Source organism: Bufo bufo, chromosome 1, assembly GCF_905171765.1.
Source record: "Bufo bufo chromosome 1, aBufBuf1.1, whole genome shotgun sequence".
Classification (NCBI taxonomy): domain Eukaryota; kingdom Metazoa; phylum Chordata; class Amphibia; order Anura; family Bufonidae; genus Bufo; species Bufo bufo.
Window position 1 is genome coordinate 685,774,250 of NC_053389.1, and position 144,179 is coordinate 685,918,428.

The 144,179-nt window shown below is 46.2% G+C and overlaps 1 protein-coding gene and 1 pseudogene across 2 annotated transcripts; one reads left to right on the top strand and one right to left on the bottom strand.

The window, feature by feature from the left end:
* The first annotated feature begins 26,330 nt into the window (after positions 1–26,330).
* Positions 26,331–92,673, top strand: TICRR (TOPBP1 interacting checkpoint and replication regulator). 2 transcript variants are annotated; one of them, XM_040414159.1, is made up of 22 exons: positions 26,331–27,064; positions 46,852–47,098; positions 50,103–50,341; positions 52,644–52,863; positions 56,935–57,064; positions 57,322–57,455; positions 59,343–59,528; positions 60,109–60,260; positions 60,340–60,437; positions 60,517–60,610; positions 72,151–72,230; positions 75,201–75,434; positions 75,516–75,603; positions 77,595–77,676; positions 79,517–79,654; positions 85,421–85,511; positions 86,545–86,606; positions 88,556–88,690; positions 88,770–88,903; positions 89,068–91,180; positions 91,265–91,381; positions 92,125–92,673. In XM_040414159.1, exons 1-22 carry the CDS (start codon positions 26,405–26,407, stop codon positions 92,262–92,264), a joined length of 5,574 nt encoding a protein of 1,857 aa, XP_040270093.1. In that variant the 5' UTR covers positions 26,331–26,404; the 3' UTR covers positions 92,265–92,673. The 2 variants fall into 2 exon arrangements, with proteins under 2 accessions (XP_040270093.1, XP_040270094.1); XM_040414160.1 differs by having other exon boundaries at positions 88,773–88,903.
* Positions 92,674–127,906: 35,233 nt separating this feature from the next.
* Positions 127,907–128,025, bottom strand: LOC120987539 (annotated as a pseudogene).
* Between the last annotated feature and the right edge of the window lie 16,154 nt (positions 128,026–144,179).

The window sequence follows — 144,179 nt, forward strand, 5'->3', positions numbered from 1 at the left end:
ACTTTCACACTTGCGGCAGAGAATTCCGGCAGGCAGTTCCGGACGAAATGGATGGCATTTGTCAATCCGTCTAACAAATGCATTGAAATACCGGATCCGTCTCTCCGGTGCCATCCGGAAAAACGGATCTGGTATTAATTTTTTTTGCATTTTTAAAGGTCTGCGCATGTGCAGACCGGAAAGCCGATTCCGTTTTGCCGAAACACTTAATGCCGGATCTGGCACTAATACACTTCAATGTAAATTAATGCCGGTAAGTGTTCAGTATTTTGGGCCGGAGAGAAAATTGCAGCATGCTGCAGTATTTTTTCCGTCCAAAAAACGTAAGAGGGACTGAACTGATGCATCCTGAACGAATTGCTGTCCATTCAGAATGCATTAGGATAAAACTGATCAGTTTTTTTCCGCTATTTAGCCCCTAGGACGGAACTCAATATCGGAAAACAAAAACGCTAGTGTGAAAGTACCCTAAAACTTTCACATCTAAGAGGGTTGTGTGTGTTTTATAATTTGCGTTATATTTCTTTTCTATATTCACAGTGAGTAAAATAAAAACAAGGTGGCAGTCTTGGCTTGACCAATTCAGAAGAGAATTGGTGCAGACGAAGGGCCGTAGTGGGGATGGGGGCCTTCGGAAGAGGTTATAACTGTACACCACACTGCTACAGTTTTTGTGATGGAGGTGATAAAGTTCAAATACTCAGTATTGTACACTTGCCACTAGTGTGTTGTACATTTATAATATGTTTGGCAAGGATGTAGATAAGCCTGTTATTAGTGGCATACCTGCAATAGAGGCAAACCTCGTGAGTTCTATGGGGCCAGGAACTTTATCTTCTATTCGCCGTGTTAAAACACTGCATCATCACACATCCACTACTAGAGAGAGCTACTTGATTATTACAGCTTCCAAGGTGGTTGTATTAATTCCTATTCATTGAGCTCCCCCTAGTGGTGGCTGATGGCAGACACCTAGCTTTGTAATAAAAGAGAATCAAGGGAGGTCTCACACTTTTTTTTAGGAAAAAATGCGTATAGCAGCACAACGAAAAATTAAAGTCTTATCTTGTGGTGGTGCCAGCCGTGTTGGGAGCCAGTCAGAAGTTCCCCCTTGGATGCGTCATATAGAAGAAACCGCAGCACTCTCCTGTCTTCAATTCAGTGGAATTTATTTCACCAGCAAAAAAAAAATGCATTTCTTTTGCTGGTGAAATAAATTCCACTGAATTGAAGACAGGAGAGTGCTGCGGTTTCTTCTATATGACACTTTTGTTTTAGCACATTTTATGTTGAAAATAGATAAAACAATTATTGGTTCACATATTTTTATAATATCATACGCATGTATAAGGTGCCATAAGAAATTGTTATAACATAATGAAAATATATAAATCAAAATAGCGTAACTAGGTTATTTAAAAAATGCACATAGTTCAATACATAATATTACAGACTTTCTTTATTGGTACAAATGGATGTATTAGGTTTTATAAAAACAAGTGCCCAAATTGCATCATCATTACATGCCCCTTCCAACAAGGTCTATAAGTACAAATCAATAACCTTAGGTAACATAATAAAAAAGTATTTTTTTGTTATAGGTTATACAGGTGAAACTCGAAAAATTAGAATATTGTGCAAAGTTCATTTATTTCAGTAATGCAACTTAAAAGGTGAAACTAATATATGAGATAGACTCATTACATGCAAAGCGAGATATTTCAAGCCTTTAGTTGTTATAATTTGGATAATTATGGCTTACAGCTTATGAAACCCCAAAATCACAATTTTGAGGTACCCTTTGCTCAGGGGGTATGGATTAATTAGCTGACTAGAGTGTGACACTTTGAGCCTAGAATATTGAACCTTTTCCCAAAATTCTAATTTTAAGCTGCATTAATGCAATTAATTTTAATTTGCATTACTGAAATAAATGGACTTTTGCACGATATTCTAATTTTTCGAGTTTCACTTGTATAAAATCAGGTATTAGAGGGTATTTGCAGTCAAATATCTAGTCACTTTAATATAACATTTACTCATGTACGTGATATATGCACACAAGCTTCAGTGGAGATAATGAGAATATTTGCCTTTAATATACCCCAGCCAGCAAGGCCATGTCATGGGTCCCTATACTCTTCCGAGTCTCTACACTATCTACATCAAAATAAATGCGTCCAAACTAACAAAAAAAAAAAAAAACTATTGTGATCAGAGTCCAGAACAATTCAACGCCTGCCATGTACTGCATCCATTTGCCATTGCAATGCCCCCTAAGGGCTGGTGAAATAGTCTGCATAAAGCTCGAGTACTGATAGTCCAGTGGTTCCAGGTCATCCATGGCAGGTCTGGTCCAATCCAACGATAAAGAAGATGTCAGAAATTGGTCCAAATCATCATCTGAGGGAGCATCATGAATCCTGATGAAGCTGTGCAGGATCACACATACTTTAATCACCAGGGTTGCATCGTCTGGTGCCATCTGTAAGGATGACAGGAATACTGTTCATTTGTTGGTAAGTATTCCAAACACGCACTCAACATAACGACTAGAAATGAGCAAATCGAATCCCACGAAGTGGAATTCGATCCGAATTTAAGGAATTATTCGATTCGCCTAGAAGCCGAATTTCCTCGTGCTTCGTGTCAGCGAATTGATTAATGCTGAAATTCAAACTTAAGTCCTCCATTTGCGCGCGAAGGGCTGCCAGCCTCCATCTTGCTTGAAGAGCTCGTCCGAAATCCCGTGCGGCACGAGATTACGTCACGTGGTTTCGGGCGAGATCTTCAAGCAAGTTGGCGGCGGCCAGACCGCCGTGCGCAAATGGAGGCGGTAAGTTTGATGTAATTTTTTTTTTATGTTAATTTCACACTGTTTGTACACTCAGATGCCGCGATCATGTATAAATGTGGCATCGGAGGGGTACAATGATGGGGGTGGCACTATCGCAGCTCCATCATTGCACCCGCTACTTACAAAAAAATGCGCTTTGTGGCGAAGTAATTCGTCACAAAGCAAATTTTTTGGTGAAATTCGGCGAATCAGCCGAATCGAATTTTCAAGAAATTTGCTCATCTCTAATACGGACGGGTTCTTGTTAACTGATAGTTGAATGGTGTCATCCAAGTCACGTCTGAGGAATGGCCGGATAACATGGGGTGCCAAAGCAAATCCTTCATTAGCCATGATTACAAATGGAGCCAATGGACTGTTATGGAATATATTAATATAATGGACACTTGCTTGTCACTGGTGTCTGTGTCCGAGAGACAACCCCCAGTATGCATTCTATGATTGAAACTATTTGCAGCAAAAACTTGTAACTTTCAAGAATTCCTCTGAGTATGTCATACATATGCCTTAAACTTATTTCCTGTTTACATTCCTTCCTGCTAAAAAACCAATCATGTGAGCCCACTCCTCCCACTTATATGGAGGGTATATAATGTGAAGCCCCCACCTAATAAATTAGAGTTATGCTTTGACCTTTATAAAGTGTCAGTGTTATTTCTCTCACCGTGCATGCACGTATCTATCTATCTAAGGCTTCATGCACACGACTGTGCCGTTTTTTGCAGTCCGCAAACCGCGGATCCGCAAAAAACGGAAGCCGCCCGTGTGCCTTCCGCAATTTGCGGAACGGAACGGGTGGCGTCAATATAAATGCCTATTCTTGTCCGCAAAGCGCGGACAAGAATAGGACATGTTATATTTTTTTAGCGGGGCCGCGGAACGGAGCAAAAGAATGCGGACAGCACAGGGAGTGCTGTCCGCATCTTTTGCGGCCCCATTGAAGTGAATGGGTCCGCATCCAAGCCGGCAAAACTGCGGCTCAGATGTGGACCCAAACAACGGCCGTGTGCATGAGGCCTAATTTGGAGCAGTGTATCAACCTACCTGACCATTGATCAGAACCAAAACAATTTGGCGTCCAATGTGGTGTTCGAAGGTTGGACCCCTGTTCCCGTACCCCCGGAGATCAGACGTAGGAGGGGCGCACCAACGGACACTGGGATCGCTACCCGTGATATGAGGTAAGAAAACAGAGTAATCTTGCCTATACTGTGTCCCCTGGTGTAGCCTCTTGTCATCTGTCTGAGGAATGGGTGCGGCGGCAGTTGGGGCGCCTTTGAGGGCATGCAAGAACCCCACAGTAATTAATGAGATTTTGATACTGTGTATTATGTGTTGTTCTGACGGCGTTATGACCTTGAGCACCTGTGTATAAACTTTCGAGTTACAAAATAAGGAAGCCTATCTCATTTTCCTACATTGCGGTACAGTCAGAGGTGTCTGTCCTGGAAAGAGGATGATGGGGATGAGAACCCAACAGAACCCCCCGTGCATACAACTTTCCCCCCTCCTGTAGATATGAGCACTCCTAAACGGCATTCAGACTTGACCAAGGAGGAGCGGTGGATACAGTATGAGTTACATGAGATAAAAGAACAGATGAAGAATGTGGCAGGAGAACAGTCTGAATTTTTGAGATATGCAAATGAGACTATTTTATCCAAAGCAATACCCAGGGGACCACCTATATGTGTCATCCACACACCCTGCTGTCTGGAATTCCACCAGTTGCCAATATCTTCACTGTGATTGTTCTGGCTAATGCTTACTTCTCTGTTCCTGTAAAAGAAGATTGTCGATATCTCTTCGCATTCACACATACAGGCAAGCAATACACTTGGACTGTGATACCTCAGGGAGCACAGAATAGCCCCTCATGCTTTAGCAAAGCCATGTCCCCTGTGCTCCAGCCATGGCAGGCAGAGAACCCGGAGGTCGAACTCCTACAATACGTGGATGACCTCCTCCTTTGTGCTTCAAGCTTTCAGGAATGTCTGGCCGAATCGGGCTGCAAACTATCTCAAACCAAACTCCAATTGTGTTTACCCAAGGTAGTCTTTCTTGGCCACTGTATTGCCCAAGGTAGTAAACACTTGACGGATTCCAGGAAAAAGGCGGTTTCAAACATACAGATACCAGACACTCCACGCCAATTGCAGAGCTTCTTAGGCCTCATTTCCTACTGCCGACCATGGATCCCTGATGCCTCAGTGCAGATGCAGCCCCTATATGACTGTATTCCCCTGAATGCAACCTCTTCGTTCCAGTTAACAAGGGACTCCTTTGACAAGTTGAAGACAGCAATTGCAAACGCTCCGGCCCTTGGGATTCCTAACTACAGCCTTCCCTTCAGGCTGTATGTCATGGAACGCCAAGGTCACGCTACTGGAGTTCTTACCCAAACTCATGGTGGACGCAACAGACCGCTGGGCTTCTACTCTAAGTGCCTTGACCCTGTAGCCAGAGCTGCCCCTTCCTGTGTCAGAGCTGTCCATGCTTGGGCACCCCCTCAATATTTTGGCTCCGCATGACATCTCTGCCATCCTCCAGCAGACACAACCCAAACACCTCACTGCACAATGCCACCTCCATTAATAATGTCAAATCCATAAGGCTACTTTCACACTAGCGTTCGGGGCTCCGCTTGTGAGTTCCGTTTGAAGGCTCTCACAAGCGGCCCCGAACGGATCCGTCCAGCCCTAATGCATTCTGAGTGGATGCGGATCCGCTCAGAATGCATCAGTCTGGCACCGTTTGTTCTCCGCTCCGCTCAGCAGGCGGACACCTGAACGCAGCTTGCAGCATTCGGGTGTCCGCCTGGCCGTGCGGAGGCAAACGGATCCGTCCAGACTTACAATGTAAGTCAATGGGGACGGATCCGTTTGAAGTTGACACAATATGGCTCAATTTTCAAACGGATCCGTCCCCCATTGACTTTCAATGTAAAGTCAAAACGGATCCGTTTGCATTATTTTTTTTGTTCATGGTAATGCAAACGGATCCGTTCTGAACGGATCTAAGCGTTTGCATATAGGTGCGGATCCGTCTGTGCAGATACCAGACGGATCCACACCTAAACGCAGGTGTGAAAGTAGCCTTACCCTGCTGCACTCCTTTCTCTTCCAAGGGGGAAGTATACTAGAGATTCAGGAGAAGCTTCTGAAGATTTTATTGATCTGCATGCTGAAAAAGATCTTAAGGAAGAAGAACTATGGACCTCAACTGACTCTCTTTACCAGGAACAGGATCATGATTGCATCACAATGATGGAAGCTGAAGTAGGGACACCACCATCGGTCCAAGACACTCCTCTGACAAACCCTCATTGGATTCTCTTTGTGGACGGCTCAAGGTACGCCGATGACAAAGGGAAATTCGATATAGGCATGGCAGTCACTAGTGAGCATGAAGTGCTGTGTGCAAGACAATTGCGCCCAGACCAGTCAGCACAGGAGGCTGAACTCATTGCCCTCACTGAAGCCTGCCTCATGGCAAAAGATTCCACTGCTAATATCTACACGGATTCCAGATATGCCTTTGGAGTGGTTCATGACTTTGGACTAATATGGAAGGCACAGGATTACATCACAGCCGCAGGAACCCTAATCAAAAATTTGTAAATTACACCCGTGATGCCGTAAAAGGAATTGCAGAACAGTTAGAGGTTACTTCTGCTGTGGCCTTTCAGAACAGGATGGCCCTAGATATGATCCTAGCTGAGACTGGGGGAGTTTGTAAATTGATTGGGGAAACTTGCTGCACCTACATCCCAGATAACACTGGCCCCAAAGGGAAGGTAACTGAAGCAATAAACAAGCTTACTAACCTGTCAGAGGAATTAAAACGTAACTCAGGGATAACAGACCCATGGGATGAGTACTTTGGATGGTTAAAAAATTGGAAATCCTTCCTTACCCAGATAGGTATGGTGATAGTCTTGATGCTAGTATTAATGTCAGTAGTGGTATGTTGCATTATACCCTGTGTCCGAAAAATATGTGAAAAAATTATGACAACTACTGAGCAGCCCATCATGCTGCTATATGGTGAAGAAGAAATGGTGTAGTGTCCTACTAGGTAGGCGTGGGCACTACACAAGGGTCAATTGGTTCAGGTGTTACTTCTACTCACAAGGGACAGTGATCTTATATTTGATTATGTATTTAATGTATTTTTCTATGTGTTTTTACATGCAATGCTTCCCCTGTATTATGTATAGCAGGCCTATTAGGGTGTAGTTAGGCATCCTAGACACTAGAGGGAGATAGGGAGCCCCTAGTATAAATGTTCAGGCCCAGACAGGGAGGGGTTAGATCATAGTCAGGAGTCTGTGGAGACAGAAGTGAGAAGGCAGCAGCCAGAGATATGCTGAGGGCCTCCTCCTGACATGCAGCTTGATAGCCCTGGCTGCTAGCTACGTCCAGGAGGCTAGTGAAGAACTCTAGCCTGCCTGTAGATAAAGTGAGCCTCAGTTAGCTCAGAAGACTACCCCAGTAGAAGAGATGTGCCTCCTGGGAGCAACCTGCATCTTCCCTACCAAGCAAGGATAATACAAGTTCAGATAAGTAACCTGATGGGCAGAAGAACTATAGAGTAAAGAGCAAGGGTCTATACTGGAGGAAGGATTTATATACCAAGGATTAAAGCCAGCAATTAGGCATTCGGGCCTTGGGATCCAGCCGGCTAGAATAGCTGAAGGGGATAGAGCAGCATTGCACTGCAAAGCATTAACTGTTTGCCCTCCAAGTATCTTGCATGATTTATACCTGCCGTTATTGAAAGAAAACCTGCTTGTGAAGTATTGTTCAAGGGACTGCATCATCATTATCAACTGTAAACTGTCTGTACAAAGTTGGACTGTTTTTCCACCAAGTAAAGCAACGTTTAGTTCACCAACTGTGTACTCATTTACTCCTCCTACAAATCGGTGTGCCACCGTTACAGGCACTGGCGTCACAAATCTTAAAGGGACCATACCTAAGGCACTCAAAACACCTACAACACCCAGGGCACCGCACATACTATCAGGCCTGGTCCCTATCTACAGAGTGTGCCCCAGAGGAACTAGTGTCTGCCTCTCCTTCACTGTCGCATGCCTGCCCAGGGTTCTCCTCAGAAAAGTGAGTAACCCTCGATTGCCCATACCGTGACCTCACTGTCGCTATACCCTGCAGGTCTGGCGTGCTGCATAAATTGGCGTCACAAACAGGATACGATCATTCCTGTGCCATTGCGGATATAAAAACTGTGTGCTATTATATGCCTTAAAGTGACCAAGCCCTAATTGCTTTATTGAAAATTGCTGGGCCAAAGAACTGTCATAATTTGCGGTGTGAAATTGTGCTTTTTATGGACTGTTTTGCTGTTGTAAAGCCACCGCTTGCTGTCAGTGAATAGACAGCGTTTTGCTCAAGATGGCCGCTTAGCTTGCTTGGATTTAACTGCTGCGTCATCTTCATACTAAATTGGCGGTAAAAATTGGCGCCTTCTGCTGAAAAGTGCGGGAAAGGCTACATGTCCGCGCCACCGCCCTGTCTGGACATTTGCATGTTTGCAGAAATGGACTCCGCCTCCCCCATACTGGAGTACCTGGGGGGCAGCCTCCCAGTGCAATGGGAGGATCTGTCTGAAATTATTGGCGCCACCCTGTCGCTCTCCAGAGAAGGATCGAGCATGTTGAAGAGTGAAGACTGCTCTGCTGGGATGTCCGCGCCTGATCTGTTGAAAATGGATGTTATTGGTGTAGAGCAAGAGGACGCTCCACCGGCCTACTCTCCGGGACCGGAGAGACCCGCCTGCCCGCCACCGAGGACGCAACCGGAGAACTACTATGGCTCCTGGAGAGACTTTTTCCAACCCTCATTTAAATGGTCGGCGCTGATGGCAGAGATACGGGAGGCCGCCATAAAGAAAACGACCAAGACTAAAATCTATTACGAGGAACTGGCAAAGACCGTTCATGAGCGCCACACTGACACCCAACCCCGCCTGGAAAGGAGAAAGGGGTTGGTTGTGGCCTTTGACAAGAACCGTGGCTACGGTTTTATCCAGGACTATACCACCGGCAGAGATTTGTATGTAAATCGGAGGTCCGTCAAGCGGAGTTACCTCTCGGAGTACATGCACAACCTCCGTAAGGGAGAGGAAGTGGAGTTCACCCCTGCCGAGGGCCTGCGAGGCCCATATGCCACTGCTGTGACCCGTCCCAGAAAAGAACCGGAGGACTGGGAAGCTGATGAGGACTATACTGGCTGCGAGCGTGAACCAGCCCGCTCTCCAGAACCGGCCCATCATGCATTTCAAGAGTGGGGCTCTTTCATTGGCCCGAACGTATTCTGGCAACCAACGGTAATGGAGAAGTGGGTGAGCCCATATCCGTCCCCTGAGCTGCCTCACCGGGAGAAAACCATTAAAGAGCTAGAGAACCTGGAGCGATTCCACGTGACCCTGGACAACATCCGAAAGGGTAAAAGAGCGGACGCTTCACCTGAACCTGCAGTGGCTGCGCAGGATGCGCCCTCTATTGTACAAGTGCCGGCGGCGACATCGGAGGACAGCGATCCCGAACCTGAGAGTCTGGATGACCAGATCGTCCGTCTGGAGGAAAAGCTGCGGGAACTACGCCGAATTGCCACTGCCAGAATCCGGACGCCACCTAGAAAGGAAGAGGACTCAACCCTTCCAGGACAGGAGTCCTTTGTTTTGGTCCTTTGTTGCTGCTGCCAGTTACCCACGGCTCAGTGGTAGTGTCGCCCACTGAAATACCAATTGCATCAAGGCCATATTGCTCCACAGGACCTCCTGCCTGCTTCTTCATAATTGTACCCAGTTGTGCCTATTTGTATGTTGCACCTTTAACCCTTTAACCCCCTTTTCAGGTTGATTAAGGGTATTGCAGCACTTAATTTTATATATGCCATTGGAATAATGTGGGCTATTTTTATGTGCTGTCATTTTATTGTGCAACCTAAGTCCAAGGAAATGCGCCCAGGGATAGACTCAAATGCACATGAGCCTCTGAGATATTGCTACTTTAAAGAAATGTGCCCAGAGATGGACTCCACTGTATGCGAGCCTCTGTGATCTTGTACTTCTGCCCTTGCTGTGAATAAGAGAGGAACCTGGGTACGGACTCATGTTTGTTCTTTGAGCCTCCATGAACTTTTAATTGTTTTGCATTTTACTACTGTTCTATTATGGACAATTTGCACTTAAAGTATTAATATGGACTATCCTGGTATCACTGATACGCTGCACCAGGTCAGCGCCCCTGTTCCCTTACACTATCCTGAGAGAAGAGAACGACGCCCTTTTTCACCATACTTGCTCCTAAGCCAGTGGAACTGCCTGATGTATACATATAATGTATTTTGCAAATGTAGATGTATTTTTCCTGCTTTGCATTATTTTCTATTTTTCAGGTGCAGTATCCAGCTGGACAGGGCCCCTTGGGATCTAGCCGGCTAGAATAGCTGAAGGGGATAGAGCAGCATTGCACTGCAAAGCATTAACTGTTTGCCCTCCAAGTATCTTGCATGATTAATACCTGCCATTATTGAAAGTAAACCTGCTTGTGGAGTATTGTTCAAGGGACTGCATCATCATTATCAACTGTAAACTGTCTGTACAAAGTTGGACTGTTTTTCCACCAAGTAAAGCAACGTTTAGTTCACCAACTGTGTACTCATTTACTCCTCCTACAAATCGGTGTGCCACCGCTACAGGCACTGGCGTCACGAATCTTAAAGGGACCATACCTAAGGCACTCAAAACACCTACAACACCCAGGGCACCGCACATACTATCAGGCCTGGTCCCTATCTACAGAGTGTGCCCCAGAGGAACTAGTGTCTGCCTCTCCTTCACTGTCGCATGCCTGCCCAGGGTTCTCCTCAGAAAAGTGAGTAACCCTCGATTGTCCATACCGTGACCTCACTGTCGCTATACCCTGCAGGTCTGGCGTGCTGCAATGGAAACCAAAGAATTTAACACAAGTTCCCCCACCAATTACAATGTCGTACCGAGATAGGGAAAGATGAATCCCAGGGTACTATCATAAGTCTGATTAACCGGGAGTCTACCCAAAAGGGGTAGGTTGTCGCCACTGTGGGTGAAGAGGATTGTGAATAGTATTCCCAGGGGTTCACTAGGCAAGGAAAGTTCTACAATCAAGAATCCAAGGGGGGACTATTATTGAATATATGAATTTAATGGACACTTGCTTGTCACTTACAAAATGGTGTCTGTCCGAGAGACAACCCCCAGTATGCATTCTATGATTGAAACTATTTGCAGCAAAAACTTGAAACTGTAAGGAATTCCTCTGAGTATATCATACATATGCCTTAAACTTATTTCCTGTTTACATTCCTTCTTGCTAAAAAAACAATCATGTGAGCCCACTCCTCCCACTTATATGGAGGGTATATAATGTGAAGCCCCCACCTAATAAATTAGAGTTATGCTTTGACCTTATATAGAGTGTCAGTGTTATTTCTCTCACCATGCATGCACATATCTATCTATCTAATTTGGAGCAGTTTATCAACCTACCTGACCATTGATCAGAACCAGAACAGGTCCAGGAGATCCTGGCAGTCTTCTGGGCTCTGGGAGGGCAAGTTGGTTGGCTTGATACTGATCACCCATTCAAGAAGCACTGAAGAAGCGTGCATCGGCGCTATCCTTAGTTCAGCAGGATACAAACCCCAGCTATTTCTAAATTCCAGACCCTAGAATCCACTCCCATAATACACTTAAAGGGGATGGCCACTTTCTGGCTAGTTTTGACTAATGTGTATGTAAGATGGATATGTGGCATCTACTAATATAGTCATTGTTAATACAAACACATTGTCAGCAGTAGCCAGAAAGCGGCCAACCCCTTTAAATGTTGCCCAGTGCCCAAATCCTTATGGGATTAATAACACAAAGGGTAGCATCCTCAGGCCTAGTTTACATTTCGGTGATTTCCATCAGCCAAAAACCAGCTGCGGGTCGAAAAACACAAATAGATGCAAATTAAGGATGCGCAAATCGATTTGTAACAAAACAGGTTCCTTACGAATTTCCCAAAAATGTGACCGCCAAAGGATTCCAAAGCTTTTTAAGTTCACTTTGGTTAAATCTACTAAAACAGCACACCGCACTATTTAACTGCACATGTTGGTGGACAAAACCACGAGGGAGGAAAAAATAAGATGCTCACATGACCCTGGGAGAAAGTAAGGGGCTTGCCCTGATTGACTGAGAGGCTAAAAAACAAGTGTGGCAGCAGGCAGGGAGATGCTTATGCAAAGCGAGCAGATGTCATTCCATGTTGGGCTATTGATGGGGTTGGACAGGTCCACGCAGTTGTACTGGCCCATTGTATTGGCTTGCACTACCAACTGTACCACCACCAGCAAGTGTAATTTTGTTATCGGCAAAAACTCTTATTACGTGTAATGTTCCTGGTTGTCCTGCAGGTGGCAGTGTACCTGGCAGAGATCTTGTCACGGATGTTCCCACGTGGTTTGATCTAACAGGTTCCTTGTGAATCAATTCTTGTCTGTGTTGTTTCTGGTAATGGCAACACCCCTTGTCTAAGGTGTTGCTTATATGGTCTTTTTACCTTCCCTATTTATTGTGGCTTCTCTCACCAAGCTGTGAAGTTTATAGCTTCAGTCTTGTTGTGGATTGCTAGTGTTTGGATCTCAGCTGAGTTCCTGTGCTTCCATATCCATTTGAAGTTAAGTGTCTCCTTCCCTTGTTTTATTGTTTGGGTTTTCTTGTGTTGCTCTTTTCCCTGCCATTTGTGTTTAGGCCTGAGGGAGACTCCTGTTCGTCCTACCGTTTGGAGAAACAAGTTGTCTCTTGTCCTGACATTAGTACCAGGGTACTACAGGGTGATTTAGGACTCTAGGTTCCTGTGTATGTACTCACCTACCTCTGGGGTCAGTTCATAATTGCAGTCAGTCAGGACTTGGATGAGGGTTTCTCTAGGAGGTGACCTGCTCCTTTCCCCTCACCCCTTTCCCTCCTACGTTCGGAGTGGTTTTCCCTCCTTCACTGAAGCGTGACATTATAAACTGACATTTTTTTGCTTGTGTCAGTACAGGCATGGATCCTATCGCTGCACTGACCGAACAGCTGCAGGGGCTGTTTCTGGAGGTAGCTGACCTCCACATGACCATCTCGCAGATCCAGAGACCACAGGCTGCTGGTCCTAGTGGTGGTTACCAGACCTGTCCTGAACAAAAAGTGGCCCTCCCGGACAGATTCTCTGGGGGTAGTGATAATTTTATTTTGTTCAGAAAGGCGTGCAAATTGTATTTTAAGCTACGGTCACACTCATCTGGGGATGAGAGTCAGAGAGTTGATGTGGTTATTTCATTGCTTAGAGGGGAGGCTGTCTTGGGCTTTTTCTCTGCGGACCGGATAGCAGTCGCTCCGGTCGGTGGATGAATTTTTCAGAGCTCTGGGTCTCATTTATAATGACCCAGACCGGACCTCCCTGGCCAAGACCAAGTTACGTGATCTTCGTCAGGGAGAGCTCTTTTCTGAGATCTATTGCTCTGAGTTTAGGAGGTGGGCTACGGATACTGAGTGGAACGATACTGCTCTCTGTAGTCACTTCTGTCAGGGATTATCAGAGAGGCTGAGGGACTCTTTGGTCTTTCATGAGAATCCTGAGTCTTTGGAAGCCGCTATGTCTCTTGCTGTACGCATTGATAGACGCCTGAGAGAGAGAGATCTAGTGGCCCTCACTCTCAGGACGTACTATCACATTACATACCGTCTTCCTCTGACAATTTGGGTAAAGATATTCCTGAGTTCAGGTCTGGGGACAAACTCATGCAAATTAGGGGGAGCTACTCCTGGATCTGCTTTTAAGAGTATTAGTCGTAGGAAGGGTAATTTTTTTCTGCAGACAAAAGGGACATTTTATAAATGTACTGTATGTCCATGCATTCAGCATGAAAAAGAAAAGGGGATGTCTAATTCCCATCTGAGTCTTAGAGGGGTTAGAGGGGAGTCAGAGAACGTGCATTTGTCTTTGACTGGTAGTACCTGATTTCCCCTGACTTCTGAGGTGGCGCTAGAGTCCAAGACTGTGGGGATTGAGGTGTTTATCAACAGTGGGGCAGGGGTGAATCTGATTTAAGGTCAGTTCGTCAGTATGCACAGGTTGTCCCCGAGTGCATTAGAGAAGAACATTTCAGTTTTTGCCATTGATTCTGCACCTCTAACTCAGAAGTGTCTGTCTCAGATGGTGCATGACATCCGATTAAGAGTGGGTGACTTTTATCAGGAGTTCATCTCGTGTTTTGTGATGGAAGGTCTCCCTGCTTCGTTGGTTCTGGGTTTACTGTGGTTAAGCAGGCATAATCCAACCATAGATTGGCACGCTAGACAGATTCTGGATTGGGGTGATTATTGCGTTGATAATTGTCTGATCCTTACCCCCTTCCTTTGATTCCCGATTTGTTTAACCAGATTGTTAATGCCAAGGTGTTCTCCAAGTTGGACTTAAGGGAGGCAAATAATCTGGTCAGGATCAAGGAAGGGGATGAATGGAAGACGACTTTTAATACCCCAGAGGGTCACTTTGAGAACCTGGTCATGCCTTTTGGTTGACCAATGCTCCCGCGGTTTTCCAGCATTTTGTGAATGACATTTTTCATCACCTGGTGGGGAGGTTTGTTGTCATGTATTTGGATGACATAATAATTTATTCTCCAGACGTGGAGATTTGTTAGACAGAGGATCACGTTAGACAGGTGTTACAGAGCCTAAGAAATAATAAATTGTATGCAAAATTAGAAAAGTGCGTTTTTGCTGTATAGGAGGTGCAGTTCTTGGGCTACCTGTTGTCATCTTTGGGTTTTCGAATGGATCCAGAGAAAGTCTGTGCTGTATTGGACTGGGATCGACCCAAAAATCTAAAGGCTCTTATGCGGTTTTTGGGGTTCACCAACTATTACCGAAAATGTATTAAGAACTATTTGACAGTGGTGAGACCCTTAACTGACATGACTAAGAAAGGGACGGATGTCTCAGTATGGTCCACTTCGGCATTGTGAGCCTTTTCTGCAGTTAAGGAGTGTTTTGCTTCTGCCCCTATATTGGTGCAGCCAGATGTGTCACAGCCTTTCATTGTGGAGGTTGACGTGTCCGAGGTGGGGGTAGGAGCAGTCTTATAGCAGGGCCCGTCACCTAATAAATGGCGCCCATGTGCATTTTTCTCTAAAAAAACTCTCTGCCGCAGAGAAAAATTACAATGTGGGTAACAGGGAGTTACTGGCCATTAAGTTGCCTTTTGAGAGGTGGCATCATTGGTTGGAAGGGGCGATTCATCCGATCACGGTGTTCACAGATCACAAAAATCTGGCTTACCTGGAATCGGCTAAACAACTGAACCCGAGGAAGGCCAGATGGTCTTTGTTTTTCACCAGATTCAATTTCATTGTCACTTATCATCCTGGGGTTAAGAACGTCAAGGAGGATGCCTTGTGATAGTAGAAATAAAGCGATGGATCCAGCATCGAAGTTCGAAAATATCGTGGGTTCCTTTTATTCAGTATAGTACAAATCCATACAGTGACAGCATCACCTCAGTGTTCCAAATGAACGTCTACGCGTTTCGAACAAACATGTTCTTAGTCGTGACCGATCAGATATCCGACTGGCCATGTTTATATAGGCTAGCTGCTACCTCTCCTCCCACCTCCAGGTGAGAGCTAGAAGGAGCTGATTGCAGCCAAAACACAGCCAATAGGAACAACTGAAATTAACATTAGTGCAAACTTAACATCTTTAAAACCAAGTGAGTGCACGTGAGGTATATACTATTCAGACTCATAAATCAGGAATAACAAAATGTGCCAGTCTCTGAAAAATTAAGTGATGGACTGGACATTAATAAAAACACAAAGAAAAAAAATTATGTAAATTCCCGAAAAAAACGCATGGTCTGAATAGTGGTTCACAATGTTAAAAACAGAGAAATGCAAATCAAGCATGGCGAAAGTATCCTCATAACTGCTGATGTGGATGAAGCAACACAATGAGAATAAAATATATATATATATGAAGAAGTAAACCAGGAATGGACCCAAACCTAATAGAGATACATGAGTTCCTTTCTTAAGTTCAAACCATTCGGATGTCTTGTTTTTAATCGTAGAATCCAAAAGGCTTCCCTTTGTAATAATCGCCTTTGGAAATCGCCCCCTCGAATAGAGGGAAAAACTCGATTGATTCCAAAGGCAGAAAAAGTTCGTAAGCTCCTGCTATGCATCGAAACAAAGTGTCTAGCAGCATTCGAAATATTAACATAAGAAGAATTTGTGACATAATTCAAATGTTCGAGGATTCAAATGTCCGGGAATACGCGATTCTATCCTCTTTCCAGGAGGTAGTTGAAAAACGCCTCCTTTTTGTTCAAAAAGAATCTAGCTCCCAACAAAACAATCTGTCTAAATCCCAAAGAAATGCTCTTCTTGAACTAAAAAATAAAGAGAACATCATTATAAAAATGGCAGACAAGGGGGGTGCAATGGTGATACTAAATAAAATGGTTTATAAGCAACAATTGATGGACATTGTTCTGGATACCTCCACTTATCAACAATTAAAAAACGATCCAATTGTCGATTTTCAGGCACAATATCTAGCTCTTTTAAATAAGGGCAAGGATTTAGGCTATTTCAGCCATAAACAATTTTTGTACCTACAAGTGGAGTCACCCATAACACCCATCATACATGCCCTACCTAAAATCCATAAGGGGTTAAATCCACCCCCACTGCGCCCCATTGTCTCTGGCATAGGCTCCCTGACCGAAAAATTAGGAGAATGGTTAGATACGATTTTACAGCCCCTTGTCAAACGAGCGCCAGGCTACATTAAAGATACTGGAGACGTCTTAAGAAGTTTTTATCAGAAAGAGTGGTTTCCAAGTTTCACCTGGATTACCAGTGATGTTTCTTTGCTTTACCCTTCTATCCCTCATAATGTGGCTTTATTCGCATTAGAAATTCATTTGCATAAGTACAGTTGCCATGAGCCATATTTCATAGACTACATCATATAAGTCACAGATTTTTTATTGACTCATAATTTTTTTTCTTTTGATGGCCTGTTCTTTTTGCAAACACGGGGAGTTTCGATGGGGGCCAAATTTTTCCCCTCCCTAGCGAATTTAACCATGTCGTACTGGGAAGAAAGGTATATATACACCACGTATAACCCTTTTGCGGCAGCATTGGAATGGTATGGCAGGTACATCGACGATTTGCTCATTATTTGGAGCTGTGATGTGCCTGCCATACCCGATTTCATGCGCTACCTCAATGACAATCCTTACAATCTGAGATTCACTCATTCGCAGGATAGGTTTATGATTAATTTTCTAGATTTGACTCTCACGGGCATTCCCTGTTCGAATATACATACAACTTATCGTAAACCAGTCTCTGGGAATGCGATTCTGAAAGCTAACAGCCATCATCCCTTACATACTATTAAGTCTATTCCGGTAGGAGAGATGTTGCGAGCTAGGAGAAACTGCAGTGATGATATGAGCTTCGCATTGGAAAGCAGACTCATCACTTCACGATTATTAGCAAGGGGTTATCCCACCTGGATGATCAAGAGAGCTGAAAAAATAGCACAGACAAAAAGTCATAAGATATTACTTTTTGGGGGAAATGATAGAGCAGGTAAGGAAGGAAACACAGCAGGAACAAAATATCGCATTAATCCACCTACTCTGGTTCTTACCTACAGTAATCAATTTCAGCAGGTCAAGCGGGTAGTATCGGAATGCATATCGATTCTATATGACAACGACATTCTACATGGTTTACTGCAGGATGGCTACAGGGTGGCAGCCAGACGGTCTCCCACGCTGGCTTCATCCCTGTCTCCTTCATTATTCAAAACAGCTTAGAAAAGAACCCAGACCAATAAATGGCTGAAATACACCGGGTTCACACGGTGCGGCAGTCATCCCTGCAAAACTTGCGGTTATGTTGTGCCCACCAAAATCTTTGAGGACTCAGAACATATCTCAACCTTCTCCATTAAATCCTATATAATCTGTAATACCACTGGGGTAATTTATGTTATCAGATGTACTCAGTGTGACCTCCTCTATGTGGGAAGCACCATAAGAAGGTTGAAAAATAGAATCCTCGAACATTTGAATTATGTCACAAATTCTTCTTATGTTAATATTTCGAATGCTGCTAGACACTTTGTTTCGATGCATAGCAGGAGCTTACAAACTTTTTCTGCCTTTGGAATCGAGCGAGTTTTTCCCTCTATTCGAGGGGGCGATTTCCAAAGGCGATTAATACAAAGGGAAGCCTTTTGGATTCTATGATTAAAAACAAGACATCCGAATGGTTTGAACTTAAGAAAGGAACTCATGTATCTCTATTAGGTTTGGGTCCATTCCTGGTGTACTTCTTCATATATATACAGTCAGGTCCATAAATATTGGGACATCGACACAATTCTAACATTTTTGGCTCTATACACCACCACAATGGATTTGAAATTAAACGAACAAGATGTGCTTTAACTGTAGACTGTCAGCTTTAATTTGAGGGTATTTACATCCAAATCAGGTGAACGGTGTAGGAATTACAACAGTTTGCATATGTGCCTCCCACTTGTTAGGTGACCAAAAGTAATGGGACAATTGGCTTCTCAGCTGTTCCATGGACAGGTGTGTGGTATTCCCTCATTATCCCAATTACAATGAGCAGATAAAAGGTCCAGAGTTCATTTCAAGTGTGCTATTTGCATTTGGAATCTGTTGCTGTCAACTCTCAAGATGAGATCCAAAGAGCTGTCACTATCAGTGAAGCAAGCCATCATTAGGCTGAAAAAACAAAACAAACCCATCAGAGAGATAGCAAAAACATTAGGCGTGGCCAAAACAACTGTTTGGAACATTCTTAAAAAGAAGGAACATAACGGTGAGATCAGCAACACCAAAAGACCTGGGAGACCACGGAAAACAACTGTGGTGGATGACCGAAGAATTCTTTCCCAGGTGAAGAAAACACCCTTCACAACAGTTGGCCAGATCAAGAACACTCTCCAGGAGGTAGGTGTATGTGTGTCAAAGTCAACAATGTGTGTCAGAGGCTCAGGTAGACGCACCGGGTTCTTATCCCTCTGGGAAATTGTTCCATCTGAATTGCATCACAAGGTGTTTGAGGAACATCACTGTATGATTCTTACAGGAGACCCTGGGAGCAGATCCACTGCTGACCTCATTTCTCATAGATTTTGGTGGCCGGGGTTGCGTAAGTGTGTTGAGGACTATGTGTCAGCCTGTAGCACTTGTGCATGAGCTAAGGTGACACATACTCAGCCTTCTGGATCTTTACTTCCGTTGCCCATCCCGTCCAGACCATGGATTTATTTATCCATGGATTTTATCACTGATCTACCAAATTCTTCATGAAAGACAGTGATTCTGGTGGTAGTTGATCGCTTTAGTAAAATGGCGCACTTTATACCATTTCCGGGCCTACCTAATGCTAAAAATATTGCACAAGTGTTTGTTGATTACATTGTGAAACTACATGGCATTCCCTCTGACGTGGTCTCGGATCATGGGACTCAGTTTGTTTCCAAATTCTGGAGGGCGTTCTGTACTAGACTGGAAGTACAACTGTCCTTTTCTTCGGCTTTTCAACCTCATTCGAACGGCCAGACTGAACGCACTAATCAGAGTCTGGAGATTTATTTGAGATGTTTTGTCTCTGAGAACCAGGAGGAGTGGTCTTCATTTTTGTCTTTAGCAGAGTTTGCCATAAACAATCGTAGACAAGAGTCCACTGATAAGTCGCCGTTTTTGGGGGCATATGGGTTTTACCCACAGTTTGGCACATTATCTGGTTCTTAAACTTCTGGTATTCCTGAGGAGAAGCGTTTTTTTCGTAATCATTGTCATCTACAGTCGTGGCCAAAAGTTTTGAGAATTACATAAATATTGGAAATTGGAAAAGTTGCTGCTTAAGTTTTTATAATAGCAATTTGCATATACTCCAGAATGTTATGAAGAGTGATCAGATGAATTGCATAGTCCTTCTTTGCCATGAAAATTAACTTAATCCCCAAAAAAAAATTCCACTGCATTTCATTTCTGTCATTAAAGGACCTGCTGAGATCATTTCAGTAATCGTCTTGTTAACTCAGGTGAGAATGTTGACGAGCACAAGGCTGGAGATCATTATGTCAGGCTGATTGGGTTAAAATGGCAGACTTGACATGTTAAAAGGAGGGTGATGCTTGAAATCATTGTTCTTCCATTGTTAACCATGGTGACCTGCAAAGAAACGCGTGCAGCCATCATTGCGTTGCATAAAAATAGCTTCACAGGCAAGGATATTGTGGCTACTAAGATTGCACCTCAATCAACAATTTATAGGATCATCAAGAACTTCAAGGAAAGAGGTTCAATTCTTGTTAAGAAGGCTTCAGGGCGTCCAAGAAAGTCCAGCAAGCGCCAGGATCGTCTCCTAAAGAGGATTCAGCTGCGGGATCGGAGGGCCACCAGTGCAGAGCTTGCTCAGGAAATGGCAGCAGGCAGGTGTGAGCGCATCTGCACGCACAGTGAGGCAAAGACTTTTGGAAGATGGCCTGGTGTCAAGAAGGGCAGCAAAGAAGCCACTTCTCTCCAAAAAAAACATCAGGGACAGATTGATCTTCTGCAGAAAGTATAGTGAATGGACTGCTGAGGACTGGGGCAAAGTCATATTCTCCGATGAAACCTCTTTCCGATTGTTTGGGGCATCTGGAAAAAGGCTTGTCCGGAGAAGAAAAGGTGAGCGCTACCATCAGTCCTGTGTCATGCCAACAGTAAAGCATCCTGAGACCATTCATGTGTGCGGTTGCTTCTGATCCAAGGGAGTGGGCTCACTCACAATTTTGCCCAAAAACACAGCCATGAATAAAGAATGGTACCAAAACACCCTCCAACAGCAACTTCTTCCAACAATCCAACAACAGTTTAGTGAAGAACAATGCATTTTCCAGCACGATGGAGCACAGTGCCATAAGGCAAAAGTGATAACTAAGCGACTCGGGGACCAAAACGTTGACATTTTGGGTCCATGGCCTGGAAACTCCCCAGATCTTAATCCCATTGAGAACTTGTGGTCAATCCTCAAGAGGCGGGTGGACAAACAAAAACCCACTAATTTTGACAAACTCCAAGAAGTGATTATGAAAGAATGGGTTGCTATCAGTCAGGAACTGGCCCAGAAGTTGATTGAGAGCATGCCCAGTCGAATTGCAGAGGTCCTGAAAAAGAAGGGCCAACACTGCAAATACTGACTCTTTGCATAAATGTCATGTAATTGTCGATAAAAGCCTTTGAAACGTATGAAGTGCGTGTAATTATATTTCAGTACATCACAGAAACAACTGAAACAAAGATCTAAAAGCAGTTTAGCAGCAAACTTTGTGAAAACTAATATTTGTGTCATTCTCAAAACTTTTGGCCACGACTGTATATGGCAGAAAATTCTAAATAACTTGAGGAATATGGGCAACAAGTATAAACATATGGCTGACAGGAAACTAATGAATGGTCCGGAACTAAGAGTGGGTGATTCTGTGTGGCGGTCCACAAGAAACATTAAGTTAAAGGTGCCTTCTTGGAAGTTGGTTCCAAGATTTATTGGTCCATATAAGATCACTGCCATTATTAATCTGGTAGCCTTTCATCTTGAACTTCCTCAGGCTCTAAAAATTCATAATGTGTTTCATAAATCTTTGTTGAAGAGATATGTTGAACCTTTAGAGCTGTCTTCCTTGCGACCCGCTCCTGTCATGGTGGATGGTAGTTTGGAATTTCAGATCACCAAGATAATTGACTCTCGAGTTCTCCGTAGATCTCTTCAGATTCTTGTTCACAGGAAGGGTTATGGACCAGAGGAGAGGATGTGGGTACCAGCATCCGACATGAATGCCAGTCGTTTAGTGAAAGCTTTTCACAAGTCTCACCCAGATAAGGTCAGTCCTGGGTGCCCGGAGGTCACCCGTAAAAGGGGGGGGGGGGTACTGTCACGGACGTTACCGTGACAGGTGCCAGGAGATCAGTGAGACTGGCAAAAGGGGGTTTGATCCAACAGGTTCCTTGTGGATAAATTCTTGTCTGTGTTGTTTCTGGTGATGGCCACACCCCTTGCCTCAGGTGTTGCTAATGTGGTTATTTTACCTTCCCTATTTATTGTGGCTTCTCCCAAGCTGTGTTTGGCTCTCGGCGGCGTTCCTGTGCTTCCATATCCATTTGAAGTTAAGTGTCTCCTTCCCCTGTTGTTTTATTGCTTGGGTTTTCTTGTGTTGCTCTTTTTCCTGCCATTTGTGTTTAGGCCTGAGGGAGACTCCTGTTCGTTCTACCGTTTGGAGGAACAGGTTGTGTCTTGTCCTGACTTTAGTACCAGGGTCTTACAGGGTGAGTTAGGACTCTAGGTTCCTGTGTATGTACTCACCTACCTCTGGGGTCAGTTCATACTTGCAGTCAGTCAGGACTTGGATTAGGGTTTCTCTAGGAGGTGACCTGCTCCTTTCCCTAGTTTCCAGGCCTTTTCCCCTCACCCCTTTCCCTCCTACATTCGGTGTGAGTTTCCCTCCCTCACCAAACCGTGACAGGTCTTTAGTCAGAATGGAACTTACTATTCCATTTTCTGCCCTTTTGAGTAGAAGTGGGCTAGTCCTGCTTTCCACCAAGGAAAGGGTGCAGGAAGCTGTAGTTAGTTGAGAGTTGGAAGGAAACCAGACAACATAGTGCAGTAAGGGGGCATTTCTCCCTCCTGCAGCAAGAGTCTTCCAGGGAAAGCAGCTTGTAAAGCACCAGGACTCCTTGCAGTCCATAGACTGAGTATTAAGAAGAGGTCAACGGCCAAAGGCACCTCACTCAACAGTACTGGAACCTCTAAAAGTCCAGTAACAAGATTGCCAGTGTACCCTTAGCCTGCTGGAGCCAAGAGAAGGATCAAACATTGTTTGGATGAAACAAGTTTATTCAAGTAAAACCATTAAACTTCACCAAGTCTGGACTCTACTTATTCCACCAACTGAATATATATATTAGTGGCTCCCCACCCTGCCTATTCTGAAAAAAAGGTGCTCTGTCTGTATGACTCACCCTGTCAATTTGAATGAATATATAGTGTTATAGACATGCACTCTTCACCTAGACCCACTCAGAGACAGTAAATGCATATATATATATATATATATATATATATATATACACACGCATGAAATGGGACAGCACTCCAAGACTTGAAAAACGTGATGTCTTTATTCACCCATGTGGAACAATAGCAAAGTTTCAGCTCACAACTGAGCCTTACATATACATATTTATTAACACATCTCTAGAGATATATAAAAGTTAAAATATCAAAAAATATCAAATATGAAAATAAAAAAAAATGATCAAATAACTGTATCACATTAACTGTAGACTGTATCAGTGATACATCCGATAGAATCGCAATGTCTGTCACCCATACATCGACAGTAACCATAAGACTTGAATATGTCTTAATGTAGATGGTTCATTCTAATCACAGGTAAAATAAGTGTTAAAAGATGTAACTCAGTATTCTAAATTAAAATGTAGCATATTTAAACATTATATATGCGACAGACACAGTATTGAATGGATACCATCAGTGTCTGTCACATATAATATAGCAAATATTGTGAGCTCAAGTGTATTATTAAAAGAAGGGTGGAGCGCTCCACGGACATTGCAAGTACCACTTTACCAAAGCTGACGGCTTGAGTGCATCTGCGCTGCATCATGTGGACCGCATGGGAACTGACAGCGGTACCACGCGAGACGCGGGCACGAGTAGTCGCAGCTGCGAATAGGCAGCATCACTCACCAAGCACGGAGTTGTGGAGGTAAGGCAAGTTAAATTGTCTCCTTATTGTTACCACGTGGGATGCACGGTCGGTTTACATTATACCACCAACAGTGAGTACACTATATGGATCGTTATTAAGAACTTATTATCAAGGAAGGAACAATAAATGAGAACCTTGAACTGAATACAATAACCAACGGCAATTTAATGCATTGAAACAACTATATTTCATATATCTTTATATTTCGATATGCGGCTACAGTGAATCTAATGTTACACTTGACCCCACAATATTTGCTATATTATGTGACAGACACTGATGATATCTATTTAATACTGTGTCTGTCGCATATATAGTGTATAAATATGCTACATTTTAATTTAGAATACCGAGTTACATCTTTTACCACTTATTTTACGTGTGATTACAATGAACCATCTACATTAAGACATATTCAAGTCTTATGGTTACTGTCGATGTATTTTTTTTATCACTTTTTTATTTATTTATTTATTTTTTTAAATTATATTTTAACTTTTATATATCTCTAGAGATGTGTTCATAAATACATATATGTCAGATACCATCAAATATATATATGCATTTACTGTCTCTGAGTGGGTCCAGGTAAGGAGTGCATGTCTATAACACTATTTATTTCACCAACTACAACTCCTTCATTGCTGCTGAGCCTAACTCCGGAGAGCAACAGTATCTAGGTAGGAGCACTATAAAAAAAAAATATTAGGGCTACCGCATACCACTTGGCAGCCTAAGGGTCCCTTCACACGTCTGCAATTCTGTTCTGCATTTTGCAGAACGAAATTGCGGACCAATTCATTTCTACGAGTCCGCATTTCCGTTCCCGAAAAAAATAGAACATGCCCTATTCTTGTCCGCAATTGCGGACAAGAATAAGCACATTTTATTAGTGCCGGCGATGTGCGGTCCACAAAATGTGGAACGCACATTGCCGATGTCCGTGTTTTGAGGATCCGCAAAACACACACAGACGTGTGAATGGACCCGATTGCCCTGGGGGTCAGCCCATTGCAGTGTGTCTGACAGAAGATGATTTTACACAGTATACAGAGGCACAAGCAAGCATTTATTCTAGTGTAACAGAGACAGTGTAGGGAAAGAATAGAAAGAAAGAATTGAGGAACTTTGATTAGGGAAAGCTTTGAGGGAGTGAGGGGCTGGATATATTGCTTAATACAGGTGCTGCAGCACCTCATTCTAGCAGTTCTGTGTTACAACACCAACCACCTGCAAGAAAAAACATAATTTTTTTCTTCAAAATGTCAGGTTTCTACATAGGCGAATTGCCAGCACAGCATTCCAATAGTATTCTGCTGCTGAGAAATCGCAAGTTTTTTTCAAATGCATTTTATTTATTTTTTAAATGCGTTACATTATAGCAAATAGCAATTTTTATTCCAGTGAAATTAAGTGCAAATTACAGCATAGACCGAAATATTACCGGCCTTTCCTGCATTTTTATATTGGTGGAAGGGGGGAATAATCGCATTACAAGTTTGCAATGTGTTTTAACAGTAAAGAAAAGTCTTTTGTGAACTTGCATTTTTAAACGCAAATAACACAGTAGACAGAAGAATTACCGGCCTTTCCTGTATAATTATATTGGTGTTTGTTTTTTTGTGGGGAGGGGGGGCTATAATTGCATTATAAGTTTGCAATGTGTGTCTTAATAGTAAAGAAACGTCTTTACACAAATAACCCAGTAGGCAGAAATCTTAAAGGGGTTGTCTCATCATGGACAATGGGGGCAAATGGCTAGGATATGCCCCCATTGTCTGATAGGTGCGGGTCCCTTTATCGAGAACGGAGCCCCACAAGGTGCTGGCTGTTGGACTCCATAGAAGTGAATGGAAGCGTACTGTGGATGACCGGCCCCCACTCCCATTCATTTCTATGGGGCCAACGGAAATAACCGAGCCAGCGCTCAGCTATTTTTGCAGGCCACGTAGAAAATGATTGGAGGGCAACTGCGCAGCCACAGTGCGTCCTCCTTCACTTGCAGGCTCCGTACTCAATATAGCGGTGACAAAGCACACCTTTTATTCCCCAGGCCAACTGTCACTGAAATAGGTGCAACCAGATTGCACTTGCACTGAATTTATTACCATGCCCAGTGTTCATAAACTCCGCTCTAGAAACTATTAAATACAACTACAATGACAAATCCCCCTTTGCACCTAAGCAGCGGTTATTCAGTCGCACTGTACAGACATGCTCTATTATCTCGCTTTCAGGAGAGAGCACTGACTGTATGTGCTTATTACGCCCTCCCTCCAACAACCAAAACCTCGCACACCCGCTCTTATGACGCTACTGACCCCTAGTACCCTTTAAATCTGAGCACCAGCCAATCACAGAGCTGCTACCGCAGAGTGTCATTCGCTCTGACCAATCAGCACAGTTCAGCGGAACAACTTCAGTCACGTGTTCCTTCCACTCTCGCGTTTTAACTTCCAGCTACAGATTGACCAATCAGACGTGAGCATTCCACGCTCCAGCCAATCAGCGCTTACGTTAGTCTAACGCGCGGCCGGTTTGATCGCAGTGACTGAAGTTGTGGAAAATGGCGGAGACGGTGGATGAGGCGCTCTGACCCCGTTCTAGGAGGGTGTAATGGCGTCCTCTCACAATGTGGTGTTACTGGTAGACGCCGCGGACTCGTCCCTGAAAAGCCGGGTCAAGCTGCTGTCCTTGCGGCTGCTGAACTTCTTGACGTGCCGTGCAGGCCTCGGCCAGGTCCGCTGGAGTTACCGCTTCTTGAATTCGCTGGGGGGGCGGTGTAGGCCGCCGCGACGCTCCGAGCTCCGAGAACTGGGCCCCCGCAGCTGGGATGAGTTTGAGGAGGAGCTGGAGGCCTGCTGGGAGCGGGCCCGGAGCAGCCGCAGCTCCAGTACGCAGAGCTCCCGGGCCTCCCTCACACACACCGCGCTCATGGACACCTTGTCTGACTTCCAGTGGGACCGCCCGGACATAACGTCTCCAGCCAAGCCGGCAGTGCTGAGGGCCCGCCGGGGAGGACGGCTGATGGCTGCGGACGAGGCCCTGAAGGCGGACTCCTCCTCGGAGATGATGGCCGGCTGTAGGAACGCGGTGTTTATCCTGTCTCCGTGCCCCCACTCCCGGGCACAGCTCACAGACTTCACAGCCCCCGGGGAGGAGGAGGAGGCCGGCCTCCAGCAAGTGATGGACAAGCTGCTGTCCCGGGGCCTGCAGAACATGGTCAGCAACAAGAGGGTCACCCTGTCCTGGCTGGACACCTGCGACTGGGCACAGGTGAGGAGCGGCGCTGTGCAGTGCTGGGCCGTGTCCTGGTTCTATACCATAGACTTTCTCAGATGCCGTGTTCACACATTGTGGATTGTGTCAGGATTTAGGGCTCTCACCTCTTCTGATCCATGATGAGACCAGAAAAAGTGAAAGAATCCGTTAAAGGGGTAACTAACCCATATAAGGCCTCTTTCACACTTGCGTTGTCCGGATCCGTCGTGTACTCCATTTGCCGGATCCGGAAAAACGCAAGTGAACTGAAAGCATTTGAAGACGGATCCGTCTTCAAAATGCTTTCAGTGTTACTATGGCACCCAGGACGCTATTAAAGTCCTGGCTGCCATAGTAGTAGTGGGGAGCGGGGGAGCAGTATACTTACAGTCCGTGCGGCTCCCGGGGCGCTCCAGAATGACGTCATCCATGCGATCACGTCACCCATGCGCGTGGGGCGCCCTGACGTCACTCTGAAGCGCCCCGGGAGCCGCACGGACGGTAAGTATACTGCTCCCCCGCTCCCCACTACACTTTACCATGGCAAACAGGACTTTAGCGTCCTGGCAGCCATGGTAACCATTCAGAAAAAGCTAAACGTCGGATCCGGTAATGCGCCGATACGACGTTTAGCTTAAGGCCGGATCCGGATCAATGCCTTTCAATGGGCATTCATTCCGGATCCGGCCTTGCGGCAAGTGTTCAGGATTTTTGACCGGAGCAAAAAGCGCAGCATGCTGCGGTATTTTCTCCGGCCAAAAAACGATCCGTTCCGGAACTGAAGACATCCTGATGCATCCTGAACGGATTTCTCTCCATTCAGAATGCATGGGGATAATCCTGATCATGATTCTTCCGGCATAGAGCTCCGACGACGGAACTCTATGCCGGAACACAACAACGCAAGTGTGAAAGAGCCCTAACGCGTATACGTTCTGCTTACCAGCTCCCTGGCACCTGCGTCACTTCTGATCCCCACACGGCTGCCGCTGCATCTCCCTGTCGTACAAATCAAAATATCTGATGCCGGGGAGCAGTCGATAGCAGGCCGTGACAGGGGCGAGCCTCCAAAGCGTCACCTGTGATGTAGGGAGACTCGCCCCCGTGGTGTCGGGGATCAGAAGCTTTGCGGGTGCTGGAAGGCGGGGTAAGTATAACCTATGAGGGGCCCAGGCATTGGGGTGGTTGGATGACCCCTTTAAAGAGGACCTGTCACCTCTCCAGACTTCTGTTTTATTAATTACTTGCATTCCCCATGTAATAGCAATTCTGGAGAATCTATTCTTATCACTGTGTGTTATGCCGTTCCTGTATTATTCATGCTAGAAGTTTAGAGAAACTTCCAGCAGTCTGCAGTAACAGTAGAGGGTGTGTCTGACTGTCCAATCAGTGCTGCTGGTGTCAGACTGTGTAGGGACACACCCCCAACTTATAACACCCATCTGTACCTTTACTGCAAGCTGCTGACAATTCATTCATAGACTTCTTACAGGAATAATACAGGAATGACACAACAAAGAGCAGGCATGCTCAACCTTCTGCCCTCCAGCGGTTGCAAAACTACAATTCCCAGCATGCCCGAACAGCCTACAGCAGGGCATTGTGGGAGTTGTAGTTTTACAACAGCTGGAGGGCCGCAGGTTGAGCATGCCTGAGTCCTAAGAATAAGTGATACTGAATAGTTATTACATGGTGGATGCAAGTATTTATATACAGGTTCTTCTCAAAAAATTAGCATATTGTGATAAAGTTCATTATTTTCTGTAATGTACTGATAAACATTAGACTTTCATATATTTTAGATTCATTACACACAACTGAAGTAGTTCAAGCCTTTTCTTGTTTTAATATTGATGATTTTGGCATACAGCTCATGAAAACCCAAAATTCCTGTCTCAAAAAATTAGCATATCATGAAAAGGTTCTCTAAACGAGCTATTAACCTAATCATCTGAATCAACTAATTAACTCTAAACACCTGCAAAAGATTCCTGAGGCTTTTAAAAACTCCCAGCCTGGTTCATTACTCAAAACCACAATCATGGGTAAGACTGCCGACCTGACTGCTGTCCAGAAGGCCATCATTGACACCCTCAAGCAAGAGGGTAAGACACAGAAAGAAATTTCTGAACGAATAGGCTGTTCCCAGAGTGCTGTATGAAGGCACCTCAGTGGGAAGTCTGTGGGAAGGAAAAAGTGTGGCAGAAAACGCTGCACAACTTGAAGAGGTGACCGGACCCTGAGGAAGATTGTGGAGAAGGACCGATTCCAGACCTTGGGGGACCTGCGGAAGCAGTAGAAACATCCAGAGCCACCGTGTACAGGCGTGTGCAGGAAATGGGCTACAGGTGCCGCATTCCCCAGGTCAAGCCACTTTTGAACCAGAAACAGCGGCAGAAGCGCCTGACCTGGGCTACAGAGAAACAGCAGTGGACTGTTGCTCAGTGGTCCAAAGTACTTTTTTCTGGATGAAAGCAAATTTTGCATGTCATTTGGAAATCAAGGTGCCAGAGTCTGGAGGAAGACTGGGGAGAGGGAAATGCCAAAATGCCTGAAGTCCAGTGTCAAGTACCCACAGTCAGTGATGGTCTGGGGTGCCATGTCAGCTGCTGTGGTTGGTCCACTGTGTTTTATCAAGGGCAGGGTCAATGCAGCTAGCTATCAGGAGATTTTGGAGCACTTCATGCTTCCATCTGCTGAAAAGCTTTATGGAGATGAAGATTTCATTTTTCAGCACGACCTGGCACCTGCTCACAGTGCCAAAACCACTGGTAAATGGTTTACTGACCATGGTATTACTGTGCTCAATTGGCCTGCCAACTCTCCTGACCTGAACCCCATAGCGAATCTGTGGGATATTGGGAAGAGAAAGTTAAGAGACGCAAGACCCAACACTCTGGATGAGCTTAAGGCCGCTATCAAAGCATCCTGGGCCTCCATAACACCTCAGCAGTGCCCCAGGCTGATTGCCTCCATGCCACGCTGCATTAAAGAAGTCATTTCTGCAAAAGGATTCCCGACCAAGTATTGAGTGCATAACTGAACTTAATTATTTGAAGGTTGACTTTTTTTTTATTATAAACACTTTCTTTTATTGGTCGGATGAAATATGCTAATTTTTTGAGATAGGAATTTTTGGGTTTTCATGAGCTGTATGCCAAAATCATCAATATTAAAACAAGAAAAGGCTTGAACTACTTCAGTTGTGTGTAATGAATCTAAAATATATGAAAGTCTAATGTTTATAAGTACATTACAGAAAATAATGAACTTTATCACAATATGCTAATGTTTTTTGAAGAACCTGTACATATCAGGCTTCTTTCACACCAGCGTTTTTGCTGTATCTGTCATGGATCGGCAAAAAGGCTTCCGTCACAATAATACAACCGTCTACATCAGTTATGAACGGATCCGGTTGTATTAGCTTTAAAATAACCATAACGGATCCATCTTGAACACCATTGAAAGTCAGTGGGGGATGGATCAGTTTTCTGTTGTGTCTGAGAAAACTGATCCGTCACCATTGACTTACATTGTGTGTCAGGACAGATTCGTATTGCTCCGCACCACATTGCGGACAGAAAAACACTGCTTGCAGAGTTATTTTGTCCGTGACAGGGACGCAACCGAACGGAATGCATTCTGGTGCTCTCCGTTCAGTTCTGTCCCCGTTGACAATGAACGGAAGCGTTTTCCTATGACGGATCTCAATAGCGGAAAGGGAAAGCGCAGATGTGAAAGTAGCCTTAAGGGTTATCTGGGACTTTGATATTGATCTATGGTAGGTGGAGGCCTGACTACCGACAACCCCCAACGATCAGCTGCTTGAGCAGGTTGCTGTCCATTGGACACTGGCTGTGCTTGGTATTACAACCCAGACTTGTCCATTTGAATGGGATTGAGCTGCACCTACTGCCACGTGACCAAGGAACGTGACATCACTGACCTAGGAATGGGCCACACTCGCTGAAATAGATGATCGTGGGGTGTCGGGAGTCAAACCTCTGATATTAAAAGTTTTTTCTGGATTTTTAATACTGATGACCTATCCTCTGGATGGGTCATCAGTATCTGATCGGTTATACTTGGTTTTGCGCTCAACCCCTTTCACTTCAATGGGGCTGGAGGTGATGCCACACATAGCCGCTATACGATGTATGGTGCAGGGCAAGGGTTGTTTATATTTTTCTTGCACTGCTAGGTGGAGGCTTCTGCCTAGCAGTGAACCTGGTGACCTCAGCAGCACTACTGGGCTAGCTTTTGCGCTGCCCTTGCTGGCTCTATTTCCATCAGACCCATATAAGGGTACTTTCACACTAGTGTTTTTCTTTTCCGGCACTGAGTTCCCTCAAAAGGGCTCAATGCTGGAAAAGAACTGATCAGGTATATCCCCATGCATTCTGAATGGATAGTAATCCGTTCAGGATGTCTTCCGTTCAGTCATTTTGACTGATCAGGCAAAAGATAAAACCGCAGCATGCTACGGTTTTATCTCCGGCCAAAAAAACTGAAGACATGCCTGAATACTTGAGTTGGCATACGTTTTGCCGGATCCGGCAGGCAGTTCCAGCGACGGATCACTCTGCCGCAAGTGTGAAAGTAGCCTAAGTGAATGGGAGTGGCAGCCGGTCATGCGAGGTGCTCTCCCATTCACTTCTATGTGGAGAGCATGCGGTGGCTGTACCAGAGTCTTCCAGCCGCCACTTTGCAGGGCTCAGTTTAGGAGATAGGTGCGGGTCCCACCGCTGGGACTGTGGGTGGATATGCCCCCATTGTCTGAGATGAGACAACCCCTTTAAGTACTGTCTGTGAAGTGTTCTTGTCATGGAGCTGCCATCTGAGTTGTGGCTGTGGTGGTCTCCTGGTTGGACACAGCTGATGCTAAAGGGAATCTGTCAACTCCAAAACATCCCCCAAAGTAGCCTAAGCTGTGTATAATGGAAGTGGTGCCAAGTCCGCTTATGTAATGTTTGTATTCCTACTTCTGATGCTGTTCTCCCACAAACCTGCAGTAGAATGCATTGAGGGGACTCCTGATCTCAGGCACTTAATGGAGAGAAGTCAGAGGAAGATCCTCTCAATGCACGTTACTGCAGGTTTGTGGGAGAACAGCATCAGAACACAAGTATGAAGAAAAAACTTACATTACGAGACTCGCCGTCACTTACACTATTCACCGCTTACTATAGCTTGGGGTCTGTTCATTTTACTGGCCCTGTCTTCTTGGAAAAAGTAAAAATGTGATGTGAAGCCAGACTTGGGCTACATGCACATAACCGTATGTGTTTTGTGGGGCTACAGAACGGACATACTGATGCGGACAGAGCACGGTCAGCATCCTATCCGCCCAAAAAAACGGAACGGGCACGGAAACAAACAACGTTCGTGTCCATGTAACCTTAGATGATTGGCTACTGTGTAATAGTGTATTTACCCTGAAAGACTTCCTGGGCAAGTGTCTGTTTTCTGGGTGCGCTGGGAGCAGATGCTGAATGTGATGAGGCAGCCCCTAGAATACATTTTTACTCAGCAGTACTTGAAACTGAATATAAATGCAATTTACATGTACAGATTTCCTTTGCAAGGGGGGGAACTAACTCACCTTAGGGAGAGAGCACCTTAATCAGTGTGAGGAGACTTATAGGCCATACATGCTCCTCTGGAATTCTGGGAGGGAAGAAAGATTTCCTTTATCACCTATGACTGCACCCCTGGAGAGACTGCCTCCACCTCCTCAGGACAGGAAACGGGAACCAGAACCACATTTTAAAGGAGGGATCATCCCCTCTAGCTCCAGTTCTGTTTCCTGTCCGTTGGATATAAAGAAAAGAGCTGCAGGGACCCCGGCTATAAAAATTGTGTGTGGAGGGTTACCCCGTGCGGTGTAAGCCTCCTCGTGGAGCCGCTGCAGAAGTCTGGGCTCCCTTCTCTGTCCTTACCCCTTCCGTCCTCCTTCCCTGGAGGGTCTGGGCTCCTGCGAACCTCTGCGGCAGTGTTCGTAATATGTTCGGCCGCCAGCCCACGCGTTAATCTGCGGGTACTTCCGTGTTGCGGCAGTGGGAGGAAGCTTACACTGTGGACCGGAAGGGGAGGGATGCTGGCTCGCGCCGAGGAGAAAAGCCCAGCCGGCTCACTGTCATGCTGGGTGAAGAAGTGTGGCAGTTCCTCCATTCTGGCTGTTTGCTGTATGAAACATGGAGCAGGCTCAGCACGCTGAGACCACCAATGATACATCGGTGCCACGGTGGGGTAAGAGGGGTTATACCCCAGCAGATATTAATTATCTTAATGCTTATGGGGTCATTTACTGTTGCCTAGGTTTCAAAGGAGTCTTGTAGGAAGACTTCCAGAGTAAGGATGTGGTGTATGTAAGAAGAAACTTACTTCTGCCTGGGCAAAACCCCTATGTCAGGGGTCTATCAGCAAATTAATAGAAGAGGAAGCTCTATCTTTTATGGGCAGCATTAAACAGAAGATACGTGAAGAGGTCAGGGAATCGGTTAGCGGTCTGAGAAGGCACCGCCCCAGTAATTCCACAGCTGCTGCAAAAGACTCCCACTCTAGTGAGAAGGAGAGTGGAGATCAACAGACAAGTCTTCTGAGGACGAGGCTGCAGGAAGACTACTTTTTCAGGTGGAAAATACTAATTCCCTAGTAAAAGCGGTTCATGCTACTATGGGGTTGGACAATCAGAGGCCACAGTATTAAGTCCAGGACTCTGTTTGAAGTGTTAGCTCCCAGGAAGAGGAAGGAGTTTGATGTGCATAAGAACATCCAGGATTTGATTGCCAGAGAATAGAAAAGGCCGGATAGGAAGTTTTATCCCTTCTTTGGAGAAGCGGAAGTATCCGTTTGAGGCGTTGTCTGCCCCCTGGGATAGAGCCCCAAAGCTTGATGCCCCGGTAGCAAAAATGTCTAAAAAATCTGCACTCCCCTTTGAGGACATGGGTTTATTAAAATTGGGAAGCCTCTGTGGCGGCTTTTAAACCTGCTATTGCCGATGCGTCTGTTGCCAGATCACATCACTAAAAGTATGGATAGGGGAGTTAGAGGCTCACATTAAAGAGGGTACCCCTAGGGTGCAGTTATTGTCTTCCTTCCCTGTTATAAGTAATGCCTTGGATTTCTTAGCTTACACTTCTGCAGATACCTTAAGATTTTCCGCTAGAGCTTCCACCTTATCCAACTTTGCCCTGCAGGCTATTTGGTTGAAAAGCTGGAATGGGGATGCTAGTTCCAACGCAAAACTTTGTGCTATCCCTTAACAAGGAGAGTTTTTGTTTGGGCCCGTCCTGGATGACTTACTAGAGAAGGCCTCGGACAGAAAGAAGGGCTTTCCCTCTGTTAGACACCCAGGAAGTCTTTCCATCCCAGATTTAATACAAAACAAACAATTTGCAGGTCCAAATAAAAAAAAGTAAGGGGTTTCTTTTTTCCGGGTCAGACACCACAAAAAAGCAGTCCCAATGATGCCAGAGCTCCTGACGGAGGTCATCTGTCTTTTGCACCTCAGTGGCGAAAGATCTCCAACAGCCCTTGGATACATTCTGTGATAGGGGAGGGCCTAAAATTAAAATTTCTGAGTTTTCCAGTAGGGAGGTTTGTAATTACAGATTACCGTTCAGATTCCGCAAAACAATCTGCGATTGTCACATACCAGGGCGCTGGTAAGAGTCAGAGCTGGAATTGACAGAGGGGTTTTATTCAACTATTTTTCTGGTCAAAAAAACAAATGGCTAATTTCGGACTATAATAAACTTGAAGTGTTTGAACCAATTTCTGCAGTAAAATTTCGTATGGAGTCCATCAAGTCAGCAGTGAACAACCTCGTCACGTTTTGCTTTAAGGCCACAGTAGACCAGAGGGATGCTGTGAGGGATACCACCCCTTGTGCCCGCTTGAAGTCAACTATGTCGAGCTCACGAGACGCGGTATGGTCACTGGTTACCATGATGTGACGTTACACCCTCCCACAGGAGCAGGTAAAGTCAGCTTGGTACAGTTTTCACAGACACCTCCTTCCCTCGCGGTCACGGAGAGGCAACAAGCTAAGAGCCTTTTCACTGCCACAGTGAAACAGCGCTTTCTCAGCCCGGGTATACTGCCACCAGTTTCTCGTTTGATATAAGCCTGGTCCGCTAACAGGATTATATAGGGTGAGAAACCAACCCGCGGTAGCTTATAACTAGGCCGAAATACGTACATGGGGATTCGTGATCGAGATACAAGACAGCACAAGATTAAATTATATATTTAATCGCCTTAAGGGCACACTAGATAACACACTATACACAAGGAATATATACAGTGGTCTGAGGTTACAAATACAGGTAATATGGTGCAAACAGGATTACATACATTACAAGTCAGTTACCGGGTAGATGAATGTTCCTTTGGGTTATGATGTTGTAATAGTCCTTGGCTGCGGTCATGTGGGGGCAGTGAGGTCAGCAGTTTTCAGGTCTCTCCAAACACATGGCACGATGTGACACCCCCCCCCCCCCCCCTTTTCAGAAAAAGACCCCGCCCGCTGGCTTGCATGGGCTTTTGACCTGTAGCCGGCCGCTCCCCCTCCCTGCCTCTGGGAAGGATCCCCCCCCCTCCTCTTCTGGGCTGGCAGCCAAGGACCCACAAAACCCATTAGGGCCCATAGCTCCAGACCAGGAGGTCATAGGGAGATGGTTCTGGGACCAACAGACCCGCCTGGGTTCCAGCTACATTTAGAGTTCAAGCATGGTACAGTTATTGGGTTTCTGTGGGGAGATATGTATATCTTTCCCCTCACCCATGACGGCACCCAGTGCGACTCAGGACCTCCCATCAGGACAGGAAACCTGAGAAGATAAAAAGGACACACCTCCACCCAACACCAGTTCAGGTTTCCTGTCCTCCGGATGGGAGTTCCTGAGAAGCAGCAGTATTCTGCATGACATACCTCAAAGAAGAAGCCAGCGCTGGGGGGGGGGGGGGTCTGTGGCATTGCCGTGGGAAGACCTATCCCTGGGGAGCGGTAGTTCTGTGGCCGTGCCGGAAGCCGCTCCCCACAAGTCTGCCTGCGCCCGCACTCGCTGCCGGTCCTGCGGGGAGCCGCTGTGGCCCGTTCAGGCGGCTCCCCACGCTGGCGTGCCCAGTTTGAAGATGGCGCCCGCGCGTCCAAGCGCTTATGCGCATGCGCGGGACCGTCCTTCGGGCCGGCCGATGACGTGGGGGGGGGGCGCGGGGCTTCTCTCCCGACGCGCACGACCCGGAAGTGAGGGCTGAGGCGCGTCTTTTCAAAACTATAAATGCGGCAGCAGGGGCAGGCAGCCAGCGGAGGCACAGAGTGTTTGTGCTGAAGTAGGATCCAGCTTGCAGCATGTCGGAGCCTACAGATGGACGCGCTGAACCCCTGGACCCCTTGAGGCCTGCAAGTCCGGTACTGGTCCTAAGGACGGGGAAGGAAAAATTCACTTGGTGAGAACGTTCCTTTTTTTTTTTTTTTTTTTTTTACTAATAAGGTGTTTCTATCTTAAATCCCAAAGCCTCCTAAAAAGTCGTCTTCCAAGTCAAAACACAGAGTGTGCAGATTGTAAAACGACCCTGTCCGCATCCGATCAGAAACCTCTGTGTACAGCGTGTATAGACAAGCTGGTAGCGGAACAGTCCCAGACCCTTACAAGATCTATGAAGTCCTTAATCAAGGCATTCAGTAAAGGCCGTGCCAGATCCCCGGATAAAGCCACAGAATGTGATAGCATGGAAATGGACTCGTCCGATAGTGAAGCCAGAGAATCCGGGCAGTTAGATTCCAGTAATTCGGATTCCTCGGACGAGGAATATTCAGGGAAGTCCTTCTTTTCCCCTGAGGATACGCAGCCGTTACTAAAAGCGGTCCGAGCAACTATGCAGTTGGAAGACATTAAGCAGACCAGATCAGTTGCGGATCAGGCCTTCCAGGCATTAGGCTCTAAAAAGCATAGGGTTTTTTCTATGCATGAAAGCATGCAGGCGATTATTAAAAAAGAGTGGAAGAATCCTGACAGAAAGTTCTTCATACCTTCCTCTGTAAAAAGAAAATACCCTTATGAAGAAAGTGTCCTCAAGCTGGGATAGGGCCTCTACGGTGGATGCACCAGTCGCCAAGATTGCAAAAAAGTCTGCCCTCCCATTTGATGATTTAGGTTGTCTTTCCGACCAGTTAGATAAAAAAGCGGATATATATCTTAAACGGGATTGGGAGACGTCGGCCGCCTGTCTCAGACCGGCAGTTGCAGCCACTTGGGTTTCCCGGTCTCTGAGACTATGGATTGACCAGCTAGAGTCACATCTTAAAGAAAAAAGGCCTAGAGAAGAGCTCCTAGCTTCCCTCCCCACCTTCTCAAAAGCAGCTGATTTTTTAACGCATGCCTCCACTGATGTGATGCGCTTTTCCGCCAGAGCCTCTGCTATGACAAATGCGGCTAGAAGAGCTATTTGGCTTAGATCCTGGAAGGGTGACCAGGGATCTAAGGCCAGACTCTGTGCCCTTCCGTGTGAGGGAGACAGATTATTTGGGTCATCTTTAGATGACATCCTGGAGAAGGCCTCTGACAAAAAAAGGGGGTTTCCTGTCCCTCAGAAGCCCCCCTTTTTTCGTAGGCCCTAGCAGAGCTTTAGAAGGCAGAGGGGCAAGCCCTACGATAGGAAAGAGAGGGATCGGTTCCAGAGGAAATCTAGCGGCTTCCTTTTCAAATCCCAAGATAATAAAAAAGATAAGCAGCAATGACGCCAGTCTCCAGGTTGGGGGGAGACTCTCTTCCTTTCTCCCAGCTTGGTCAAAGGTCACCCAAAACAAATGGGTTTTGGGAGGGATAGCAGAGGGAGTCAGATTGGAGTTTCTCTCCTACCCCCAAAATTTCTTCACCCGCACTCCAACTCTGAAAGATCCCTTAAAATCCACAGTTTTAGAGGCAGAGGTTCAGTTGTTATTGGACAAAGGAGTCGTTTGCCAAGTTCCCAAAGAGGAGGAGGGCAGGGGGTATTACTCCCCACTCTTTCTAGTAAAGAAACCCAATGGGTCCTTTCGAATGATTCTAAATCTAAAACGACTAAACAAGTTCCTGAAATACAAAAGATTCCGGATGGAGACGATAAAGACAACTATAGACCTGCTATACAAAGATTGCTGGATGGCAAGTATAGACTTAGAGGATGCTTATTACCACATCCCTATTCATCCCTCCTCCCAAAAGTATTTGAGAACAGCAGTCCAAGTGAAGGGCCAGCTTCTGCACCTGCAATACAGGGCCCTCCCGTTTGGGGTCTCACAAGCCCCGACAATTTTTACAAAGGTTGTGGCGGAGATGGTGGCATTCCTCTGATTGTCCAGGATAGTGTTAGTACCCTATCTGGACGATTTTTTGTTCATAGCCCAGACGAAAGTACAGTTACAGACGGATCTTGTCCTGGTGTGTTCTCTATTGAAAAAGATCTGGGATGGAAGGTCAATCAAGAAGTCTTGCCTAACCCCCTCTCAAAATTGCATATTTTTAGGGATGCAGCTAGATTCCATGGCTCAGAAAACATTCCTTCCTCAGAAGAAGATAGTTTCAACAAAGGAACATGTTTGGATCCTTTTCCGCTCCTTCCGATGTTCCATCAGGAAGGCGATGGCAGTATTGGGGCACCTGACGGCTACGATTCCCGCAGTGCCATTTGCTCAGATTCACACAAGATCGTTACAGTGGGATATCTTAAAGAAATGGAATGGTCTTCCACAAACGCTAGAGGAAAAATTTCATCTGTCCTCCAGAGCAAGGTATTCCCTCCTATGGTGGACATCCGAGAAGAATCTTTCGACAGGGATGCCCTGGTCCTTCATAGAACCCATACAGATAACAACAGACGCCAGTCCGTGGGGTTGGGGGGCTCATTCAGATGGGAAATATTGGCAGGGAAGATGGGATTTAAGAACCCGAGCCTGCACATCAAATTACAAGGAACTCAAGGCAGTAGAAAGAGTTCTAAGGGTGGCAGTTCCAGATGTCTTAAACAAAAAACTGGTCGTTTACTCGGACAATTCAACGACAGTGGCCTATATAAATCACCAGGGCGGAACAAAGATACCATCCCTAATCTTCCTCTGCCAGGAAATTTTCAAAATAGCAGAAGACAGGAACCTGCTCCTATCTGCAATACATCTAAAGGGAAAAGAGAACACTGTGGCCGACTTTTTAAGCCGAGTGGAACTCAACCAGGCAGAGTGGAGTCTGAACGGAGAAGTCTTTTCCCAGATTGTCTTAAGGTTTGGGACCAACTATAGACCTCTTTGCTACCCGGAAGAACAGGAAGACAGAGGTTCTTCTCCTTAAATCACACAGAGAACCCCAAGGCCGTAGACAGTCTGGCCCAGGACTGGAGCCGAGAACGCGGCTATGCCTTCCCACCTATTTCCCTAATTCCACAGGTACTGAAGAAAGTACGGAGGGACGGAGCCTCTATAATCCTGGTAGCCCCGAAATGGCCCAAAAGGATCTGGTACTCCACCCTGTTAAATCTAGCCAGAAGCCCCCCCTGGATGATCCCTCCAAGGGAGGACCTCCTTTTCCAGGGGCCGGTATGCCATCCCAATCCGGAGATTCTTCAATTGGCAGTGTGGAGTTTGACAGGGGCATCTGGTTGAGGAGAGGCCTTTCTAACAAGGTTGTTTCCACCCTTTTAGGCAGTAGGAAAGCTACAACAGCCAGGAAATATAATAGAGTTTGGAATATCTTTGCTTCCTTTCTAGGGTCTAGCCCTGATCCATTTAAACCTCCAGAAATACCTAAAGTTTTAGACTTCTTGCAGGCAGGTTTAGACAAGGGACTCAAAGCCTCCACCCTAAAAGTACAGGTATCGGCCTTGAGCTATTTTTTCGACTATCAGTTAGCAATGCATCCTTGGGTCAAACGTTTTCTTTCTGCCGCGGCCAGAATCCATCCTTCTGTAAGGCCTCTTTCCCCCCCATGGTTCTAAACAGGGTCTTGACAGCCCTAACCGATAAGCCATTTGAGCCCTTGTTAGAGATCCCAATTGACATCCTGTCCATTAAAATGGCTTTTCTACTGGCAATCACCTCTGCTAGGAGGGTCTCGGAGATCCAGGCCTTCTCTGCACATCCACCGTATACTGTCATCCAGGACAATCAAGTAGTAATTAGGCCCCTGCTTCCTTCCTTCCCAAAGTTGTCTTGGATTTTCACAGGAGCCAGGACATTGTGTTGCCTTCCTTTTTTCTAACCCCTCCAATAGCAGGGAAAAAAGTTTTCATTGCTTGGACGTTAAAAGATGCTTGTTAGTTTACCTTGATGTTACGTCTTCATGGAGGAAAGACGAGAACCTTCTTGTCCAGTTTTTAGGTGGGAATAGGGGTAAAAAAGCATCCTGCGGGATTATTGCCAGATGGGTGAAGAAGGCCATAACAAAGGCTTACATCTCCTTGGGTCTTTCCCCTCCTTCTGGGTTCGGGTCCCATTCTACTCGGGCAGTGTCTACTTCATGGGCTGAAAGAGCTGACGTGTCCTTAGCTCAGATTTGTAGGACAGCTACATGGAGTTCCCCACATACCTTTCTCAAACATTATAGGTTACAGCTCCATTCTGACGCCTCATTTGGGGAGAAGGTCCTTCAGGCTGTGGCCCCCCCCCCCCCCCCCCTAGACTCTACTTATAGTCTATCTCGCACTGGGTGCCGTCATGGGTGAGGGGAAAACTACATTGCTTACCGGTAATCGTTTTTCTCGATACCCATGACGGCACCTGATAGTTCCCTCCTCATATACAGATACATTTATATAAATATATATAGGGTATCAGTCAGGTCTATATGAAGTAATATAGATTTAAAAAAAAGAGGGTCTATAATCCCTTATCACTTCTCTCCGGAGAACAATTTATTTCTTCCACTGGTGTTGGGTGGAGGTGTGTCCTTTTTTATCTTCTCAGGTTTCCTGTCCTGATGGGAGGTCCTGAGTCGCACTGGGTGCCGTCATGGGTATCGAGAAAAACGATTACCGGTAAGCAATGTAGTTTTCCTACCTGGCCTCCCACCACCACACTAAGACCATGGGCCTGTTCATCGTGGCCACAGGGACACAAATATGTATCCGGTTTGCGTCTGTGATGGCCGGGTGATTCATAATTCCTTTTAAATCGCCGGTTCCATGCTGTCTGCTAGATTTGATTGAACTGGGGAATGGCTTAGACCTCATGCTGAGAGATTCTTCCTGTCACATCATTTCGGTTCCTGGGTGACTGGAGGATGTGTGAATTTGTAAACAAGTGGCTTGCTTGAAGCTAGAACCCCTGTGGAGGTCACTACCTCCACTATCTGACAAGCAGAGGGTTGAAATGAGAACTTATTTTGAATGTACACTGACAAAGGTGAATCAGATGAAAATCATGGCTGCCAGTAAATATTGATCCATACTCAGATGCGTACTATCATGTCCCCATTCATCCCAGAGGTTCCTGAGGGTAGCAGTTCGGTTAAAAAGGGAGATTCTGCATCTTCAATTCCGAGCATTACCTTTCGGCCTCGCTCAAGCTCCGAGGGTTTTCACAAAGATTGTTTTGGAAATGATGGACCACGTCAGGGATTAGGAGATCATCCTTATACCTTACCTAGACGATTTTCTGCTGGTGGCCCAGTCAAGTCAAATTTTTCAGGGTCATATAGCCTGGTTGAGAGAAGTTCTAGAGAAGCTGGGATGGGAGATAAACCTAGAGAAATCCAGCTTATGGCCAGGCCAGAGATGCAGTTTCCTAGGAATTATTTTGGACTTCAGTTCCCAGAATTGCCTGCTACCTCTTCAAAAAGCTTTGCTAATCAGATCAAAAGTTCAGCTTCTTCTCTCGTCTGTCAGTCACTATGAGAGGCCATGTCGGTACTGGGTCTCATGACGGCCTCTATTCAATGGGTGGAATGGGCCTAGTACCATTCAAGGCTTCTTCAACTTCAGATCCTGCGAGATTGGGACGGAAGTCTCCTCTCTCTGGACTGAGAGATCTCTATCCTCCCAGACCTTAGATTCCTTGGGGTGGTGGATGGATCTAAAAAAAATCTAGAGGAGTTCCTTGGACCGGGGAGGCGGTTCTCCCCTTAACCACGGATGCGAGCCCATCCGGGTGGGGAGCCCATGTGGGGTCCCTGCTATTGCAGGGGATTTGGGACAGCAAATCTCTGTCCCATTCGCACAATTTCAGGGAATTGGATGCAATCAGTGTAGCCTTAGTACAGAGTCTCCCGACCATCAGAGGCAGGAATGTAAGGGTCTATTCGGACAACACAACAGCAGTGGCCTATATCAACTGGCAGGGAGGTACAAGAGTCGGGGCCTAATGTCTCTCTCCCATCAGATTTTCAGCCTGGCAGAATCTTCTCTATTATCTCTTTCTGTAGTACATCTAAGGGGTTCAGAAAATGTTGAAGCGGACTTCCTCAGTCGTCTTCAACTATTCCAACGAGAGTGGTCCTTGAAAACCTTGTGATCTAATCAGGTGGCCGCATTATGGGGTCCTCCAGAGATAGATCTCTTTGCCACCAGGGCAAACAGGAAGGTAGAAGTCTTCTTTTCCCTTTCTCCAGTGGAGCATCCGAGAGCTATGGATGCGCTGGCTCAATCTTAGAGGCAGGGCCTTCTGTATGCCTTTCCCCTCACTAAAAATGCTACCAAAAGTCCTCAAGAGGAGGAGGCCATGGTAATAGTTATAGCTCCGTTTTGGCCGAGAAGAGTGTGGTTTTCTTGGCTCCGCAAGATGTCGATAGCAACACCATGGGTACTTCCAGAGTTTCAGGAGCTTCTGTTCCAAGGTCCAGTTTTTCACCCAGAGGTGAAAAATCTGCACCTGACTGCCTGGTTATAATATATAATAATAAAATACTTAGGACCAGCACTTTAAAAGTCCAGACTTCAGCATTAAGTGCCTTGTTTAAGTTAGCGGAACATCCTTGGATTAGAAGGTTTAGAACAGCAGTATCCAAATTGTCCCTGGTTATATATATATATATATATATATATATATATATATATTTATATATTTATATATTAGACCAAAAGTTTGGACAACTTCTCATTCAAAGAGTTTTCTTTATTTTCATGACTATGAAAATTGTAGATTCACACTGAAGGCATCAAAACTATGAATTAACACATATGGAATTATATACATAACAAACAAGTGTGAAACAACTGAAAATATGTCATATTCTAGGTTCTTCAAAGTAGCCACCTTTTGCTTTGCACACTCTTGGCATTCTCTTGATGAGCTTCAAGAGGTAGTCCCCTGAAATGGTTTTCATTACTTTAAGAAATGATGGTCAGTCAGTCAGCCGAAAAGGTGGGAAAACTTTGAAAGTAAGGGCTATTTGACCATGAAGGAGAGTGATGGGGTGCTGCGCCAGATGACCTGAACCCAATCAAGATGGTTTGGGGTGAGCTGGACCGCAGAGTGAAGGCAAAAGGGCCAACAAGTGCTAAGCATCTCTGGGAACTCCTTCAAGACTGTTGGAAGACCATTTCAGGGGACTACCTCTTGAAGCTCATCAAGAGAATGCCAAGAGTATGCAAAGCAGTAATCAAAGCAAAAGGTGGCTACTTTGAAGAACCTAGAATATGACATATATTTTCAGTTGTTTCACACTTGTTTATTATGTATATAATTCCACATGTGTTAATTCATAGTTTTGATGCCTTCATAGTCATGAAAATAAAGAAAACTCTTTGAATGAAAAGGTGTGTCCAAACTTTTGGTCTGTACTGTGTGTATGTGTGTATATGTATATATATAATCGCACTGCTCAAAAAAATAAAGGGAACACTTAAACAACACAATGTAACTCCAAGTCAATCACACTGTCCACTTAGGAAGCAACACTGAGTGACAATCAATTTCACATGCTGTTGTGCAAATGTGATAGACAACAGGTGGAAATTATAGGCAATTAGCAAGACACCCCCTATAAAGGAGTGGTTCTGCAGGTGGTGACTACAGACCACTTCGCAGTTCCTATGCTTCCTGGCTGATGTTTTGGTCACTTATGAATGCTGGCGGTGCTTTCACTCTAGTGGTAGCATGAGACTGAGTCTACAACCCACACAAGTGGCTCAGGTAGTACAGCTTATCCAGGATGGCACATCAATGCGAGCTGTGGCAAGAAGGTTTGCTGTGTCTGTCAGCGTAGTGTCCAGAGCATGGAGGCGCTACCAGGAGACAGGCCAGTACATCAGGAGACGTGGAGGAGGCCGTAGGAGGGCAACAACCCAGCAGCAGGACCGCTACCTCCTCCTTTGTGCATGGAGGAACAGGAGGAGCACTGCCAGAGCCCTGCAAAATGACCTCCAGCAGGCCACAAATGTGCATGTGTCTGCTCAAACGGTCAGAAACGTTCTGCTGCCTGCAACATCCTCCAGCATGACCGGTTTGGCATTGGGTCAGTAATGGTGTGGGGTGGCATTTCTTTGGAGGGCCGCACAGCCCTCCATGTGCTCGCCAGAGGTAGCCTGACTGCCATTAGGTACCGAGATGAGATCCTCAGACCCCTTGTGAGACCATATGCTGGTGCGGTTGGCCCTGGTTTCCTCCTAATGCAAGACAATGCTAGACCTCATTTGGCTGGAGTGTGTCAGCAGTTCCTGCAAGACAAAGGCATTGATGCTATGGACTGGCCCGCCTGTTCCCCAGACCTGAATCCAATTGAGCACATCTGGGACATCATGTCTCGCTCTATCCACCAACGTCACGTTGCACCACAGACTGTCCAGGAGTTGGCAGATGCTTTAGTCCAGGTCTGGGAGGAGATCCCTCAGGAGACCGTCCGCCACCTCATCAGGAGCATGCACAGGCGTTGTAGAGAGGTCATACAGGCACGTGGAGGCCACACACACTACTGGGCCTCATTTTGACTTGTTTTAAGGACATTACATCAAAGTTGGATCAGCCTGTAGTGTGTTTTTCCACTTTAATTTTGAGTGTGACTCCAAATCCAGACCTCCATGGGTTGAAAATTTTGATTTCTATTTTTTAATTTTTGTGTGATTTTGTTGTCAGCACATTCAACTATGTAAAGAACAAAGTATTTCAGAAGAATATTTAATTCAGATATATATATTTTTTACACTTTAAAGAGGACCTTTCACTAGATTAAAAAATGTAAACTAAGCATACAGACATGGAGAGCGGTGCCCAGGGATCTCCCTGCACTTACTATTATCCCTGGGCGCCGCTCTGTTCTCCCAGTATAAGCTCCGGTATCTTCACATGTTAGGCTCCACCCAGGGGAACCTGCTGGCGTCTCTTTCTCCCAGGCTGTAGCGCTGGCCAATCGCAGCGCTCAGCTCATATCCTGAGGCTTTTTTTTTCTCTCAGGCTATGAGCTGAGCGCTGCGATTGGCCAGCGCTACAGCCTGGGAGAAAGAGACGCCGGCAGGTTCCCCTGGGTGGAGCCTAACGTGAAGATACTGGAGGCTATACCAGGAGAAAGGAGTGGCGCCCAGGGATAATAAATGCAGGGGGATCCCCGGGCGCCGCTCTCCATGTCTGTATACTTAGTTTAGATTTTTTAATCTAGTGAAAGGTCCTCTTTAACAACCTAATACACTCCTTTTAAAAAAAAAATATATATATATATATATATATATATATATATATATATATATTAGGTTGTTAAGGTGTTATATTTCTTAGTTCTTGAGAAAAGGACTGGAGATAGAGGGAATGATCCCTCCTTTTAAAAGGCGGTTCTGGTTCCTGAGGAGGTGGAAGCTGTTTCTCCAGGGGTGCTGTCGTAGGTTCAAAGCAAACCGATTACCCGTAAGTTTAATCCAATATTTTTTATTTGGACTATGCTTCATATAGAAGAAACCTGTGCGGTAAATAAGTCTACATCTTCTAGTAACTTCAGTGGAAAACACATTTAAATCCAGATGCAATCCGCTTTCCACTGAAGTCCCATTCATTTCTTTGGAATGAGTGCTGCCTTTGCTTCACACACCGCCCCGTAATGGAAAACTCGCTCGTGGGAAAGAGGCCTAAGTGTGCGCCATTTTGCTTCTGTATTTTCATTTAAAAAAGCCACTCTGGTGTTTTGCACCACAAATCCAGCACAGCTCTACTTGCGCTTAGTCAGATAGCAGAGTTGCTGTTTGACTCCTGGTTACTGCCGCCTACTAGGGCAGTGCCGCTTTGTCACCACACTGCGCCTATTTGTCAGAGTAGGTCCCACTCTAAGATGCAACCTTGACGTGGTGAGTTGGCTTATGCCTTTTTATCAAAATGTCCTCTTGCACAGCTTGTAGTATGGGGGGCTGTACACTTAATATTGTGCTGAGAAGTGAGTTTAATTAGATCTAAGCATAGCATTGTGGATGTGCGATCCAGTTCTGTTTTTCTTTCCCTGATATCTACTTGCGCTTAGTGTTGGGGTGTGTTCACATAATTGCGATAGTGGTGCTGTCGACAGTGGGAAAAATCCAGTTACTGAAAGTAGAGTTATGTCTGAATACGTCTTATGTGGCCAGCTTTCTCATGACCGCTGACTGGCCTATCCAAAATCTCCTCACATTTATTGCTGGGCAGCAGTGAAAGACTGGTTTGAGCTCCACCGCCATTCTCACTCATAGCTGGCGGCATGAGTGGCATGAATCTAAAGAATTTCAGCGGTGATTTGTATGTGCGAGTATTCTCTTGTCTGATATGGTTGTGTTTCCAGAGATGTAATGATGGTTAGTGAACAGTTCTTGTCAGTTGCTGGCACCTTTGTGCTGCTCAGTGTTTGCTTGATGCTAACTATTGCCTTTGTCTCTAGGTGTGGCAAACCTGTGATCATTTTGGGTACTGGACCATGGTTGAATTAATGCAGCACGTCGGTGGCAAGATAATACCATCTGAGTGTTTACTGGAGTCCTGCCAACAAGTCCCAGACCATCCATTCTCCTCCAGCATGGTGCTAAATATTCCCTCTGATTCTGTGCTGGCTTCACTTCTCAGCAGTGAGATGGAGCAGGCATGCTGGTTTCCACAGCAGGATGGAGTAGTGACCTTTACGACACCTGGTAAGAGACCTCTACATAAATATAAATAAATAAAAAAATTTTAAAAAAAATATATAAGTGGTGGCTGCACAGGATCATGGCGCATCTCGGATAACCCATTTAAAGTGGCCCCCATGTTGTAGGCTGGTCCAAATTGACAGCAGGGCCATCACAAGTAGGCAGAGTCATCTATACCATAGTGCAGCAAAAAATACCACCCCAGTAGAACCAAATACCACAGTAGGTCAAAAAGAATAGGTTATAAACCTCAGAATGATCAGCTGTTTGAAGAGAAGACCGCGCTCCGTGCCAGCGAAGACTTCCATTCATTGTTTACCTGCTCGCCATCAACATCGCAGTGGTGAGCAGGTGTAATTGCCAGAAGCCGTCCCATTCACCTCAATGGCGAGCACGTATACAATGAAGGGTAGGCAGCCCTGCTGATCTGATATTGATGACCTATCCTGAGGATAAGTCCTTAATATTAAAATCTCCTGGACGGCTGATCTTGGGGACCACAGCTATATGGAACATATGATGGCATACATACATAATCTACTATATGGACAGTGCAGGACTTGTGCCTGCAATCAGTGTCACCCTGTGACAAGCATACCCCCATCTGTCCCGGATCTGGTGACAGTCCTGGATTTCAGCCGATGTCCTGTGGACCCAGGACATCAGAGAAATGTCCTGCTTTTAACCCTCTCTCCCCTTAAAAAATAAAAATTACTTAAAAGGTCTAAACGTTCCTAAATTCCTGTTACTAGTTGAACTCAAAAGGGGTTCCTGAATGTTTTTGTTTTAATTGGGCAGAGATCATAGGGCCGAATAAAACTAATGGAAAAAATACTTTTTAATAGTCCCAATGCTCCAGCACCTGCATAACCCCTGGCTGTCAAGTTCCATTTATCGTTCACTTGCCTGCTGTAGTCTCTCTCAGGCCTCAGCAGTCTTGTGTGCACGAAGGGCATGTGAACCCTGAGGTCAGTGGTTGGCAGTAGTGATCACATGAACCGTTGACAAAATGTCATCATTGCGTAACCAGTGGTGGCACATTGAAAGGGTGAGTACGTAGGGTTATACTGCCCCTGCTCTGTGCCCATTTAAAAAAAACTAAAACGGAGATGACCCCTTTGAGACCTTGACAGGCACATCGGTGGAAAAAGATGCTGAATGGAAATTAGATTCTGTACAATCTAGTGGAGCTGTGCTTTTGGGCACTGCCAGGCATGCTCCAGAACCTATGGTACTGCGCCACTATTCCAGCATTATCTGGCACTAGATTCATACATGCATATGGGCATCACTAAGGCCTCTTTCACACTTGCGTTGTCCGGATCCGGCGTGTACTCCACTTGCCGGAATTACACGCCGGATCCGGAAAAACGCAAGTGAACTGAAAGCATTTGAAGACGGATCCGTCTTCAAAATGCGTTCAGTGTTACTATGGCACCCAGGACGCTATTAAAGTCCTGGTTGCCATAGTAGTAGTGGGGAGCGGTATACTTACAGTCCGTGCGGCTCCCGGGGCGCTCCAGAATGACGTCAGAGCGCCCCATGCGCATGGATGACGTGCCATGCGATCACGTGATCCATGCGCCTGGGGCGCCCTGACGTCACTCTGGAGCGCCCGGGGAGCCGCACGGACGGTAAGTATACTGCTCCCCCGCTCCCCACTACACTTTACCATGGCTGCCAGGACTTTAGCGTCCCGGCAGCCATGGTAACCATTCAGAAAAAGCTAAACGTCGGATCCGGCAATGCGCCAAAACGACGTTTAGCTTAAGTCTGGATCAATGCCTTTCAATGGGTATTAATTCCGGATCCGGCCTTGCGGCAAGTGTTCAGGATTTTTGGCCGGAGCAAAAAGCGCAGCATGCTGCGGTATTTTCTCCGGCCAAAAAACGTTCCGGTCCGGAACTGAAGACATCCTGATGCATCCTGAACGGATTTCTCTCCATTCAGAATGCATTAGGATAAAACTGATCAGGATTCTTCCGACATAGAGCCCCGGCGACGGAACTCTATGGCGGAAGAAAATAACGCAGGTGTGAAAGAGCCCTAAGGCAGGGCAAGGTTTGCATTGCTGTCCATATATCTTCATACGCCACATCTAAACAGTTCAGTCCACGTCATTGTCTTAAAGTCACTGCCATCGTACCTGCGACATATTAGTACATGGTAAATGCACCTCCTGAAGAGCAGCCCTAATTACATATCATTCCTCTGAGTGTGATTCCACCCAATACATGGTACGTCACCTTTCATCTTCCAGGGACACTGCTGCCTCTTCCCATGTCATGAGTGGGCCGAGGCGCACACACCCCCAGTCACATTGTCACTCGCTTAGGGCCCATTCACACAAACATAATGGGTTCTCAATCCGCAAGATACAGAGAGGAAGCACTACAGAGCGCTTCTGTGGGATTTTGGTCTGTGCCTCCGCACCGCTATAAAATAAAACATGCTCGATTGAATCTTGCAGATCACTGACCTGTTTAACTAAATGAGTCTGGGAACAGCGGCCACGTGGCTGGTGTCTGTGCATTGCGGGCTGCTATTTGTGGTCTGCAGCATGTTCGTGTGCATGAGGCCTTACTAAGACCATCCCTTCGTTTGCTGCCCCTCTCCAGAGCTTTGCCCGTAAGGACAGCTCTGCAGCTTCATGAGCTAAAATGGCGTCTGATTGTTTTCCATGCAGTGGGACCACACGCTTCTCCAGAGAACCGTCCCATGTCTGCCATATGTGTAGTCTGTGCCTCAGACAGGACCTCAGTAATGCAGTGTCATTAGGACACCTGCCATCATTTTCATTCATATACCTTACAGTGTTTTTGTGATGTGTAGTTGGCAAATACTGGTGTAAGATTTTGTCCACATGTCAGGTATAAAATGAAATCCAAAGACAATCTGTCAGATGCCACGTTTCTGTCAGTGTCCCTTATTTTACTTGGACAAAATAGCACAGCATGTGAACATGGCCAAAGACGTTTATCAAGCTTATTAATGCTTCTTTTTTCAGATGTGAATGAACCGTGGGAATGTGCAGTCACCTTGGAACCAATTTCAACAACCCAAAAGCTTAATAGAAATGGACTGAGCATCCATTTAAAAGGCACCATACAGAACTGGAATCAGAATCAAGCTGGGCCTCTAAGAATGGAAAGCTGGCTGCTGCAGAGCGTGTCCAGCAGTAGTCAGTCTTCAGGCCTGCACTTCAAGCATCTCTTGAACGCTGCCTTGTCTAATGCACTATTCTTGGTAAAGTAAAATGTATCCTTGGGTTTAACTTCTGCACAGATCTGAATACACAGAAATAGGTTACAGCGTGCTCTGTTCAGCGTTTAGGATTGTGCCTTTTTTCATCCTGTCAGTTCACATGGTATATTGTGCAAACCACAATGTCTGTGTGCCGGAGATATGGAAATTCTATTCAAAGCTTAATTTATTTTCTTCTGCTATTATGAGCTTGCATATAATAAAGTACCAGGGACATTCACCCTAATGCCTTTGTAACACCTATTGGTGTTTTTGCTGTTGGGCCTCTTTCACACTTGCGTTGTCCGGATCCGTCGTGTACTCCATTTGCCGGAAGTGCCCGCCGGATCCGTAACACCGCAAGTGAACTGAAAGCATTTGAAGACTGATCCGTCTTCAAAATGCGTTCAGTGTTACTATGGCACCCAGGACGCTATTAAAGTCCTGGTTGCCATAGTAGTAGTGGGGAGCAGGGGAGCAGTATATTTACCGTCCGTGCGGCTCCCGGGGCGCTCCAGAATGACGTCACTCTGAAGCGCCCCGGGAGCCGCACGGACGGTAAGTATACTGCTCCCCACTACACTTTACCATGGCAAACAGGACTTTAGCGTCCTGGCAGCCATGGTAACCATTCAGAAAAAGCTAAACGTCGGATCCGGTAATGCGCTGAAACGACGTTGAGCTTAAGGCCGGATCCGGATTAATGCCTTTCAATGGGCATTAATTCCGGATCCGGCCTTGCGGCAAGTGTTCAGGATTTTTGACCGGAGCAAAAAGCGCAGCATGCTGCGGTATTTTCTCCGGCCAAAAAACTTTCCGGTTCGGAACTGAAGACATCCTGATGCATCCTGAATGGATTTCTCTCCATTCAGAATGCATGGGGATAATCCTGATCAGGATTCTTCCGGCATAGAGCCCCGACGACGGAACTCTATGCCGGAACAGAACGCAAGTGTGAAAGAACCCTTACCATTTTTAATCTGATTTTGTAAAGTGAAGCCACTTGTCACAATTGTGACTGTGGTGGACCTTGATTACCCAGCAGCTCGTCAATTGACCCAGCCAACTTGACCAACTAGTCACCTAAATGTAGCTATTTTTCTGGAGGAGTATTTTTTTGTTGCTGCGTAAAAAAGACCCTCAAAGGGGTTTTTCGAGACTTTGGTATTAATTGCTCTTGCTTAGATTAGTCCATCAGTAGACTCTGTGCACCTTTGCCTATCAGATGGTTGAAGTGCTCCATCGCGCATTTTGTCCCCAGGCATATAGCAACGTACATTTTTAGCACCTGTGCCTGGTGCTGCAGGACCAGGCACAGCCACTACAAAATGTTGTTTAAACTGGTGCTGGGAGCTGGATCCTTACAGATTAGACATTGATTGCCTATCCTAAGTATAGGCCATTATTATTAAACTCAAATAGTCACCAGAAATGGTTTAAAAGGGTTTTTTCCGAGACTTATACAGCTCAGCTCCATTCATTTCTATGGGACTGAGCGTGAGACCAAGCACAGCTGCTATACAATGTACGGCACTGTGCTTTGGGGACCGGAATCTGCTGGGAAAGGAGCAGCATTAGGCTCCATTCACACTTCCGTGGTGTGTTGCGGACCCGCGACACACCCGCCCGGCACCCCTATAGAAATGCCTATTGTCCACAGCTGCGGACAAGAATAGAACATGTTCTATCTTTTGCGGAGATGCAGACCTGAAGATCGGGGCCGCGCTCCCCAAATGCAGATGCTGACAGCACACTGTGTGCTGTCCGCATTCATTCCGTCCCCATAGAGAATGAATGGTTCCGTACCCGTTCCGCAAAATTGCGGAACGGATGCGGACCCATTTGCGGACGTGTTTATGGAGCCTTACAGGCACCACAAGACAACTTTTTTTTTTTTATTATTTTTTTTTTTGCAGGGTGATGTTAATAGCAGCTGTCACTTAAAATTATTTTAGTGCAAATAGTGGCAAAAAATGTGCAGAGGCAAATGTGACAGATTTTGAAGATGATGCACATGTGTGTGTGTGTGTGAGCTGGCCTAAATGACAGTAAGGGCTCATGGTTTGGTCCCGCATGCGGACCTGTTCACTTCAATGGGGCTGTTGCTCTGGGAAACCTGCCAGCGCATGCGTCAAACATACTATAGATTTGCAATTCACCCAACAGAGGCCAGATGAGTGCCTATACAGTGGCATACGTTGCACATGAGAATTTATGTAAACTAATACGTCCTGCTGTTTCCTGCTTTCCCCACAGTGTCGTTTTGGTTGTGTTTTTCATCATTTCTCTTCTCTTGATCTGCCAGGTTGCTGATGTATCTGCTCCTGAAGATTTGCTGCCCAGAACAGGCATTCTCTCTCCTATTGCTGAAAATGCTGCTGTTCTTAATGTGATCTGTAGTGATTCGTCTGAGATTGACAGACTCTGGGATAAAACTAATCAAGACGTCTCTTCTGATCTTCCCGATATTGTAAATGCTGTTCTTAGCCATGTCTTCAGTACCGAAGAAAACACTACATCACCTGGTACTTACTTTTTATCATCTGAAATCATATTTTGGTTCTTATGTGCTAGAAGCTTGTGCTATGTTCTGAAACTGGGCAACTCCCATGAGCAGTTTAGCCAATATACCTAGAAAATACCCTTTGGCTCATAAGGTTTTTGGTTATCTGTTTTCATTATCTCCTGGTCCTTAAAAATTTACTGTATCTACTGTATTTGTACTCCTCTGCTTTACCACCTTCCCACCAGTATTTTCAGGACAACTTTCACACTTCTTCCATTGTATTACAATGTAATATATTTACATTATGATAGAATTACAATATATTAAGGGCTCATGCACACGATAGTATTTTTTTTTCCATGTCCACATGGCTGTTCCACAAAAAATAGAACATGCCCTATTCTTGTCTGCATTATGGAAAAGTATAGGACTGTTCTATTAGGGGGCGGATGTTCTGTTCTGCAAAATGTGCAATGCACGTGGCCGGAATCTGTTTTGTGGATCCGTTGTGTTCATGAGGAGAGGGGTACTCTGACCATCAGTTTTATAAAAAGGGTCTCCCACATTGATTAATCCAAGCCCAATGGACCCAGACATTTTACATTTCATTGTGGCGTTCCCTAAAATCTCTCAGAAGTCCACCGTCCATGTTTCGGGGATGGTTACCATTCGGCACTTCACTTTTCATGGCTTCCTACTACAATTCACATCTTTTATTGCTCTGACCTCCCAGACAAAAGTTTATTACCTGCCCAGTGGTGGCCCCCACCACCATAGTGATCTCAGCTTAGATGTGCCACTCTCTGCGCTAAAGAGAAGTATTCAGTGCAAGAATCGAATGTCATATGAAATTTCAAAAAACTAAATCTTATTTGTGGTTCATCATCTTCAATGCGCAACTCGTCCTAAAAATAAAAGTTTAAAGGGTTTCTGTCACCCCGCAAAACTCATTTTTTTTTTTTTTTGGATAGTTAGATTCTTCATAGTGCGATATAGGAGAATATAATGCTCTTACTTACTTTCATGCGGCCGATTCTTTATAAAACGAACTTTTATAATATGTAAATGAGGGCTCTACCAGCAAGTAGGGCGTCTACTTGCTGGTAGCTGCTGCAGAAATCCGCCCCCTCGCCGTGTTGATTGACAGGGCCAGCCGTGATCTCCTCCTCCGGCCAGCCCTGTCAGTAATTCAAAAATCGGGCGCCTCGCGTCATTCGGCGCAGGCGCTCTGAGATGAGGAGGCTCGTATCCTCAGCACTCCCTCAGTGCGCCTGCGCCGATGACATCACCGAAAGAGAAGACGTCATCGGCGCAGGCGCACTGAGGGAGTGCTGAGGAGACGAGCCTCCTCATCTCAGAGCGCCTGCGCCGAATGACGCGAGGCGCCCGATTTTTGAATTACTGACAGGGCCGGCCGGAGGAGGAGATCACGGCTGGCCCTGTCAATCAACACGGCGAGGGGGCGGATTTCTGCAGCAGCTACCAGCAAGTAGACGCCCTACTTGCTGGTAGAGCCCTCATTTACATATTATAAAACTTTGTTTTATAAAGAATCGGCCGCATGAAAGTAAGTAAGACTATTATATTCTCCTATATCGCACTATGAGGAATCTAACTATCCAAAAAAAAAAAAAAAGAGTTTTGCGGGGTGACAGAAACCCTTTAAGATTTTTGCCTATGTGTACCAGTCCCCTTGGGCGGACTAATGCCCTATTTCTGCACAGAGTGTGACTAGATCAGTAATTGCTGATCTTCTGCGCTCACTTCCTCCCATACGTGAACACCTTTTCAGGAAGGCCAAGTCTCTGGGGTTTGAAAGATTCCCAAGATCCAAGGCACTTATATTCTACACAGTATTTGTTTCAAGTCATGATTCACATTATATCTCAGTTAGGCCTCATGCACACGGACGTTTTTATTTTGCGGTCCGCAAAAACTGTTTCCGTTGTTCCGTGATCAGTGTCCGTTTTTTCTTCCGTGGGCGTTCCTTGATTTTTGGAGGATCCACAGACATGAAAAATAAAAAAAAAAATCGAAGTTAAGTTTGCCTTTGAAATGATAGGAAAAAACGGACACGGATCACGGACGCGGATCACAATCTTGTGTGCATCCGTGATTTTTCACAGACCCATTGACTTGAATGGGTCCGTGAACCGTTGTCTGTGGAAAAAAATCGGACAGGTCTTATTTTTTTCACGGACTGGAAACACGGATCTCTGATGCCAAACGGTGCATTTTCAGATTTTTTTTTTATAAATTTTTTTTCCCCACGGACCCATTGAAAGTCAATGGTCCGCGGAAAAAAACGGAACAACGGCCGCGGATGCACACAACGGTCGTGTGCATGAGGCCTAAAAGTGTTAATTCGCCAGCAAACCCAATACAGTACCTAGCCAATGTCTGTAATAATGGTAGTTAACATTTCTTAGTTACCTCTGATGTTAATTGGCACGTACCCTTTATCCATGAAATGTGATATATCCTGCTAAATTCTTCTTTTGATGTTTTTGCTTGTCAAGCTAGGATGTATTTTACATTATTAAATTTGCTAATGAGAAAACAACATTACCACTTCCAGAATTAGGTGCTGAACATTGGGCACGTGATCCCAGCCTGCGCAAACCTGAATCTTGTGAGAGATTCTGACTCGCATGTGCTTCGGGTTCTAACCCCAGGCTGGGATCATGTGCTCATGTACAGCATGTGATTTCAGAAGGTGACCGCCACACAGGATCCCTGTGTGTTTTAGATAACCCCTTTAATTATGGAACCTCTTGCAGAATCCTTATGTTCCCTCTAATTAAAGACCCTGGGGTCTCTGTCCCTGCAATACAAGGATCCTTATCTGAATTTGGTAACCTACCTTATTACACAATTTAATGAAGAAAAAATCGCAAGTCTCAATATAGGTTTCTCTTGCAAAATACAACAAAACTATCAACCACATTACCTAATGCATGAAATATTTAGGAGTCTACATTACATCCCACAGTTCTGCTTTATATAACAAGAATTACAAACCTATTTTACATTATGTCTCTCAAACTACAATTGTACGACAAAGTCTTGCTGCCTTGGGCAAATAAAATAGCTCTCTTAAAAAATGTTAACCTTCCCACTACATTATATCTTTGCCACACCAATGCAATCCCATACCTTTTTTTACTCAACTCCAAAAAAAGGTGTTGGGCAGGATCTTGTTCAAGAACTCAATTTAATGTTGTGACCTTAAAGGGGTTGTCACTTCAGCAAATGGCATTTATCATGTAGAGAAAGTTAATACGATGCACTTATTAATGTATTGTGATTGACCATATTGCCTCCTTTGCTGGCTGGATTCATTTTTCCATCACATTATACACTGCTCGTATCCATGGTTATGACCACCCTGCAATCCATCAGTGGTCATTATGCTTAAGGATAGTTCATCAATATGATAATCCTGGAAAACTTTAAAACATTATGCCCCCCCACAAAAAAAATACACAGTTTTGCTCTCTGGTTCACCTACCTTCATTACTGTTATAATATCCTTATTTACTGTATTCAAAGGAATCTGTCATCAAATCCACCTTATTTAAAACCAGCTTGCATGTCGAGCCCTTGCCAGCTGAATCTAATGCTCTTCCTCATATGTCCCTCTGTGGTCTTATTGCAGGGAGCAGCTTTTTAATCATATGTAAAGTCCATCGGTGCAACAAGGACATTGCCATTGCACCACTCACTCTTTACATGCCACCCCCCCACCACTTTGATTGTCAGGTCCAGACATGTAGAGTTATTCACAGCAGTGCGATCGCCACTGTGTTTGGCACAGTGCAGGGATGAAGGGCATCAGGCGCCCACTGAGCTACAGCCCTTACTTAACAACAGCCCTTCACTCAATATGTATTTTATTTTAAATTTTTCTTATGTATTCTGGAAAACTAATAAATTGACAGTTAAAAAAAAAATCATTGCTGTATTCTCAAGTTTCACATGGTATGGGCAAGGTGCAAACTGTTGCTATACTGTTCCTTTAATTGTTACTTGGGATATTGTTAAAACATGAATTCATGATTTTTATTTTGTAACTTTTTTTTTTTTTCAGTAGTCTTAATGCCAGAGTGGATTAAACAAGAACTGTCTCAAAGTAGTCACTGGAGCTCCTCTGCTATTGAAAGGTGGTACCCGTTATCTGGACTGTCTGGGGCCAGCAGTAATCTGATCGAATCATTTCGGTAAGAAAACTATCAGATCCACGTCTGTCTCTTAATACATGGTTATTGGTCGATAGTGTGACTGATATCTGGCCATGTGAATCTCCAACGCCACTGTTCTACTTACCTAGGAATGACTGCTGCATGCTGTTGGGTCTGTTATATTTCTCCATTAGGCTAGTTTCACACTAACTCTTTTAGATCCGGCAGGCTATTCCCTGCTAGTTTTCTAGGCTTTGAAGATTTTTATTTTTTAGTATTTTTTTTTATTTTTTCAGGTTGATAAGTGCAGCATCTTTTGATCAAGATGACCAGAAAAGTGACCAAGAAGTAGCACATTGCCTCTCTGAAATTTACCAGAAGAGAACTGGTGAGTCTGGCACTACAATACAAGAAGAGAACCAAAAGAAACGTAAGTTCCTGTCAGTCTTATATATATATATTTTTTTTAAAGCCAGAATTCTTCACTTTACTCACCAAAGTGGATAAAAGTTCAGGAATGTTGGGTATCGCACGCCCTCTCCAAAAGCACAAGGGCCACCATAAACCTTTCTCCATAATCTGAGCCTTCTGTGCTGAAACTTAGGAAGTGCCAGATTGTGCTCCTGGGCTTTTGAGACACTAATTTGAATAGCTTGCACATAATTCACAATAGATGTATGTATTTATTTATTTTAATTTTATTTTTTTGACAAATTTTGTCTTCATGAGACATCCCCTTAAAGACCATCTGTCACCATGATCAACCCTATTGAATCAGGCATATTAAATCAGGGTTGATCATGCTGACTAAAATATGCTTCTTATTTCTTGAGGCTAAAAATATGCTGAGAAATTAACTTTTTTATATTTATGCAATTTACTTATTTTGAGCACAAAGGTCCTGGTTATAGTACTAGGAGTGGTAGTGCAATGCCCCTGTGCTCTCCTCCCGTGCCATTGCCAAGTCAGTTGCGTAGTGGATTAGATGCTGCTTCCCAAGCTTGAGAAGCAGCAGAAGATCTATTGTGCAAGCACAGAGTTGGCTCCTGTGCAGTGGATCTGGTGCGCTTGAAAAGCAGCTCTCATTAGAGCCACTGCCCAGAGTCTGAGCCAACTTGGTGTTGGCGCAAGGACACAGGTCAAGACAAGATGTCTAGGTCTCTCATTCAAAGGGGATGGGGGAGTGTGCAGAACAGAGGTATTGCAGTAGCGGTGCTACGAGCGCTATGGCCAACCCTTTGGTGCCCAAAATAGGTCATTTACATATTTTTTTATTTTTTTATATATATATATATATATATATATATATATATATATATATATATATTATATTGGCAACTATTCAACGTGTGTGTGTGTGTGTGTATATGTATATATTATAAAAAAATCTTAGACTGATCAACCCTACCAGATAATTTGCCTGGTTTGGGGTCAATTATGCTGACAGATCCTCAGTGTACCTCCAATTATAAAACATTTAAATGGTGCATGTGAATATAAGATGTTTTATAATATATCTTAGAAATAGGCTTGTCTGCTTTTAACATTGACGTCTATGGCGAGAAGAATGTTTAAAGGGAGACTGCTGGATAATAGGTGCACAAACTGCAGTTTCTAGTTTGATAAAGATCTACCACTGTTCAGAGTAAAGGGCCTATAACAAGAGGCCGATTCTCTGCCAGATGGTCGCTAATAAGTGTTTATAGGAACACTCGTTAGTGAATATCTGGTGGTGTAAAGGTGCCGCTAGTTACTGAAAACACTCATTCATCTGGTAATTGCATCATTCACTAAGTCACAAAAATCTCTTCCCGACAGCAGGTCCTCTCCATACTGTGGAGGAGATTGCTGCATGTAAATGCAGCAGTCTCCTCCACTGATGAGCAGGCACTTGTCGAGAAGAACCCATTCCTGCAAAATTGGCCTGTGTAAAGGGGCCTTTAGGGGATAAATTGCCAATTATCTGGCAGCAGCCTCCTCATCCCTCCTTCTTTCTCCATATACTTTTATATGTGAGGATGGAGACATAGAAGGTGCTATAAGAGGCTGAGTGAAGGGAAGAAGGAATAAAGGAGCCTGAGAAGCAGAAGAGGAAGCATTTTTCTTTAATAAGATGTAATAAAAAGTTTCTTATATTCACCTATATGTTTATGAAAAGTTGCTTACAGCTGGAGGTACACTTTAAATCTTGAAGAGGTGCCACTGTAATCCAACTACTAAACACTATATCTAAAATTGCTTTGCTCCCAGGTTCTGAGAGTGCATTCATGACTTCACTGTTAGCTGGGAGTTGCTTATTCATTTGTTATTTTTTTAGGTCTTCCTCGTACTCCTGTGAGACAGAAGATGAAAACAATGCCCCGTGCATTGCAAATGTTAAATGCTGCCAGATTAAATTCAAAGGCACAGAAATTGCAACCTGAAGGTGCCCCAGTTGAGAAGAGTTCTCAGGCCAAGAGGAGATCTTCAGAGAAGCCTGAAGGAAAGGCAAGGAAGCCAACAGGTGAGCATTTTTTATTTTATTTTTTGGCATCCTTGTTCAAATACTTTGAATTTTATTCACAAATAGCGGCAAAGCGCTCATAAATCAGATGCAATTGGGATTTTTGTTTTATTGAAATAATGCCACACAAGGTATTCACATTTGGGAGTAATTGCGACATTTTAAGGCAGAACTGGGTTGCTGAAATGTATGCCATAAAGATAGCGGTGGCATGATCTGTGAGTGCTGTCCTGTTGTGAAAACCCTAATCCTACAGCAGGAAGGAATACCTGGGACAGGCACCATACAGGAGAAAGACAGTGCTGTAGCACTTGCACAAATGTATACAAAAACTTTTAGATTGTAACAGTATTTGTCACTTTGTAAAGTTTACAGATGTTACTGATGAATGCTTTTAATATGACATTTGGCATAAATTGTCCAGTGTCCTGAGAAAGGTCTATTCCATATAGAATGGTCGCACATCTGTTTGGCTTTCTTTGATGGTACACTTATAAAGGCAAACTTTACAAATTTTTATATACAGTATCCCCATCTCATAATGTGTATAAATTATTTGTGACAAGCATCTTTTATATAGGTTTCAAGTCTGAAGAGGAGCTTTGTTCCTTTTTAATTGAGGACCATGATAAAATGGTGTCTGGAGAAGAGGATTCATTGCTGTCATTTGTCCGGAATGCCTTAACCACCATCAAATCCTTCTTGAAATCAGTCAACAGTAAAGACATAGAGGTGAATATAACATTTCAGGTTTTGTTACTGTGTAAATGCATGAGGAGATGTGGTTGTTTGCATTTCTTGTATTTTACAGTCTGACTGCATGGACAAGGTCAAACTTCTACTGAAGACCAGTAAAATGATAAGACAACTATATGGGCAAAATCAGAACAAAGCAGCTAAACTTAGAGAGTAAGTAAATCTTCTGTTGCTCCAACTTTCAGTACTAAGTAAAGCACTTCTGTTACATAATCACGTGGTTTTATTTTAGATGTCAAATTCAAGCATTGCTAAGACTGGAAATTTGTGTACAGTGTCCATCTGTCCAAACTGATGAAGATGGGCTGGAGCAAGTTGTTGAAGAGGTAGGTAGCTTGTGAATAATTAGGCTAGGGCTACACGACGACATTTGTCGCGCGACAGATAGGGCTCAACTACACTGCAACATTTGAAGCGCAACATTTTGTTGCCCCAATGTCGCGCAACAATTTTCTCGCCCAGTTTCCTTGGGGGACACAGAAGACCTTGGGTATAGCTCATCTCCCTAGGAGGCGTGACACTAAGTGAAGACTGTTAAGCCCCTCCTCCACAGCTATACCCTCAGCCTGGAGAGAGAGACTGCCAGTTTTTGCTTAGTGTCCAAGGAGGCAAGACACTCCCTGCTCTGCAGGGCTGCTTTCTCCTTGTTTCAATTTTAGTTTTTTACTTTTTTATTTTATTTTTGTTCCAGATCATCAGGGATAACAGAGACGCACTAGACCTCTCTGTTCTCCCGGGGTTGAGCTGCGCCAGTGCCGGTCACCCGCACTGCTGCCTCCCCCACAGAAGGCAAGGTGGATCAGGGCAGCCTCGCTCCCCTACATCCCGCCAGCGCAAGGGTCGCCCGCACGCCAAGTCCCTCTCCCAGCGTCCTGCCACTACGGTGCCAGTAGCTGAAGGGGCGACCCTGCTGGAACGGACCGAGGGTGAAGACGACTATGGTGAGAGAGAGGCTTCTCCAGCCCTACGTCCCCCGTCCCCCCCCGGTCTCCTGCGTGCCTGACCCTATACTGGGCCTATGGACCCTTCTGCCCATGCTAGACCTAGGCTGGCTCCTGGGCTGTCGCAGGGCGACATTCTGCTCCCTCTCTCCTGGCCTCCAGGACATTGGCACCCTTCTCCCTACAAGAAGAATGCCTAGGGAGCTGCGGAGGTCCGCAACTAGCTGCCCCTGATGGAGGGGTTATGCAGGCGTCCACCCTCACAGACCCGGTCTCAGGGTCCCCCTCCCTCTTACCGGCCACTACTTCAGGGCCAGAGGGCCCGCGCCTTGCTGCCACTGACCCTCCCTACTCTCACGGACACCGTTCCAGGGGAAAGGAGGTTGTAGCTGCCGGCCATATGGAGCGCTGTTCTAGGCAGGTGCCCGCTCCAGGGGTGAAATGGCTGCCGGGTGCAGGGTCCTCACTTCCGGACAGCTGGGTGGGCACCGTGGCCTGCAAAATGAGCGCTTCAACAGCCCCGGCCGACCGTCGGAACAAAACTTGTGTTCCACTTCAAGGCCGCGATCCCGCTCTATCCGGGTCCCCGGCTCGCGGGGTGGGCACCCGCGGCCGGTATGTGCCGCTCCGTAGGCCCGGCTGGTACTTTAAGTACTGTGCGGCCCCGGTCATCCGGGCGCCGCTAAAAATTTAGGCCCCGGCTCTTACGGCCCGCGGGGTGGGCACCCGCGGCCGGTATGTGCCGCTCCGTAGGCCGGCCGGTACTTTAAATACTGTGCGGCCCCGGTCAGCCGGGCGCCGCTAAAAATTTAGGCCCCAGCTTCACGCTACTAGGCCGCAAATTCAGGCCTCTGTTGGAGGGGGCTGGAACTTCTCCAGGCGCGAATTCTTCCCGCCTGGAGGTTCCCCCGCCCCCAGAGGATCGCAGTGCCGCCCCCCAGGCCGGATCCCTGTTAACCCTTTGGGTACAGGCCGGCTTCCGATGAGCCTGTATGGGTGGATCTGTGCCCTGTAGGTGGCCCCCCCCTTTTATTTTATTTTTTTCTGCCTCAGTGAGGCTGTGTGTTAAAAAAAAAAAAAAAAAAAAAAGAAAGTTTTTATTATATATATGACTTGTGGGCTGCGCAGGACGCTGCAGCCTCATCTCTGAGTGCTGCCTGTATACATGCCCCCCTTCCATAGGCGGCATGGTGTCGCGCTCCCCGGCTGCGGCGCTGCCAGGGTCTTTTTTCCCCTTCTAGGTGGTTTTCTTGCCCTTTCCGCGCTACGGCGCTGGTCAAGTGCATGCCTTTTCTGTAGGCAACATTCGTCACCCTCTCCAGTTATGGTGCCTGCCATGTGCAGGACCCCCCTCCTGGGCGGGATACTGCACTCTCCCTAACTGCGGGTTGGCCTTGTGCATGGTCCCCCTTTCATTGGCGGCCTACTGCAGTTTCTCCGGATACAATGCTGGCCATGTGCACGACCCCCTTCCATAGGTGGAGCACGGCACTCTCACTGGGTTCGCTGCTGGCCATGTGCGTGCCCCCCTTCCATAGGTGGAACACGGCACTCTCACTGGATTCGCTGCCTGCCATAGGCATGACTCCCTTCTGTGGACGGCATTCGGCACTCTCACTGGATTCACTGTCAGCCATGTGCATGACCACCTTACATAGGCGGTATGATGTACTCTCATTGGATTCACTGCCGGCCTTGGGTATGCCTCCTTCCCGGGTGGCGGCATACATACACTCCCTCGGTCGGTGGTTGTTCTCTCGCCGGTACATTGTTGGCCATGTGCATGACCCCTATACATAGCGGGGTGCTTGCACTCTCTCTGGATCCGCGGCCGGCCATATGCATGACCCCTCTTCTGTGGGCGGTGTACGCACTCTCACTGGATTCGCTGCCGGCCATGGGCATGCCTCCTTCGGTGGCATACACACTTTCTCACCGACTGCTCGCATTCTCCCTGGATGCGATGCTGGACATGTGCATGACCCCCCCCCCCCCTTCCTTTTCTGGGCGGCATACTACACTCTCACCAGATACGTTGCTGGCCTTGAGCATGGCCTCTAACATGGGTGGAACGCTTGCGCTTCCATTGGATACGGTGCTGGCCTTGTGCGTGACCACCCCTCATTCCATGGGTGGAATTTTGCACGCTCACAAGATTCAAGGCTGTCCTTGTATGTGCTGTACTGGACTTGCACATGTTCCCCTTCATTGGCGGAGTAGTTACACTCTCACGAAATTTCGGGTTGGGTGAATTGTTGCACACTCACTTAATGCTAAGATAGCCCTGTGTATGCCCCCCTTTTTCACTAGGTGGACCTCCTGCGTTCCTGCTGGATACTGTGTGGCCATGTGCATGGCGCCTTTCTGGGCGAAGTATGGTATGCCCTACTTCTCTGACGTAGGTACGGCCTTGGGCATCACCCCCTTTTTGGGGCAGGCCTTTGCATTCTTGCCCACTGCAGTTTGCCAGGTAAATTTCCCCCCTTTTTCGGGGCGGTCAGTTTGCGTTCCATCGCATACCATACTAGTCTTGTGCATAACTCCTTTCAGTTTGCACTCCCGTAGATACTGTGGCACTCTGTGGCTGGCCCTCTTCGCTGAGTGATATATTTTTGCAGTGAGCGGACGTTCTTGTGCGTTGTTTCCTTCTCGTCCCGTAGGTGGGTTGGCCTTCTCACTGCTTACGGGGCTACTCGTACGTATGCCTCCTTTCCTCCTGCGACATACTTTTTCTCTTGGGATACGATGATTGCCGCAAGCCTTGCACTATTCTCTAAGGAGATCATTCTGTCCATCTGTGTAAGCCTAAGGTGTTGTCCAATAAACAACAAATGAATACCTTATATTTAAGTAGACGGGCTCTACTGTTCGCTACTGCACAGAGCTGGGTGGTACTCATTCATTTCGTTGGCCCATTTGTCCTTCCGCGGCATTGTTTCCCTGTGCTAGTGGTCACATGGTCGAGAGCGCTGTCTGCAGCGCCCTTCGCATTTTATGTTGGCTCTGGCGGGACTACGGTCCCCTCGCCTAATACCATTTCCTCCTCTTCGGGTGCAGTGTGGTATGATTCTTTCCGGATTGGCGCCCTCGGTGCTTCAGTCTGATCTGCTACCAGGTTCGGGCCGCTATTCTTGGGAAGGTCACCCAACTTCTCTTGGGTGCTCGCTTATACAGGTCTGGGGGACCTCCACCTTGGGTTCTTCAGGGTATTCGCCTTCTGCGAGGCGGTGAACCGGGCGTCTCTGTGTAGCGGTGTTCTGCTTTTGAGCTGTCCTATGGCCTCTCTGTTGCCCACTCCCCCTTTCGGTTGGAGGGTGTTATACCGGCCTCTGTCTCGCCTGCCTTTTCTCGCCGGCTCTGTTTGGCTCCCACTCGGTACAGATCATTCCGATGTGGCGTCTGTTCCGGCCACGCTTCAGAGGCTGTTCCTTCACTGCCCTTCCCTCTGGGGAAAGCATGGTTGTTCATGTGGATGGTTCTGGTGTTCCTTTTGAGTCTCCCTTGTCCACACTGGCTGTACTAGCTGTGTGCCTAGTTACCGGGTCTACCGTTTTCTGTCCTCCCGCTGGGTGCAGATTGCGTTTTTTTCCATTTTAGGCAATGTTTCTGCTTTGGATTCACCTTCTCGGTAACTTGGGAGGACTACCATTTGGTCAGGATTGTCTTTTAAATCTCCCACACCGGAACTGTAGTCCGTCTTCCTGTGGTGGCTACATTGGCTTCGGCTTTAGCCTGTCTTGTCCTGGCGGTTGCTGGGCGGACCCTTCGGTTCCTGTCCGTTTGTCCTTCTGCTTCCCCACTCTGGGGGGATACGGGACAACCTTGCTCGGGGGCCGACGGGACCAGTTCTACCGACTGTTCTACCCGTGTTACGGGTCTGCGCCTGATCATTGGGTTTTCACCCGCTTGCCCAGGCAACTCTAGTGGGCTCGCTAGTGTTCGCTTCTAGCCGAGTTTTTCGTCCAGGATCTGTGGTAGGACTTAGGGTTTTACCTGGGGTTCTGTGGGAAGCTGGGCGTTCCCCCACTCTGCCTTTCTCCATGGTTCTGTCTTTCTCCAGTCCGGCCTGGACCTGGGGCTGGGACTCTGTTGCTTGAAGTATCAAGTGTCATTCCTGTCCTTCCTCTTTCAGCGTTCCCAGGCCCTCTGGGCCTGTCAGGAACTTCTTCCATGGAGCGGCTCTTGGGTTCCTTTGTACTGTCCTCCGGTACCGTCCTGGGAACTACATACTAGGCTCTTGGCGCTCCAATTTTTCCTTGGAGCCGTTACAGAAGTTCCCTCTACTAACAGTTGGGTTTCTGTAGCCATCGTGTCTCTGATGGGTGCCTGAGTGGCGGCCCTTCTTGTTCCGAGCCTTCTGTCTTCCCCCAGGACAGGGCTGTTCTCCATTCCGTCTCTTCCTTCCTTCTGAAGATGGTGTTTGTCTTTCATTTCATTGAGGCAGTCGTCCTCCCCTTCCCACCCCAGGGAACGTTGGAGATCTCCGACTCTTGTCGACATTCGGTCTCTTGTGTTTCCAGGAGGTCCGTGCAAAGGGTTGACGGCCTCCAGGGTGGCTTTCCTCCGCTTTCTCAGAGTGGCTCTTGTTGTGGTTGCCGCACCAAGGGCAGGGTTCTGCTTTTGGTGTCACCATTCATTTGGCCAGAGTTGTCGGTTTTTTCCTGGGCCGGAGGCATTAGGCTTCGGCCATGCATTTGTGCAAGGCGGTCACTGGTCTTCCTTGCACACCTTACCGAGTTCTACAGGGTGCATACTCGGGCTTCGGCGTATGCTGTTTCGGGCCGCCTGGTCTGCAGGCGGCGGGTTTTTTGATGCCTTCGGGTGCTTCGCCTTGGTGCTGTGGTCCCTCCCCCTTTGGACTGCTTTTGAACGTCCCAAGGTCTTCTGTGTCCCCCAAGGAAACTGGGCGAGAAAACGAGATTTTTGTATAACTTACCAGTAAAATCTCTTTCTCGCTCTTTCCTTGGGGGACACAGCACCCACCCATTCTTTGTTCTTCTCTGACTGTTTCCGAGTTTGTTTACCCTTTGGGTAGTTGGCTTGTTGGTTCCAATTTTTGGACTTTGCCTTTTCTCACTACTTGGACACGCAACTGGCAGTCTCTCTCTCCAGGCTGAGGGTATAGCTGTGGAGGAGGGGCTTAACAGTCTTCACTTAGTGTCACGCCTCCTAGGGAGATGAGCTATACCCAAGGTCTTCTGTGTCCCCCAAGGAAAGAGCGAGAAAGAGATTTTACTCGTAAGTTATACAAAAATCTCGTTTTTATAATGGCAGTCTATGGTGTCGCACTGCAACATGCTGGGACGCAACAGTCGCAGAAAAATCCATCTCGAATGGATTTTCTTCGACTGTTGCATCGCAGTTGCAGCATGTTGCAGTGCGACACCATAGACTGCCTTATAAAAATTGTCGCGCAACATTAGTGCGACAAATGTCGTTGTGTAGACGTAGCCTTAGGGCTTGGTGTGGTTTCATGATACTGATGAGCTATCCTCAGGATAGGTCATCAACATCAGGTTGGTGGCATTTGGCTCCACCACTGATCAGCCTTTTGAAGAAACCTTTTGCTTGTAGGAGCACTGCACTTTCTTCAATGTTTACCTGAGTGTGCTGTCTGCTCTGGCAGTGCAGGCATATTACAGCTTACCCTCCCATTTGCTTCAGAAACAACACAGTAGGGTTGTCTCTGGTATCGAAATTTCAATACCCAATCGATACTTTTATACCAGTATCAGTTCGGTACCGGGATTTCCATTTTTTCGATACTGGGCTGCGCAGTCTAATATCACAGAACATGAGCGCGCTTCTGTCAGCGCGCCATGTTCCCTCAGCAGCACAGGGGAAAAGGAGTCACTCTCTCCTTCCCCCCCTGTGCTGCGCTGCCAATGAAGAGAGAGAGGGGCGGGCGCACTGCGCCACCAATGATGATTAACGTCTAATACAAATACAGGAGGCGGTGCCCAGCCTCTATGACAAAAAGCTGCGATCAGCGGCAGTTTACCCCTCAGGTGCCGCACCCGAGGCAGGGTGCCGGCTGTGTGATTCTGCCGTCGACACACCCGCCTCCTGTATTAAACGTTAATTATCATTGGTGGCGCAGTGCGCCATCACCCCCGGCCCGGTATTAAAATCATTGGTGGCGTATTGCCTCCCCCCACACCCCCCAGTATTAAAGTCGTCGTTGGTGGTGCAGTGCGCCCCAACCCCCTCAGTATTAAAATCATTGGTGGCAGTGGCAGCTTGTGATCGGAGCCCCAGTAGTGTAATCCTGGGGTTCCGATCGGTTGCCATGGCTGGCTGTCATGGTAATCTCCCTGCTGCTGTGTGTACTATGATCTATGGTAAATATGAAAAAGTTTGTGGTGGCATTTTTCTCGTGAATGGCATTGGAGACAGAGCACCATGGGGGGGGGGGGGGGGGGGTGGACCGATCCTCTTTTACCGGCATACTCTACGAGGCTCCCTGGTTCCTCTGCAGCACCTCGTCGGAACACAGCATCTGGGGTCCGGTAGGACAGCCTTTGCTGGCTTTTTTTTTTTTTTTTTCCTCTTGCAGGCTCCATACTAGTCCTCATGTCCTCGGCCAGACAAGACCCACTCTCTCTCCCCTCCCCCTTGGGGTGGTCACGTATTTTGCATTTTCCACTTGCAATAAAAAGACTCGGCCTGACCCCATCTGTGCGCAGTGCCTTGTCCCCAGACCCTCCCATAACGCCCCAGCCCTCCCTTCCGTGTCGGTCCCTCCTGAATGGGCCGCTTCCCTGTCCCAAGCCATAGGGAAGCTGGCCAGCCTCTCCTAATCCATGGTGCAATCGCTAGATCGCTTGCCTGCCCAAATTGCGGCCGCCTCTGCTCCCACAGGGACCCCCACACAGAGGGGGTATGCTCTCGCTCTGACACCAGGTCCCATAAGTGACCTAGAGTGCTCACAGCCGGGTCCCGCTCATCCTCAGCTTCCTCGGTTCACTCCCTGGATAAGTCTGAAACGGGTGAAGTTTCCTCTTCTGCCGTTTCTGCCGCTCCTGGGGACACCTCTGACTCTGATTCCGGATCTGAGCAGAGCACATCTATGTCTGCGGCCATGCAAGACCTCATAAAGGCAATCAGGGACGTGCTCAGAGTGCAGGAAGACCCCTCCTCCTCGGCCCAGGAATCTGTGTCATTCCACTGTTCCAGACACCCCACTTTGGTTTTCCCTAACCATGCGGACCTCAACGCACTCCTGGCCAAGGAGTGGCGTCACCCTGATAGGCACCTGGCTTTGGACACCCTCTTCCCCTTTGTAGAGGAGTCTGTCAACCTATGGTCAGTGCCACCTCAGGTAGATCCCCAAGTGGCGAGCCTAGCCAAGGCTACCACCCTTCCTTTGGCTGACGCGGCTTCCTTGTTGGATCCTTCTGACAAGAGGATCAACTCTTTAGCCAAATCTGTTTTTATGGCAGCAGGGTCTGCTGTCCGTCCAGCTTGGGTGCTTGCTGTGTCTTGGGTGGCTAATGCATGCGTTGTCTGGGCCAAACAGCTCATCCCGTCTTTACCCCCGGATTCTGCTCAAGGCGAGCTCCCTGCCCTCGCCTCTCAAATTCTCCAAGCATCTCGGTATCTGTGATGCTTCCATGGAATCGGCACGCCGCTTTAGCAGGGCAGCCGCTAACTCCATGGCCATCCGCCGCACGGTCTGGCTCCGTACCTGGGTGCAGCTTCCAAGAAGGCTCTCATCTCTCTTCCCTTTCTGGGTGGTAAACTCTTTGGGAAGTGCTTAGAGGAACTCCTTTCCAAGGCCACGGGAGAAAAAAGTTCTCTTCTACCCCAAAATCGCCGCCGCCTTCCTGGGTCGACTTCGCAGTCACGGAACTTTAGTTTCTTTCGGGACTCCTCCTCCCGCTCAGACAAAGTCATCTAGGCTATCCTTCCAGGCCAAGCCTCCCTGGCATGCTAGACCCAAGCCTTCTAAGCCACAGCCTGCAAAGACAACCTCTGCCTGACTGTGTCCCCTCCTTGAGTGGGGGGACGCTTGCTTGCCTTTCAAGAAGTCTGGCGGGCAAGCGTGGACGACGCATGGGTTCGGGAGGTGGTTTCCTCCGGAATCGAAATAGAATTTTCCACCCTCCCATCGGGTCGTTTTTTTTCCAGTTGTCGTCACCCGCAAGGGCGGCCACTTTTTTTCAGGCTATTCATTCTCTGAATCATCGTTCCAGTCTCAAACTCGGAACGTTTTCAAGGGTTTTCCTCTAACCTCTTCACGGTTCCCAAGAAGGACCGCTCCGCCACATCCTAGATCTAAAGGCCTTCAACCAGTTTGTCCGAGTTCACTTTCGAATGGCGTCCCTCAGGTTGGCGATTGCCTCCCTGGAAGAGGGCGAGTTTGTCCCATCAAAGATTCCTTTGCTTCGTGGTGGGTTCTCTACATTTTCAGTTTGTGGCCCTATCTTTCGGTCTGGCATCTGCCCCAAAGGTATTGGTGCCCCTCATTGCTCTTCTCCGTGCCAGGGGAGTTTCAGTAATACCCTACCTAGACTATCTTCTAGTGAAGGCCCTTTCCCGAGAAGGCAACCTCTCCAGTCTCCACATCATCATCCTTTCTGTTCTGTCCCAGTTCGGGTGGCTGGTGAACCTCCTCTAGTCCCCTGCCAGAGGATGAGCTTCCTGGGCCATGGTCTTTGACATGGTGTTTCTTCCCCAGGACAAGGTAGCGTCTCTCCAGTCGGGGGTGATTTGCCTCTGCGAGCCATCTCCTCTGCCAATCAGGACGTGCATGCGTGTTCTGGGCCGGATAGTTGCCTATGCCCAATTGCATACCTGTTTTCAACTGTCAATCCTCTCCAGGCGGGACAAGTCCCTGTCAGGCCTCGATTGCCTGATCAGTTTGATCCATCACGGCTCGCTCCACTGAGCGGTGGGCGCTTCTTGGGCTCTGAGGCATCGCGTTTCGGCTGCACAGTTGTGTAACGGTCCTCCTTACACACATTCACAAAATTTTACCATGTGCATATTTATGCATCGGTGGACGCTTCTTAGGCTTCATGGTCTGGCAGGCGGCAGTTTCTTAGATACCAGCGAGGACGGTTGCTTCCATGGGTCTGTGGTTTTTCCCTCCTGTGGGCTGCTTTTGGACGTCCCACGGTTCCTGTGAAGCTCTCTCTCCGGGCTGGCGGGGGTATAGCTGCCAGGGGAGGAGTTAACAGCTTTTAGTACTGTCAACGCCTCCTAGAGGACATAGCTATACCCACGGTTTCTGTGTCCCCCAATGAAGAGTGAGAGAGATTTTACTGGTAAGTTATACAAAAATCTCCTTTTTCCTGGTGTGAATCTGGCCAGATTCACCCTCTGTTTTTCTTTTCCCAGGATCCTGTCTTTTCTCCAGGCTGGTTTTGACAAGGGTCAGATATCGGCCCTGTACGTTCTCTTCCAAAGACCCCTGGCTTCTCGTTTCCAGGTGAAGACTTTCCTCCAGGGGGTTGCTCACCGTGCTCCCCACTTTCGTTCCCCTGTGGAACCGTGGTACTTGAATCTTGTCCTTGACTCTCTTCAGTCCCCTCCTTTTGAGCCCTTGAAGGATATCTCTTTTTCCTTCGCATCATTTAAGGTTGCCTTCCATGTGGCGATTACTTCAATCCGCAGAGTCTCTGAGCTTGCTGCGCTTTCTTGCAGGTCCCCCTACCTGGTGTTTCACCAGGACAAAGTGGTCCTGCGTCCGGTTCCCTCTTTTCTCCCCCAAGGTGGTGTCCTCGTTCCATATTAATGAGGAGATTGTCCTTCTGTCCTAATCCCTCTACCATCTGCATGGTGTTCGGGCACGCCGCCTGTACCTTCAGTTAATGGAGTCTTTCCGACGTTCTGACTCCCTCTTTGTGGTTCCTGAGGGCCCTCGTAAGGGTCTGCAAGCTTCCAAGACCACCATCTCCCGTTGGGTTTGGTCGGCTGTCAAGGAGGCCTATGTTGCAAGGGGTCGTGTGCCCCCTTTTTGGTTGACCGCTCACTCCACTAGGGTGGTCAGGGTCTCTTGGGCGGTTCGGCATCAGCCTTGGCTTCACAGGTCTGCAAGGCCACCACCTGTGCTTCTGTTCATACCTTTTCAAAGTTCTATCATATCCATTCCTTGGCCTCTGCTGATGCCAGTTTGGGTCTCAAGGTTCTGCAAGCAGCTGTGTGTTAGATGCCTCGCATGGCTTTTTCTTCCATCCTTTGTGGACTGCTTTAGGACATCCCATGGTGCTGTGTCCCCCAATGCCATTCACGAGAAAAATAGATTTTTGTACTCTAAAATCCTTTTCTCGTAGGATGCATTGGGGGGCACAGATCCCACCCGCTTTGGTTCGTTTTCAGTTCAAACCTTCTGGTTTTCTCCGGGGTTTTTTGTTATGACTCTCTGGTTCGGGACATGTTGGCTTTTCTTTTTTTTCAGTTTGGTGCTCATACTGGCTAGCTTCTGCGTGTGCAGAGGGTATAGCCCAGATGGGTGGAGCCAACACTTTTCTTTCTAGTGGCAGCTGGGCAAATACCCATGGTGCTGTGTCCCCCAATGCATCCTACGAGAAAAGGATTTTACAGCGAGTACAAAAATCCATTTTTAAAAAAAAAAAAATTCTTGCTGCTTTTCAAAAACATAGCACGACTTGTCACTTTTTTCCTGTTTTCACATCAGCATCTCTGTAGGGGGAAAAACCGCAATGAAGAACATGCAAAAAAAAATTGCAGGTGGCAAAAAAAAGACCACTTGTAGTTATCATGGTGTTTTTGTTTTAGTGGTAAACTGTAAGACAGAATTTATGTATGTAAGGACCCTCAGTGAGTTTCTTGTTTTGACACTCTTTATGCCCAGTTTGAACTTATGAGGGTACCCTGTTCTACCCCTCTTCTGTAGTATTTTCGTTTTCATTAATAATATGTGTAGATACATTAAATGAGTTTTCATATCATTATTTCAGATTACAGACATGCTCCGAATTATTTCATTGACAGAAGATCCCTCATATTTGACCACATTTTTGGCTGGAGTCTTGAAAGAGTATGTGTTTGTTTTTTTTCCTTGCTAAATGTTTTGGAATAGGTACTGACCATTAAGTGACTTTCCCCTTATGAGACTGGCTACCTATATCGCTGACAACTTAACTTTATTAGATTACTTAAAGGGGTTGTTCACCTTTTGGGTGGTATTACTTGTAAACATGTATGGGGAAACATACTTGCCTGCTTCCCTGGCACTGGGTTCCATTGTTTTCTCCCAGCTGCAGCATCACCACAATCCCCATGTGTCAACATCCTGTTTGACCTAGTTACGGGGCTGCTGATGCAGTGATGTTACACATGAGGGACTTGACATTGACTGCAGCGGCCAGGTAACCTGTCAAGCAGGATTTTGACACACAGCGAGGCAATGACTGGGAACGGTGGAGCTAAAACTAAGCAGCGGGGAGCAGGTAAGTGTGCTTTCCTCCGCAGGTCTGGACATACTGGAGAAAGGTTCTGGCAGAAAGGCACTGTAGGTCAACAACCCATTTAAAGGGGTTCTCTGGGCCTGTACCTTAAAAGCCTCTTTCAGCTAACCTGTGTGGCGACGACACTTTATGCAGTACTTTTCTGCTGATTATGAGATCCAGGTTGAGATTACGTAACCGCCCAACTGGCTGCAGGCTCTTCCTCTGATATTGTGACCAGATTTACCCCTGTTTCTGTTCTGCTTCATAATTTAGATGTAGTTGAACAGGAAGAAAGAGGAGCACATTCGGTCACAGGATGGATCCCTGTAATCACTGTTGGGATTACAGAATTGGCAGAGCGTACTGCTCTAAGTATCTTCTCTCCACAGGTTAGCTGATGGAGACTTTTTAGGTGCAGGTCCAGAGAACCCATTTAAATTATGCATATTTTTTTTTTATTTTTTTTTTTTTATTTTTTTTTGGTACAGAGCTGTATCAGTCATACTGGTCATCACTGTGTCTGTGCAAACTTTGCATTAGCAAGGAATGCTAGGAGGTTTCAGGTCTGAGGCCTTCAGCACTGTGAGTGCATTAGGTCTGTGATGGTTTATTCATCCAGGTCATGATATATCAGTAGTTCGCTGTTCGCTTTAGGCGAGTTCTGGTTCTAGGGTATACTCTCACGGCTTTTGGACCCTGGTGTTCTATTTCACCTGGTCTTTAACTTTTCCAGTCTGGCTGTTCATTTACTTTTCATTCTTTACTTTGCAGCCTTTTGTTCAACATACCTTGTTGTAGGCCAGGATTGTTTCCTCATTGACTTTTTACTCACCGCTTTTTCATTATTTATTTCTTGTAAGTACGCCGCTCATAGATCGGTCTGGGTACCGAGTATTTCTCTGTCATATATATTTATGTATTTGCGACCTGTGTGCCCTCCCAGGGTGGCGTATCTTTTCTTTCCATTGCTTTCATTTGTCCTGTTTACGGCATCATATTTGTGTATTTTTAATTAGGGATCGACCGATTATCGATTTTACCGATATTATCGGCCGATATTCAGGATTTTGAACGTTATCGGCATCTATTTTGCCGATATACCGATAACATATTGGGAACACAGAACGTGCTGCTCTCAGCGCTCTCTGTGTTCCCTCCGCAGCACAGGGGAGAAGGAAGCAGTGTCTCCCTCCCCCTGTGCTGCTGCTGCCGCCAATGAGAGGAGAGAAGACAAGAGAAGGGGAGGGGCTGTGGCCACCGCTTCACCAATGAAGAAAAGTCTTTCATTAATTCATATACAGGAGGCGGGAGCTGGCTGCAGAATCACATAGCCGGCTCCCGACCTCTTTGACAAGTAGCTGCGGTCCGCGTTAGTTAACCCCTTAGGTGCCGCGGATCGCAGCTACCGCTCATAGAGGTCGGGAGCCGGCTATGTGATTCTGCAGCCAGCTCCCGCCTCCTGTATATGAATGAATGAGAGACTTATCTTCATTGGTGGCGCAGTGCGCCAAGCCCCCCAGTATTAATCATTGGTGGCGCAGTGCGCCCCCCCCCACCCAGTATTAATCATTGGTGGCAGTGGCCACAGGATCCCCTCCTCCTCCGATCGGAGCCCCAGCAGTGTAAGCCTGGGGCTCCGATCGGTTACCATGGCAGCCAGGACGCTATTGAAGCTCTGGCTGCCATGTTCAGCTCCATGCTGCTGTGTGCACAGAGCAGCAGGGACAGTGTGAGATCCTATTCACCCTGATGGGGATCTATCAGGGTGAATAGGACAAGGGTTCTAGTCCCTAAGGGGGTTAAAAGTTAGTAAAACAAAACAACAACAAAAACCACAAAAATATTAAGTATAAATGAAAAAGATTTACAAAAAAATATATAAAAATACACGTTAACAATAAACATATAAATTTTCACCAGATTTGTGTAGAAATTATTATTTTTTCTCAAAAATGAAAAGTCCCAGAATATCGGTATAAATTATCGGCTATCGGCCTGAAAGTTCACAAATTATCGGTATCGGCCCTAAAAAATCAATATCGGTCGATCCCTATTTTTAATCATGCCTTAATAAAATACTTTTTATTCTTTGGTACTTTGAGCTCCATTTTTCTGTTCTTCTGCTATCATACTTCAGTTAGCATAATCGACACAAGGCCAAGGACCGCACGGAGGTAATAAGTTGATTGCATTCCCATGATGTAAGCTAAACTGCCTTGGAGAGGTGTTAGAACAGCATTATAAGTGGGAGACATGTTGTTGCATCCCTTCACCTCCTATTCAAGCTTATTCAAATCCAGTTGCTTTGATTTATTACTACTGATGTGTGAAAGCATGATTTAAATTTTTAGACTAGAGCTGCAATCCACATGGTTTCTCAATTTAACATATACAGTATAATAACTATATAATAGTTTCCAATGGTAGACATGCACTTTAAATCCTAAACTGTTATTTGGCCATTAACACTTTCTAAGCCAAAGTCCAATTCTTGACAGCCTTTCTGATTTTTTTTTTTTTTTTCTTTTTTTTTTTTTTTTTTTTTTTTGTTCTTACAGGTACATAGGAAGCATTCCCAAAATTTTGGCAGACATATATTTTAGTCTGGGTACACAGCTTCCTGAAGAGTTGAAATTGGTCCTTCCTGCAGATGTAGATGATTCATTTATATTAGATGGGAAAACTCCTGGGTATTCTCAGCCCTCTATCTCAAGGGTTCCAAGTGTGCCTCCAGTAATAAATGAAGAGGATCAGCTCGAAGAACTGCGAACCAGATCCGCTAAAAAAAGAAGGTAGGCGTCTGCTGAATACTGTGACTGTAGATATTTGTTTTATCATATAACCTTAATGATATGTCATGTTTGCTTCCAAAGAACGAGCACTATGACAAGACATAGAAGTATAGCAGAGCCCTCACAGAGTTTGAGGCAGATTGAACTACCAAAGAAGCCACTTACCAGGGTAAGATATAGAATTGTTATATAGATAGTAAGGTCCATAAATATTGGGACATCGACGCAATTCTAACATTTTTGGCTCTATACACCACCACAATGGATTTGAAATGAAACAAACAAGATGTGCTTTAACTGCAGACTGTCAGCTTTAATTTGAGGGTATTTACATCCAAATCAGGTGAACGGTGTAGGAATTACAACAGTTTGCATATGTGCCTCCCACTTGTTAAGGGACCAAAAGTAATGGGACAAAATAATAATCCTAAATCAAACTTTCACTTTTTAATACTTTGTTGCAAATCCTTTGCAGTCAATTACAGCCTGAAGTCTGGAACGCATAGACATCACCAGACTCTGGGTTTCATCCCTGGTGATGCTCTGCCAGGCCTCTACTGCAACTGTCTTCAGTTCCTGCTTGTTCTTGGGGCATCTTCTTTTCAGTTTTGTCTTCAGCAAGTGAAATGCTTGCTCAATCGGATTCAGCTCAGGTGATTGACTTGGCCATTGCATAACACTCCAGTTCTTTCCCTTTAAAAACTCTTTGGTTGCTTTTGCAGTATGCTTTGGGTCATTGTCCATCTGCACTGTGAAGCGCCGTCCAATGAGTTCTGAAGCATTTGGCTGAATATGAGCAGATAATATTGCCCGAAACACTTCAGAATTCATCCTGCTGCTTTTGTCAGCAGTCACATCATCAATAAATACAAGAGAACCAGTTCCATTGGCAGCCATACATGCCCACACCATGACACTACCACCACCATGCTTCACTGATGAGGTGGTATGCTTAGGATGATGAGCAGTTCCTTTCCTTCTCCATACTCTTCTCTTCCCATCACTCTGGTACAAGTTGATCTTGGTCTCATCTGTCCATAGGATGTTGTTCCAGAACTGTGAAGGCTTTTTTAGATGTCGTTTGGCAAACTCTAATCTGGCCTTTCTGTTTTTGAGGCTCACCAATGGTTTACATCTTGTGGTGAACCCTCTGTATTCACTCTGGTGAAGTCTTCTCTTGATTGTTGACTTTGACACACAAACACCTACCTCCTGGAGAGTGTTCTTGATCTGGCCAACTATTGTGAAGGGTGTTATCTTCACCAGGGAAAGAATTCTGTTCCAAACAGTTGTTTTGGCCACGCCTAATGTTTTTGCTATCTCTCTGATGGGTTTGTTTTGTTTTTTCAGCCTAATAATGGCTTGCTTCACTGATAGTGACAGCTCTTTGGATCTCATCTTTAGAGTTGACAGCAACAGATTCCAAATGCAAATAGCACACTTGAAATGAACTCTGGACCTTTTATCTGCTCATTGTAATTGGGATAATGAGGGAATAACAAACACCTGGCCATGGAACAGCTGAGAAGCCAATTGTCCCATTACTTTTGGTCCCTTAACCCCTTAAGGACACATGATGTATCGGTACGGCATGTTTCCCGAGTCCTTAAGGACACATGACGTACCGGTACGTCATGTGTTCCGATCACTGCCGCCCGGCCGGCTGTGTTCGGAACAAGGTGCCTGCTCAAATCATTGAGCAGGCACCTCGGCTAAATGCGCGGGGGGGGTCCCGTGACCTGCGGTTTGTTGCGCTTTCTGCAGTTTCTGATCGCTGCGGTCCCTGACCGCGGCGATCAGAAACTTTAGTGTGGCGAAAATATATATTTATCACCCCCCCCTGCACCTCCTGAATGATTTTAGCCTGGTGGGAAGTGCAGGGGGGGTGGTGGGGGCGGTGCGGGAGGCGGGCGGTGCAGCAGGCGGGATCGCGATCCCCCGCCCGCCTTCCATTGAATAATCGTTGGTGTACAGTGGGTATACCAGGGTGCCAGCAGTACCCTTCAATGTATATTATAAGGGCTTTACTTTTGTTCTGCTTTGGCTATATTAGGTATGTAAATCATAAAAAATGGGCTTCAGTCTGTGCAATAAGGTATAATTTTGATATGCAAAATTGTGTATGATTTTCAGTGCATGCATGTTTCATTATTATTCTAGGAGAGCTCAAGCACTAATCTTGTTGTAATGGTTGAGAAATTAAAGTTGCCTCTGCCAGCACAGATCCAGAAAGATGGTGAAGGTAGGGAGTTATGCTCTACTTTTTATCTCCTCTATAAACAGACAATAAAAACATTTCCTGACTTTTACACTTATTGAGTTGTGCAAGTTCCTGCTTGGAAATTTTTCATGTAATATTGTGTATGCACTAGGGCTGCAGCTATCAATTATTTTAGTAATCAAGTATTCTATTGATTAATACAACGATTAATCGAGTATTCTAATAAGAAAAAAACGAATTAAAAGAACATTTTTCCTTTATAAAAACTCCTCAGCCCCTGTGCCATCAGTCCTCTATGCCATCAGCCCCTCCATGTTCCCACCTCTCCCCCTGTAATACTTATTTACCTTTCCTGGCAAGGTGCGCAGATGACTGATATGGAGTCCGCAGGAGAAGGACTGCAGTGTCGTCTTCTTTCCAACGACAGGCAGCGCACGCTGACTGTGTGCATGCCAGGCCCAGGACAGTGCAGCCCGGTGCCGACGGGAGGCCATGGAGCTGTGAGTGATGGGTTTCACTTCACTCACGCTCCGTGGTCACATGATCAAAACAAATCTGCATCGAGGATTTTTTTGTGTCGATTACATCGAGTAATCGTTGCAGCCCTAGTATGCACTGAGCTGCAGTAAGCTGAAAGGGGTTCTGTCCCACCTTGGACAGATCTGTGAAGGGAAGTATACTTACCTTCTCGCCACTGGCTCCCCTGCTCCTTCTCTCCCTGGCCTCAGCTGCTCTACTGCACTCCCAGGATTGTAAGCTTCTGTTTTGACAACGCAGCAGCCAATTACTGGCCGTGATAGTGACCTTCTCCCCTTGAATCATGTCAAATGGTCATGTAATGCAAGCAGCAGGTTGCTGCTGCGGACAGCAATTGGATGCAGCATCATCAAAATGGAAGTTTGCATCCTTGGAGTGCAGTGGAGCAGCTGACCCCAGGTAGAGAAGTAGCTGGGAGCCAGCACTAGGAAGCAGATAAGTATGCTTCTGTTTGTAAGTGTGCCCAAAGTGAAGCCACATAATATGACGGAGCTGTGATGGGGAGGGCTCAAGAGCTGTGCCCTTATCATTTGTGGGTGCCACCTGTATTATTTATCTGGCACCCTGCTCTCACTTCTGGGATCGAAGAGCATTCTAGCAGTTTAAAGGGAACCTGTCACCAGCATTTTGCGCATAGAGCTGGGGACATGGGCTGCTAGATGGCCGCTAGCACATCTGCAATACCCAGTCCCCATAGCTCTCTGCGCTTTTATTGTGTTAACAAACCTTTTTTATCAATATGCAAATGACCTGATATGAGTCCTGTATCCGGAGATGAGTCAAGCGGAAAGGAGCCCAGCACCGCCCCGCGTCCTCCGAATCTCCTCCTTGCTGGCTGACGTCACAGAGCTGGAGCGCCGAAATGATGCGATGCGCGAGCTATCGCATGCGTAGTTCGTTCCCTGTGCTGATGCCAGCACAGGGAATGAACATGATGCCGACACTGCGCATGCGCTAGCTCGCCCATCGCGAAATTTCGTCGCTCCAGCTCTGTGACGTCAGCTAGCAAGGAGGAGATTCGGAGGACGCGGGGCGGTGATGGGCTCCTTTCCGCTTGACTTCTCTCCGGATACAGGACTCATATCAGGTCATTTGCATATTGATCAAAAAGGTTTGTTAACACAATAAAAGCGCAGAGAGCTATGGGGACTGGGTATTGCAGATGTACTAGCGGCCATCTAGCAGCCCATGTCCCCAGCTCTATACACTAAATCCAGGTGACAGGTTTCCTTTAACTCCCCTAGATTCCACCTTTTTGCAGCAGTTCACAAGCTTGTTGATGCAAGAATTTGAAAACTTGTCTTTTATTTTTGTACTGTTTTAGTAACAAAAGTAAGAAGAAATTTATTTGTCCGAGAGAATCTCTCCCCAACAAGAAGTAGTAAGATGCTACGAAGCCAGTCTGTATCAGCAGTGGAGGGCCTAAAGCATAAGCGTAGCAAGAGTCATGATAGTACTAAAGGTAATTTATTATAAGTTTTTGTCCTACTTTTGTTTTAATTGCTTTATATTCGGGTCAAACTGGCCACTCTGTTGGAGTCTGTTTAAAGAAGAAAGAATTTTTTTTTTTTTTAAAGATGAACAATACCTTTAACCTATTGAGGACCTCCGCCGTACATGTACGGCAGAAGTCTGGTCTCTAAACATGGCTCCTGCTCCCACGTGCAGCGGGCTCCATATCTGCCAGGTTTCTGCTATTTTAAATAGCAGACACATGTGGCACATGTATGCTAAGGCTGATTGCATACATTTTCCCTTTCAGATGGCATGGTGAAATGTGACCACGGCATCCGAGCAGTCCGGAAGTGGAAGCCGTGCACTTCCGCTTTGGTAACAGCATTCCCCGGCTGAGATCGGGGAACCATTGCTCTAATAGACCTCAAGCAGGCTTCAGAGTCTATTAGAGGAATATACCAATACATGCCACTAGGTGGCAGCACTGTATTGTTATATTGAAAATTAAGTGTTCAATGATGGCTATCTAGCCATCAGTGAACACAATGGGCAATCTGATTGCCAGTTATAGTTTTTACAAATATAAAAAAACATAAGTTCAATTAAAATAAAAATACTTTAACCAATAAAAATAAAATAAAACGTCATGGGCATCGCCGCGTGCAAAAATCCCCATACAATTAAAAAAAAGTGAAAATCTTCGTGCCTAGACCCCCCCCTCCTAAAAAAAAAATAACCCTTTCTTGACTGCCATCTTTTTTAGGCTGGCACCGATTGTGACTGGGGTTTTCAACTTCACATACATAGATGATGATAAAAAAAATTAACCCCTTCCTGCCTCTTCATCCACTTGAGGCTGGGGCATCATATTTGCAAATTATTGATAAAAAAAAAAAACTATCCCTGGTTCTAGCCAGCGCTGTGCTTGGGTCTATTAGTGTTAACCCCTTGTACAGGTGGCGCATTGCTCTCCTGCCTCATGCGGTCGCTCCTTCCGCACTTTCCCTTCAATCCAATGGATGTGGTACACGCTGTCTCATCACACCCTCCCTTCCACATTCAGAGTATTTTCACTATCACTGGTTACTATATATCTGGTCGCACTACCCTCCTCCCGTAGGAGGAGTGATTGCACTACCGATGTATACCGTACATCCTATCGCATTACCCCCTGCCACAGGTGACTTAAATTCCACTGGATACCGCACCCTCTGTTGCATTACCCCCTTCCATAGGTGGCGTAGTTACACTCCACTGGATACTGTACCTGCCATACCATTACCTCCTTCCATAGGAGGAGTAATTGCACTACCACTGGATACAGTACTTGCCGTAAGCATTACCCCCTTCCATAGGCAGAGTAACTGCACTATCACTGGATGCTGTTCTGCTTGTTGCGTTACCCTCTTCCATAGACTAAGTAATTGTGCTATCTCTTCTTACGGCACAGCTGGTCCCATTACCTCCTTACATAAGCTGAGTAATTGCACTACCACTGGATGCTGTTTTGTCAGTCGCGTTACCATTACCGTACATCCTGTTGCATTGCCTCCTTCCACAAGTAGAGTAATCACACTAACGGGTGAAGTAACTGCATCAACATTGGATGCTGCGACTACTACACCACAGCACCAGATATCTTATCTCTCATCATATTCCTCCTCTTTCACAGGTGGGGTGTGGCAAGAGATGGTACCTACTAGTGCCCTATACTCTTCATCTGGTGGAATACGGGTATCGCCACTGGATACTGCGGCTACTTCCACATTATCTACTTTATTTTTGTGTGCTGGTTTGGGGCACCAACATGACAACCTGTCCTCCCATAGGGTTACCTCGCAACACTTGTGTGATTTATATACTCCCCCATCATCGGTGGGCCTCCATCTTACAGGTTGGTCATGGTAGTTGACAACTGCAATATGTAGTGCTTTAGCCCTAGAACAGAATATCATGATTACTATCAAGCGAGTCGAGTGTTGCACTGACTCTGAATACTGTATCCACTACTCCTCCTTATCAGGTGAAGTATTTGCTAGCACTCAGGTTAGGTGGAGTATTGCACTAGATGTAGGTACTGTGGCTACTACTGTATGGCTCCCTTCTCAGGTGCAGTTTTGCCCTAGCCCTAGTTGTTGTGGCTACCACGGTACGGCCTTCTCAGGTGAGGTATTTGCGTTAGTATGTAGTGCTATGGTTCCTACCGCACGGCATCCTCTTCAGGTGGAGGATTTTTCTAGCACTAGATACTGTGGCCTCTACTGTATGGCCCCCTCCTCAGGTGGAGTATGGTACTAGCACTAGATATTATGGCTACTACTGTATAGCTTCCTCGTCTGGTGGTGAATTGCAATACCACTAGATCCTGTAGCTACCTCTGTATGTCCCCCTTCTCAGGTGGAGAATTTACCTTAGCCCTAACCTTTTTTATCTGCTACGTTTTGTTCCCTGCTCAAAGTTTTACAGCCACCCTGCAAGCCGTGGTGGCTCCGACGTTGCTCCCTTCCCCACATCTTGCATTTGCACTGGGTATTCGTTCTGTGGTTTCTAACACTTGGCCTTCTGTTCCATGCCATGTTTCTGCCCTGGCTTGTAGGCTGTAGCTCCTACCACATCCACCCCACCCCCCCCTTCCTACAGGTAAAACCTTCACACTGGTCCTAGGTGTGGTGATTGTATCTACAATTCCCCCTCAGGTGGACCTCCTGCTTATTTTACGCTACCAATAAATGCTGTTGCTCTGACAAGTGTTGTCTTTCTGCTGGTGTTTGGAGTTGTAGCGGACATGCCCATTAATTCCTGATGTTATGGTAATCTGCGTTCCTTCCTTCATCAAACATGGAAACCTAGAATGTGACCGGCAGATAAGAACCATTTGGCCCATCTAGTCTGCCCAATATACTGAATACTATGAATAGCCCTTGGTTCTATCTTATATGAAGGATGGCCTTATGCCTATCCCATGCATGCTTAAACTCCTCCGTATTTGCAGCTACCACTTCTGCAGGAAGGCTATTCCATGCATCCACTACTCTCTCAGTAAAGTAATACTTCCTGGTATTACTATTAAACCTTTGCCCCTCTAATTTAAAACTCTTTCCTCTTGTAGCAGTTTTTCTTCTTTTAAATATTCCAGGTATTTGCAATCGCATGAATGCTATCGCTGATGAGCACCTCACTTCAGGTGCGCACTATTGTGGTGTTCTTCAATTGGCATAGCTTAGTTTCTATGGCACTTGTCTACCACATTGTTTCCACCATAAGTGGGACATTGGCGCTAACAGTTGATGCTGTTCGGCGCTGCCTCTCTAGACATGAGTAATGATGGACATGTCCTTCGGTGGTGGACATACTACTTTACTGCTCATTCCATGAGTCGGCTACATTACTTCCCCCACCAGGCAGAGCGGGGTTGCTGTTAACTCCTTGCCTTCCAGGAACGAAACCTCTATCAGTGGTGGCAACACCTTTTCTACTTTGTCCCTCTGCAAGACAAATGGTTGCGCCCCCTGCCCCCCACCCCAGACCCCAGATACGGTTTGTTTACCTGGCCAGTATCCTTACTGCTCTGGAATACCGGCACTATTTTTTACTGTGTGACCAGTGTTTCTCTGGGACGTTGGACATGGTTATCGCACTCCCTCCGGCAGGAGTATTTCTCTGATCTCTGATACTGATGACCACATTCTCCCCTTCATGCAGAGTTGCTACACTGACAGTATATGGTCTCTGATGAGGCTTTCCACCTTCGATGTTTCTGGCGTCTGCTTTGCCTCTCCCCATCACCAAGGTATTTTGTTTTTTGGCCTGCGGTTGGGCATGCCGGGTTCAGGCAATTTTCTCTGTGGATTATATCAGGCAGCTTCTCTGGATAGAAGTCTCACGATAAGCCTCTACGGCTCTGAGGGCATCTGTCTACCACTTTACCTTTCTTTTCTTTCTTTTTTTTCTTTTTTTTTTTTTTTAAGCAAAGGAGTATCCTTCGGTCCTTACTTTTTGGTTCTGCTTCCATGAGTGTATTCTTGGGGAGCGTAGGTGCTCTCTCTCATGGATCGTAGCACCCTCCTTTTTCACAGTGCGGTTGTCTTGGCGCTGTATTGTTTTCTCAGGCTGTTTAAAGCCAGTCATGATATGGTTCTGGATCCAGCATCACTCACATTCTTTCTTTCGTCCAGTGACGGTGGTTATTTTGGCCACACTCTTATGCCGCATTCATCTCTGCTGCACAGCTGTGATGCTATTGGTCCCTGAGGACACAGTTTTTTTTCGTCTCAGACTTCTCCCCAGTTGCCTATGGCCTTTCAATTTATACCTCTGACTGTTTCCCATTGTGTTTTTTTTTCTCATCTCCCTTTGCCGTTCTTTATCTCTTGTTGATGAGTAATCATATTCTATGTTTCTTATTCTTTTCTTGTGCTGGATCTTTTCCAAAGGGGTGGCTACTCTGTTTTTCTCTTGCAAATTGGTCCACATATGCTGCCTCATCTACCTGGGAGATCGACTGGCCCTCCGCCATCTGCCCAGTGATTTCTTCCATATTACCAAGCGTTTTCCTGTGTTCAAAAATCCCATCCTGATAATTACACATTTGGTAAGGTCTTGTCTGCGTCCCCTTGTTGCTCATTTGCCGGGTCTCGTTCATACCTCGATTTTACAGACTCATTTCCGTGAGTTGACCTCCCTCAGTTTTCTGTGGGTCCTATTGTCATGCAAGATATCTTGGCCTTTAAGTCCAGGCTTCCACCGCAGTTTTGTGATCCTCGATATCCAGAGGAACCTTCCGGACATCATCTTCAGTCGTTAGACGAGCTTCTTGTGGATATTCTGTGCTACTAAACATCTTCTAAAGTCTCTCAAGCCCTTGGACTTTCTTTAACTGGGCTTTCCTCTTTCTACGTAGTCTAAGCCACTGCATGTTCTTCGCTCTCTGGCTGGCCTTTCAGGTTCATGCTCTTCCTGTCCCATTCAGGGGTTCCTGTGCATCCAATCTTCTGGCCAGCCTTGGCTTTTGTTCTGGATTCTGTTCCCTCCCCATGGTACTGCTTTAGAACGTCCCATTGTCTCCTGTGTCCCCCAATGATATGAGCGAGAAGAAAAAAGGGTTTTTGTGCTTACCTGTAAAATCCTTTTCTCGCCGAGTTCATTAGGGGACACAGCTCCCACCCAGTACGTACATTGCTGGCTTTTCCTCATGGGTCCCACCTGTTCTTGGTTTGGACCTTTCTCAAGTTCTCCTCTTACTCTTGTTTTCTGTTGGCTGCTCCTACTGCTTTTGTACAAACTGATTAGCTCAGTGCACGCAGGAGGGGTATAGCTGAGAGGAGGAGCTAACACTTTTTTTTACTTACTGTTGCCTCCTAGTGGCAGCAGCAGCTGTGCCCATGGTTTCCTGTGTCCCCCAATCTCAAATCCCAAAAGGATTTTGCAGGTGAGCACATAAATCCTATTTTTTCAGTGTTCAATAAGTAAGTGGAATTCAACAGCTGCCATTTGAAGTATGGGACTTCCAGAGACTGCCAAGTACGGGAACTCTGCTATGTCCTGCAGCCTCATATTGTTGAATGAAGAAGCAGTTCGCTTTTATATCTGCCTCTGCGTTTAAACAGGAGAACACGGGCCCTCATTCTAGTGACCGGTGGGTCCCCTGTAGTCAGCCTCTTTTTAAAACAAAGCCTTGTACTTGTATATATGCACTAGTTAAGCTGCATTCGGTTTTATTTTTTTCCAGTATAAGCAAAGGTTTGTGATTTGCTGTTTATTTCCCATTTGTTAGATCATTATAAACTATTGACAAAGAAAGTGACAGAAACGCCTGCACACAAACAAATGTCCAACAGACTACTGTACAAGCAGATTAAAGGCCGGTAAGTGGTTGATGGAGATAAGAATATATTATCTATTTATATTTTTGTATGAACATAAAAAATCTACAGGTTACTGTACATAACTTACTGTGGATTTGACCAAGAATGTCTCCTTTTTCATTTCCAAGGGTTGCATCGGATACAAATCCTCACCAGAATAGAGCTTTCTGAGGGTTTGAAAATGTGCAGCAAATGTTTTATCACAACGGGTGAAACAGATTTGGTGTGTTCCTGCTTTTAGATCATTAGGATAGGTCATCAATATTATATTGGTGGGCGTCAGGCACTCGGCACCACCCACCGTTCTATTGTCTATGGCAGCCTTTGGCTCTGGAAACAACACAAGGCTCCATCGACTTTGTAATGGTCATGCCGACCTCTTTCGGCTCCACTTATGTCACGCCAGTGCAGCGCTTCCACGCTGTGTGCTGTCTGCATCGACCTGACGTCAGGGCAGAGGGTAAGGAATCCTTGTACTTTCAAAAGCTGGCCCCGCTGGGCATATGGTTGATGATTTACATTGGATTAAAGGTGCATTCCTGGACATTTGATAAGAATTAAAATGACAAAGATGTTTAGCATGCTTTTCCAACATTGCAGATTAGTATAAACCACCTGACAGACTCCATTTAAAGATTTTACAAGGATTGTAAATGAGGTTAAGAGTGAAAAATAGAAATATATGCACAGAGATGGTCAGGGCCCTGGCTTATTGTAAAACCAATGGGCTTTTAAGCCAGTCTTCTGCCCCCAGGGCATTCTCCTTACAATTTTGCACACGTTGAGCACTAACATATGGAGTTAAATGCATTGACTAAAAGATTACTGTTTAGAGTGCTGCCTTTGGCCATAACATTTTGATGGTTTTCCAAGTCTCTGATATCTAATAGCTGGTCAAATCTTTTAAACTTTAATTTTTGTGATTAGGTTATATTCCTATATAAAACCTAGCAGACAAATTAAAATCCAAAGTATAAATTGAAAAGAATACATGTATAAAACATCACTCCTCTTTTTCACATTGCTTCGGTAGGCGCAGTGAGTCTACATCAGATGTCAGTGTTGTTGAAGAATCTCCAGAAAAGGATTTAAGAGGTAACTGCTTTCTTCTTATACAATAGGCAATCTGATCCTCAGTTGTACCAGTGTTATACAGTATTGGTGTGAGTTATTACATTTGAGGTAGACTACTTTATAGAAGTCTGTGTATTCATTACAAAAGCTATCTAGCTATTGTCTTCTGTACTTCAATCACCCAGGTGTAATATCCAAAGCTATTTGCTATGCAAACTTCTCATCCCTGGTGGAAAACTTAGGATTTAATGGTAATCTGTTGCCTCAATTTTTGACTATTATCTACAGTAATACATCAGTAGTACTGCAGATATGGAGTAGAGATCACAATGTTTTTTTGTTTTCCTGCTGCGCCTGGTTCCTCCGCTGTCAGTGCTCAAAGCTGCACTGAACTTAGTAGCCCAGCAATCTGGACTGTTATAACATAATAGAGAGGACTTGTGCACGGAGTCGTGACGATGTATTTCAACACTGTTCTGAGAGCGGCAGCAGAAGAATGGGGGGTCAGTGTGAAAATACAAAATGTATCTGGACTCAATATCTGCAGTCCTACTCATGTGTAACTGTAGATAACGGTCCAAAATCAGGGTGACGATTTCCTTTAATTTACTTACCATTTTCAAACTCCTACTTGATCTATGACACAAGCAAATAGACACATAAGTTAGGCTTTGTAGTGGTCTTTTTTTGGGGGGAATTGTTTTAGTGGCCTTTTAAAGTTAATCTGTCAGCACATATCTCTGTATTAAATGAAGAGCACTGTCAGATTTATTGTGTTCTGCTCAAGGTTTCTGCCCCCATCCAGAGTTGTGGCAGAGAAGTCTCATCTATTCTCATATGCAAATTTGCTCTTTGGTGCAATAAGGGTGGCACCCTTGCACCTTGTTGCCCTAACAGTTCTGCCCTGTATCTTGGATAACACTAAATTCGAAAATCTCCTCCAGCATCTGAATAAAACGTTGTCTTTATTTTGTTACCGGTTAAAAGTACATATGAGACTTCACCACCCTCCACCGCAGGTTAACATGTTTCAAACGCAATGTTCTTAATCATAACCAGTAGATAACACTGCCAAGTTGTGAGTGACAAGGCCAGGATGGCAACGTAATATCACATGGCCTTGTTTTCACACATGAGCCGTCGCAGTACAACCCTGGAGCTTGACAGAGCTGAAGTTATCTATACTGTGCATCCCTGTCTAGCCTCAGGCCTGTAAATAACCGTAAGTTGAAAAATCTCTATTTTAATCATTAGGACAGTTTTTTTTATTGACAGTATATGGAACATTTAAATGGTGGTTTAAAGAGGACCTTTCATGGGTCCAAACATTATAAAATAACTAGCAGGATATATGGTGCATTGTGCAGGGATGTAATATTGCTTACTAGTTTGTCTGGGCACCGCTCCGTTCGCCTGCTATGCCCCCCTGCAGTTTTCCAAGCTGGTATGTTGATGAATAGCATCGGTACAGGGATGAGGAGACTGCCCTGTTTCTCAATAGGCGTTTCCTTCTCCTGTAGCGTGGTCCAATCGCTGCGGAGAGCTTCACAGCCAGGGAGAAAGAAAAACTCACCTTCTCCCTGGCTGTGACGCTCTCTGCTGTGATTGGACCGCATTACAGTCATGGAGAAGGAGACACCCATTGAGAAACGGGGCAGTCTCCCCCTCCCTGTACCGATGCTATTCATTAGCATACCAGGCAGCAAAAGTGAACGGAGCGGCGCCCAGACAAATTAGTAAGCGATATTACATCCATGCACAGCGCCCTACATAACCTGCTAGTTATTTCATAATGTCTGGACCCATGAAAGGTCCTCCTTAAAATAGAACTCGTGGCCATTTTATGCTAAAAATAAGTTCATGGAAGCCAGAGAGGAAGAAGTGAAAGCTCTTCTGCCAAAATTTGCTTGCTGAAAAAGTTGAATGACAAAGTGCTTCTTACTGATTGTGGTAACTTTTACTTTCCCCAGAACTTGATGTAAGGAGAAGTCCACGCCTTAAGCAGCTGGCGTTTGTAAGGAGAAACTCTTCTTTTTATGCATCACAGCCAAAATCTCGTAATCTGGAGAGAGTCCACTCTGCCACCCAGCAGATGCTTACTGGAGGTTAGAACAGCATTTTGAGGGGTAAGGGGATGTGCTTTTGATGAAATGCACTGAATTCACAATTGCCACATTTTATTAGTAGGCAGCGAAACCCAGCCTGAGGCTAAAACTCCTAAACGCTTGCTATTTGGAGAGATTTTGGGGCTCAATAGTCCTCCAACACGACGAGCGAGAAGAAAACTGTTGGCCGAAATAGATCCTGGTAGCAATAAGGTAATGTTGTTTTTTTTTTGTTTTTTTATTTGCTGTTTTATGAAAGTTCACAGATCTTGAGCCGTCATGATTTATATTTCAAGGAATGGCACAGCAGTTATCAGATATTACACATTTGGTTTTTAGTGTTAAAGCACTTAAGGTGGTATTTTTGTTTTTTGTAGGTATTAGGAAAGTCTCAGAAGTTAACTCCAAGAAAAACACAAAAGGAGCAATCAACTGAAAATAATCAACTGCTACGAAGATCACCACGCACACAAAGGACGCCTTCCAAAACTCCAGTGGAGGAGAAAAGTGCTGCTAAAAACTCGGGAAGGCTTTTCTCGCCATGTAAACTAGTGGAAAAGACTCCCTCTAAATCAGCTGAAAAAAGAAGCGAGCGTTTGGCTCAGACAACACCTAGCACAAGCTGCTCACCAGTGATTTGCTTAATTTCACCATTAAAGTCTATAAGGCAGCCATTTACACCTCGAAAGGAGGTAGTGGATAGGTTTCAAAATCAGGTTTTCAAAAGTCCACAGAAAACTCCTCAGAAGAGTGCAAACACTAGCACACCTGCAAAGAGAACATCTCTTTCTTGCACACCCAGGAAGTCTCCTAGATTACAGAATTTAAATGTACAGTGTGCTACACCAACTAGGTACGTACTTGGAACACCGCAGAAGGTGTCTGAAACCCCAACACCAAAGAAACAAGCAAAGAATGTTGCATCGGTGTTACCATTTACAGTAGAATCCACTCCTGAAAAGGCAACTTTCTTCTCTCCTAGAAAAACTGCAGACTGTTCTCAATCACAGTCTGTGAAGACATCTAATGTAGACATTCTGTCCATGAGACCTTGTCAGCCTACACTGAAAACTCCTAGAAAATCCATCCTTAAAGATGTTAAACCTAGTATTCAGGAAGATACAGCTACTTGTGAATACCCTTTTCACGCTATCGGCAGCAAACCCCTTAAAGAAGCAGATGAAGGTCCAGTAAAACTAGGTTCGCCAACTACATCCATTTTGCAAAAGACTTGTGAAGCTGCTAAGGTCTTGTCTCCTCCAGTTCTAAAAAGCTCTTCTAAATATAAACTTCTGTCACCTAATAGCAAACTTGAGCCTATTGTTTTGTGTGAAAGGATAGATTTGTCCTCCTTGGAGAGCTCAGAGGGTACCGAATCTTTTGTTAATACCTCTCAAACGGATGACAGTATTGACATAACTGAAGCTAAGATTGTGCCAACAGAAAGCTGTGATCTTAAGATGAAAGTTTTAATCAAGAGGAAATCTTCTGATGCAGGTTTATTGGACTGCTTGCCAACCACACCTAAAGATGGGGGGGATTCTATGTGCACGTCACCTTATGGACTACGATGTACTATCGACAGAAGGCAGAGAGAAGCAGCTACGCGTCTTGGAACACCACAGATTCCTGCTAAGTTCTCAACTCCAAAAAGCCAGAAGAAACTCTATCTTCCTCCAGTTTACGAAGTTGAACTTGAGATGCAAGCATCTGGTTTACCCAAGCTTCGATTTAAAAGAACAGACTCTAATTCCACTATTGATATGGGTATTTTACCAAAAACTACAGAGTCTCCGAGCGGACCACGGTGTAAAAAAGGAAATGAAAGCCCTTTTGGAGAGAAGTGGTGTAATAAGCATGCTATGAAGTTGGAGTCTGCTTGTGCTTCTCCTTGCATAAGATCTTCCCATAATACACCTGGAAAAAGTGGACTGCAAACATTTATCTGCCAGACATATACACCAAAAAGGAGCACTTCCAATACTGCTTCTCCATCACAGACGGAGGCTGTAAGTCCATTGACTCCATCACCAAAATACAAAGATAAAAATGGCAGTGATGTCATTAATAATTGGCCCCGGAAGAAGAAAGCATATCCAGTCAAATCAGCTTGTGTTCTTAGGCAAGAAAAGGATCAGGACTATGTAGGCAGTGCTCCGTCAGGAGAGGAAGGCAGTCTAGAACATGAAGTAAATCAAGTTTCCCCTTTGGGAGACATCATAGTAGAAGGCGTTTCCAAGCTTCCTGAGCAGTCACCAGTCTTAGAATGGAAAGGTCAATCTGAAATTGGGGCCACGTTCTTTAAATCTAGAAAGCGATGCTTTGATTTCATGTCTCCGACAAAAGACGAACCGAACTGTAAACGATCCTGCACGTTGAGTGGTATCTGTGAGGACATAGAAGAATATGTTGTCTCAAGTCAAACACTGTCATCAGAGATGAGCTGCTCACAGCAAAGTTCTTGTGAAGATGAAGTCTTCAATATTTCAAGTAAACTTACACTCTTCCCATTTATTCAACGTTTTCAATATATGAAAATATTCAGATTGGTTTAAATATTTATTTATTTTTCAGCCTTTACGCCACCAAACAAAGTATTGAAAAATTCTTTGTCAGCAAGCGGTATTTTGGCCCTAACACAGTCACCAATGCTGTTTAAGGGGAAAACTCCATCTAAAAGAAAGAAGCAAGGTGAGCACCTAATAATCAACTGAAAAATGGTTCACACCATTGTGGAATTTATTTTGCCAAATCCATGATGTTTAACCCCTTAAGGACCAGGCAATTTTTGTTTTCACTCCCTGCCTTCCCATAGTCCTAAGTTGTTGTTTTTTTCCATTCACATAGCCTTATAACGGCTTATTTTTTGTGGGACAAGTTGTACTTTCTAATGGCGCTATTTACAATTGCGTACCATGTAGTGGGAAGCGGTAAAAAAATTCCAAATGGGGTAGAATTGGGGGGAAAAAACGCAATTCTGATTAAAGTTTTTTTTTTTTTTTTATTACACTGTACACTATGTGCCAAAATTGACCTGTTAAATTCATTCTCCAGGTCAGTACGGTTTCAACGATACCACATTATAGGCTGTTTTAATATAATTTTACAGAATTCCTCAATAAAGTATATTTATATTACTGTTCCTTCACATTAAAAAATAAATGGAACGGCAGTTATACGTCTAGCTTGTTCTCCGTTCAGCATTTAAATTGGTATAACCGGACGTGTAGTTGTAGTTACACTGGACAGCTGCTACAAGCTAGACAGCATGCAGTAAAACAATGAAGAGGCTGCAGCACTCACACGAATGCCTCTTCAAACAGTTGATTGGCAGGGGTGTTGGGTGTTGAACGCTGCCAATCTGATATTGATGACCGATCCTGAGGAGGGAAAAAAAAAATCTGCTACAGATAACTTTTGTGTTGTTTTTCCAGATTGCGAGTCTCAAAGTAGCACTCCAGAAACCAAAAGACCAGCTCATCAGGCTGCTAACATGGAGGACTCTCCTTTCAGGCAACTATCTTCAAAGCGTACCATAAGCCGAACATATACAAGGAAAAAACTCATTACTTGACGTGCATTGAGGATTTTTTTTCCTGAAACTCTGGCAGTGCAAAAGGTTAGGAAAGCCATGGACATGCAATAACTCCTAATCACTCAGATGATTGGATTCCAGGAGAAGAATCTAATGTCTGACCGGGTTTATGATGCTGTAACAAAGTGGAAGTGTAGCTGCCAGTGACATGTGATCATAAATTACACAGGAAGAGAATGCATCCTGTAATGCATGGGGAATAACACCCTCCTTTATGCAGAGGTTTGTGTATGTTCTCTATAGCTTCATATTTTTAATATTTTTTTACCTCTGAGAGGATGTAAACAAGTGTAAATATTTGAACAAGATGAATCTAAATGTATCAATGTGTCAGAATTTGTGTGTTTTTTGACAGATGTGTAGTTTGTATAAAGCAGTGTTAAAATCTATATATACCATATTGGAAATGTAAAACAATATTTTTTTTTTTTTTTAAATAAGGTACTTTTGTAACAATAAACTATCATTTCAAGAACACGGTCTTGTTCCTTGTGTCTTGTCAGCCTTAAATTCAGCAGAATCTGAGGTTAGGTTTAGTCTTGACCGAAGCAAGCTTCGGATGCTTCATCCAAAGTCGCTTTGTTCAAAACTTCAGAATAATACTGTACAGGGATTCGTCTCGTACAGTATTAAAATGTATGGGCTCAGATGAATGAGGTACTAGTCGGAACAGAATCAGGGTTCCGTTTTTCAAGTTTTAAAGTAGTTTTTCACTTTAAAAATCAACTGCTCTATTCAGAGTGGGAATTGGGGATCTCTGTAGAACCCAATGATCCTTCAGTTATTTACCCTTTGTAAAGGGGTAAATCTTTTTCCTGGGATAATCCGTTTTAGAAAGTGCATCATTATAAGGTAATTTGATTACCTCTACACCATGTCAACACATTTTTATAAAATTCTGTAGGTAATATTTGGTGATCATGCAGTACACCAAAAAAAAAAAATTTAAACCAAGAGTAGCAGTGTGCGAAAACACCCATAATATTAAAATATTTATCCCATACGCAAAACGCCTGATTCCCTATTTTTTGGTTCGCTTCACCTCCCACAATTTTTTTTATAAAAAGTAATGAAAGTCACACATCAAAAAATTGAATCAATGAAAAGTACAGATCGCCCCGCAAAAAATCCTCTAATGTCTGGGGAGAATTGTGCGTGCGACAGTGACGCAGGACGTCTCGCTTGATGTCTGACACAGGACCCGGCAGGAGAGCAATCTGTGGTGTTGGTGTTTAATTGTTTGCCTGTCACTTGTTGGTAACCTTTAAAAATATGTCGCCAAAAAAGTTGGATAAGATGTTTCCTACGCCAGCAGACCTCTGGATGTGCTTTAACTACAGACTGTCAGCTTTAATTTGAGGGTATTTACATCCAAATCAGGTGAACGGTGTAGGAATTACAACAGTTTGCATATGTGCCTCCCACTTGTTATGGGACCAAAAGTTATGGGACAATTGGTTTCTTTGCTGTTCCATGGCCAGGTGTGTGTTTATTCCCTCATTATCCCAATTACCATGTACAGATAAAAGGTCCAGAGTTCATTTCTAGTGTGCTATTTTGTATTTGGAATCTGTTGCTGTCAACTTTCAAGATGAGATCCAAAGAGCTGTCACTATCGGTGAAGCAAGCCATCATTAGGCTGAAAAAAACAAAACTAACCCATCAGAGAGATAGCAAAAATGTTAGGCCTGGCCAAAACAACTGTTTGGAACATTCTTAGAAGGAACGCACCAGTAAGGTCAGCAACACCAGAAGACCATGGAAAACAACTGTGGGGGATGACCGAAAAATTCTTTCCCTGGTGAAGAAAACACCCTTCACAACAGTTGGCCAGATCAAGAACACTCTCCAGGAGGTAGGTGTATGTGTGTCAAAGTCAAAAATCAAGAGAAGACTTCACCAGAGTGAATACAAGAGGGTTCACCACAAGATGTAAACCATTGGGGAGCCTCAAAAACAGGAATGCCAGATTAGAGTTTGCCAAACATCTAAAAAAGCCTTCACAGTTCTGGAATAACATCCTATGGACAGATGAGACCAAGATCAACTTGTACCAGAGTGACGGTAAGAGAAGAGTATGGAGAAGGAAAGAACTGCTCATGATCCTAAGCATACCACCTCATCAGTGAAGCATGGTGGTGGTAGTGTCATGGCGTGGGCATGTATGGCTGCCAATGGAACTGGTTCTCTTTATTTATTTATGATGTGACTGCTGACAAAAGCAGCAGGATGAATTCTGAAGTGTTTTGGGCAATATTATCTGCTCATATTCAGCCAAATGCTTCAAAACTCATTGGAGCTTCACAGTGTAGATGGATGATGACCCAAAGCAACCAAAGAGGTTTTTTTTTTAAGGTAAAGAAGTGGAATGTTATGCAATGGCCAAGTCAATCACCTGACCTGAATCCGATTTAAGCATGCATTTCACTTGCTGAAGACAAAACTGAAGGGAAAATGCCCCAAGAACAAGCGGGTACTGAAGACAGTTGCAGTAGAGGCCTGGCAGAGCATCACCAGGGATGAAACCCAGCATCTGGTGATTTCTATCCATTCCAGACTGACCGCCTAACACAGGGATGCGTCCTGCGGGCAGTCGGTTTGTTCCTCCTTGACGCATCAGCGCGTCATCTCGCGAGATTTCGTTCACAGGATCGGAAGGTAAACGAGCTGATAAGGATCACTTTTGAGGGGCATGACGAGTTCATTTTTTTATTTTTTATTTTTTATTTTTATTTTATACAAAGTCTCATATTCCACTAACTTGTGACAAAAAAATTAATCTCACATGAACTCACCATACCCCTCACGGAATCCAAATGCGTAAAATTTTTTAGACATTTATATTCCAGACTTCTTCTCACGCTTTAGGGCCCCTAAAATGCCAGGGCAGTATAAATACCCCACATGTGACCCCATTTTGGAAAGACACCCCAAGGTATTTCGTGAGGGGCATGGCGAGTTCATGTAAAATTTTATTTTTTTGTCACAAGTTAGTGGAATATGAGACTTTGTAAGAGAAAAAAAAACATTTTCCGCTAACTTGTGCCAAAAAAAAATATTCTAGGAACTCTCCATGCCCCTCACGGAATACCTTGGGGTGTTCTTTCTTTTTTAAAAAAAATTTATACAAAGTTGTCAATTTACAGAGATATTTTTCTCACCCAGCATGGGTATATTTAAAAATACACCCCAAAACACATTGCCCTACTTCTCCTGAGTACGGCGATACCACGTGTGACACTTTTTTGCAGCCTAGGTGCGTAAAGGGGCCGAAAGTCCGAGTACCTTTTAGGCTTTACAGGGTTGCTCACAATTTAGCCCCGCCCAAAATTCCAGAACAGTAAACACACCCCACAAATGACCCCATTTCGCAAAGTAGGCACCCCAAGGTATTCGCTGAGGGGCATATTAAGTCCATGAAAGATTGAACTTTTTGTCACAAGTTACCGGAAAGAGAGACTTTGTGAGAAAAAAACAAAAAACAAACAATTTCCGCTAACTTGTGCCAAAAAAAAAAAAACTTCTATGAACTCGCCATGCCCCTCACGGAATACCTTGGGGTGTCTTCTTTCCAAAATGGGGTCACATGTGGGGTATTTATACTGCCCTGGCATTTTAGGGGCCTTAAAGCGTGAGAAGAAGTCTGGAATCCAAATGCCTAAAAATGCCCTCCTAAAAGGTACTCATTGGAATTTGGGCCCCTTTGCGCACCTAGGCTGCAAAAAAGTGTCACACGTGGTATCGCCGTACTCAGGAGAAGTAGGGCAATGTGTTTTGGGGTGTATTTTTTCATATACCCATACTGTGTGTGAGAAATATCTCAGTAAAATGACAACTTGGTATAAAAAAAAAAGGGAAAAGTTGTCTTTTACAGAGATATTTATCTCACGCAGCATGGGTATATGTAAAAATACACCTCAAAACACCTTACCCTACTTCTGAGTACGGCGATACCACATGTGTGACACTTTTTTGCAGCCTAGGTGCGCAAAGGGGCCCAAATTCCAATGAGTACTTTTAGGATTTCACAGGGCATTTTTCCGCATTTGGATTCCAAATTACTTTTCACACTTTAGGGCCCCTAAAATGCAAGGGCAGTATAAATACCCCACAAGTGACCACATTTTAGAAAGAAGACACCCCAAGGTATTCCTTGAGGGGTATGGTGAGTTCATGTAAAATTTTATTTTTTGTCACAAGTTAGTGGAATTTGAGACTTTGTAAGAAAAAAAAAAATAATTATATCATTTTCCGCTAACTTGTGAAAAAAAAATAAACTCCCATCAGCGAAAACCATAGTTTGTAAACGCTATAACTTTTACCCAAACAAATAAACACTTATTGCATTTTTTTTTTTATCAAAGACATGTAGAACAATAAATTTAGAGAAAAATTTATATAGAAATATAGTTTTATTTGAAAAATTTTACAACAGAAAGTGAAAAATGACATTTTTTGCAAAAATTTCGATTAATATAAAAAAAAAGTTAAAATGTCAGCAGCAATGAAATACCACCAAATGAAAGCTCTATTAGTGAGCAGAAAAGGAGGTAAAATTCATTTGGGTGGTAAGTTGTATGACCGAGCAATAAACCGTGAAAGTAGTGTAGTGCAGAATTGTAAAAAGTGGTCTGGTCATTAAGGGGGTTTAAGCTAGGGGAGCTGAGGTGGTTAACAAATGGGAGGCACATATGCAAACTGTTGTAATTCCTACACCGTTAACCTGATTTGGATGTAAATACCCTCAAATTAAAGCCGACAGTCTGCAGTTAACCACCTCAGCCCCTATGGCTTAAACACCCTGAAAGACCAGGCCACTTTTTACACTTCTGACCTACACTACTTTCACCGTTTATTGCTCGGTCATGCAACTTACCACCTAAATGAATTTTACCTCCTTTTCTTCTCCCTAATAGAACTTTCATTTGGTGGTATTTCATTGCTGCTGACATTTTTACTTTTTTTGTTATTAATCGAAATTTAACGATTTTTTTGCAAAAAAAATGACATTTTTCACTTTCAGTTGTAAAATTTTGCAAAAAAAAACGACATCCATATATAAATTTTGCTCTAAATTTATTGTTATACATGTCTTTGATAAAAAAAAAAATGGTTTGGGTAAAAGTTATAGCGTTTACAAACTATGGTACAAAAATGTGAATTTCCGCTTTTTGAAGCAGCTCTGACTTTCTGAGCACCTGTCATGTTTCCTGAGGTTCTACAATGGCCAGACAGTACAAACACCCCACAAATGACCCCATTTCGGAAAGTAGACACCCTAAGGTATTCGCTGATGGGCATAGTGAGTTCATAGAACTTTTTATTTTTTTGTCACAAGTTAGCGGAAAATGATGTTTTTTTGTTTTTGTTTTGTTTTTTCTTACAAAGTCTCATATTCCACTAACTTGTGACAAAAAATTAAAAGTTCTATGAACTCACTATGCCCATCAGTGAATACCTTGGGGTGTCTTCTTTCCAACATGGGGTCACTTGTGGGGTAGTTATACTGCCCTGGCATTCTAGGGGCCCAAATGTGTGGTAAGGAGTTTGAAATCAAATTCTGTAAAAAATGGCCAGTGAAATCCGAAAGGTGCTCTTTGGAATGTGGGCCCCTTTGCCCACCTAGGCTGCAAAAAAGTGTCACACATGTGGTATCTCGGTATTCAGGAGAAGTTGGGGAATGTGTTTTGGGGTGTCATTTTACATATACCCATGCTGGGTGAGAGAAATATCTTGGCAAAAGACAACTTTTCCCATTTTTTTTTATACAAAGTTGGCATTTGACCAAGATATTTATCTCACCCAGCATGGGTATATGTAAAATGACACCCCAAAACACATTCCCCAACTTCTCCTGAATACAGAGATACCACATGTGTGACACTTTTTTGCAGCCTAGGTGGGCAAAGGTGCCCAAATTCCTTTTAGGAGGGCATTTTTAGACATTTGGATACCAGACTTCTTCTCACGCTTTGGGGCCCCTAAAATGCCAGGGCAGTATAAATACCCCACTTGTGACCCCATTTTGGAAAGAAGACACCCCAAGGTATTCAATGAGGGGCATGGCGAGTTCATAGAAAAAAAAAAAATTTTGGCACAAGTTAGCGGAAATTGATTTTTTTTCTCACAAAGTCTCCCTTTCCGCTAACTTGGGACAAAAATTTCAATCTTTCATGGACTCAATATGCCCCTCAGCGAATACCTTGGGGTGTCTTCTTTCCAAAATGGTGTTATTTGTGGGGTGTTTGTACTGCCCTGGCATTTGAGGGTCTCCGCAATCATTACATGTATGCCCAGCATTAGGAGTTTCTGCTATTCTCCTTATATTGAGCATACAGGTAATGAGATTTATTTTTTTCCGTTCAGCCTTTGGGCTGAAAGAAAAAAATGAACGGCACAGATTTCTTCATTCGCATCGATCAATGTGGATGAAAAAATCTCTGCCAAAAAAAGAAAGAGGGGAAAGGCGTCTGCCAGGACATAGGAGCTCCGCCCAACATCCATACCCACTTAGCTCGTATGCCCTGGCAAACCAGATTTCTCCATTCACATCAATCGATGTGGATGAATAAATCATTGCCGGGATTTATTTTTTTATATATACAAAGTGTTTGCCAAAGTATATGAACACCGCCACCTCCTCAGCTCATATGCCTCGGCAAACGTATCTTTTACTGCAGAGGAGAAATCTCGTCTTGCAGCGCCGCATACACCGACTTGCGTGTAATCGGACAGCAGCGCAATGCTTCTGTCAGAATGCACATCAGTGCTGCAGCTAGTGGATCGGTTGGTCCACCTGGAAGGTAAAAAAAACAAAACAAAAAAGAAAAAACCAGGCCGCAACGCAATAAATTTATTAACTTTTGAACAGAACATATAAACCTTTTTTAACTGAACGTTAACTTTTTTACTTACCGGTAATTTTTTTTTTTGTTTAGTTTTTTTTTACCTTTATAGAATAAACCTCTCCTTCCCCATGGGACAATGTGCAAAGCGCAAATCGCCCAAAGATGTGGCGAAGTACGTTATGCACTTTATCCCAGGTGAAAGGAGAGGTTTGCAGCAGCTGTGAGTAAAAGGGCCCTAATAGCCCTGTGTGCCTGTCCTGTGAGATGCAATCCCTATGCTAAGTGTACCTGTGTGTGGTACTTCCGGAAACACTCTCCATAGCATAGGGCAGGGTAGTCAGGACAGAAATAGCGGGTGTCACGCCTTATTCCACTCCTGCTACAGACACGACATCTTTTTCGGGGTGACGGTTGGGTTGAGGTACCAGGAACGACACTGGGGAAATGTCGCTCGTGTAGACGGCTAACTACACTGGTGGTTGGGGCCACGGAACCTTCTGGATACAGGAGGTTCTCGATGATCTCTTCCTGGAATTTGAGGAAGGATCGTGTTCTCCCAGCCTTACTGTAGAGAACAAAACTATTGTACAGAGCCAATTGAATTAAATATACAGACACCTTCTTATACCAGCGTCTGGTTCTGCGGGAAACTAAATACGGAGACAACATCTGGTCATTGAAGTCCACCCCTCCCATGAGCAAATTATAGTCGTGGACTGAGAGGGGCTTTTCAATGACACGGGTTGCTCGCTCAATTTGTATTGTCGTGTCTGCGTGAATGGAGGAGAGCATGTAAACGTCACGCTTGTCTCTCCATTTCACCGCGAGCAGTTCTTCGTTACACAAGGCAGCCCTCTCCCCCCTTGCAAGACGGGTGGTAACGAGCCGTTGGGAGAAGCCCACGTGACTAGTTCGCGCGGTGCCACAGGCGCAAATCCGTTCTAGAAACAAATGCCTAAAGAGGGCCACACTTGTGTAGAAATTGTCCACATAAAGATGGTACCCCTTGCCAAATAAGGGTGACACCAAGTCCCAGACTGTCTTCCCACTGCTCCCCAGGTAGTCAGGGCAACCGACCGGCTCCAGGGTCTGATCTTTTCCCTCATAGATCCGAAATTTGTGGGTATAGCCTGTGGCCCTTTCACAGAGCTTATTCAATTTGACCCCATACCGGGCATGCTTGCTTGGGATGTATTGTTTGAAGCCAAGGCGCCCGGTAAGGCTACTTTCACACTAGCGTTCGGGGCTCCGCTTGTGAGTTCCGTTTGAAGGGGCTCACAAGCGGCCCCGAACGGATCCGTCCAGCCCTAATGCATTCTGAATGGATGCGGATCCGCTCAGAATGCATCAGTCTGGCTCCGTTTGTCCTCCGCTCCGCTCAGCAGGCGGACACCTGAACGCAGCTTGCAGCGTTCAGGTGTCCGCCTGGCCGCGCGGAGGCAAACGGATCCGTCCAGACTTACAATGCAAGTCAATGGGGACGGATCCGTTTGAAGTTGACACAGTATGGCTCAATTTTCAAACGGATCCGTCTCCCATTGACTTTCAATGTAAAGTCAAAACGGATCCGTTTGCATTATCATGAACAAAAAAAAAAATATATATTTATTTTTTTTAATTTATTTTTTTTGTTCATGGTAATGCAAACGGATCCGTTCTGAACGGATCTAAACGTTTGCATTATAGGTGCGGATCCGTCTGGGCACATACCAGACTGATCCGACCTAAACGCAGGTGTGAAAGTAGCCTTAAATGTATTAGGGACTCGTCTACGCAGATGTTTTGCTCTGGGGTATACAAATCTGCAAATTTCTGGTTGAAGTGGTCTATGAGGGGCCGAATTTTGTGGAGCCGGTCAAAAGCTGGGTGGCCTCTGGGACGGGAGGTGGTGTTGTCGCTAAAATGCAGGAAACGGAGGATGGCCTCAAATCGTGCCCTGGACATAGCAGCAGAGAACATGGGCATGTGATGAATCGGGTTCGTGGACCAATATGACCGCAATTCATGCTTTTTAGTTAGACCCATGTTGAGGAGAAGGCCCAAAAAAAATTTAAATTAGGAAACTTGGACTGGTTTCCACCGGAAAGGCTGGGCATAAAAGCTTCCCGGGTTGGCGGATATAAATTGTGTGGCATACCGGTTTGTCTCTGCCACGACTAAGTCCAAGAGCTCCGCAGTCAAGAACAGCTCAAAAAATCCCAGGGCCGAACCGATTTGAGCAGTCTCAACCCGAACTCCAGACTGGGCGGTGAAAGGGGGAACTAATGGTGCGGCTGAAGTTGGTGACTGCCAATCAGGGTTTGCCAGCACCTCAGGGATTCTAGGGGCTCTACGGGCCTGTCTGTGCGGTGGCTGCGACGGGGTAACTACTGCACGTGCCACCGTACCAGCTTCAACTGCCCTTCTGGTGCTCGCCACGTCACCATGTTGTACGGCAGTGCTGGTACTAGGTCCAGGGAGGGCTGCGCTGCTGGTGTATGCCTCACCACGTGATCCGGCAGCGCCAGCCCCACTCTGCTGCTCTTGAAGCGGATCCTGCGCAACCTGTGGTCTAGCGACACGGGGCCGGGTACGCCTGGTTCTATCAGGGACCTCCACCTCCTCCCCCGAACTTTGGGTCAGAGAGCCACTGCTTTCTACAGGTTCATATTCTGACCCGCTAGATTCGTCAGATGAGGGTTCCCACTCCTCATCCGACTGGGTCAGAATCCTGTAGGCCTCTTCAGAAGAATACCCCCTGTTTGACATTTTGGACTACTAAATTTAGGGGTATTCCCTGAGACTACCCAAGAAAAAAAGCAAGCCTGTCTTACAAAGGGGAGGCTAGCGAAGTACCGGAGGCCGCTGCGGTTGATAAAAAAATATCAAAACAGATTTTTTTATCGCCGCAGTGCGTGTAAAGTGAATGTGCAGTGATCAAAAAAAATATATTTTTTGTCACTGCGGTGGGGCGGGCGTGGGTGAACGCACGTGTGGGCGACCGATCAGGCCTGATCGGGAAAACACTGCGTTTTGGGTGGAGGGTGAGCTAAGGTGACACTAATACAATTATAGATCTGACCGTGATCAGTTTTGATCACTTACAGATACTATAAAAGTACAAATGCTGATTAGCGATACGCTAATCAGCGACTGCGGTGCGGTGGGCTGGGAGCTAACCGATCGCTAACTACCTAACCAAGGGGCCTAAACTAATCCTAAAACCTAACAGCCAATACTAGTGGGGAAAAAAAGTGTCAGTTTACACTGATCACTTTTTGTCTTTCACTAAGTGATTGACAGGGGCGATCAAAGGGTTAATTGGGGTGCAGGGGGGTGATCTGGGGCTAAAGTGTGGTGTTGGTGCTACTCACTGTGAAGGCTGCTCCTCTGCTGGATCCAACCGACGAAAAGGACCAGCAGAGGAGCAGACAAGCCATATAATAGATCATATTTACTAATATGATCTGTTATATGGCTTGTGATTTTGTTTTTTTGAAAATCGCCAGCCTGCCAGCCAATGATCGTTGCTGGCAGGCTGGTGACAAAATTGTTCTTTAACTTTTGCCGGCCCGCGATGCGCATGCGCGGGCCGGCTTTGAGCGAAATCTCGCGTCTCGCGAGATGACGCGTATATGCGTGACTGTGCGCAGCCATTGTCCATCAAGACTCTGATCATGTTACAGGGGACTCAATGGAGTACAAATGGTGCCCTTTAGAGGCACATTTCAATAAATTAAATATCATTGAAAAGTTTATTTCTCTCTCGTATCATTGGGAGACACACGACCGTGGGTATAGCTGCTTGCTGCCACCAGGAGCACCACTAGGCTAGAAAGTGATAGCTTCTCCCCTGCAAGCTATACCCTCCCCAGTCAGGAGAGAGCATGTCCGTTTTTAGCTGTCATCGGAGGCAGACCTCCCTGCATATTGCAGGGCGGCTTTTAATTTTTCTTTTTTTCTCGCCCATTCTATTGGGGGGACACAGACCATGGGTATAGCTTAGGCCACCACTAGGAGGAGACACTATGTAAATAAGAAAAAAACAGCCCCTTCTCCACTGGCTATACCCCCATGCTCCAACAGGAGGACCTCAGGCTCTTGCAGGGTTGTCCCTGTAGTTTTGTTCTTCTCCTGTTTGCTTTTTTTCTCAACAGAGGACGCATGGTGCGTCCCTGGTCTCTCAGTGGAGCGAGCACCGGGGTCGAATGGATGTCCCCGGATACCTCCCTTTCCCTCCAGAAGATAAGTGGAACCGGGCTCGACCTGCAGCACCGGTGGCCTACCAGATCCAGGGTCACCTACTCCTGCCCTCTACCCAGATCACTGCCACTCCTTGTGCCAGATGACTGAAGAGGTGTACCCCGCTGGTCCAGAACAGAGGGTGAAGACTGCAGGATGCAGATAAGTACTTACGGCTCTCCTGCAACCCCCTAATCTAAGGCAGCAACTCAGGCCCCACTGGGATCCTGTAAGGTCTGCTGCTTGCCGCTTTCGGTCACAGGCTCCTGTGACTCTTGCCTTGCCTCGGGACAGGATCTTCCTCCCCCAAGCCAGCCCAGTCCCTCTTCCGCCTCTTCGGAGCCTTCCTGGGCCTCTGCCATATCTAGGGCGGCCGCAGACTTGGCCCAAGTCTCGCGCGCCGCCATGGCCTTTATAGAATGCATGGTGGCCACGGATCCTGTGGTTAGCACTGCTCCACCTCCCGGTGCCCCCCCACAGAGGACGCTCGACCGTTAAGAGGCAGCGTACGCAGCAGCATCCCTCCTCGGATGACTCTGCTTCTCGCCTGGAGGTGTGTTCAGGCTCTCCCCCTCGCAGGGACTACAGGTCTGAAGGGGAAAGATCCGGCTCGGACGAGGACACGGAGCTGGAACCCTCGCCTAAGCTCTCCACCATGGTGGCAGACTTGGTCACGGCGGTCCGTGACACCTTTGACATCCAGGGGGAACCACCTTCCACTAGTAGCCAGGAAGTCCCCCTTTTCCATTCCAGGAAACCAGAGGCAGTCACATTCCCCATTCATGGCGAGTTCGCCAAGGTCCTTTCTAGGGCCTGGGAGCGCCCTAATCACCGTTTTTCTGCCACAAGGTGCATGGATAATCTTTATCCTTTCCCATCAGATAACGTGCAGAAGTGGTAGTCTCCTCCTAATGTCGACCCGCCGGTGGCCAGATTGGCTAAGAACACGGCAATACCGGTCCTGGACGGGTCCTCCCTACAGGACTCTGTGGACAGGCGTTTGGACTCTTTCCAAAGCCATCTTCACTCTGGCGGGCACAGGCCTGCGGGCCGCGTTAGCCTCGGCCTGGGTAGCCAGGGCGCTTTCGGTGTGGTTGCAGCGCCACCATCAGGATCTTCCGGAGCAGGATGCCTCCGCGGACACCTTGAACTTCGTCCTTCAGATGTCTCAGGCGACCACATTCCTCTGTGAGGCCTCATTGGACGTTAGCACTCTCTTTTCGCGTGTTTCGGCCCTCTCGGTCGCTCGGCAGCGCAGGGAGGTCTGGTTGAAGGTCTGAGACGCCGTGCTTCCTCCAAGCGTTCCCTCACTAGCCTCCCCTTTGCGGGCTCCAGACTCTTCGGTGCTAAACTGGACGAGATTATCTCTGACGCTACGGGGGCCAAGAGCACCCACCTGCCCCAACCCAAGTCCAAGCGCGCCTTCAGAGCTCGGCCCTCTGGCCCTAGAAACCAGTCCTTTCGGCGCTTCTCCTCCTCCAGGTCTGCGACAGCCCCCTCCTCTGGCAGCTCTCAGGGCTCCCGCAAGAAGCCTTCCTTTAAGCCCCAACCTTCCTGGAGCCCGCGGGCACAATTCCAGGGGAGTTTTGCCTCTCCTTTCAGCATGTCTGGAGAGCTCACGTTCAAGATGCCTGGGCCCTGGAAATTGTGACTTCCGGGTACAAGATAGAATTCGTTTCCAGGCCTCCGGAACGCTTCTTTCCTTCTCTGGTTCCGGGGGATCCGGCCTGAGCCTCGGCCCTTTTACAAGCGGTCTCTTCCCTTCTGGACACAAAGATTTTGGCGCCGCTCATGGCGCTTCTCCGTACCGGGGGCATATCTCTGTTGCCCTACCTGGACAACATACTGATAAAGGCTCCCTCTCGTCCCCAGGCCGAAGACAGCGTCAGGATCACTGTTCAGGCTCTGCAACAGTTCGGCTGGCTGATCAACTTCCCGAAGTCCTCTCTCCAACCTTCCCAGAGGGTGACCTTCCTGGGGATGGATATGGACACCACTGCAGCCCGGGTATTCCTTCCGGAATACAAGTTCTCTCGGATTCGGGAGTCGTGTCTCGCCTTCTGCATTCCCCGTGTCTCTCCATCCGGGAGTGCATGCAGGTGCTGGGGCTTATGGTGGCCTCCTTCGAGGCAGTCCCCTTTGCCCAGTTTCACACTCTGCTTCTGCAGCAGGCGATCCTGTCCTTCTGGGACAGAACATCGCGGGGTCTGGACTCTCGGATCCACCTACCTACTCGGGTTCGCATGGAACTCCCGTGGTGGCTGTCCCCTCAGAATCTGTCTTCGGTGAGATCCTTCCTCCCAATCTCCTGGACAGTCGTCACCACCGACGCCAGTCTCCTGGGTTGGCGGTCTCCGGGCTCGGATGGTTCAGGGGGTGTGGTCAGAGGTGGAAGCCCGCCTTCCAATCAACATACTGGAGCTCAGAGCAATCTTCCTCTCTGTCTCATTGGACCCCTCTCCTAGCGGGTCTCCCGGTAAGGGTCCAGTTGGACAATGCCACAGCCGTGGCCTACATCAATCATCAGGGCGGGACCCGCAGCTGGACGGTGATGCAGGAGGTGAAAAAGATTCTCCAGTGGGCGGAGGCTCACGTTCCAATGTTTTTGGTATTCCACAAGGATAAGGTGGTACTGCGCCCAGTCCCTTCTTTTTTGCCCAAAGTGGTCTCCGCCTTCCACCTTAATGAGGACATAGTCCTGCCCTCCTTTTGTCCCGCTCCGGCGAACCCCAAGGAGCGCGCTCTCCATTCTCTAGATGTTGTCCGTGCTTTGCGGGTGTACCTATCGGTTACTGCCCCATTTCGCCGCTTGGACTCCCTTTTTGTGGTCTGGCGGCCTCCAAGGTCACTGTGGCTCGGTGGATTCGGTCGGCTATTGCCATGGTCTATCGGTCCCGGGGTAAGGTTCCCCCAGCGGGGGTTACCGCGCACTCCACCAGGGCGGTGGGGGGCCTCCTGGGCTAGGCGCAATCAAGCCTCTACATCTCAGCTTTGTAAGGCGGCCACCTGGTCGTCCTTACATACCTTTACAAAGTTCTCCCAGCTGCACTCTGTGGCTTCGGCTGATGGTGCCCTCGGGTGCAAGGTATTGCAGGGTGTGGTTCCTGTTTAACCGTTGGACGTTTCCCTCTGGTGGTGCTGGTCTTCCCACCCCATGGACTGCTCTAGGACGTCCCATGGTCTGTGTCCCCCAATGGAATGGGCGAGAAAAGGAGATTTTTTGTGAAACTCACCTGTAAAATCTTTTTCTCGTCTTTTCCATTGGGGGACACAGCTCCCACCCATTCTTGTCTGTTGCAGGAGGGGTTGGTTCAATTCTATTGGGACCTTATCGTTAACGGCCCGATGGCGGTATTCCTCGGTTCTGTTTTTCCTGGTTAATATTTTGTTTTTGGTCTCCTTCTCCTACTGCTTTTGCACGCACTGAGGTCCTCCTGTTGGAGCATGGGGGTGGAGGAGGAGTTGTTTTTTCTTATTTGCATAGTGTCTCCTCCTAGTGGTGGCCTAAGCTATACCCATGGTCTGTGTCCCCCAATGGAAAAGACAAGAAAAAGATTTCACAAAAAATCTCATTTTCTTTTTTTTTTCTTCTCTTTAGGTAGAAAACAGAGTTGCCTAGCCCCTCTGTTCTTCCGGGGTGTGTCGCCGGTGTCGGTTTCCCTCAGGGCTGGCTCTATAATAAGGCAGACCAAGCTGCTGCTTTAGGGCGCAGAGAAGGGGGGGCACCAGGGCAGAATTTTTATTTTTTAAATGCATAACTTGCGGACTTGCCCGGCCATCCGCCTGCCTCAGCCTGCAGGTGTGCCGTGCGGCACCGGCCCTCACCTTCTCATAGAGCATTGCGCAGGTTCAGCAGCACGGCATTGGCAACACAGACAGTCAGGGGGGTGTGACTGCCGAGTGGCACTGCCACGGCAGGCAGCATCAACTGATGTAGACTGGGGAGCGGAGGTGTTGGTGGTGAGTATTAACTGTGTGTGTGTGAGTGAGTCTGTGAAACATCAGATAGTGACCGACTCACACAGCCAGGCCCAGACCAAACCGTCTGGACTGCCGTAGGTGGCACAGACAGGTAGGTCAAGGTGATCTCATTGAAACAGAAGAACATTAATGGGGATGGGGTCAGGGTGAGGCAGGTGACATTACAATGTGAAATGAATGGAGGTGGGACAACAAGACATTTGGACAAATGTCTCTGAGTAGTCTGTCTGTGCGGCCCGAGGGGAGAAATGTGACAACATGGATGGAGGGGGGAGAAATGTGGCATCATGGATGGAGGGGGAGAAATGTGACATGGAGGGCTGATTTGACATTGAGGGGGAGAAATGTGACATGGAGGAGGAGAAATGTGACATGGAGGCCTTGAGGGGGAGAAATGTGACATGGGGGCATGATGGCTAACATGGGGGGCTGATGGCTTACATAGGGGGCTGATCTGAGGTCTGATTAACATTGGGGGTCTGATTAACATTGGGGGTCTGATTGCTGGTCTGACCTGAGGTGTAATGGAAAATATTTTTTTCTTATTATCCTCCTCTAAAACCTAGGTGCGTCTTATAGGGCGAAAAATACGGTCCTCAAACCAGCGATTGTCTGAAGCAGAGCAAAGATACCAGGACCACACAGAGGAGAAGCCAGCTCATGCAGACAGGACCAGGGCCAGGTGAACTGCGGGGGTGGGGGGACGCCAAAATGTAGCTTCCCCCCAAGAAGTCAATGTGCACCAGGGCAGCCTCGCTCCCCTGCTTCCCCCCAGCCTAAGGGTCACTAATATCTCCAAGCCCTCAGTTCCAGCCAGTGGCTGAAGCGGTGACCCTGCTGGTTCTGCCGGACTGAGGGTGAAGAAGACAGCAGCAGGATGAGTATATCTTCCCTCCCTCCTGAGTGTGTGTTTGGGGGGCATGTTCTTTCTTTATTCTGTCTCTATGGTGGCCATGGCTGGGTGTTTCTACGATGGGCCGCCCGAAGCGCGAGTCCCTATGCCTAAGCATATTCAGCTCCAGTCCCTTTAAGTAGCGGCCGACACAGGCCGCAGGCGGTTCCTCCCTCAGGGGGTGGGGCTTGGCTTCCCATCACTGCAGTGGGTGGTTTCTTCTCATTCCCGCACTTCCCGCACTTCTCTCACTGCAGTCGCGTCTCAGAGGAAGCACAGGACCTGGGTAGCCTCGGTTGCCAGTAGGACGTATCCTTACACCCTCCCTAGCCCTGAGTCAGTCATTCAGCCCTAGTCAGCCATGTCTGATCCCACTAATGACCCCCACCTGCCTATTGTTACGCACTTTGCATGTACTGTATGCAGTCGAAAGTTCCCTCGCGGTCAGTCGGACCCTGTGTGCTCCGCATACTCTGTCTGGGGTAGCATTGCCCTCCAGCCTATGCAGCAGCACCATGACCGCTCTGAATCTGTGGAACCCAGCTGAGCGTGTTCCCTGTCCCGGGTCGGGGAGGACCTCGCTAAAATATCCCAATCCACCCTATCACTCATGGGTCGCTTGGTTGATAAGTCCCCACCAGAGCAGTCCTCTCATTTCTTGGGCGAGCCCCTTAGGAGCAGGTCGTCACAGAAGCGGACCAGAGCAGGACGCCATTCCTCCTCTGATGTCTCTGCTTCTCCGCCCCCCCCTTTGAATCTCGCTCGGACATATTCTCAGTTCGTGGGGAAGCCCTGTCCGAAGGGGAGATTGGTGACTCACTATCTGACATAGATTAGGAACGATCTTCTAAGATTGCTTCCATGGTGGATAGCCTAGTAACGGCAGTCCGGGACACCTTCCAGGTGCACGATAACCCTCCCTCCACCTAGCCAGGGAGTGTCCTTCCTTCACTCCAGACAAAATCCAAAGGAGTTTCCCTTATATGACGACTTTACTGTTGCCAAGGCCTGGGACCACCCAGATCGTCGCTTTGCTCCACCTAAGCGACTTGATTTACTATATCCCTTCCTGGCTGAGTCTGTTGTAAAATGGGCTTCCCCTCCCAAGGTGGATCCTCTGGTGGCACGTCTGGCCAAAAATACCGCCATTCCGGTAGCCAACGGCTCCTCACTCCAGGATCCAGTAGATCGTCGGATGGAGACGGTGACTAAGTTCCTGTTTGCCGCAAGTGGCTCTGCCCTGTGTCCCATTTTCGCTTGGGTGGCTAAGGCAGTCTCGGAATGGGTGCATAGTTTACATTGCGGTATGGCGTCTGACCTCCCACTGGCGGAACCCCAGTCTCAGGCTTTGCTGATTGCTCAGGCAGGAAAGTACCTCTGTGAAGCGTCCTTGGACGAGGGTACTTTGGTAGCCCGCTCTTCAGCCCTCGCCATCACCTTGTGGTGGGAGCTCTGGCTCAAGGTATGGGCGGCAGATGCATCTTCCAAACGCTCCCTTTCAGGCTTGCCCTTTGCTGAGTCCTGCTTGTTTGGTACCCGGCTGGAAGAGAGAATCTCAGAGGCCACGGACGGGAAGAGTACACACCTTCCCCAGGCCAAGTCCAAGCGCGCCCCTCGTGCTAGGTCCTCGTTTGCACGGGGCCATTCCTTTCGCCGCGCCTCCGGTACGCGGCCAGCGGTGCCCCCTGCTGCTATCGCACAGGAACAGAAGAAAAGGCCGTTCTTTAAGTTTCAGGCGGCCTAAGTCCCAATCCTCCCATTCCGCGGCCACCAAACAGGCCTCTGCATGAAAGTGCATGTGGGGGGCCATCTCCTCCTTTATCAGGAGATTTGGCAGGCCCACATCTCAGACGCTTGGGCACTCGAGTTAGTCACATCAGGTTACAAAATGGAATTTACCTCCCCTCCCCCGGAGCGCTTCTTCCGTTCCCAAGGAAGCACAGAGGGCCTCTGCCTTGTTCCAGGCAATTCATTCCCTGATAGCTTGAGGAGTGATCTCCCCGGTCCCTCGGATGGAACAATTTACAGGGTTTTATTCGAACCTGTTTGTAGTTCCAAAAAAGGAGGGTTCCGTCCGGCCTATCTTGGACCTCAAATTGTTTAACCGGTTCCTCCGAGTTCAACACTTCCGGATGGAGTCCTTTCGCTCCGTCATTGCTTCACTGGTCCAAGGAGAATTCCTTTCCTCCATAGACATTCAGGACGCGTACCTACACATCCCCATTGCCCAGGTGCACCAGCGCTTTCTCCGCTTCGCCTTAGGGCCCCATCACTTTCAGTTTGTCGCCCTCCCCTTTGGGCTGGCAACAGCACTGCGAGTCCTCGCTCCCCTACTTGCCATACTTCGTTCCAGGGGCATCACTCTGATTCCTTACCTGGACAACATTCTGGTCAAGGCGACAACCCGGGCCCAGAAAGAGGCCAGCCTTCGTATCACTTTGGATACCCTCACTCAGTTCGGCTGGCTGGTGAATTTCCAGAAATCCTCCCTGGCCCCAGGCCAGACGACTCATGTTCTTAGGGATGACCTTGGACACGGAGGAGGCGTTGGTCCGCCTCCCTGTGGACAAGCAGCTGGCACTCCAGCGGTCAGTTCGCCTGCTTCTCCATCGCAGGAGCCCATCTATCCGTAGCTGTGTGCAAGTCTTAGGGACTCTGGTCGCTTCCTTCGAAGAGATTCCATTTGCACAATTCCACTCCCGCCCAATCTTGACTTGGGATAGTCGGGGAAGTCTTTTCTCTCTGTCTCGTGGACATTCATTACCACCGACGCCTGCCTCCTGTGGGGTCGTCCGGAAGTGGACTTGATGGCGTCCAGGTTCAACCGCAATTTTCCCACCTTCTTCTCTCGCACAAGAGGTCCCAAGGCGCGCGCCGCAGAAGCTCTGGTAGCACCATGGAATGAGTTCTTCCTAGTGTATGTGTTCCCGCCTCTTCCTCTCCTGCCGCATGTCCTGCGCAGGATCAAGACGGAGGGCGTTCAGGCGATCCTCATCGCACTGGACTGGCCCCGCCGGGCGTGGTACTTCGACGTCGTCCTCCTCCTAGCAGACCCACCATGGCCCCTTCCTATCAGGGCCGATCTGCTCTCTCAGGGACCTGCCTTCCATCAGCATTTAGATTTGCTTCATTTGACTGTGTGGCTGTTGAAACCGCCATTTTAAAACAGCGAGGTTTCCCTGATAGGGTTATTCACACCATGATCAGAGCCGGGAAGCCAGCCTCATCCAAAAACTACTACAGGACTTGGAAGTCCTATCTCAGCTTCTGTAAAAAACGTAATCTCCCTCCTCTACGCTTTTCTCTTTCCACGATTCTCTCCTTCCTACAATACGGTCTGGAATTGGGACTAACCCTTGGCTCCTTAAAGGGTCAGGTGTCAGTGCTGTCTATTTTGCTTCAGTGCCCTTTGGCCTCGAAAGGCCAGGTTAAAACCTTCCTCCAAGGGGTGGCTGATATTGTTCCACCCTATCAGCTTCCCATGCCCTCCTGGGATCTGAACCTAGTTCTAGGTTTACTCCAATTGGCTTTGTTTGAACTGCTTCGAATGGTGTCCCTGCGTCTTCTTTCCTGGAAGGTGGCATTCCTGGTGGCTATCACATCCATCAGGCGTGTCTGAGTTGGCAGCCCTTTCCTGTAGGAAACCCTTTTTAGTCCTTCATCAGGATAAGGCGGTGCTCCGGCCAATACCTTCTTTTCAACCGAAGGTAGCCTCTGCCTTCCACGTTAACGAGGACATTGTCCTCCTTTCCTTTTGCCCAGCTCCCTCGCATCCTAGGGAGCATTCTCTTCACAATCTGGACGTAGTTCATGCTCTGAGAATCTATCTGGCCGTCTCTAGCTTTTTCTGCCGCACGGATTTGTTATTCGTTCTTTCTGACTGTCCTTGTAAAGGATGCACCGCTTCTAAGGTGATGATTGCCAGGTGGATACGTTTGGCAATCATGGAGGCATACCATTCCCAGGGCAGGGTTCCGTCCCCTGGAATCACAACCCACTCAACCAGAGCAGTTGGCGCTTCCTGGGCTCGCTTCCATCATGCATCAGCTGTCCAGTTGTGTAAGGCGGCAACGTGGTCTTCCTTACACACGTTCACGAAATTCTACCAGGTGCACTCCCTGGCATCAGCAAATGCTGCCCTGGGCCGTAAAGTCTTGTGGGCAGCAGTGTCTTGAATGACCGCGAGGGCAGCTTTTTCATGGGCGAGTATTGTTTGTTCCCTCCCCGTGGACTGCTTTGGGACGTCCCACGGTCCTGTGTCCCCCAATGATACGAGCGAGAAAATGAGATTTTTGTGGACTCACCTGTAAAATATCTTTCTCGCTGAGTTCATTGGGGGACACAGCTCCCACCCATAGTTTTTTTTTTTCCCTTGTTACCGCACATGGCGCTGGTTGATTATTTGTTGGGTTTCAGTTTGTTTTAGTTCATACCTACTGATGTAGGTAATGGTATGACTGTGTTATCAGTTCTTTTCTGCTACTCCTACTGCTTGGGCACAAACTGATATGCTCTCTCCTGACTGGGGAGGAGCTATCACTTTCTAGCCTAGTGTCACCTCTTAGTGGCAGCGAGCAGCTATACCCACGGTCCTGTGTCCACCAATGTACTCAGCGAGAAAGAGATTAGAATAGGCGTTTCACTTGAGTTGAATTACTGAAAAGGAGATTTTTGTGGACTCACCTGTAAAGATTCATAACACACAGAGCGATCAATTTCAAGTTTTTTTTGTTTTTTTTATGTTAATGATTATGGCTTACAATGAAAACCCAAGTCATTATCTCAGAAAATTTTTATATTATATAAGCCCAATTAAAAAAAATTATGGTAAATGACTTTTAATGCAGAAATGTTGGCCTACTGAAAAGTATGTACAGTATATGCAACAATACTTGGTAGGGGCTCCTTTTGCATGCAGCGTGGCATGGTGGCAACCACACTGTGGCACTGCTGAGGTGTTCTGGATGCCCAGGTTGCTTTGATAGTGGCCTTTAGCTGGTCTGCATTGTTGGGTCTGGTGTCTCATCTTCCTCTTGACTATACCCCCATAGATTCCTTATGGGGTTTAGGTCACACAAGTTTTCAGGCCAATCAAGTACTGTGATACTGTAGTTATTAATCCAGGTATCATGAGTAAGGATCGCTATTGTCTCTGATCCGAAACGCGTAGACTGGACTGTAACTGGCAATTAATCGCACTGAAAAATAAAGGTAATATTTTTAACCAAGCTGGACCTTTTTCTTTCCATTAATCCAGGTGTTGGTACTTACTGTCAGTGTGGTCCTGCTGGAAAAATGAAATCCATCTCCATAAAGCTTGTTTGCAGAGGGAAAGATTAATTGCTCTAAAATTCCTGGTAGATGGCTGCACTGACTTTGGATAGAAAACAGTGGACCAACAACAGCAGATGACATGGCTCCTCAAACTTCACCAGACCGTAAAGAGTAACTAAACTTTTAATATGTTCTCCCTAATAAAACGATCTCTAATATGCTTTATTAATGAATTTTCAATTTTTACTACTCTTTTTCATACCTATAGCACACCATTCACTGGTGCGCTTAAAACTCTGGTGCGTTCTCTGTACTCCGCTGAGCTGTCATTACATTACATTTTATCAATGGGCAGCAGCAGCTCTGTGAGTATGGGCAGGAGCGCATATTGCTGCTCCTGCCCGTGCTCCCTGGAGGATTACTAAATCCTGGCATAGCACATGGATACCCTCTACCAATGTGCTATGCCAGGATTAGCTGAGCTGAGGCTTCTGCCTGCTAAGCTAGGAGAACAGAGTTTTGAGCGCACCAGTGAATAGTGCGCTGTAGGCAGGAAAAAGAGTATTAATGAATTTTCTACTTTTACTAAAGTATATTAGAGAGAGTTTTATTAGGGCATTAGAGAGAACATATTAAAAGTTTGGATGAAGGTTTAGTTACTTTTTAAGCAACTACGATTGTGTGCCTCTACACTCTCTTCTTCCAGACTCTGGGATCTTGATCTCTAAATTGAAAACAGAACTTTAGACCACTGTGCAACAGTCCAGTCCTTTTTCTCCTTAGCCCAGGTAAGACACTTCTGATGTTGTCTCTGGGCCATGAGTGGCTTGACACAAGGAATGTGACTAGAGATGAGCAAATTTCCAAAAAATTCGATTCGGCCAGTTCGCTGAATTTTCTGAAAAAATTTGGTTTGATCCGAATTTATTTGTGGCGAATTGCGTTAAAAAAAACCTGCTATTTCCTGGCTGCAGAGAGCCTTTATAGTGGTGTAGAACACTGTGCCTTTCAGTAACACACATAGGGAGTCTGCTGTGGTAGTGAAACAATACTGTGAGTCAGTATGACATGTTGATGACAGGCATCGCTCTTAGAATCACTGCACACTTCACTTATTTGGGCAGTTACGGGGCCAAAACTGATCAAATAACTTAAGTGTGAACTCAGCCTTACAGGTCAATGTTAGCGTCAAGAAGAAGCGCACTCCTTTTACAAGAGTCAGCTGATTCCACATAGATGTCTACAGAACCTGTTCTATTACACACTTATACAAGTAGAGCCCCCCGACAGAGTGGAGCGGGTGTCAGCAGTAAGTTTGTGTTGACGTCACTGATTATTTTGCCATGCCTCTGATCCATCAGAACAATAACCCCCAAAAAACGGATCCTGTCTGTGGAGTATCCACCTTCACTCGGTCAGCATTTGGTCAGTAATCATCAGTATTGCTAAAGCCAAAAAAAACAGGATTGGATCAAAAACAGAGATGAAATATTTGCATGTCTTCTGTGTTTTGTACCTACTCCTGCTTTTGGCTACCAAATCATAAGCCAATACTGATGCATAGGGACCATGTCATGCAGGCCTTACAGCTGTTACATAGACAGGATTCGTTGTGCGTCTCATTTTTCCTTCCTTCTGACAGATCAGAAGAAGGGTCAAATAAATGATGTCAGCCAGGCCGAAAGGCGAAATAGTGGCCCAGTCATGAATTGGGGAGGGTGGGAACAGCATGAGAAGTCCACAGAGTGGCCTTATGACAGTGGTGAGGTGGAAGCAGCATGAGGAGACCACAGAGTGGCCCAATGACAGAGTCTGGAGGTGGCCACAGAATAGCACAGTGACGGTGTGGAGGTGGAAGCACCAGCATCAGGAGGCCACAGGGTGGCACAATGACAGTGTGGAGGTGGTGGCAGCAGCAGCATCAGGAGGAGGCCACAGGGTGGCACAAATGTGGAGGTGGCATCAGCAACAGCATCAGGAGGAGGCCACAGAGTGGCATATTGACAGTGTGGAGGTGGTGGCAGCAGCATCAGGAGGAAGCCACAGGGTAGCACAATGACAGTGTAGAGGTGGCGGCAGCATCAGGAGGAGGCCACAGGGTGGCAAGGTGACAGTGTGGTGGTGGCAGCAGCATCAGGAGGTCACAGAGTGGCAAGGTGACAAAGTGGGGAGGTGGGTGGCAATACCAGTACCAGTTGAAGATGGTGGGTGAAAGAAGGAGCATTTGGCATCAGGCGGGTGGCAGCATCAGAATAGTAGCTGAGGCAGGTAGCCAGAAGAAACTGTTCTCTTTTGTCAAACTGTTGCTGTGGCACCATGGATCATCTAGTGTGATGCATCAGGCATTGGTGAGTGGAAATCCTGGCTGATCCATGCCTGATTCTTCTTGACAAAGGTCAGTCTCTCCACATTTTGGGTGGACAGGCGAGTTCTTTTTGGGGTAACTCTGGCCCCCACCGCACTAAACACCCGCTCTGATGCCACACTACTGGCCGGGCAGGATAGCTTTTCCAGGGCAAACTCCACAAATCCAGTTTAGCTGCCCAGTAGTCCAGCAGATCTTCAATGTGGGGTGGCAGGGTGCTGTCCAAGTATGCCACCACCTGCTGGTTCAGGTCCTGCTCCAGGTCTTGCTGCTGCTGGTGAGTAGTTTCTTCATTAGGCGGGTGAAGAAAGCTGCTCATCAGCACTCTAGACTCAAGTTGCTGCTGATGGAACTGGCACTGTTCCTACCCCCCCACCCCACCCTGCCACAGCAGCCATGGCAAAGGAATATAAGCGCAGAGGGCCCCCCCAGTCAGACCTGCAAGAGGATGGACGATGGCGTAGATAGGCAGCGGCCAAGTAACTACATAGGATGTCTCTATAGTAGTTCAGTTTGTCCTCCCTCTCAGCGGGTGTAAAACAGGCCCCCATTTTGGACTGGTAGTGAGGGTCCAACAAGGTGGAAAGTCATAAGTCATCCCTCTGCCAAATGGTGACAATTCAGCTGTCACTACGCAAGCAAGTGAGCATGCATCGGGCCATTTGTGCAAGTGACTCGGAGGGACTCCCTGCCTCCATCTCCACTGCATACTACCACGGTGTGTCTGGGTCCTCTGCCTCATCGCCCTGTTGTTCCTCTGCCTCATCGCCCTGTTGTTCCTCTGCCTGCTCTTGTTCATCCTCTCCTGTCACCTGTGTAGAAAACCCAGCCATTTCGCTACACATTGCTTGTGCTCTAATGTCCTCCTCCTCCTCCAGTTCAGCCCCCACAGGGCTCATGTAGCCGTGAGATCTAGGCACCACATCTCCAGTCGCCTGACAAGCCAAATTTACCAGCATCTGTAATTTACCAGGACATGAAGCAGTAGAATGACGTTGTTCATGCCGTAGTCCTGACAACGTTGCCTCAGGGGCGTAGCTAGAAATGCATGGGCCCCATAGCAAAAAAAATTTATGGGCCCCAGCCCCCACATATCTATCGGGCCTTCCACCACCCCTTCCAGAGCTCCCACCCAAACACCCATTCTAGATCTCCCACCGCCATGAGTTAGAAAAATCTGAGGGTCTGGAGTTGTCACATCTGGTCTGACACCTACCAATAAGGCTGCATTCACACGTCCGCAATTCTGTTATGCATTTTGCGGAACGGAATTGCGGACCCATTCATTTCTATGGGGCCGCACGATGTGCAGCCTGGACACGGAGTTGTGGACCCGCACTTCCGGGTCCGCAATTCCGTTCCCGCATCTGCGGACAAAAGTAGGCATATTCTATGTGTAACATCCTGGAGTATGTCACTAAACTCTTTCTCCCTGCTACAACATGTCAGGTGCATATGTATTGCCATCTTGTGTAATTTAACAATGCATTTTCCATTATATGTATTTTCTATGCCTGTTTCGTATATATGCTGTAATTTCCATGTACGCCAGCAGGTGGCAGCAATGTGTTTAGTTCAGTTTAGTATAGCTAGACTGGAATAGTTCATTCCAGTGTTTAGCTCCCCCTCTTCTAGGAGCAGAAGTGGGCTGGTACCACGCCCTGCAGCAAGGGAGGGAAGAAACCAGTTAGATCAGTGTGTACCAGCCCCCCTCTTGGGGAAGGCTGTGTTGGTAGGAGCTCCCAGTTACAGGGATCCCAACCAAGGATCCAGCCTCGGTTGAGGCCCAAAGATCCTCTTCCCAGCCTGAGTCATCTACCTCAGTGCTGGTTGACAAGCAAGCAGCCACCTCCAGATCTACAGATCTCCAGGAAGCCATACCCTGCGAGCAGAACTGTGAGTGTTTAATCCAAAGTCCAGGAGAAGCCAAATTCCTCCTCAGCTAGTCAGGCCCAAATCAAGCAGAAGACAGACAGAGCAGAAGATAAATACCTGCCAGATTCTCCAGGCATATAGTATAGGAGCAGAAGAGGCATTAACCCCTGCCATACATTGCCAATACCTGCTGGGACCTAAAGACCTATGCTGTACTCATATGGATTTATGCTGCACCCCTTCAGTAAAGACAAGTTGGATCATATTTCCTGTCTGGATCTCATTCATTCCTCAATTACTCCTACTGACCACACTCAAATTTATTGCATGTGAGCCAGGATACAGGAGTCCAGCCGTACTAAGGTAGGAGACTCCGTTGACACTACCATATCTGCTACACAGAGACACTATCCCCCTCTGGCATTCCTCACTTGGTACGTGAGCTATAACATCTTAAATGGCCCTGCTACAGTACCTGCGCAAGCTGCAATTGGCGTCGCAAACTAAAAACTATTCATTTTGCGCCAGTGTGCAATTGCCCCAATCCGGCTTACTGCATATTTTGGCGTCACGAACAGGATCGGATTGAATTGTGTGCCATCCCTGTCCAACAGAACCGGATCCAATTCTGTGTTAAAACTGATCCCATCGCATATTTCACAGTATTGCAAGAGCTGCAGTTTGTACAAAACCCAGAAAATTGACTTTATTGCCTTGTTGCTGTGCAAGAAAGCACCATGCGGTGCCCACGAGTACTCAGGGGGTTAATTCACCGTATTCGCAAGATGGCGCCGCCTCTCCATGCTTGTCGGAGGCGGGAAAAGACAAGAACGCCCTCTCAAGACCGCGAAATTGTTGAATACGCCCCCCTGGAAGCGGAAAAACTAAAGACTGCCCACCATGAACTTTGTATTGTGAACCAAGGGAGTGCAGACTCCTCTCTCTGGGCTCCACCCTCACCTCCTGCATGCACCATGATGGAAAAGAAGATGGATGCCAACCCAGAAACCAAGCTCCCGCGGAGTATGCCGCTGATACAGTCGCCCAGGCTTTGGACCAGCCTGCACCGCAGACGGTGATTGGACTCCGCGATGACCACCAGGAGGCACCGGAACCGGCCGCCCGGCCGCGACATCAGGTAGGAGCAGGCGCGCTCCCTGAGGCCCAGGCCCGGTCCGTACCTGCCCCTGCAGCGCTCCCTGAGGGTCCCGATACCCCAAACAGGCCTAGGCCTACTCCGCCAAAGCCACTTACTGGTGCGGCGGAGGCGGCCGGAACTTCCACTCCGCCGCCCAGTGCTGCTACTACTGCCAGAGCAGGACGTCTCAATCCTGAGGTCCCCATAGTGAGCCCTGAAATCCCTGCGGCTCCAACTCTACAGGTGGGGCAAATAAATAACTCTGTCCTGACTTTTAATCTCAGAGTGCAACCCTACATTCTGCCCTGGAAGCTGCCACAGGCACTCTCAGTTTGCCGACCAGAGCCTCTTCAGCCGGAGGTTTTGTCCACCTCTTCACCGGCAAGGGATCCCAGCTTGCAGCATGTCACAGCTGCATTCATCAGGCTGACTGCTCAGCCAATTCCTAAAGACACCACAAGAGGGCAGTGGTGCACCATTACAGCTGCAGAGAGCACCAGACAGCTTAAAGAAAAACTTTTGCATCCTCAAATATGGGACCCAGGAGGATGTTTTCCAGACTTGCCTGTGAGGAAAACTACCCATTATAGCAATTAACCACTACATGGTTTGGATTAAAAGTGACTTATGGACTTTTTGCTCCTGTCCACAGTCAAGCATCTCAAGTAAAAGGACTCAAGTCATATTTGAGTGTATTATTGCATTGATATTTGCATAATGTTTTTGCACAAATTTTTCAAGTTTACATGTTATGTAACGTTTAAGATAACCTGCCCATTGTGTGTATTCTTATCCTAGGTGCCGCAATGTGAATTTATGCACTGTTTATGATGATTGCACTTAACCATTGCACTTAACAATGTAGCAACTTACTTAAAGTGTGCCTTTTTTACAGCTCTTGTTCTCTCCCCTTTATACGGACTGACTGTCTACATACGGACGTTGAATACTAATGGCCTACACCCGGTGATATATACCCATAGGTACCCAGGGTAGGACCAAGTGGTAAGTTCAGGCAGGTCCAGTTACTACACAGGTACCCCTGCTGCTTCGGGAATCGTTAGAAGCCCTAGGCTGCTCCTTCCCGCTTGTTATATGTTCAGGATTGTTCCCATCCTGAGGTGTCTCATTTCCAGGAGCGCACGGGATTAAAAGCCCTCCTCCTGTGACTTGCCAGAAGATACGGAGACGATAAATACCTCCCCTTCTGAGCCTTTTGCCTAAGGTAAGGTGCCTTAAACCTTAGAGCCATATTTAGCTTCCTCTTAGTCATCATAGTGATCGTGCTTTAAGCCAAATTTCTTCAGGCTATGGTGCAGGGAAGGGAATACAGGATAAAGCCACCCTTTCATTTGCGGGCTTTGCATTACACAATGGTGGGATTACGGAGTAAAGACACCCCCATACTTTCTTTGATGTCTACCGAGCTCAGGACATACGAAGTCAGTCAGTAAAGTTTGCTTTGTGCAGTATTTAGGTTACCTGGTTATACCAAGAGAAGGAAACTGTGTGTTGGACACCTTACTCTAGCGGGCAGGAACCTCGAGAAAGCCGTTATATGTTTTGTCTATGTATGTCATTATATGTAAATTCACGCAGCACTTTGTATTCATTGGGTACCCAGAGTTGATTCCTCCTCACCCTCCTAAGCATACGCCGAGGACGGCTTCACTTAAAGTAAGTGGGTATGTAACATCCTGGAGTATGTCACTAAACTCTTTTTCTCCCTGCTACAACATGTCAGGTGCATATGTATTGCCATCTTGTGTAATCTAACAATGCATTTTCCATTATATGTATTTTCTATGCCTGTTTCGTATATATGCTGTAATTTCCATGTACACCAGCAGGTGGCAGCAAAGTGTTTAGTTCAGTTTAGTATAGCTAGACTGGAATAGTTCATTCCAGTGTTTAGCTCCCCCTCTTCTAGGAGCAGAAGTGGGCTGGTCCCACGCCCTGCAGCAAGGGAGGGAAGAAACCAGTTAGATCAGTGTGTACCAGCCCCCCTCTTGGGGAAGGCTGTGTTGGTAGGAGCTCCCAGTTACAGGGATCCCAACCAAGGATCCAGCCTCGGTTGAGGCCCAAAGATCCTCTTCCCAGCCTGAGTCATCTACCTCAGTGCTGGTTGACAAGCAAGCAGCCACCTCCAGATCTACAGATCTCCAGGAAGCCATACCCTGCGAGCAGAACTGTGAGTGTTTAACCGCCTCTGGACCGCAGGATCGCGTTCCGGAGGCGGCAGCTCCAGGCAGAGTCACGCATATACGCGTCATCTCGCGAGACGCGAGATTTCCTGTGAACGCGCGCACACGTTCACAGGAACTGCAGGTAAGCGAGTGGATCTACAGCCTGCCAGCGGCGATCGTTCGCTGGCAGGCTGTAGATGCGATTTTTTTTAACCCCTAACAGGTATATTAGACGCTGTTTTGATAACAGCGTCTAATATACCTGCTACCTGGTCCTCTGGTGGTCCCCTTTGCTTGGATCGACCACCAGAGGACACAGGCAGCTCTGTAATAAGTAGCACCAAGCACCACACTACACCCCCCCCTGTCATTATTAAGCCCTTATTAACCCCTGATCACCCCATATAGACTCCCTGATCACCCCCCTGTCATTGATCACCCCCCTGTAAGGCTCCATTCAGACGTCCGTATGTGTTTTACGGATCCATGGATCGGATCCGCAAAACACATACGGACGTCTGAATGGAGCCTTACAGGGGGGTGATCACCCCATATAGACTCCCTGATCACCCCCCTGTCATTGATCACCCCCTTGTAAGGCTGGCTCCATTCAGAGGTCCGTATGTGTTTTGCGGATCCACGGATCCATGGATCGGATCCGCAAAACACATACGGACGTCTGAATGGAGCCTTACAGGGGGGTGATCACCCCATATAGACTCCCTGATCACCCCCCTGTCATTGATCACCCCCCTGTAAGGCTCCATTCAGACGTCCGTATGTGTTTTACGGATCCATGGATCGGATCCGCAAAACACATACGGACGTCTGAATGGAGCCTTACAGGGGGGTGATCATTGACAGGGGGGTGATCAGGGAGTCTATATGGGGTGATCACCCCCCTGTCATTGATCACCCCCCTGTAAGGCTCCATTCAGACATTTTTTTGGCACAAGTTAGTGGAAATTGATTTTTTATTTTTTTGTTTTTTCTTACAAAGTCTCATATTCCACTAACTTGTGACAAAAAATTAAATCTCACATGAACTCCCCATACCCCTCACGAAATCCAAATGCGTAAAATTTTTTAGACATTTATATTCCAGACTTTTTCTCACGCTTTAGGGCCCCTAAAATGCCAGGGCAGTATAAATACCCCACATGTGACCCCATTTCGGAAAAAAGACACCCCAAGGTATTCGCTGAGGGGATGAACTCGCCATGCCCCTCATTGAATACCTTGGGGTGTCTTCTTTCCAAAATGGGGTCACATGTGGGGTATTTATACTGCCCTGGCATTTTAGGGGCCCTAAAGCGTGAGAAGAAGTCTGGGATCCAAATGTCTAAAAATGCCCTCCTAAAAGGAATTTGGGCCCCTTTGCACATCTAGGCTGCAAAAAAGTGTCACACATGTGGTATCGCCGTACTCAGGAGAAGTTGGGGAATGTGTATTGGGGTGTCATTTTACATAAACCCATGCTGGGTGAGAGAAATATCTCGGCAAAAGACAACTTTTCCCATTTTGTTATACAAAGTTGGCATTTGACCAAGATATTTATCTCACCCAGCATGGGTATATGTAAAAAGACACCCCAAAACACATTCCCCAACTTCTCCTGAGTACGGCGATACCAGATATGTGACACTTTTTTGCAGCCTAGGTGGGCAAAGGGGCCCAAATTCCAAAGAGCACCTTTAGGATTTCACAGGGCATTTTTTACACATTTTGATTTCAAACTACTTCCATGACCGAGCAATAAACGGTGAAAGTAGTGTAGTGCAGAATTGTAAAAAGTGGTCTGGTCATTAAGGGTGTTGAAGCTAGGGGAGCTGAGGTGGTTAATCCAAAGTCCAGGAGAAGCCAAATTCCTCCTCAGCTAGTCAGGCCCATATCAAGCAGAAGACAGACAGAGCAGAAGATAAATACCTGCCAGATTCTCCAGGCATATAGTATAGGAGCAGAAGAGGCATTAACCCCTGCCATACATTGCCAATACCTGCTGGGACCTAAAGACCTATGCTGTACTCATATGGATTTATGCTGCACCCCTTCAGTAAAGAAAAGTTGGATCATATTTCCTGTCTGGATCTCATTCATTCCTCAATTACTCCTACTGACCAAACTCAAATTTATTGCATGTGAGCCAGGATACAGGAGTCCAGCCGTACTAAGGTAGGAGACTCCGTTGACACTACCATATCTGCTACACAGAGACACTATCCCCCTCTGGCATTCCTCACTTGGTACGTGAGCTATAACATCTTAAAAGGCCCTGCTACAGTACCTGCGCAAGCTGCAATTGGCGTCACAAACTAAAAACTATTAATTTTGCGCCAGTGTGCAATTGCCCCAATCCGGCTTACTGCATATGCAGTGTCGGCAATGTGCGGTCCGCAAATTACGGATCGCACATTACCGATGTCAGTGTTTTGCGGATCCACGGGCCCGTGGATCTGCAAAACACTTACGGATGTGTGAAAGGGGCCTTACCATGTGTCTTCAGTTAGATGAGAGAGAAAAGTCTGCCACCACCAGACCTCAGCCCGCCCACAGTGGACCTGGAACCTAGGGTAGTTTCACACTTGCGGCAGGACGGATCCGACAGGCTGTTCAGCCTGTTGGATCCGTCCTGCCGCTATTTCGCCTTGCCGCCGCTTCATCCCTATTGACTATAATGGGAACGGGGACGGATCTCCGATGCAGCGCGGCAGTGTGCAGTGAAAGGCTGGCGGCCGAAAAGTACTGCAAGTCCGACTTTTTCGTCCGGTGGCCTCTCACCGCGCAGTGCCGTGCTGCGCAGGCGCTCCGCCCCCATCCCCATTATAGACAACGGGGACGGAGCAGCGGTCCAGCGAAATAGTGGCAGGACGTATCTGACAGGCTGAACAGCCTGCCGGATCCGTCCTGCCACAAGTGTAAAAGTACCCTTAGTCTGTCATATAAGAGTGTGCCCCCCAAAAGAAGGAAGGGGCGCCCTCCTTATCACTGCTGGCATCTCTTTTTAACTTCAGATCATCAGACTCTCACTTACTAATTACAGCACACACCCCTGTAGTGTCCACCATCAGACAGGGGAGGGAAGATAAGAAACCCCAGAAATAGTGTCAGTGTGCCCCCCATGTTGGGGGGCACACTCTAGTTCTGGGGTTTCTTCCATCCCCTGTCTGATGGTGGACACTACAGGCCATGGCGCAGGGTGTGTGCTGTAAATTTGTAATTAGTGAGAGTCTGATGATCTGAATTCTGAAGTTAAAAAGAGCTGCCTGCAGACCTGCAAGGATAAGGAGGGCGCCCCTTGCTTCTCTTGGGGGCCCCACTCTGCAGACAGCTCTTTTTAACTTAAGAATTTAGATCAAGTATCTCAGAAATCATAAGTTCTCACTTCCTTAAATTCACTTTAAGTGAATCACTTACTTTTAGAGTCACAGACAGCAGGCACAGTCTGGAGTGGCAGGACTGGAGACCACTGAGGTTCCTCTCTCTCACTCTGAGCTGCTCTGCTCAGACTGGTTTCGGCCGGGCTACCATAGAGCTTCAATTTTTTAAAAACCACACTAGAAGATTGCTTGTTGCTGACTTCACGCATTCCCCACGTCACACTGTGATACAAATCATTTAAACCGATCCTCAACAAGTTGACATCAATCACTTAAATGTACATGTAATGTTTTCTTTTGCACTACTGTATGAATTATTCACATGCTAATAAAATGTATTTGATTTGACTTTTGTAATACAAACACCAACCCCTATTCATAAGTACCTGCTGCCTAGGAAATGTATGGCTGGCACTTTCGGGCAGTCAGAGAGCGCGAATCTGACTGGTGCCAGTGCGGCCGGCGGGACCACTCCCTCCCTAGTCCCTCCACACCAGGTACACCCTCGGCCCGGCCCCCCTCCACCGCCTGAGTCCGCCTCCTCCCTCTAGTTACTAGGAATCATTCATTCTTTCCTGCGCTGCGGCCGGGCCTGCGGCGCTGGCTGGTGCCTGGCTCCGCCTCCGTCCCTCAGGTACGCCCCCGTTCTGGCCCCCTCCACCGCCTACCTCATCTGCTGCTCGTGCGGCCGTACGCCCCGCCTGCTCCAGTCCTGACCTGACTCCTTGGCTTCCCCCCAGCCAGGCCCGAGCCACGGACCGCCCACTACACTAGTCTAGTGTAGTGGGCGGTCGGGCCTGGCTGCCTGTGTGTAGTGTCACCGTGTGTGTTTGTTAATAAAAAATAAAAACAGAAGGCGGTCCATACGGGCCCCCAGTGGCGTAGGGCCCCATAGCCACTGCTATGGTTGCTATGGCGATCCCTACGCCACTGCGTGGCCTCCTCAAAGGGCCTGAGCAAACGGCAGGTGTCACAGATGAGCTGCCAGTGGCTGACATCGAAGTTACCCAGCGGAGTACTCCTGTCCACTTGGATCATGAATAAATCGTTTATGGCCTTTATCTGTTCATATAGTCGTTCCAACATATGGAGGGTGGAAACGTTGCATATCAGCCTATGTTGGGGATGCCGTTCTGCTGCTGCGGCTCAAGGAGGGTGTGCTTTGTGGTGTACGAGAGGCTGAAGTGCATGCAAAGTTTCCTGGCCATTTTAAGATGACTTGCAAATGGGTGGAAGACTCCAGGAACCGCTTGACAACCAGATTGAACATGTGTGCCATGCAGGGCGCATGGCTCAGTCCTCCTTGACGCAGCGCCAACACCATGTTCTTCCCATTGTCGGTCACCATGCTTCTGATTTTGGGTTGTTGCGGAGAAAGCCTGGATTCGATTTCTTGATGAAGAATATAGAGCAGTTCCTCCCCCTGTGTGACTCAGTTCGCCCAGGCAAACGGTGAGAAGAACAGCGTGCCAACGTCATGCCCTGCACAGGTGGTATGCTGGAGGGGCACTGTAAATTGTCTCTGCAGTGGAAGCTGAGGACATGGTGGAGGATGAGGAGGCAGGAGGCGGACATTGTCGCAGGACCAACGGCGTGAGAACGTGGAGGCAGAAGCGGCGTCACCTGGCCAAGTTGTTGGTGTGGCTGTGCAGGAACCACATTCACCCAGTGGGCCGTAAAAAACATGTATTGTCCCTGACCGTAGTTACAGCTCCACACATCGGCGCTGCCTTTTTGGCAAAGAAATGACGGCTTGGGACGCTCCACCTCGGCTTAGCACAAGCCATCAGTTCTCTGAAAGGTGCAGAGTCCACCACTTGGAAAGGGAGGGACTGCAGCACCAGCAATTGGCCAGGAGCACATTCAGCTTCTGCGCCGTTGGATGAGTGCACGCATACTGTTGTCTCTTGGCAATCGCTTCGGTGATCGATTGCTGATGGAATGACTGAAGAGGAGCATGGGCATTAGGATCAGCAGATGATTGGAAGGACAGACAGCTCCCTTCGGCTGAGGTGGTGGAGCCTTGACTGCCTGAAATCAGGTGTGTGTCACTGGGTTGCTGCGGCAGGCTGGACCACAACAGGGGAGCCACGGTTTTCCCAGGCCACTTTTTGGTGACGCTGCATATGTTGACGTAGGGCCATGGTGCCAACATTTATTTATTTACATTTAGTCAAGGACTACTAGTTGCCTGCTCTTGACACGTGCATTTTTATTATTATGAGTGTTATAATTGTGTAAGTTAAAAATTAACTTTTATTATTTATTTATTTAATAAGCTGGGAACTATCTTATCTATCCTACTAATTTAAAACTTTCTACAGTTGACCCTTTGTGTGCTAAATAATAATATAGTTTTGCTCTCCTAATAGCTAGTATTGCTAGTTTTGCAGTATCAGTGGGTTCTAATGCTGTCTATCTTATGACTGAGTACGTCTATGTGTACCTCCTGGATTTCCTGTGGTGGCACTTTTCCTCCTATACTGCCTACTAGCTTTACAACATTTATGCTAACTGATGCATTTATGTAACAATGTTGCTCTGTTTGTTACTATTCTAGTAGCGAATCGATTGCTGCTCTTCCTGCCTTGTGAATGTCTGCTTTCCCTTGGTTAAACTGCTATGCTGGTTCCTAATGGCGGCGCAATCGATCACTAGACTGCCTAATAGCTACTCGGTAGCTGGCACTCTGGTACTGGGTCTCCTGAGATCTAAAATTCTAATCACTGCCCCCCGACATGTTTCGCCATATACATGGCGTCTTCAGGGGATCGGGCAGTCTGCACAGAGGTTGGCGTTCCTGGTTATATTTATTACCTCCTACTTTGATGACGTATTGGGTTGGTAGCGAATGGCTTTGTTTCTTATGTAGTGGATTCTTGCTACATATAATTTAATTGGCTATTTGAATCGCTCCGTCCTGACGTCAATAATCGCGCGATATATCCTTCATCTCGCACATGTCTTAGCACTTAGTAATTTTTACTGGTTCTCTGTTTGATTCAGTTGGTTCCTGATATCGGTATTTGCGCGATCATTCATCAGTCACGCGCATGTCAGTACACTTAGAGATTTAATATAGTGCCGATCTGTGAATGACCTAGCTGGATTAAAGGATGCTTACGATCTTGATTAGTTGCATTATTATTTGTAGGTATATTTAGCACTTGCTTTTGCGCATATTTTCAGATATATGTGTTAGTTTTTCATTTGCACCTATTTCAATATATGGAGTTATCACTATGTAGCACTGTGCATGTCTCCATCTTATTTTCTCTGTTATTAATTGCGCTTTTTCTGCTTTTTCTGGTGCTTTATTGATGTACTTTATTTTTAATTTTTTATTTATTGATAATCTAGCTGATGTTAATTTTCTGTTATTGATTATGTTATTACATAGTACATAACATAGTACATAAGGCCGAAAAAAGACATTTGTCCATCCAGTTCGGTCTGTTATCCTAAGTCAACGGAACAAGGGATTCCCAACCAGTCTCCCAAGCTGGTACTTGCCAAGCCTTAAGCTGCTTATCTTCTGCGATCTGACGAGTGCAGGTACATTCAGCTTAGAATAACCGTATTCTAATTTTTTCTATGTTTTTTTTCTCTTTTCATGTTTGTTTTCCAGGTCAGTTCATTCTTCTGGATCCATTAGGAGGTAATAAACTATTTGGGATTAATTTGTTATTTCTTTATTTTTTCTTTATTTTTTTATTTTTATGTCAGATACATATATTTGATTTTTTCGCCATTGCTCTGTTATTAGGTTTAAATAGGTCAGATTAGATTCATTCCTATTGTGTTTCTGCTTTTTGCTTTTTACTTTTGATTATCATATTTCACAGGAAAGATGCATAGGTAAAACCTTCATTTAGGCCTTGTGGTGAAAGGCTTTTGAGTCTATATATCCAGCGAGTTTCTTCCTGCTGTAATTTCTTGTCTATATCGCCTTGTCTTGGGCCTGGTTTAATTTTTGTTATTCCCCATATTTTTAAGTTATCGCTTTTGCCATTGTGTTCTGGTTGTATATGCCTTGATAAGGTGGTATCTGTTTTTAAATTGATATCACTAAGATGTTTTGATATTCTTCGTTTCTTTTTGCTCTAAAATACTGGCCTACTGGAATTCCTCTTTTCAGCGGTATAGGGTGTTAACTTGACCAGTGGAGGAGGCTATTACTTGACGTGGGCTTACTATAGATTTCTGTTATTATTGTTCCATCATCTGAGAGACTAAGGGCTACATCCAGAAAATTTTGTCGGTTTTTGTTAATTTCTCCAGTGAATTTTAGGCCAATTGTGTTAATATTGAAAATTTTAACAAATTCATAAAATTTTTCTGGTGTGTCTTCCCACAATATTATGACGTTGTCAATATAACGACCCAGTATGTGATATGTTTGGGGAATTGACTATGTGCTTCATTAAACACTATTCTATCCTCCCACCACCCTAAAAATAAATTTGCTAAATTTGGTGCGCATTTCGTACCCATTGCGGTACCTGTGATCTGCAAATAATATTCACCATCAAAAATAAAATTATTGTGAGTGAGTAGAAACCCTAAAAGTGACAAAACAAACTCATTGTGCTCTTTGTACTGGATGCCCCTTGTATCTAAATAATATTTCACTGCATCTAGATTTTTGGAATGCAGTATGCTAGTGTATAGCGCCTCTACGTCAAGACTTGCTAAGGATGTTCCCTTTTCTACATGGATATTCTGTAATTTGATCAATACATCTTTCGTATCTTTTAGATGTGATGTTAGACTAGGGACAAATGGGGATATCACCACATCGACATAGCCACTTATCCCTTCACATAAGCTCTGATTTCCGGATACTATGGGTCTTCCTGGAATTGGGTGTCGTTTTTTATGTATCTTTGGGATAGCATAAAATGTTGCAAGTACTGGGTTTGGTTTGTACATTACTTTGAACTCTTCTTTGGTGATTACGTTTTTTTTCTTTTGCCTGTTGCAAAATGCCCTTGAGTTCTTGTACAAATTTTGTGGTAGGATTACTCTGTAATTTTTTGTACGTGTTTTTGTCTTTTAAAAGATCCATGACCATTCTTTTATACTCTGGTTTCTCCATTATTACTATGTTGCCCCCTTTATCTGCTTTTTTGGTTAAATTACTACAAATTTGAGACTTGTGTCCCTTGATTGTTTGTAATTCTATAGTGACCAGGTCTACAAAGGTCTGTATATTGTTGTATTTTGTGAAAGGTGGTGTGAATTTGGACTGGGGGTTCATAGTGGAGAATGGTGGTTTGGGTACTTGAACTTGTCCCAGATGTTCTTGCTGTAGTTCTTCTAATATTTTGATTGCTTCTTGTTCACGTCTCATTATTTCTTGGGTATCTTTTTCTTTATTTTTTAACTCTTTATGCAGTGCCAGTTTTCTGGCAAATAGGTTTATATCTATATCTTTTACCCATGTGAAGCAATTAAAAGATGGTGCTGGTGTATAGGAGAGACACTTTTGTATGAGTTTTTCATGTTCCGAATCTAGAATGATGTTTGATAAATTAATTATTTGCATGTCGGTTGTTTTAAAGGGGAGTGCTATGTCTTCGGTTGATATCCCCATTTGTCCCGGTCCCTCAACTGTGTTCCCGAGGCTAAAAAAGACGAGGAAACTAAGGACGAAGAGGGTAAGTGTGGAGCTGTATTTGGTGTTCCTATCGGCGCTTGTGCTGCCACAAACTGGAAAGATGGAGCTGAAGAAAATAGTGATGGAACTATTTCTGTGGTTCTTTCTACATTTATAACTGGTCCTCTCTCTAGATTGGGTGCTGTTTGTCCTCCAGGCTTGCTTTGTGGATTGTTTGCCCATTTTGATCCACTATTCTAATTGTATTTTTTTTGGTACTGTCCAAATCAATTTTTTGCTTTTCTTTTTTTTACCTGGTTGTGAGGTATTGGACCCTGAGTCAGATTCAGAAATGTCTGACTCTGAAATATCGGTATACTGAATCGGCTTGCGGTAATTAAAATTACCGCTTCTGTAGCTGGTATTTTTTTTCGTATATATATTACCTGACTCAAAATCCTTTCTATCACGATTGTATTTGCGGTGTTTTCTCTCTTTGATTTCACCTTGTAAGCTTTCTATGTTTTTTTGTAGGTTGGTCTCTAGCTGGGTGTACTCAGGGTGAGCCTGGAATATTTTTATATCAGCTACTTCTTTTTCTAATTGTTGAGAGATTTTTTGCACTTGTTTCTTTTCGTAATCTAGCAAATACATTTGCATACGCAATGAATTTTCAGTTAACAGGGTTTCCCACCCCTTTATGAACTCTGGAAACATTGGCACCCTGGCCACACTTCACCTTCTGCCCACAGATTCTACAAATGGTTCACCTCCTCCGGCGGCTTAACAAAAAAACTGCCACACCACCGAGTAGGTGATTTTACCCCCAACACTATGCACTGATTGACTGCTACAGCTGCTTCTGTGAACCCCTACACCACTATTTTCCAGGCAGGTAGGCTCCTGTGAAGTGGGTGGTCTACCCCAGGCACGTTTGGCTCCCACTGCTGCCACCCTGCTGACTCCCGGCCACGCTAGCGACTTGCTGGCTCTGCTGCTGCCTCATGGGCAAGCTACCACCCTCTTCTCCCAATGATGATGAAGCCCCTAATTCACCCAGCTTCCAAGTGCGATCAGCTACATCATCATCATCGAGTACTGTCTGCATTTCACTGATGTCCTCCTCAACAGTCTCTGGGTCTGGAGCCAGACCGCTCGCAACACCAGTTCCCACGCCACATCACATCATCCTCATCACTACTTGCCCGCCTACCGGAGGAAGCGGTGGATGTCTCCTCCACATCTTGGCTGGCCAGTAGCTGCTGACTGTCCTCTAGTAGCTCGTCCTCGCTGTATAGTGGAGCTGAGCCCACAGCATATTACTTCTCTGGCTGAGGGAACAGAAAAGGACAGAGGCAGGTTGAGGACAAGTGAGGGCACAGAGCCTGCTCCCAGGCCATGCCAACTAAGGGTTGTGTCTGATGAACCCACCGACTCTTGGCTGGGGGTGTCTGATGTCACTTGGGATGGAGTGGTTGACCGGGTCAACTATTCAAAGCCACGCCCCCTTACTCTGCTGCGACCTGTGCCTGTGCCAGAAACATTTAGGCATCTGCCACTCCCCTGTGCAGGAACTGGCACTTCTCTGTCTGACATACAGTTAGATAAAATAAATAAATAAAAAGGAAATTAAAACACCCCAAAAAAGTCAGTAATTTTCTCAATTCACCACACAATGTCTAATAAGCCCTTTTTTTCCACTAATACACGCCAAAGAAGGCTTTAGAACATATAACTGTACCGCTGAATGGCAAATAGGCTCTTACTTTTTTCCACTTCTACACGCCACAAAAGGCTTTAGAACATATAACTGCACCGCTGAACGGCAAATAATATATATTTTTGTGCAACTAATACACACCAAAATGGGCTTTAGAGCCTATAACTGCACCGCTGAATGGCAAATAATATATATTTTTTTGCCACTAATACACGCCAAAAGGGCTGTCATTTTCTCACTTCACCACACAACGGCAAATACTTTTTTGTGCCACTAATACACGCCAAAAAGGGGCTTTAGAACATATAACTGCACCGCTGAACAGTAAATAGGCCCTTACTTTTTTCCACCTATACACACCACAAAAGACTTTAGAACATATAACTGCACCACTGAACGGCAAATAATATATATTTTTTTTGCCACTAATACACGCCAAAAGGGCTGTAATTTTCTCACTTTACCACACAATGGCTAATAAGCCCTTTTTTCCCACTAATACAAGCTAAAAAATGTTTTAGAACATATAACTGCACGCACAAGGGCAAGTAAGATGTAGAAATATTTATTTGTAATAAACCCTGTTAATGGCTGTATCAAACAGCACTTGCACCCCAATAACAAGAACGGTTTGCTGGAATTACAGAGCTGTATAATGGCAATTTGGATTCCTAGTCAGTGCAGCAAGGTGTAATAGGATTGTTCCTATTACCCAATCTTTAAACTCCCCTACTGAACACTGTTCTGCTTCAATATTGTGGAATGATTCCTCCTTATCCTTTCCCTGAACTTCTATACAGCCAAAAAAACTGTTTTAAAGTCTTTTCTACCATTGTCCCTAGCGCCTGCTGACGTCTCTCCCTGCACTAAGTACACTTGCTGCTGATTGGTTGCATGCATGGCATTGTGGGTGATCCCCACTCGTTCCCAGAGTTACTTGCTCCATGTCCTAACACGTAAAGTAGCCATTTTAGGAAAAAATTTGAATAATTACCACGAAGCGTGAGGAAATTCTGATTCGGTGGGAATCAAATTTTTCCTGAAATTCGGACCGAATTCCACTTGGTCAACTTCGATTCGCTTATCTCTAAATGTGACAGTTGAAGCCCGTGTCCTGGATACGTTGTGGTGGCTCTTGAAGCACTGTCTCCAGACACAGTCCACTGAACAACTGTCAAGTCAGCAGTCTTCCCAATGATTGTGTAGTCTACTGAACCAGACTGAGGGACCATTTAAAGGCTTAGAAAATCTTTTCAGGTGTTTTCTGTTGATTAGAGTGTGACAACATGAGTCTGCAATATTGATATTTTTCACAATATTCCAGTTTTCTGAGATACTGACTGTGTAATGAATCTATATAATTAGTTTCACTTTTTGAATGTAATTACTGAAATAACTTAACTTTTCAAAGATATTCTAATTTATTAAGATGCATCTGTAGATTCTGCAGTTGCTATTGACTGCAGCATGTAAGGGGTTAAATGGCTCTAATAAGAGCTAGCTCCATTCTCTACTCTTGCAGTGAGAGCCTGGCTGTATATTCCAGCTGGCTTCTGCTGCAGATTGCAAGGGCTGAGCTACAGAACCTGTACCATGCCACCTCCGTACATGTTCAGTATGTTGCAAAAGAAGTTGTCTAGTATTTTTCTCCAGAAACGCCATGGCTCTTGTCTACGGTCTTCGTCTGGTATTGTAGTTCAGCTAGTTTTTCTTAAATGGGGATGAGCTACTATACGAGACAGAGCCAACAGACAAGAGTGGCGTTTCTGGATTGTAAATGAAAAAGAAAAGCAGATTTTAGAAGGGAATGTATAATTGTAGATGTGTTGGGAGCTATTTTTTTTTTTACACAGGAGTTGCTTTGCGCACCTGCAGCAAATTTATCAAGATGTCGCTCAATTTTATTACATTTAGCGCAAGGGTGATGTGGTTTCATCGCTGTCAGTGAAAGGATGCCAGGGGGTTGCCTGGTGTGGAGATGTGACTTTTTATAAAGCATAAGTGTTCTAATCTGTAATCCTGACCAACCTTTCACTCCACTTTTGAAAGTGGTGCAACTCATTAAATGTTGTAAACTTTTACTCAAAAGGTCTCACTTGTCATTTTTTTGCCATAAAATTGGCATAGCAGATTTTAAAAATATCCCCTTTTGCTTTTATAATCCTGGGCAACAGCTAAAAGAGCTATAAAAAAAATCTTTGTAATATTTTTACAGATATGTAACTGAAGGTGTCCATAGATTTTATATGACAGAGCTGTAAAGTTATGTTGCTGAGTTTGTACAGCTGGAACCTATAGGAGGGCTTTTGGATTAGCGTTGAAGTTCTTACATTTCAGTATATTTAGTCTTCCCTCTACACAAGAGACATAACCATGTGTGCAAATGTCTAAGTAGGGCGGATTATAAATATACAGGTCATGCCTGAGTCTATGTAATGGAAGTCATTGTAAAGCACATTCATAAGTCTGCTGCGTATTTTAAGGAGACTTGACGCACTCTGATATCTAGTCTAGGTATGAATTCATATTTGTGGACTGGAGGGGCTCCATCTATCACACTTTTCTCTATGCATATATTGCAAACCAAGTGTTACAGATGTACGTTGTGAGAAGAAACACATACTCTCATTTAACCAAGACCGTTTTTGATACTCTATATCCAGAATTTGCAATGACCGTTCCAGGTCAGAGATGCCAAGCAATTTGAAACTGCAGGATTGCAGACATAGTTGGGGTTTCCTTTCGGAGCCAGCCTGCCAGTCCTGAAAACACCTCTGTATTCTCTTCTGAAAGATTGTTCTGTTCTTAGTCCATGCATTTATTTTTTTTATACATTACATACATTTTTCCTAGATTAACCACTGTAGGTACCATGAATTGAGGTCTTGTTACTTGAAAAGTGCAGGTATTTTGTATGCCACTAGAGGGCAGTCTAGATTTTTGTTCAGTGCATTGCTGTTGAAATACCTTTTCAGACTTTTACACTTTTTGCCCTCAATTGGACAACTTATTGCTAAGATCGGCAGTTTAAATCCCTCAAATAGAACTTTATTGAAAACCTGATAGAATTGTTACATCATGTGCAGTACCACAGACCTAGGGGTATCTGCAATGTTTTATATTTATTGTATTATGTCATGTTATGTCATTGTTTTGGTCGTTCACTCCAGCTAGCGAAGCTATGGTTGGCAGGAACAAGACTAGGTACTACATCCTGCCAGGAGGAGGCGTTTCTGAGTAGACAGAAAAGGGAGGGAAGCTTGTGCCCCTAGTTCCTATTCCTCTTCAGGATCCAGAGCACTGCTTCCAGAAAGCATCAATGTGCCAAGACAGCAGAGTGATCAGTGAAATTACAGCTTTACAAACACTGCTGCAGGTGAGGGCCTACAGCTCAGACACCCATCACCTAGCTGACAACAGGCCAGACAAACATTAAGAATGTATTTCACAATGTACTTTTGTATGCACAACTGCCTGCAAGTATCATTGAACTGCCATCCAGTCAGCAACCATATACCTCCTTATCTCGTGCCAGAAACTGCACTTTGTACTTAATACTGCTGGATTTGCCACAAGTTATATTTTGCACTAAGTAAAGAGGATTACGGTTACTTCTGGCCTGATTCTTCAAATCACATTTCCACTGCACTAAATCCTGGGGAGCAATTGCCTGAGGGAGTACACCATAACACATCTCATCAGGGCCACTATCACTTCCATCCTCTTCACCGTCTCATCACACATATTTTTGCCTTATCACCTATTTTTGAATTGCATCCCCTATCAAGATGAACCACGTGGGCCATTAAAATACAAATTAATTACCCAAAACCATAGTCTTTCCTTAAAAAAACAACACCCATTGAAGCTGGCAGGTGCAAATGATTTAATCAGATATCCTACTATAAATTCACCCCCCTCATACTTAAAGGGGTGATCCAGTTAAACAAAAATAGCTGCTCTCTACTTCCAGCTCCTGTTTAAACATGCAAAATGCATCGACATGCCCTTTCAATCACTGGCTGGGGTGGGGGGGACCTATGATGCTGTGAGTTTAGGTCAGTAAACCTGTATGACACACACATTCCGAATCTGGCCTAACCTTTGCTCATTACTAGAGTTGAGCGAACCCGAACATTTACGTAAAAGTTCGGGTTCGGCGATTTTTATGGCACTTTTGAAAGGCTGCAAAGCAGCCAATCAACAAGCATCATACTACTTTCCCCAAAAGGCCATCACAGCCATGCCTACTATTGGCATGGCTGTGATTGGCCAACTGCAGCATGTGACCCAGCCTCTATTTAAGCTGGAGTCACTTAGCGCCGCCCGTCACTCTGCTCGGATTAGTGTAGGGAGAGGCTGCAGCTGCTGTGAGGGAGAGATCAGGGAGCGATCTTATCAAGAACTGGTTTATGTACTCAGCGATCTACAGAAAAAGTGTTTTGTGGGTGCAGTGCACAATTTTTTTAAGCCTGCCCTGAGCCAACTACTGCTGAAAACGAACTTTTTTTTCTTCATTTCATCGATATCAATACCTGATCGGCAGCCATTTTATGCAACGATAGTGCACCAGCATAGGTTATCTGCAAGTCCAGAAATACAGCTTTGGCATACTGGGGTGAAAAAACCCTCTAATATACTGCACATCTGGGATTAGACAAGCATAAGTCACTGTCACATTTAGGACAGAAATACAGCTTTTTGGTTAGGGTTAAAAAAGCCTCTAATATACTGCACATCTGTGATTACACATGCATAAGTCACTGTCACATTTAGGACAGAAATACAGCTTTTTGGTTACTGGGGTGAAAAAACCCTCTGATATACTGCACATCTGGGATTAGACCAGCATAAGTGACTGTCACATTTAGGCCATAAATACGGCTTTTTGGTTACTGGGGTGAAAAAAGCCTCTAATATATTGCACATCTGGGATTACACGTGCATAAGTGACTGTCACATTTAGGCCATAAATACGGCTTTGGCATACTGGGGTGAAAAAAGCCTCTCATATACTGCACATCTGGGATTACACGTGCATAAGTGACTCACATTTAGGACAGAAATACAGCTTTTTGGTTAGGGTGAAAAAACCCTCTAATATACTGCACATCTGTGATTACACATGCATAAGTCACTGTCACATTTAGGACAGAAATACAGCTTTTTGGTTACTGGGCTGAAAAAACCCTCTGATATACTGCACATCTGGGATTAGACCAGCATAAGTGACTGTCACATTTAGGCCATAAATACGGCTTTTTGGTTACTGGGGTGAAAAAAGCCTCTAATATATTGCACATCTGGGATTACACGTGCATAAGTGACTGTCACATTTAGGCCATAAATACGGCTTTGGCATACTGGGGTGAAAAAAGCCTCTCATATACTGCACATCTGGGATTACACGTGCATAAGTGACTCACATTTAGGACAGAAATACAGCTTTTTGGTTAGGGTGAAAAAACCCTCTAATACACTGGACATCTGGGATTACACATGCATAAGTGACTGTCACATTTAGGCCATAAATACGGCTTTGGCATACTGGGGTGAAAAAAGCCTCTCATATACTGCACAATAGGGATTACACGTGCATAAGTGACTGTCACATTTAGGCCATAAATACGACTTTTTGGTTACTGGGATGAAAAAACCCTCTGATATACTGCACATCTGGGATAAGACGTGCATAAGTGAGTGTTACATTTAGGCCACAAATACCGGTGTCATATAGAGTTTTTAAAAAAATAAAATAGAGTGCAATACCCTACATCAGGGTTTATATTGACGGTTAATTATTTTTAACATACTTAACCACTTTTTACTTTGCTTTGTGAACGCTAACTATGAGGCAAACCTCTAATAAGGGACGCGGTCATGGTCGTGGTGGTGGTGGTGGTGTTGGTGGAGCCTCTGGTGCAGGGAGAGGACGTGGCCGTTCTGCCACAGCTACACGTCCTACTGAACCTACTACCTCAGGTCCTAGTAGCCGCCAGAATCTACAGCGATATTTGGTCGGGCCTAATGCCGTTCTAAGGATGGTAAGGCCTGAGCAAGTACAGGCGCTAGTCAATTGAGTGGCCGACAGTGGATCCAGCACGTTCACATTATCTCCCACCCAGTCTTCTGCAGAAAGCGCACAGGTGGCGCCTGAAACCCATGCCCATCGGTCTGTCACATCACCCCCGTGCATATCGGGGAACCTGTCTGAGCCTCAAGTCATGCAGCAGTCTCTTATGCTGTTTGAAGACTCTGCTGGCAGGGTTTCACAAGGGCATCCACCTAGCCCTTCCCCAGGGGTGGAAGACATAGAATGCACTGACGCACAACCGCTTATGTTTCCTGATGAGGACATGTAATATGCAAAATAATTGTGGAGCCCCAGATATGGGTCTTCAACACAGTGAAAGCCAGATATCTCTCAAAGGAAGGAAAACCAAGCAAAGGGGTGTTCCCATTACAGAGATCACCAAATCCACCATATTAAGTGGACCCTATGTCAAGATCCCACTCTTTTACAAGCTTTAAGGATGTGACGGGGAAGACCTAAGCCAGTTATCCATCCACAGACAGCTGTTTCGGGGTGTTGCCCCTAATCAGTGTGGAGTAGGATTCTGGCTAACCAGGAGCAATGCCTTGGAGACTACTCAAACAAAACAATGGCTGATCTTAGGGAGACCAGCTACAGAAAACACTGTGGAGCCTCATTTAAGAGTCTCGACACAGCAATCCGAAGTGCAAAGCTCCCTGTGAAACAGTAATATGCAAAATAATTGTGGAGCCCCAGATATGAGGACATGGGAATACCACCTCAGCACGTCTCTGATAATGACGAAACACAGGTGCCAACTGCTGCGTCTTTCTGCAGTGTGCAGACCGAAAAGGAGGTCAGGGAGGAAGACTGGGTAGAAGACTATGCAGGGGACGATGAGGTCCTAGACCCCACATGGAATGAAGGTCGTGCCACTGACTTTCAGAGTTCGGAGAAAGAGGCAGTGGTGAGACCGAGCCAACAGCGTAGCAAAAGCGGGAGCAGGGTGCAAAAGCAGAGCAGCCGTCGCCAAAACAGTTCGCCTGCTACTGGCCACTGTCAACAAGGACCGAGCACACCAAAGGCAGCTTCAAGGAGTTCCCTGGCATGGCACTTCTTCACAAAATATGCTGACGACAAGACCTGAGTGGTTTGCACACTGTGCCATCAGAGCCTAAAGCGAGGCATTAACGTTCTGAACCTTAGCACAACCTGCATGACCAGGCATCTACATGCGAGACACGGGCTGCAGTGGAGTAAGCACCTTCAAAACCAAGAAAGGGCTCAGGCCCCTCCTGCTCCCTCTTCTGCTGCTGCCTCGGCCTCTTCCTCCGCCTCTGGAGGAACATTGGCACCTGCCACCCAGCAAACAGAGGATGTGCCACCAACAACACCACCTCCGTCACCAAGCATCTCCACCATGTCACACAGAATCGTTCAGCTCTCCATCTCACAAACCTTTGAGAGAAAGCGTAAATTCCCACCTAGCCACCCTCGATCCCTGGCCCTGAATGCCAGCATTTCTAAACTGCTGGTCTTTGAAATGCTGTCACTCAGGCTGGTGGAGACGGACAGCTTCAAACAGCTCATGTCGCTTGCTGTCCCACAGTACGTCGTTCCCAGCCGCCACTACTTCTCCAGGAGAGCCGTGCCCTCCCTGCACAACCAAGTATAGGATAAAATCAAGTGTGCACTGCGCAACGCCATCTGTGACAAGGTCCACCTAACCACAGATACGTGGACCAGGAAGCACGGCCAGGGACGCTATATCTCCCTAACTGCACACTGGGTAAATGTGGTGGCGGCTGGGCCTCAGGCAGAGAGCTGTTTGGCGCACATCCTTCCGCCGCCAAGGATCGCAGGGCATCATTCTTTGCCTCCTGTTGCCTCCACTCGGCTTCCTCCTCCTCTTCTTCCACCTCCTCATCCGGTCAGCGACAGACCTTCACCACCAACTTCAGCACAGCCAGAGGTAAACATCAGCAGGCCGTTCTGAAACTGATGTGTTTGGGGGACAGGCCCCACACTGCGCAGGAGTTGTGGCAGGGTATAGAACAACAGACCGACGAGTGGTTGCTGCCAGTGGGTCTCAAGCCCGGCCTGGTGGTGTGCGATAATGGGCGAAATCTCGTTGCAGCTCTGGGACTAGCCGGTTTGATGCACATCCCTTGCCTGGCGCATGTGCTGAATTTGGTGGTGCAGAAATTCATTCACAACTACCCCGACATGTCAGAGCTGCTGCATAAAGTGCGGGCCGTCTGTGCGCGCTTTCGGCGTTCTCAACCTGCTGCTGCTCGCCTGTCACATGCTGGAGAGACTGTGCGAGCAGCAGCAGGCCATAGTATAGTTTCAGCTGCAGCACGCACGGGTGAGTCGCACTGCGGAACAGCACCACTTCACCACCAATGACTAGGCCTCCATGCGAGACCTGTGTGCCCTGTTGCGCTGTTTCGAGTACTCCACCAACATGGCCAGTGGCGATGACGCCGTTATCAGCGTTACAATACCACTTCTATTCCTCCTTGAGAAAACACTTAGGGCGATGATGGAAGAGGATGTGGCCCAGGACGAGGAGGAGGAAGAGGGGTCATCTCTAACACTTTCAGGCCAGTCTTTTAGAAGTGGCTCAGAAAGAGGATTTTTGCAACAGCAGAGGCCAGGTACAAATTTGGCCAGCCAGGGCCCACTACTGGAGGAGGAGGAGGATGGGGATGAAGCATGTTCACAGCGGGGTGGCATCCAATGCAGCTCGTACCCATCACTGGTGCGTGGCTGGGGGGATACGGAGGATGCAGACAATACGCCTCCCACAGTGGACAGCTTGTCCTTATCTCTAGGCAGCCTGGCACACATGAGCGACTACATGCTGCAGTGCCTGCGCAACGACAGCACAGTTTCCCACATTTTAACGTGTGCTGACTACTGGGTGGCCACCCTGCTGGATCCCCATTACAAAGACAATGTGCCGTCCTTAATTCCCTCACTGGAGCGTGATCAGAAGATGCGCGACTACAGGCGCACACTGGTAGACGCGCTCCTGAGAGCATTCCCGACTGATGCCGGGGGACAAGTGGAAGCACAAGGCGAAGGCAGGGGAGGAGGAAGAGGTCACCAACGCAGCTGTGTCAGCGCCAGCACCTCAGAAGGCAGGGTTAGCATGGCCGACACGTGGAAAAGCTTTGTCACCTCGCCGCAACAACCGGCCCCAACTGCTGATATGGAGCGTGTTAGCAGGAGGCAGCATTTGAACAACATGGTGGAACAGTACCTGAGCACACGACTACACGTACTGACTGATGGTTCTGCCCCATTCAATTTCTGGGTCTCCAAATTGTCCACATGGCCAGAGCTTGCCCTGTATGCCTTGGAGGTGCTGGCCTGCCCTGCAGCCAGTGTACTCTCTGAACGTGTATTTAGCACGGCAGGAGGCGTCATTACAGACAGACGCAGCCGCCTGTCCACAGCCAACGTGGACAAGCTCACGTTCTTTAAAATGAACCAGGTTTGGATCCCACAAGACTTGTCTGTACCTTGTGCAGAATAGACATTTATACCACCATCAAATATACATTCTTGTACTCAAGTCAAGTGCAATGATTCTTTGTTTTCTTTTTTTTTTATTTGGCCCAATATTTTGGGGGCTACCTACCCCAATAAAAAAAAAAAAAAAACATTGTTGGCTACCTGTTCCTCCTCCATTGCTGCCTCCACCTACAACACCACATTCACCGCCTCCTCAACCTCCGATTCCATATCCACCTCCTACTCTGAGTTGCAGGTTAATCATTTGTAATTTTTAGTTATTTTATTTTATTTTAAGTTATTTCCCTATCCACATTTGTTTGCAGAGCAGTTGCCATGCTCTTAAGCACATTTTACTGCCTTTTACATCCCTCTAGCCTTTTCATTATGATCATTTGAAAAGAGGCAAATAACTGTGATAATTGACCAGTATAAATCAGCCTTAGGGCTCATGCACACGACCGTATGCCCTCCGAGACATACGGTCCGTGAGCGGGACATATGTCTCGGAGCGGCATACATCGTGCACACGAGAGTGCACAGCGTCAGCATCATAGGTTACTATGAAGCTGTGCGCATCGGGCCGCCCGCGGGACTATTGTTCAGCACTCATATGATATTATAAGTGCTGGACAATAGCCCCGCGGGCGGCCCGATGTGCACAGTATCATAGTAACTTATGATGCTGTGCACTCTCGTGTGCACGATGTATGCTGCTCTGGGACATATGTCCCGCTCATGGACCGTATGTCTCGGAGGGCATACAGTCGTGTGCATGAGCCCTAAGGCTGATTTATACTGGTCAATTATCACAGTTATTTGCCTCTTTTCAAATTATCATAATGATAATCGGCCAATGAAAGACAAATTTAGTCTACTATCACACTAGCGTTTTGGCTTTCCGTTTGTGAGATCCGTTCAGGGCTCTCACAAGCGGTCCACAACGGATCAGTTTTGCCCTAATTCATTCTGAGTGGAAAATGGATCCGCTCAGAATGCATCCGTTTGCCTCCGTTCAGTCTCCATTCCGCTCTGGAGGTGGACACCAAAACGCTGCCGGCATCGTTTTGCTGTCCGCCTGTCGAAGCGGAACTAAATGTCCTGGCACACAATGTAATTCAATAGTGACGGATCCGTTTTCTCTGACGCAATCTGGCACAATAGATAGCGGATCCGTCCCCCATTGATTTTCAATGGTGTTCAAGACAGATCTGTCATGGCTATAAAAGACATAATACAACCGGATCCGTTCATGCGGTTGTATTATTGTAACGGAAGTGTTTTTGCAGATCCATGGCGGATCCGCAAAAAACGCTAGTGTGAAAGTAGCCTTAACTACAAACATAGGACCAGATATAGCAGGCCCAAGCGACTGTGCAAGCTGCAACTGATTGTCAGTAGTTTGCTTGTTATTAACCGCCACGGCGCCACATGGTTTTGCAAGTAAACCCACAAAACAGCATGAACATTAACAAGCGATTGACAGTCTCCTGGCCTCCTCGTCTGTCCTACCCTGAAACTGATGTTTAAAACTGACCATACACATAAGGCCTCATGCACACGACCTTTTTTTTTGCGGTCCGCAAAAACGGGGTCCGTAGGTCCGTGATCCGTGTCCGTTTTTTCTTCCGTGGGTCTTCCTTGATTTTTGGAGGATCCACGGACATGAAGGAAAAAGTCGTTTTGGTGTCCGCCTGGCCGTGCGGAGCCAAACGGATCCGTCCTGATTTACAATGCAAGTCAATGGGGGCGGATCCGTTTGACGTTGACACAATATGGTGCAATTGCAAACAGATCCGTTTGTAGTGTACGGGGACTGTAATACCCGTCACTACCAAAGTGTCACTTGGTGTGCTGTCGTCCCTCCTTAGTTATGGAGAAGTTGGTATATGTCAGTTTTATAAAATGTCATGTAATGCAATGCTATGTGTTTCCCTGTTGCTGTGAAACTTGCATGTACAGGCCTGCAGGGGTGTCATTCCAGCTTCTAGTCGCTAGAGGGAGCTAGAGAGCCCTAGTTTATATAAGGCCAGACAGGGAAGCAAAAGTCAGTCTAGACCACAGCTCAGAAGTTTCTAGAGCCTGAGGAAGTGTCCAGAAGCTGAGAGAGACAGAGGCAAAGATCAGGAAAGCAAGAGGTACTCAGAAAGACAGAGGAGGTACTTATTAAAGCTATAGCCAAGGATATAAAGCCAGAATTAGGTTAATGGGCCTTGGTGAAGATATGCTGTATTCCAGGATCAGACAGAATTAGAGTGCAAGCTCCTGTGCTGCAAGTCCTGTGTTCAACACTCTGTAATTACCCTGCTATAACTGAATTGCCTGCATCGACCGAATTGCAAAATCGACTGTATGCTAAGGAACTGCATTTCCATTATTGTCTCTGCTTGAAAAACTACTAAAGTTGGAGTTCTGTTTTAAGACTACGTTTCCTCAATTTATTCCTGCATCCGCAAACGGCGTGCCACCGTTTACTTGGCACTGGCGTCACAAACTATTTCTACCTATACCTGCCCTTGCAGAGAGTCAGCTGTACCAGGTTAGTGTATATTGCACTACATCACCCAGAAACACCTATTGCACACAACTTGAGTACGCTGCACCTCTCTTTTGGCGTCACGAACAGGATTCGCACGCTTTCTAGTGCAAGAAGCGTGAACTTTGTGCCTTATACCGTTGCCCTGTGACCAAAGTGACAATTTGCCTGTTTATTGCAAGTGGACTTTGTGGATTGAAAATCATACCCAAAGTGTGTCAAAAACTTCTAAAAAGCGCTGTGCAGTATTGCGCTACCAAGAGGAAGAAAATCGCCGCATTGGAGTGTGGTTTTGTGGACTTTTTACAATCCTGCTTGCTGTCAGT

Excerpts from the sequence above, each read along its gene's own strand:
- TICRR (XM_040414159.1), top strand. The coding sequence starts at position 26,405 with ATGGCGTCCTCTCACAATGTGGTGTTACTGGTAGACGCCGCGGACTCG. Across the intron at positions 75,435-75,515 it reads AGATCCGCTAAAAAAAGAAG|AACGAGCACTATGACAAGAC; the intron begins GTAGGCGTCTGC and ends TTGCTTCCAAAG. Across the intron at positions 88,904-89,067 it reads TAGATCCTGGTAGCAATAAG|GTATTAGGAAAGTCTCAGAA; the intron begins GTAATGTTGTTT and ends TGTTTTTTGTAG.